The sequence below is a fragment of the Mya arenaria genome, chromosome 6 (assembly GCF_026914265.1).
Source record: "Mya arenaria isolate MELC-2E11 chromosome 6, ASM2691426v1".
NCBI classification, from domain to species: Eukaryota; Metazoa; Mollusca; class Bivalvia; order Myida; family Myidae; genus Mya; species Mya arenaria.
Window position 1 is genome coordinate 44,804,514 of NC_069127.1, and position 144,179 is coordinate 44,948,692.

Genomic DNA, 144,179 nt, shown 5'->3' on the forward strand with positions numbered 1-144,179 from the left:
AACTGTGCACAAGATGATCAATTTGCAAGAATTTTTTTTTCGAAAACTGACATATTAATGTGTACAACGCATTGAATCTTACTAACTGAAGTACCACATAGTTTACAAGTTACTTCGTATTTTTCCATTAAAAATATTACTGGGTATGTCTACCAGGGTCCAATCTGTAAACATATGAAAGAGGGTTAAAAGGTCACAGTAAAGGAGATCTGAGGACAACATTGATAATTGTTTTGCAAAACTTACTGAACTTTCGTTGCAGTACCTTAGAATAGATAAGATGGTCAAACGGTAATCAAGGTTATCCAAGTACAATATTGATATTTGTTTTAAAAGTTATACACATGGTTTAAATTTCTTTGCTGTTGCTTCAAAAATAGAATGTATGTCAAAAAATCATATTCTATGTCATCAGAGCACAACATTGCTTTTTGTTTGAAAACTGTACTAAAATACTTTCATTGAAGTAGCTTAAAAATAGGAAAGTATTTCGAAAGGACAACGTTATCCAAGCACAATTTTGATTTTTGATTTCGAATAAATGGTCTTAATTTCATGGCTGAAGCTTCAAATTTAAATCTGTGTCAAAAGGCCACAATCTAGGTCATTAAAAGACAACATTAAATATTGTTTTCAAAACTGTCTAAAATGCTGTAGCTCTAAACATAATTAGGTCAAAAAGGTCCCAGTCAGGGTCATCCGAGAACGACATATATAAATATATGTTTGTTTTCAAAACAGTACAGATGTCAAATTTTCATTGATGTAACTTTAAAAAACATATTCAACAACTTCGAAAGATAAGATAAATATCACACTTTCCTCTTAAGAATTGGTTGGAAATTTATTTTTACCCTTTTTCATCACAATGAATCCCAAATGACAAATTGTCATTTGAAAAAACTATTCTTGTCAATGAATTTGTTTAAAAACATGTGGAAGGATACTATGAGTTCCATGGTCAGTAGGTAACCCGATATGGAATATTCAATGTAAAGGAAACCATATACGGTGGAGTGAAGCTCGAACCTTAATATGGATTCTTGCCCCCCATATTTCCAATACTATGTCACCTATTAACCCTGTAATGTAAGTATAACGTTGACAACCTGTTACCCTGTTTAAATGTTTTATTTATTCATTGAAATATTCATCAAATTCGAATAAAAACGCTGAACGTGTTTCATAAATATTGGAGTCGTGATATTTTTTTTGACCAATAGAAGTAGACCAATGTTATATTGATATCCCGATGTGTATTTAGGAGCGAAAAAATATGATGGCTGTATTTATGGCTGGATATAAAGTATACAAGTAAATAAAAAAACACGAAATTAATTCTTTATGAAAAAACATTATTAAGAATGGGTGGACTGATGGCTGATAATGAGCCCTTCTTAATCAGTAAGCTAGTTACTTTAGGTCATTTAATTGACTTAGAATACAACATCATTGTCTAATTCATTGTCGACGTAAAGTCTTATGCAGGGATTGTGCATCAGGTGTGTGACAGTAGGCTAAGGAAAAACCAAACTTGAAGAATGAAATTGTTAATGATTAAGGATAGCACTTTATTTATGCCTATCTGAAATTTCATTTGCTTAAGTGTAGGTTTATTCTATTTTTGTTGTTAAAGCCACACTCTCACAGATTAAAGGATTGACAACTTCTTTATTTTTTGTCTTAGAACGAGCCATTTTTTTGCGAAAATCCATGGAAACCAGTAATATAAGACTGCTGACAAAAGATCAGATCATAGATTTTCATATTTATGTTCAAAACTTGATGTTTTATGCATTTTTTCTTCATCCGTTAGTATCAGTTTAAGCCATTAAGCATCAAGTTTTGAACATAAATATGAAAATCTAAGATCTGATATTTTGTCAGATATCTTATTATTTTTTTGCACACATTTACGCAATGATTTGCTCTTTTCAAAACAAAAAATAAAAGAAGCTGTTAAAATAGTTAATCTGTGGGAGTGCAGCTTTAAGGGCTCATTATTTCTTAGTCTTAACAAGTTGATATTCAAATTTAGAGTCTTCTTATCCATAAAAATCTATTAAAACAAGTTTTTTAAAAAAGAGAGTGTTTTGAAAAGATCAAAATTGAATTAAGGAAAAGAATTTCATATTTGTCAGGTTTGAACTGACATTTCCAAATGATTTATCCTTTGGAACAGGCCATGCGGTAACTAAGAAATATGTCAAGTCCAAGATATACGCATTACCACAAAATTAACCAAGCACAATTTTGCAACGTAACGCCTGTCGCGAGGAGAACGGCAGGACGGTTGGGCGCCCGTCCAGGAAAGTGGACACCCAATTGGTACGGAGGGAGTGTTCGTTATGAGCCCTACCACGGACCTGGACCACCAGATGGCAGATTCTTATAACACTTACCTTGTCCTGTGCGAATATGACTTTTGTAACATTTGAATGGATCGAACTCAAAAAACACCAAAGTCAAATGACTTTTCAGACTTTATACATAGACATGATATTTCGAGGGACAGTAATTTATTTGAGGGGAACGAGATTTAGCTAGAGACATAAGAAATATTAATTACAAGTACAAAAGTTGCTGCAATTGCAAAAATTGTGTGTTAGCGCGGGACAACTATTATATATATATATATATATATATATATATATATATATATATATATATATATATATATATATATATATATATATATATATATATATATATATGGGCTAACATTGACTGTAGATGGCAGTGAAATGAAGATACTTAAAATATGACAGTGTTGGACCGTTGTTTGAAAATTAAATGAAAAAACCGTTGCCAATACGAGTACAATAACAATCGTACAAAATGACAGGACAATTGATGGTATAAATATGACAGACACCATAATTGTATAAAATAACTTTATTAATGAACTGTATTCCACATATATAAAATACAACATGGCCACAATGGTGGTTTTCTTTTGGAGTGGCTGAAATGTTAAATATGCCTAAGTGATTTGGTGAAGTCCGGGCAAAATTTGCAACGTTGTTAGGTTTGAAGAACTTTGATAAAATGTTGACTTAAACAAGAGTAGCACCAAAGGTTTGTCAAAAAAACTAATTTGGGATATCTGCTAAAACAATGCCAATAATCTGCGAAACAAGTTAACCGTTATATTGAAGTGTTACAAAGCCATTGTTTCTAACTGAAAAACATAGCACATGAAAAAAATGTTTGCTTATGTAAGAAATTTAAGCACACTATTAATAATGTAATTTTCCTGGTTGTGTGGCATGGAATATGTATAGGCATGCATACGGGAACAACAAAGCTGTTTAAAGAAATGAGCGAATTTGTGCGTGGTACTTAGTGTGAAAGAGAAAACCATGATTTTGCATTAAACATGCTCTTCAAGTCCAAACATTATATCACATGAATAGAAGTTTAAACGTATGTGGATACGAAGTAATGACTTAGAAAACAGTGGTTGAAAAATAATCATATTTGTATATCATTGTGTATGTATGATTTGGAAATGTAATTTGTAATGTTTGTGAGTTTGAAATGAAAAATAAGCAATTGAAATTTTGTTATTATTGCATTGTAAGAGTTACATTATTAGATCCCGAGACACAGAGTGATATGGTATGATGTGTCAGCGTGTGAAGTCAGCGTGTTTGAATGCAGCATTTGTAATGCAAGGTTACATTTAAAAGGTAACATGTAACAGACTTGCACAATGATATAACATTACAAATACAGGTCAGAATGATGTTAGTAATTTAAGAAGCCTATTGTTAACAAAGTACTGAAGTTTTGTTGAAAGGAACCCTATTATATAAATATCAGATCTAATGAAGATTGTTTATATAATATTAACTTGATGTTGTGTCAGCCAAAGCATTAAGGCAGGTTGTTCCATTAAGAATCAATTGGTCGTTTCACACTTAACAAGATTCCCCATTTTCAAACATTCCTCTAGCGTTTATAGGGAGGAGCTAGTGAGGTAGAAGTGAAGTGCAGGATCGTCACCGATTGTTTCCAGTTCAGGCATTGTGACGAGGAGTTGACGATCAGGTTGGAACAATTTCAGCATTTCATACCCACTGCTGCGTTTGATAACAACCTCAATTGTGCAATAGTTGGCCACTTGTGTAAGGTACTGGCCCTGACAAAGAGGGCATGTGTTCGGTCCTTTTTCATGTTACCACACTCTAAAAAGTTCTGAAAGTAAATTGTTTCTGATGATTTGAAAACATGATACATGAGGAACAAAATAACTCTAAACATTTAACTGAGATGAAGTTGTTAGGTCCCAGGGTTGATAATAAGCTATATTAGGAGATGTGAATTGACAGGTCATTTGCAATCTGATCTCAATTGTGAATCAGGTTATGCAAATCAAAGATCGATGCATGAATCGCGAAATAATGATGATTATTAGTATATATGTACAAGTAATGATATCATTCATTTATTTAGCTACTGAGTTAAGCGATTTTGTTCAAGAGATAGTAAAAGAATGTAAATTTTTATAAAGGTTTGTTTATAGGTGATGTATTTTGGGCAAAATAAATTTCTAAATAATGTCTAAACAAGATGAAATTGTGAAATAATGTAAGCGTAGCATGTAGACTTAAAAACAGTTTATACACTATTTAAAATTGTGCATGATTGTCAATACATTTAATAAATGAATCTAAATGCATCCAAACATCCATATATTTTTTTATTAAGGATTGAATGTTAATAGTAAAACCAGTGCTATTACAAATTGTAGTTAGAAACTTACCAAAATATTTACCTAGCTTTACCTATGTTACATAACAACACAAAATGCATAATTGGAGTTCAAGTTTATGATAAATGCTGGCTATTGTTCTGAAATCATGAAGTAAAACTAAGAAGGAGAACAAACCTGGTTTCGGGCAGCACTGATATTTGTAGGCTAAACTAATGCCCATTACTTGAAACTCCGCAGGCTCGGCATCAATACTGTCGGTGTTGTCTTATGCAAAGTCTTCATCTTGACGATGAAGCCCCATCTGTTCAAGATGTAACGACTCTTGTGGTAGAAACTGGAATGTAGGATGATAAATATAATTTTATATTTTATTTTATTGAGACAGTCGACGTGAAAAATTATAATAAAATGTACCTCATTGCCTTTGAGCTGTTGTTTTACTGTCACGAATTCTAATTCAAATATGTGGCTAACTGTTAAGCATAATTTATTAATTATAATAGGAAGACTGTCAAGCATATCCAATTGTCATTGTAATGTATATTAATGGAAATGTGGGACAGTTTTGAAGGAATGAAGTGCAAGCTGTATAAGCAGATTGGAATATGAACTCATTGCGACTCTTTGTGTGACAGAGGAAAGCACATATGTTACAACCATTAACACTTGATGCTGAGTATGCGTTCCAAGCATTTTTTAAACCATACGAAGATTTATTTCCAGTTGTTTTACAGCAGTAAATATGAATGTGTATATGGGTTTCCCAGTGTAAATGTTAAATATAGCAGGAGATTGTATAAAAAAGTTGGAGAAAAGTAGAATGTAAAGAAGGAAAACAGAGTTGTGATAACTGGACTAAGACCTCGATCTTAGAAGACTTCTTACTGGATAAGGTCTGCGTATCCTTCCATCGATAAGTGTCTGTGACACTTAAGACGTCACTTTAAAATGGTATGGAAAACACTTTTTCCTTTCTATGTGTGAAAACCTTTTTCCATATGCCCTGGTTTGGGAAGAACAAAACCCACTTTCGGTTCCCGCAACCATGAACCATGTTGATCAAAGTGCACTAGAAATGTTAATGTCCAAAGACGTTATCAAGGCATTATTTTGCCACAACCAATATGATTGACCTGATTAGGAAAGAAAAAACGATCACATGAAGAACTCCACTAATTTGGCAAACAGCGAATGAAAACGTGATATTCAGACAGACTAGTATCCACAGCAGGAAATGGACAGTATCATTGTTTTCCGCACTATTGTTTGTTCTGACTGCCAATTAGTAGCAGTTACAACTTCAAAAGCAGCAACATCGACATAAAGTAAGGCATCGTTTTCAAGCATATCATTTGAATTAATATGAACTAATTCGTTCTCTACTGCTGAAGAGGATATATGGTTGTCAGTTGCAATTTTTCTGTTACGATGCTCTCTTTTGTTTTTAGATTTACTATTTACTTGTGCATGATAAGTATGATAAGTATGATCAAATGAACAATGACCATCACCAGATGAATCAATAGTTGGTAAATGACTTCCAGTATCATTGATTATTTCAAATGAAGCAACATCTAGATGAATTGAATCTTTATTCTCAAACAAGATCAGACGGACAATATCGAAGTTCTTTCTCTGTTATTTCAGATACAATTGAAATATTGTCTACAATATTCACTTTTAGTGGTTTTCTTTTCCCCTTTGGCTTACTGTTTATTTGCGCCTGGTAACTATGATCAGCCCTATGGTGGGGATCATTTTCAAAAACACTTTTTGCTGCGATGTCTTGGTCACATCATCATGCTCAACGGCTCCATCACAGCAAATAACTATTGAGTTTCAGAAATATCTTGTGAACCAACTAACGGACAGAGTTCACCTGAAATGTTTGCGAGCAGAATATTATCAGGAAGACCTATATTTTCCATTGAACCAACATTTGGACAAACACCAAGCGATGTGTTTTGGGGATCACAGTTCTCAAGTGCATCAATGTCTTTGCTCACACCATCATGTGTATGATTGCTCATCATCTCACAGCAAATAACTGTTCTTTTTGAAACATATCTTGAGAACTAACAGAGATCACATGAAGTGTTAGGGAGCAGAATATTTTCAGAACAGAACACAATTGTATTTCCACACATAACATCACACATATATACATCAATGAAGTAGACTATGATATTTAACACTTGCTTGGTGGTTTATATATTTAACTAGTTACTTATTTTACAGTTACAAAATAGTAGCAAATTTAATCAAAAGAATTATTACGAATGATCAGAATGACCTAAATTTTACACTTAAATATCATCTGGACAAACACCAAGGGATGTGTTTTGGGGATAACAGTTCTCAGTATGCAGTGTTCTTTTAGCACTAACAGAATTGTACGCAAGTGGAAAAATGAGAAACATTTGTTATAACATATTAAAACATTATAACAAGTATTAGACTGTGATATGCTTCTACATCACAGACAAATTAAAAAAATATATACTCTTTGCAAATGTGATACTTATATAGCAGTTGATTCAAAAGACAGAAGAATACCAGAGACATGTGGGTCAACATCACCTTGATGATTCCTAGCACGAGAGTCAAAAATGTAAAAGGGATCATGGTTATTAAATAAAGCAATTAAAGTTTCACCAAAAGTACGAAGATGCCAAGGTGATCGATTATATGAACCTGGCTCAGGCATAGCAGGTAGATTATTTCCAAAGTTTGCAGGTAGGATAAACCCAGGAAATAATGTGATGTGAGATCTTCATGATTCAAATAAATACTAGCATCTCCATTGTATTCTCTTTGAACATACGATTGACAAAAATAATTTCCTTCAAATATTACAGTATCCAAAAATGCTGTGGATCCCATGTTGTAGGCTCAATATGAAAGCTAGCAAACACAGAGCTATTAAAGCAATATCTGTACACTGTGTCGCATATGATCTGATTACAGCATGAATAGCTAAACAAGCTGATGAACGAAATCTTGTACTGGAGCTGAATGCATTTTTGATGCGATCAATGCTTTCTCCACTATATAATGCTTCTTACATTCCATTCTGTAAATGTAGTTAACTTGTTTTCTCAAGATCTGAAAGATGTAAACAATATCACGTGACACAGAACAATCGTATCATGTGACAAATTTGGCTGGAAGCGACCAATAACTAAACAGCAATATCACGTTAACAAAGTTAAAGACGAAACTTACTTACTTTGAAGATAAACAAAGAGGAAAACTGCATACATTAATGCGTAACATTTATACAGAAGAAGAAGTTGGTTTATTTCATATCAGAAAAAGCCATACGGCCCATGAAGACAAACACAATATTTACAAATATGTACAATGTGATATACACATACGTGCTTTTGAGAAGGCACACGATAATTATTTAAACAATGCTCTGAAGAAAACAATGTAACTTTATAATAGTAAGTTGTTTAACATCGCCAATACAATCTTATTATTAATATACTATATGCGTCAGACTTTAAAATATAACAAAATCATTTAAAAGAGATTTCCTTATGGCATGAGATTTTATGATGATTGCATGCTTAAATATGTAAATCTGTTTACGTCTCTAACCATGCAGGAGCTGACCTAGCCACTGGTCGAAAACAAAACGCACAGTTGATTTTTTAAAATATCATCATCGACCATCATTGAAGTTCAATAGATAACATAAGCGCCCAAAACTAAAAAGTAAGTCATACTCAAAGTCACAGTATTGTCGATGTACAGTTTCATTGTTTTGAAAAAAAAGAGCATTTTATGACTTAAGAAATACTGTTTAATTCGAAAGACACGAAATCTGCTTTTAAACTGTATGCTGTATGATAACAATAGTTTTTTTAGTAAACTGCGTAAACAGAAACCAAAAATACTTTTCGCCAACCGCTGGCATGTTGACCTTGACATCCCAAAATAATTATTTATATTTGTTTGCGCATGTGCGGCCTTTTCTCCTTAACATACCCTTAAAATCGCTAATTTTAGCACAATAACTTCACATTTATATAAATATTCCGATTATCCTGTTATCAAAAAAAAACGTTTTTATTTACATTTTAATTATAGAAAACCTAGTTGCATATAAATAAACTGGTTCACCGATTTTCTAAGATTAATGTTAAGATTCATTCTGCGCATTCGTGATTTGTCTGTTCAATAATGACAATTTTCCTTTTTAAATGTTATTTGAAGAAAAATCTATGGTTTTAATTCACGTTAAATTTTTAAAGCTTCTCATATATAGGTTTGTTTTGTGACACTACAAAACTATTTGAAGAAGTTGTAATTTTAATTCGCTTAATAAAATAACTTGAAATGTTCGAGATGCATTCTTTCTGCAACCTGACGACGCCTCCTAACAGCGGGAGCTTACAGCGATAATCCTATCTGAATCGAGATGTATTTTGCTTCCTGCAATAACCAAATGTGACGTCACAAACCACGTGGTATGTCCACACTGTATAATAATGGTAGGGTTGGCGCCTAATTCACCCTTGAGGAACAAACTATTTTATTTCTTTATTGTAAAAAATCCTCGGCAAGCCCAACTCAAATTGTAACCATAAGATGGAGTCTTATGCTCAGAATGGTTGCATTCTCTATCCTGGTTTGCCTGGTCACACAACGCCATTAACTTTATTATCAGTAAAATATTAATTTGTCATTTACTATCATACTTTAATAAACCTCGGGCGGCCCCCGTGGTTGGTTTACACGGGGCTCTTAGATTCACTGTGCTATATCATCGGCACCTTATAAATACCCGAATGCAGATAAGCCCCCGTGTGCCAGCCCCATGGGTAGCCACAGGTTTAAAAAGTCCTAACAAAAAAGGAAAAAAGACGAAGAAAAAACATCAACAATAGGACACTATCATAAATTTTCATAACATACTTGTATTTTTTCTTTTGAATGTCGTAGGATTATTGTAAAACGTAGCGTACGCGTCGAATGGGTATAACCCGATGGCGAGGGTAATTAAGCCCCCACCCACCTATTTCGTAGGCGTAGTGGTTAAGGCGTCCGCCTACGGAGCGGGAGGCCGTGGGTTCGATCCCTGACTGCGTCATACCGAAAGACGGGGTCAGGCCATCAAGCAGCCAATGGCCTTGATAAACTCAAACAAACAAACATATTAGGTAGATAGGGTCGGGTAACCTTAATCGAATGTATTTATTTATTTTGACAGAAAAAATATCACTTCTGTGATTTGAACTTGTTGCAATGTTCAAGTTATCTTAAGATTTCAGTCCCTTTTAATCCTTTATTTGGTAATCCACAAACATTTGAAGGAAATGACAAATGGGTAATTTATTATTCATTATTTCAAACATCCGATTGGTTCATTTTGTTAATTATGAAATGCATTTTCCGTTAATGAAGTACATCATGGTCCTTTTTTCATTTTGTTTTGATAATTTTAAAGAAATCAGTGATCAGATAACAGGTTTATTGTTCTCGTTTCGATTCCAATAGGCAGTAGGTTCATTTATAAAACATTTCACATGAAACATCAATAGTTTGCAGATGAAAAGAGCATGAAATGCAACGCTACATTCCTTTTTTTTAAATTTCAGAATAATTTTAGTACAAGCTTCAAGTGTAAAAAATCATAACTCATTTTCTTAAAAAATATTAATTTTAGTTTGCTTTTATGAACATATCTTATTATATTAAGAACATTAGGTTCTTGGTGATTTGTTAAGCGTGTACACGCCTTTTTTATGCCGTTTTAAGCATAAACAACGTTACCTATGTTCATACTTATTTGAATCATATATTTCGGCGTGGCTATTTAGATTTTAAACAATAAATCAACAATTAAGAAGATCTTGATCACACGCGCCATACCAAAAGATAAAATTACGGCCGAAGATATTACTGACTAATAAAACCTTATGATATCAGTTCCCAATGACCAATGAAAACCTATGATATCAGTTCTCACTGACCAATGAAAACCTATGATATCAGTTCTCACTGACCAATGAAGTAGGCCAAAAATACCTCCTGACGGGCTCACGAATATAGAGGTTCGGTAGGTAGGGATTTCCTTTTGTTTTCTAGCTCGTTTAGATGCTGTTAGCTGATTGTTGAAACAATCGATTTATTTTTAATCACTTGGATAGGTTAGATTGCCGATTGTCTTGCTGTTTTGAATAAGCTTAGGAAACATTTAGCTTCTTGATTGCAGCACGCTGTACAAGTTATCGCAATTAAATGCATTGCGACGCCAGTAAACCAGAAACGGAAGTCAACTGTATATGAAGCATTAAACTCTAAAATAGTGTTGTCATCAACTATTTTTCCATAGGCGCGGAACAAAATACAATCTGGGGCTTTTAAAGTCGGGTAACATCTGTCGCAGGCTATTTAAAGAAATTACCGTATATTCCATGTTAAACGCACAGAACGCTTGTCTTTGAGAACCCTGTGCTCTAAAAAGGAACCATTTTTCAATATTCAGCAACTTTAAAAAAAAAAATGCTAAATTCAAGTCAAAATCTTGAAATACTGTTCAGTATCTGCTGCATCCTAGGTGTAAAACTGCTACCCTCCTGTGTAAATTAATACAATGACCCACTGAACACATGGCTTCCATAAAGCAATACACAACTTTCAACAATTGTATCCCACCTGTCAAATGTAGACAATAGAGTATGTTTTTTCCGTGTATCCATGATGTCAGCAGATGCTTAAAAATGTAAATTTCTTTGAGTTTAAGAATAAGGTAATCATTGTTCATGTCACAATATCTGAACATATACCCACGAAAATACACCTGGCACGTTTAATAGGACATTTACGGACTGATGATTTTTCTAATAGGATTAATTGACCTTGTGCTCGGATACTAGCGTCCGTTGATTTCCGTGATTGGTCGGTAAAATTCGGAGTAAAATGGACTATGGTTGTAAAATAAATGCTTGTTACTCTTGTAGGCATGATGTTACGCGAAAGTGTTGTGTGGTGTTGTGGGGAAAACCGTAGAAAACTCACTTGTCGAGCTTGATGACCACCAACTATTGCAGCCTCTAATAGTGGTCCATAACCAAGATTGTTTAAATAATAGTTCTGTGGTCAAAAGTGGCCCGGCCTGAGCAGTCAATGGTTTCCTATGTAGAAGGTGGTGGTAAACTTGACACTTCTCAGGGTTCTACTATTTATTACCAGTATGTAGAAAAAACTTATAAATATAATATATACGTAAATATAATATAATACAATAAGCAAATGTTTAAAATACATTATACAAGGTACAATACAATGGCCACGTCCATGTGTTTGAACAAAATAGAAGCAAATACAAAACGGGTTTAATTATTATTTATATATTAATTAATACAAACGAACGACTAATAGTAATCTATGTAATTATATATAATAACTCACCAGGCTGTGAAACGATACAATCATTTCAATAAGATTCAGACAGTTATGTTGAAACTGAATGTATTACTATATACGGACAACTTTGCAGTTGTGCGTTTAGGTTGGGAATGATTAGAGAAACCTAGAAAATTAGTAAGGGCGGTGGGATAAAAATAGGAGAGTGACACAAGTGACAATAACAAACAGGACAGTTGGGGTGGAGTTATAGTTGAAATTGGCCTATTCTACACCTATATACCTTTTATACTTTATTGAAAACTTAAAAAAAATCTTCTCTGAAACAGCAAGGCCTAGACCCTTTATATTTGGTATTCAGAATTATGCACTGGTCCTTGACCCAGATTGTTCAAAATATATCACTTTCATCTAAAACGGCCCCGTCTATGGGGTCATGAATTTTCTATTTACTTATATAATATAAAGTTAACATTTCTGTAACTGAAGGGCCATGGCCCTTGATATTTGGTATGCAGCCTCATGTAGTGCAATCTCATTAAAATCAGATCCCCAATACATGCTTTACGACGTTACACTGTGTTACATAACGTAATGAAATTATGTGAACGTCTCCATATCCTTTAATGAGATTGCATGTAGTGGCCCTCAACCAAGATTGGTCAAATTATGGCCCTGGGTTTGGAGCCCGCTAAGCCCCGGAATGCCAGGGTTTCTATAAGCTTATATTGTAAACACGTCTTCTCTGAAACCGCAATGCTAGGACTTTTGATTATTGGTATATAGCCTAAGAAGTGGCTGTTTTGTTAAATTAAGTCCCTGGTATCAAAGCTGGACCTGCCCCAGGGATCCCAGGTTTTCTATATACTTATAAAGGAAATAGTGAAAATCTTCTTTAACCCACAAGGTCAAGACTTTTCTTATATGTTTGTCTATTTGTAATTGCTGTTAACTAAAACTGTTCAAGTTATGTCCCTTGGGACAAAGCGTGCCTTGTCCTGGGGGTTCAATGATTTTTATATACTTATGCAGTAAAACGTTAGAAACCCTTCTCTGAAACTGCAGGGCGCAGACCCTCGATATCTGGAATGTAGCTTATTGTATTGGTCCTTTACCAAGTCTGTTCAAATGATGTTCCTGCGGTCTATACTGGCCCTGCTCGTGATGTACCAGGTATTATATATACGAGTACTTATGTATTATAATTTTGAAGATCTTTTCTGAAACTACATGCCCCTGACCATTGTTATTTGGTATGCAGCCATATATAATGTCCCTGGAGTCAAACTGACCACACCCCTTTGCTGGTATTCATAAAAGATCATTAGTCCTTTTTTGGTCATAATATCCTCAAACTTTTATACTTAAATTTGAAAAACAAAACAAGGTTTTTTTCACAAAAAGGTATGCAAATAAGAATAAAGAATCTAAAATATTATTAACTTAATTTATTTTATGACCAGTGAGATATTTAACTTTAAAAATGACTTAAGTTAAGAAATGACTTTTTTTTTTTTGGGGGGGGGGGGTCTCCGGGTACACCGGTTTCCCCCACAACACAAGACAACACTCTCGCACAACATCGTGCCAACGAGGGTGACTTTGAATAAGTTATCATAACTTCTTCACAATCGTTGTAAAATATAAAAAGTTTGAACTATACTACCTACCAATGACTTTAACAGACCTTAGTAACAAATAATAATCTTCGCAACCATCTACATTTATAGTAACCAATGACTTCCTTAGCAACCATAAAACTCCCGAGCATTCACTTACTTCCTTAGTTACCAATCAATTTCTTACAAAGTAACGACTTCCTTAGAAACCCTTACTTCCTTAGCAACCCAAGACTTCCTTTTCTTACCAACTACCACCATTCATAGCAATGAATTCATTTTAAACCTCTGCCTTTCTATGCAGTCAATGACTTCCTTAGCAATCACTTACTTCCTATCAACTACCTACATCGATAGAAGCCAACTTCCTCCTTAGCAACCTTAGACTCTCTTAGCAAGCAGTGAATACCTAAAGAACCAGATATTTCACTAGCATCCACTTACTTCTTTCGTAACCAATGACTTCCCTAGCCACCAAAGACTTCTTAAGCAAAATAGGACTTTTTATTACCTCCTTAGCACCTAAGACTCACTTAGAAGCAAATGACTTCCTTAGCAACCAAAGACTTCCTTAGCAAGCAGTGACTACCTAAGGAACCAGATAATTCTCTACCATCCACTTACTTTGTTCATAACCAATGACTTCTTAAGCAAGAAACAACGTTTTATAAATCAATGACTACATATGCAACCAAATCATTTCCTTAGCTACCAATGGCTTCTTTAGGAAGCAGTGCCTACTTAAGAACCAGACAAATCCCTAGCATCCTCTTTCTTCCTTCGAAACCAATTTCTTTCTTAGCCACCAAAGACTTTCTTAACAACATAATACTTTTTAGCAACAAATGACTTCCATAGAAACAAATGACTTTCTTAGGAACCCTAGCACCCACTTATTTCCTTTGTAGCAAATGACTTTATAAGCAACAAAATAACTTCTTAGCAACAACCTACATACAAAGCAACCAATTACTTCCTTAGCAACCATGAACTACTTCCTTAGCAACCAATAACTTCCTTACCAACTACCCTTTTCAATAGGAACCAATGACCTCTCTTTTCTTAAGCAACCACTTTCATTCTTAGCAACTACCAACATCCATATCAACCAATTACGTCCTTGGCAATCATTGACTTCAATATCAGTTGGCTTTCATTGCCATCCACTTACTTCCTAGGCAAGCAGCATCAATCTTAATAACCACCACTCAATTTAATCAGGTGAGAATTTACGTCATATTTACTTAATCCCTGTTGCTAAGAGGATACATATTTATCTGCAAATGTCAGTCATCATCTGAACATGATTTAAAACTGTTCCTTCCATCCCCACACGTTGAATGGTCATAATCTTAAAACTTCCTCAAAGGCATCCGCTGCCAATGATAATTCAGCTGTCAGTTAGGTACATGCATATTTCATTCAATTGTCCGAATATTTCTGACAACATGACGCTCATTTGGGGCATAATGTTTAACAAACATCTCTTGTTAACATTGCCATATAACATTGATTGTTTCTTCAAAACAAACAGACTAGTAATGTTTTATAGCCCAAATCACTAACACTAGCACAGAACTTTATTAACACTTCCAGTTGTTGCATTACTGCTGCCAGCTTTAAACAGTACCGTCCCTCAGCACTTTCAGTGCTTTGATTCTTCAAAAGAGTCCTCTTACAGACGTGAGAAACCGTTTCGCTAGGACGAACATCAATTTTTGTCTTACGTCTGTAGGAGGACACATTTGAAGAAAACTCGTACTGTATCTATTACATATCCTTTATGACTGAAATATATCTCGTAAAAGGTTAAAAACTATACCTATATTCTAATTTACAGTAATATACGGAAATACGAATTTAGTTAAATTCCAAACAAGAATAACGTCGTTTTGCTTGGTGCCATATAAAACAACAGGTTTTGATCAGTTCAAACTGTACATGTTTAAAATGATTGCCAGTATAGATGTGAAAAATAATGTCGATAACACAACATGACTGGGATATATGCATATGGGATGTTTCTGTGGTCATAAGATATCTTAATCAAAGCACTGAAAGTGCTGTCTCCGGCAATACCTTTTATAATCTATGGTTTGTTGAATAAAAGCGAAAGCAATATTGTTTTGAAACTAAAAACCTCAAAACCCTTAGTTCAAATGGCAACATCAGAATATCAAATTTGCGATAATATGTAAAACATTGACAGAGTAAGACACTGAGCCAACCGGAGCGTGATTCATACTTTTATAAATTATCAAGCAGGTAATGGTTGGTCCAAAAAAGTGTTGTAAACGCTGCGATTTTAAAACAAGTGTGTTTTGTACTTTAAAGTTATCTAAACTTTAATCTTAGGCTTACATCAAGTATGAAATCTTGCAAATAAGACTTATAATCTCTCCTGGATGGAGTAAAGCTCAAGCATATAAACATCCAATACTTAACCAATTTCCGATCTTCAAGTCCCCATACTGTTGTGTTATGTTTATATTTATAAAAACTTCTTATAATAGAATGTAAAAAGAAAAGCAAAATATTGCAAACTTAAATGGGAAATGAAAATGTCAAAATCTTAAACATTCAGTCGAACCCTGTTGGGTAGAGCTTCCAAGGACTGGCGAAAGTACCTTGAGCATTGGGGAATTCGAGCGAAGCGGAAATGCTAAGCTTCAGTAAAAAGGAATCGGTCCTATACATCCAGTTTAGCCAATGAGAAAATCAAGCCAAGCAAGTTCGAGCCAATGGGTTTCGTTTGTATTCGTTAAGGAAATTTTGCCAAAAAGTGTTAAGGCATCTTAGGAAAGACTTTCATACCATAAATATGCAAGTCCTAAAAAAACGCTGGGGTCCTTTTCCATGGTCTACTTTCAATTCTGTGGCGTAAACAATAACAAACTTAACCCTACACACCAAAAAAAGCAAATTAAACCTGATGATCTGTCCTACGGCCGCTCATTTAGAGCACGTGCTTACGTCATGCGTTTATGAAAAAACAAATCATATTGTATACATCTGACGGGTGTCTTAGAAATTGCCGTAAGTTCTGTATTGAACAATGTTTTAAGTGGACGCCTTAATTGTTTCAAACAACAGGGTATGTATATACAACAGCTACGCTGCTGCGGATACTTATCGCTATTTCATGTTTATGATTTGAATTTTGAGAGGATTATAAAAAGTTGCTGATTGGTGAAAAATTGTTCTTTTTAGCGCAAAAAGACTCTCATCCTGCCTGTTTAATATGACATATATGGTAGTACCCTGATTTAACTGATGGTAATGTTATTTTGATTAAATGCATTTCATATATCTTGACTAACAGAAATTCTTTAGTATTTGATTGGCAAGCCCAGTCATTTAATTATTTGTCACATGACTTGAAAAACCGAAAGTCTCTTGTGTTCGTGTTGCCGAACAAGTGTATAATGGGCTGTTGTGAAAAAAGTTATATAAACTGATAAATTAAAACATTTTTTTCGCAATCAAACTGATCAGTAAATGCTTGATGAGGTTGAAAGGAAGTATATTTTATCATGGCATTTAATTCAACTTTTGAAAAATATCAAAATTATGACCCTTGTTTTGACTATTTTTTGTGCTTTTGATTCCTTTGACGATATTCATTCAGCAAACTTTGATGTACCAAATTAGAACACTACCTAGTATAGCTACAAGCAAGCCTCTTCATTGTATGCTAGCGTGTGTCTAACGCACGAGAAGCGTGTAACAACGACCAAGTAAGATACCCCTGAAAACCATTAGCGTGTTCTAACGTGCCACTGGCGCGCGACCAACGATTTGTCAACGTTAGACGCGCGTGTTGAGCATGTGACTAACGTGTGAATAACGATAGAAAAGCCTCTTGCTGGCGTGTTATTTTTACGGTCGAACGGGTACAAAACGCTGAAAATTTCATAGTGAATTCAGTTGTTCTTGTGAGTTTGAACAGTCAGCATCATGCCGCTAAGACGAAAAAAGGGTGGGATGGGGGCTCTGCTACTAGCGCTGCAAGTAAGAAGAATGCAAAGCCTCTTTCACTAGCAATGTCTTCGGACGAAGAAGAACACCAGGAGGAAGAGCACACCCGAGAAGTAACGCACCATGTGACACCCCCTAAAGACCCTAAACACCCTGAAAACCCCAATGAGGACGGTCCGACCATAGCAAAGAGAGGAAAGAAGCAGAGAAAGGATTGCAGGATCCTTGACCGGGCGGTTGAGGATAGTCTGGTGGAGTTTTTCCGCGAACACGAACTGCTGTGGAACACACAGAAGGCAGATTACAGGAACAAGGCAAAGAGGCAACGGATACTCGAGGCCAAGGCCACAGAACTAAAGATCAGCGTGGACCACTTGTGCACCTGGTTCAAGTCCCTCAGGAAATGTTCACAAGGCAAGTATTTATGTTTAAATTAAAAAAAAAATGCTTCAAGTAATTGCCCTGAGTTTAATATTAATGGAATTTATATACTTACCATATACCTACCATATACTTTTATACTTGCCATATTCTTACCGTATGCTTATAATATCTACCAGGTTAGACAAGAAGAAGAGTGGGGATGGCCAGCAACAATTGACGGAGAGGGAGACATGGATAAAAGACAAATTTGGATTTTTCCACCGTGCTGTCAACCACCGCTCGAAGCCCGTCAAGAGTGTAAGTACTGATACAGATATTGAACTAATCATATAATTATACTTCAATATTGAATAATAAGTAAACGATAAATGTCTGTACAATTGTTTATTGTCAATTTCCAAACACACTGTGTTTACCCGTGTCATTTCGTGTCTTTCTAGTTGAAGGCGATCATAGCCGAAAGTCAGGGCGACCTGGATATGGCTGAGCGGGCAGCGGCGGAGGAGAGGGTTGAAGTTTGATGAGAACGTCACTGAACGTCGACCCACCCCAGCCTTGTCGGTGTCCTCCGACATGCTGACGATGCTGCGTGATCAACTCCCGCCTCCCGAGCTAGTCACCGAAAGGACCACCTACGCCGCCTATGTCACATGTGTGCTGCTGGGGCTGAGTTTAAAGGACTTTTTCCGGGCCCGGAAAGGCATCAATAAGGTCCTGAAGCTTTTCTGCGAGTCGAATTCAACTGACGACGACAGTGAGGACCGGTCTAATAGACCCCCTCCAGACAGCCCTCGATTCAGTCATGGTGAGCTTAATTATTACTATTGGTTTGAATTATAACTAGAATTGGTGCGTTAGGCAACCCCTCGTATATCCAGACTTGTCTCATTACTATAATTGGCCAATAGCTGGCACGAAAGTTAGTCAAAAGTACAATAAGATCTAGTAAGATCGGTTCAAACTTCACTCGTCTCCACTCTAGGAAGCCATCTGACCATTTTCATTTCTTAATGTATTTTTAGTGTCACTGGTGACACGACCTCATCGCAACACCCCTCGAGCAAGAAGCCGTGTCAGAGCTAGGACGAGTGCCATTTCGGTCTTTAACTACGCGGACTCTGCCTACATGTCCCTGATTTAAGACCAACAGCTCTGCGAGTCAGGTTATCAGAAATACTGACTATACTACATTATTGAATACCAAGTGAAAGACAATTGTTAATTTCCTATTGTTTATTATTGTGTAATTGCAGTGGAAGGCGATCATGGTCAAAACTCAGGGGTCCTGGATGAGGCCGAGCACTTGTATGAATGTGTGATTATGATTATTATTTTCTTTAATTGTTTTATGTAATGTTGATTTGCTATTATTATTTCTGTGATTTACGAAATAACGGGTGTTTTTCTTTTCTATTTTTTCTTTTTTTTTTTGGGGGGGGGGGGTATGTTCTTAAATAAATTATTTAAAATTGACACTGAATTTTTGTTTCTTTTAATGCTTATTTTTAGAAAAAATAAACACATCACCACACATTGTTCATGTCACAAGAGTTTTCATATCATATCCAATTGCCATGCAACAGCACCAGCCTCCGAGTTGCACCAGTGTTTCAGGAGGTTCCTCTGGCGCTTCCCCTGTTTGTTGTTTACGTTAGGCCCTCTGACATTGACGATGTCCTCCAGATTGGACTGTGTTCTCCATTGTCCATCATATTAGACCTCAAGGCGAACGCGTCGTCACCGATTAGATGGTTACGGTACATCCTCGTTGTCGTATGGCAGGGGTTCAGCTGGTGGGAAGCCAATGGAGCCATCATTGATGCATTCTTTCAGCTCAGACCCGTTATAGATGTGTGCGTCGGATGCTGCTCCCTTCCCTGAAAAACACAAATTACATCAACGTAAACATACAGTACAAATAGCAACACCAAGAATAATCTTATTCAATCTCCGCTAAAGACATTATCTGGAAGAACACTAACCTGCCCAAATGAACTTGTAATCTGCGTCCACTAGGGCCATAATCACCACAGAATAGAATCCCTTGTAGTTGTAGTAGGTTGATCCGGAAGAGTTATGGCATCTGCAGGCAACATGTTTGCCGTCAACGGCACCACAACAATGAGGGAAGTTCCACCTTGTCATGAACTGGTTGGCAATCTCACGCCACGCTTCAGGAGTGCTTGGTGGGGTCATCACCTCATCCAGATACTCGTCAACGATCGCCCGGCACACTTTACGGACAAGGACGGAGATTGTGTTTGGTGGAACGCGCCATCCAAACTTCATGTCAGAATACTTAGATCCGCAGTGTCACCGCCAGTTTCAGGCCAGGTTCGAGGGGTTCTCGGTAAAAGGTGTGCTGCTTCGTCAATCTGCCTCTGACACGTCCAAGGATCTCATCAAACATATCAGGTTGTGTGCGCGTGAAAGAACTCACATCTTCTTGGCGAAGCTCAACCATGAGTTGGTCATACAGACCAAACTCTTGACGCCTTAATATCCATTATTTAGTCCATCACTGTCGTCTTTGTCGGGGTCTTCTTCTCTGCGGGCGAGGTCCCTCGATGTGTTCAGCTATATTCAAGTTCAGTGCATCTACTTCATGCTGGGCTATAACAAGCATATATAGCCTCCTTAGTCTTTCTAAATCTTCCATAGTAGGTGCTCTCTATGGTAGCCCAAAAATGAACCTTGCTTACAAAGCATCGGTTTATATACCCATATGCATGGACGTTCGAAAAACGAGTGAATGACGCTCAATGGACGCCAAAAGGACGTCCGTTTGACTTTAGTCACACGCTGCGTGCGCTAGGGGACCGTTCAGCGGTCGTTGACAGGTCGCCAGTGAGTCGTTTACTGCAAAGCAAAAGATAAGTAACAACCAAGTTACGCTAGAGTAACGACTGACTAACGATAGCCGAACGCGCGCAACGCTCGGCGAACGTTAATAAAACTCTCCACGAACGTTCTTAAACGTTCTTCAGCGTTTAAAGTTAACGCTGGTCTCAGTGGGAACTTTTGTGCATGTTCAAAAAAAAAATCCGGACCAGCGTTCTCCGCCGATTCCCGGCGATCACCGACGTTCACTAGCGTTCACACAATGCTCTTCTGGCGCTATCCCAGCGACCATTGGCGACTACCAACGTTTCCTCAAACGTCATAGAACGCTGACCAGAACGTCATGATGTGACGGCCCCATTAGACTAAAATAATAGATGTGTTATACGGGATCCTTCTAGTCCAGGATTTGAGATATCCAAATCGTATAAACAGCTATCGACATACATTTATTTGGAATAGCAGAGTGGATGATCAACTAATTATATTACCATTTGGCATGCGTTAATGACTTATTCTGCGCTGATCGGGGACTTATAAAGATTTTTTGATCCCAGTGCTGACATTACCTACTTGAAGTGAATTAAGTTAGATCTTAGTATGCATTACTGTATTGTCCCTGGTTTAGTCTAAAATAATAGACATGTTGTGCGTAATCTTCTAACGTCTGAACGAGTTTGTGCAAAAACAGGGTGGTTTTAAAAAATAAACAAGCATTACATGCATTAATATACAGGATTTACCTTTCCAATAAAACGAAACTTTACTGACACAAACAACAATTATGCTCCGGACCTGCGGGGACCATGGTTACAACTCGGCCATGTCTGGCATGTTTTAAGATAGATCTTGTAAATACAATCGTAACAACTTGGTCATGGCTGAGATTGTTCCGATTGTTGTATAACTGTAAACCGCAGCCTTGCAGGTGCCCTTTATGTATATATATCGTAATGTTTTGACAGTATGAAATGAAAAAACAACAACATCAAACTCATGATAGTTCGTTATTATTTATTTTTTCTGTACGGAACTAATTTAAATAACACTATCTGGCAATATTTCATGTAATTATGCTATTTTATAGACCCCGAATCCCGACCGTAATAACGACCCACTTTTGGTACAAAACAAGTTGTACATTTAGCATTTGCCATATCAAAAATCGTAAAAAACATCGTCAACGTACAATTATTTGGACTAGTCCTGGTTATGCACTTAAGACAATTGTAACTACGGCTCCTTCCAGGTCCGGAAATAGCGGGGACTTTGACTGTCGGTCCAGCCAATAAATTTCTTCCATAACCTTTTTCGGTCTTAATTAACTTTACGAAAAAAACATAACAACACAACACATACTTAGTAAGTGCACATCAATTGCAAAATGTTGCATACTGCATCAAGTGAGTAATCTTAGCATTTTATCCATGGAAAGCATATTAATTATACGTGAACCAGCTTAACATTCAATAACCTGTTATATTGAATATTTTATAAGAATATCTTAATTTCATAAAACTTTCACAAAAAAAGTAAACTAGTCAATCAAGGTCATTAATGGCAGGTGCGTGCAGGTTCCCTGGTTCATTGTTTAGGGTATAAAACATCCCTGATTCGATGAATATAAACATTATTTTCAATATGTTGAAACGATTATATTTAAAACGACCTTGTGCACCGAATGAAGAGCAATTGCTTGTTTATGATGGCGCTTGTTTTAGATGAAAATCATGTCTGTATTAAAATAGCTCGTGAAAACAATGCACGTTCTAACTAGGCTTACCGACTCATCAATGCACTTTATTCTCCAACACTATATACCGTCCTCTTAGTATTAATCTCAACCGCCTTCTTGTTTTGATCAGCGGAGGGTACTATCATCGTTTTCCGAGTGCAGATCGCCAGTTTTGAAGATATATCTGCACATTTAAAAACAAAATGCTTACTGGTTCATTCTGTACATTTTTAGAACCATGATCATCCCAAATCTTGTATATCTATGGCACACTAAAATAACAATTAAAATGTGTCGATTGTTTATCCTAATTGTTGTAAGTGTACTATAACACGTATAAGAAGAGTCATTTTGATAAGAACCTAAAAACTCCCTAAAAGAAGATTTGTCATTACATGTTGGCGGTTATATGGTAAGGGAGACACGGTTAATCTTTAATTGAAATAGTGTTTACTTAAGTTGTGACGAACTAAATTTAAGACGTTTAATTGTTGACTATCTAAACTCTTCATCTGACATGCTTGATTCTGTCCATATTCGAAGTGTCTTTTACCACTGGAGTTCATAAGTTATACGTGTATTAAAAGCATCCTTAACAAAATGTATGAAATAAAAAAAAAATACGCGTCTCTACCTATATTTGATTGAAATTATGTGATTAAAGATAAACTGTAATATATAATTATATAGTGGAGAAAGAGAAGGAAGAGAAAAGGGGGAGAGAGGAGAGGAAAAAGTCTTGGAAATGAAGGGGAGGGAAAGGAGATAGGGGGCAAAGAGGGGAGAAAAAGAGGAGAGAATGGGAAGGAGAGAAAGAGGGAGGGGCGAAAGAAGGAGAAGAGAGAGATGAGAGAAAGGTGAAGGGAAAAGAGGAGGGAGAGAAAGGGGATGGGAGAAAGATGGAAGGGGGGGGGGGGGTAAAGAGGGGAAGAAAGAGGTGGGAGAGATATGAGTTGGAAGGGAATTGAGAGGAAAAATAGAAGAGAATGTGGCAAAGATATTGTTGGAAGAATGCGAAAAATACAGGCGAAAGTGTGAAGTGACAGGTGAAGTAGAGCGAGGAAGGAGATAATATGCGGACGTTGAGAGGTTTAAGGTACATAAGAAAGTTTTTGAGATTTAAGAAGAAAAGAGGGGAGGGTGTGTAATGAGAAGATAGAGTGTGTGGAAAGGAAGCAACGATAAGAAAGTTATCAAGATTTTATAGATCTCGAAACATGTGCGACCACATACACATGTACGATGGAGGCTCATAAAGCCAGAAGGAAAGACAGAAGCGAGGAGACAGATCTCGTACCATGCACGATCACACGTACGAGCGGTGGCTCTGAGAGCCAGGATCGAGAACCAGCACCGCTAGTTCCCGTACAAATTCATCCAAGATTTGAAAACCTGGGATTTTATCATAATACAAAACTTGAAGGTTTAAATGGCAGATTTATAATTCATTTCCGTGGAAATGTTATTTGTATAAATTCATGCAGTGGGACGGAAAAAAAATACATGTTATAATAACATATTTTAAGAGCTTTATACTTGAATGACAATTCCTCAAAAACGAGTTAATTGCCTTATTTTAGCTATTTAGTATTATTTTTATGCCTTCCGTTTATAGCTTATTCAGTCTATTTATATTATCATTAAATATTCTATAAATAGGTGTATTATTACAATCACAATGATATACAGTAACGCCTTTGGCCATCACAATAAAAGGTGTGGCCATGAATGAAAATATTACTGTAAGTTGTATACCGGCAGAGAATGATAGATTAACTCTTGAAATATGTTCTAAAACAGTGCCGTATACAGCGGACATGGAGGCACCCCGCCGCCGCATACAATATGCGAAAGACATATCACTGCATTTAGGTCGCGTTACGGTGCCCCGCACAAAGCACCATTTGAAATACTTAAACACCGTTTGAGGGTGTTCGTTTATTTATTATTGACTGTTTTGGACAAATAGTTGATACAGGTTTGGGCAAATAATTAATACAAACATGAAGGAAATGAAAAAGAAATATAGTGGCTTAGAAACTAAACAATAAATTTGCTTAGCCTAATGCAGAAAATGAATCATTACATGAAAACGGAAATGAGATTTGTAAAGAAATGTAAAGTTCATTATTTCACTTCATATCTAGCAGGCTTAATAACATAAACTATTTGTGTAAAACTCCGGCCATTCCTGTATGCAGTCCTACCATGCAAAAGGTTACCAGGCTCGCTGAGCCTGAATCGGAGGATTTTTGTTATGATCTACCCGTACAAGACTTCGGTGGCAACCCTGGAGAAGCACGGCTTACTCGTTATTGCAGGTGAATCATGGCTACCTCGTTATCGTAGGTGAATCATGGCTATCTCGCTATCGCAGGTGAATCATGGTTACCTCGTGATCGTAGGAGAATCATTGCTTCCTCGATATTGCAGGTGATCATGGCTTCCTCGTTATTGCAGGTGAATCACGGCTACCTCGTTTTCGTAGGTAAATCACGGCTACCTCATTATCGTAGGTGAATCACGGCTTCCTCGTTATGGCAGGTGAAGCATGGCTTCCTCGTGAGCGTAGGTAAATCACGGCTTCTGCGTTATCATAGGTAAATCACGGCTTTCTCGTTATCGTAGGTGAATCACGTCTGGAGAAGCACGTCTGTCGCGCTATCTTAGGTAATTCACGGCTTCCGCGTTATCGTAGGTGAAACAAGGCTTCCTCATTATCGTATGGAGATCACGTCGTCTGCAGTAACTTAGGTGAATCACGGCTACCTCGTTACAGTAGATGCATCACGGCTACCTCGTTACAGTAGATGCATCACGGCTACCTCGTTATAAAAGGTGAATCACGGCTTCCTCGCTTTCGTAGTTGAATCATGGCTTCATCATTATCTAAGGTGAATCACGGCTTCTGCATTATCGTTGGTGAATCACGGCTTCCGCGTTATCGTAGGTGAATCGCGACTTACACGTTATTATAGGTGAATCACGGCTTCCTCGCTAAAGAAGGACCCTTCTTCCGCGTGTTATAGTACACATACGTGGATAAGGAAAAACAATCGACGCCTTTTCGTCGTTATTAAAGTGTGTCATGAATTTACCAAATTTGGGACGAACAAGGGTTCTTAAAATTACCAGAATGAACAACTAAACGTTTTCTTGAATGTGCTGATCTATCTAAAAAAAACTTGCTATCTGCACTCGAAAAACAATAACAATACCTTTGATTGGCCAAATCGCGGTATCGGATGAGAATTACACGAAAGAGAACAGTATAAAATCGTTGTTTTGAAAAATAAAGTGCATTGAGTGAGTCGGTAAGCCTATTAAGAAAGTGTGTTGTTTTCACGAGATATTTTAATACGTACGGCCATGCTTTTCATCTAAAACAAGCCTCATCGTATATTAGCAATTGCTCTTCATTCGGTGCACAAGGTCATTTCTAAAAATATCGTTTACCATAAAGAAAACAATGGTTATATTCACAGAATCGGGGACGTTTTTCACCCCAAACTATGGACCAGGAAACTTGGACGCACCTGACATTACAACCCTTGTAATTACAAACTGTACCAAAAATGGTTTCAAAAACAGAATGCATCGAGCCGGGATTTCCGCTATTTTCAGGTAAGACCGGACCCACTACACCATAGAGACAAGTTATTGGAGAAAGTTTTATGAAATATATAATTAATTTAAACCAATTTGTAATTTTGGGAGAGTTTGTTAAGTTTTTAAGCAAAAGTGTTTGCATTCACCGAGTGTCCCCATTTGTTCAAATGAACTTAACGAGAATTTACCTGAAAGAAAAAAATGACATTAACTTGACTTTTACCACCAAAATAATACGTATTTACCGGAAGTAACATTAGCGACATCGATTGTGGACAAACACTATCGATTGTCGCCGACATAGCATTGTCAGCGACGATTTATCTTTTGTACTCGATATCGTTTCATCACTAACAAGTACTACACATGAAATATTAGGGTTTTTATCATCATTTCTATTTTTGCACCAGGCATCAGCGCATTCAGCTATGAAACAGCATGTTTGTAGTAATTGGTACTTAGTTACCATGTTAATGATTCTAAATCATAATGTTTTAACTATAATTACCTTGATCAATGCCTACATCACCTTTATGTGTTGATCTTTTTACGTGCTTTTGCACATATTCATACAATTTGCTTCATTGAGGAAGAAACCGTGTGCATAAGAATGTGCATTTTTTTCAATTCAATTCTAATTCAATAACGTTTGACTTCCATTTGCAATGACATGCCACGAAATTGAATTGCATGAAAAATGTTCGTGTCATTTATTCCATGTTACTCACGGTTAATGTAATTAAATCCACATGCTAATGTAAATCATTCCATGGACAGCCAAACTCAATATCTGCTTTTGCTGAATAACTTTACTTGATTCTTGAACTTGTATTAATTAATGATACAGTGTGGACATACCACGTGGTTTGTGACGTCATATTTGGTTATAACATGAAGCAAAAGACAGCTCGATTCGGAAATGATTATCGCTGTAAGTTTGTTATGTTTATATCAATTTTTTATAAAACATAGCGGAGGCTAAGCGGATTTTTTTTTATATTTTACGCGATTACAGAGCGATATATGTTGAGCAAATTATGTTTTCTTCAAAAATCGTGGGAAAATGCTGAGAATGTACAAAATATTGTTTGTGAAAACGAAAAGCAAATTACTTTTCTGGTCCAACAAGTTGTTTATATATATATTCACCATGTTTGCCTTAAAACGGAAGCCTCGAAATGCATATTCTATCCTCAGGGCATATTCATACTTAAAAATGAAGCATACACTATAAAGAAATATTAAATGTATTTTGTTATAACGAAAAGCAAAAAAACAAAACATTTGGTTATAACAAAAAGCAGCTTTTGGAGGAACAATTGCCGACCTCCCTCATTCTTGACATGAGCCCAATTAAAACCTGTTTTGCAATATTTGTTTGCATAGACAGTAGATATGAGCATCGGTTATGTTTTACATCAATTAAAAGACATATACATGACAACTTAATGTCACAATCATACTGCTTAGTATGTCACTCGATTTATTTATCAGGAAACTTCATGATTCTAACAACACACATCACGTTGTATGTTCTTCATAAGCTCGTTCGTCTGTTGTTGTTGTTGTTGTTGTTTTATTGACAAAATAAAGTTTGTTCATATATTATAATTTTATTTTCAATATAAACATTACTTAAATTGATAATCAAAAAGAGCAAAATACAGTTTGAATGATAACAAAATATCAATCACTGATACCAAAATTGTTACCATGTATTTAATAGCTTTAAACGCTTAAATATGAAATGACTAGAGGATTCTGAAAGGTTTTCGGAAATCAACGACCGAAAGCGTCGATTTCTAAAGATAAAGAGGATCTCAAGCTCGGGTTTATATTGTATCAAATATTAAACGAGTTCTTTTTTAAACGATAATAACGAGGCTTTGCTTTTAATTGTTTTAAAATGTCGAGTTTAATAAATTTGATACAAAATAAACACGAGATTGAGGTTCTATTTATAACATAACTTATTTACGATCAAATCTAGGTCAAAATTTCTTCAATACACATTATCCTTACAAATCCAGAATTTACACTGTGTGTTATTAGGCTGCTTCATTCGCAGGAAAGAAAATAGTCCCATATAAAAACATTTTATCTATGATAAAAAAACATAAATAATATATTTCTCAATTATCAACCGATTTTCAAAAGTTTCACTTAAAAACAAAAACAATAAGTATTTCAATCAATTTCAACCAAAAAAGTCAATAATAATAGTAATGTCATAAATGCGTGACGTCATAGCTTTCAATGTAGCGAATGGCTTCCTAGCTGGTAGATTACCTCCATGAATCGGAGCACCAAAAATGTTGTAAAATCCACCAGAAAAATGTGTGATTTGATGTGGAATTAGTGACAGATTGAAGTTGAGCATTGCTAGGCTGAGTATTCTGCATGGAAGTAGACGGGGTATTTTCACTGGAGTGCAGGATGTTTGATATTTCCTTGTGTTGATTCGGATTCACAAGTTCACATGCTTTGGCGTGGTTGCTTTCAAAGGGTAATTTTGGTATTTTGAATTGAATTTACACACGGCTTTCGAGATAAATATGCTAGTTTAGGCCACATGGAGTAAACCACTCTGTTAAATATAACATCTGTGTTGGTCCATACATCAGGCAAATTAAAAAATGGTGATCTTTTCTTTGTCCGCCTGCTTCGCTTCCCTAAGGCCGCATCATTCTGAAAAAAGAAAACATTTTGTTTGACTAAATTATTGCGCCTTTTTATTGTGCCAATAAACATGGTTTTGCTTCAGTTGTTCGACATCAAAGTTTATCCCTGCAGTATCCACTTTAACATATGTGAATATACATGCGTTTAATCAAGTTTGATAACGAAAATAGGGGGAATGGCAACTTTTACTTCAATGAACGTATGTTTAAATTTCATTCAATTGTTTTAGGGTTTTAATTTATACACGACAAAGGTGAACTAGTTTGCACGTCAAACCTACCGACGACGCATAAATTCCATTAAAAAAAAGAGCTTATGAAAAACATGCAACGTGTTGATGGAATCATGAAGTTTCCTAATGAATAAATTGAGTGACATACTAAGCAGTATGATGGTGACATTAAGGTAGTACATACCTAATGGGCACCATTTTAAACTATGATCAGCTTGATAATTTCTGAATGTGTATCATTGCCTGGATTCAAAAACTGAATTCAAAAGAAATTTACTGTCAAATAACAATTTTATTTAAATTTGAATTACCATACCCCATTTCAGAATTGTCGATACAATCCTTTATTTCATTTATTTTTCAACATTTTGGTAATATTTTTTTCAGAGTAACAAGAAATATATTTGCTTTCAGAAATAATACATTATTGATCACATCACCAACAAATATAATCATACTGTACTGAATTAGACATATGGTATTACAATTTTAACATACTGTTTTGACCGCGTGAAATTGGAACATCGATGTTTAAAAGCAAAAATAACAAGTTCTAGAAATACACATGACCTGTTATGTATTAATGATTATCTTTATTCTTTTTGAAAACATTATGTCAAAAAATCAAAATGTTTTACCATCTCATTTAAAAAAAAATTGTAAATCCCAAACACCTATTTCAGCCGTGCCTGCAAGTTATAATCACAGAAGCTAATATTTATGTGTAAAATGTGTTTAATTACTTTTTAATGAAAATACTATATTAACTTTTGTAAAAAAAAAATGTTAGGTAATGAAAACAAAAAATAACTAATTAAACAAAATATTTGTGCTTCTGGCTGGATTCGAACCACTACCTTAAAACCCTCAAAAGATTTGTAGTCATGTAAAAGGCTAAAGCATTAAAATTGAAAAGTTTCAAGTGGAGGTTTTCATTAGGGGTTTGCTACCTTAAGTTATTATATAAATATATATGTGTGTGTGTGTGTGTGTGTGTATGCGCGCGCGCGCGCGTGCGTGCGTGTGTGTGTCTTTTAATTGATGTAAAACATAAACGATGCTCATATTTACTGTAAATAAATATTGCAAAACAGGTTTTAATTGGGCTCATGGCAAGAATGAGAGAGGTCGGCAACTGTTCCTCCAAAAGCTGCTTTTTGTTATAACCAAATGGGTTTTTTTTGGGGGGGGGGGTTGCTTTTCGTTATAGCAATATATATATATATAAACAACTTGTTGGACCAGAAAAGTAATTTGCTTTTCGTTATAACAAGCTAGATTTTGTACATTCTCAGACTTTTTACACGATTTTTGAAGAAAATATAATTTGCTCAACATGATATATGACGCTCAGTAACCGCGTAAAAATGTATTTTTTTCCGCTTAGCCTCCGCTATGTTTTATAAAAACTGATATAAAAATAACAAACTTACAGCGATAATCCTTTCCGAATCGAGCTGTCTTTTGCTTCAAGTTATAACCAAATGTGACGTCACAAACCACGTGGTATGTCCACACTGCGATAAATGCTTCTTTGTTTGGTTTCGTTCTTCGTAAAATCCAACATGGCTGCCGATTTGTTTATTCGACCGGTGTCAGAAAGTACATGATAAAGCTGACGTCACAGTAGTCGTCCGCAATTAATATTTTGGAAATTTCAATATCGGTCATGTACATATCATTTTAGCAACAAAAACTGTTAAATTGGTCGATTTTCTTAAAATTCGAACATCATTACACTATTAAGGTTTGAATGGTTAATTTCTCGACGATGTATATTTGGAAACGCATGTTCGGGGGGATTCACAATTCACTTATTAAAATTGTTCGGCTTTTGATATGGTGGTGGAGTGATATATTCAATTTTATTTGTGCATAACTAGTACGTTCAATTGAAAAAAGTTAGGGAGCTACTTGGCCTCGTACTGAGATGCGTGCAGTGGCGTTTTCAGCCTGCTCAAATTCCATGTATTCATTACAAAAGTGGCATTGCTGCAAAATTAACTCCTATCTTTTTTTCATGCCCATACGGAGAATGCGAGCGCTTCATAAAAACAATAGGAATAGTAATTCGCGCAGCAAAAACTTAAAAAGCAGGTTGGCGCACAGATATGTGTGCATTCGTACGCAACTATAGAGCTACGAAACACAGTTCAGTAGATCTATTATTTGAAAGACAGATTATAATAAAATTACCATTTGCAGCATCGAAACCTTTAAAGAAAATATGCAAGTCAAAGCTCATGAAAATGACGCAAATCAAAAAGCTAAAATGAAATCGTATGCGGGCGCGAAACGGCATGCAAAGATGGCATTATTTAACGTTGGCGACACTGTACTTGTCAAACAACACAAAACAAACAAGTTCTCCACACCTTTCGACAGTCAGCCATATAAAATTACAAAGACAAACGGTTCGATGATAACAGAGAAAAGATAGACAAGTCAATCACCCGCAATTCATCCTTCTTTAAGCTGATAAGGCTACACGATTCCGACAGCGAGGACGACTTCGACGACAACAGAACAAAAGCCTTAAAAACCAGAGACGTTCATCGCGCAATCGAGACCCCCCAGAACGTTTCAAAGACTTTGTGCAAAAGTGATTTATAGTGAAAATGGCATAATAATCCCTTTATGGAATTGGATTAATTTGCCAATATGTTTGTGCATGTTTAAGAAATGGAATATGCGATTATGTTTATACTTGTGTACATATCATTTTAATTCATGACATATAGATGCTAGTGCAAATTTCTATGTACGTGAAGTTAGCGGCCTAGCGGCCTAGCGGCGTGAAGTTAGCAGCCTAGCGGCCTAGCGGCCTAGCGGCGTGAAATTAGCGGCCTGGCGGCCTAGCGGCGTGAAGTTGGCGGCCTAGCGGCCTAGCGGCCTAGCGGCCTGGCGGCCTAATTATTTTTTCTATTTCCAAGCAATTGTTAATGCGTTTTTTTTAAAACAATGATAAATCAAGGTTTTTTATTCATATAGTTACATAGCGGCCTTAAATTGTTATATATTCAGAATATTTTTCTTTACCTTTTATTCTAAAACAATTTTAAATTAACTGTTTTATGCACAAATTATCACTCTGAAGCGTTTTTCAAACTTTTTTCAAAAAAGTCGATCAAGCACTTCAGCGACCTAGCGGCATAGCGGCCTGAAATTAGCGGCCTAGCGGCCTAGCGGCCTAAATTGAATCCTATTTCAAAGCATGTATACATCTTCTAAAACAATAACATTTTAACTGTTTTTATGCACAAATTAACACATTGAAGCGATTATCAACAGTTTTTTTCCAAAAACGTCGATAAAGCAGTCCGCTATTTCAAAGCATTAAACATGCCTGTTCTTCTAAAACAATGATGTATTTACTGTTTTTATGCACAAATTATCACTCTGAAGCGTTTTTCATTTTTTCCCCCAAAAAAAGTCGATCGAGCACTTCAGCGACCTAGCGACCTAGCGGCGTGAAGTTAGCGGCCTGGCGGCCTAGCGGCCTAAAATGGTTTCCTATTTCAAAGCATGTATACATGCATTTTCTTCTAAAACAATGACAAATTAACTGTTTGAATGCACAAATTAACACTTTGAAGCTATTAGCGATAATCAACTGTACATCATTTGTTTCTTCAAAAAAGTCGATTAAGCAGTCAGCTATTTCAAAGCATTAAACATGCCTGTTCTTCTTAATCAATGATATATTTACTGTTTATATGCACAAATTATCACTCTGAAGCGTTTTTCAACTTTTTTTTCAAAAAAGTCGATCGAGCACTTCAGCGGCCTAGCGGCCTAGCGGCCTAGCGGCGTGAAGTTAGCGGCCTGGCGGCCTAGCGGCCTAGCGGCCTAAAATGGTATCCTATTTCAAAGCATGTATACATGCATTTTCTTCTAAAACAATGACATATTAACTGTTTGAATGCACAAATTAACACTTTGAAGCTATTAGCGATTATCAACATTTTTTTTTAAAGCGTCGATAAAGCAGTCAGCTATTTCAAAGCATTAAACATGCCTGTTCTTCTAAATCAATGATGTATTTACTGTTTTTATGTACAAATTATCACTCTAAAGCGTTTTTCAATTCTTTTCCAAACAAGTCGATCGAGCACTTCAGCGGCCTAGCGGCCTAGCGGCGTGAAGTTAGCGCCCTGGCGGCCTAGCGGCCTAAAATGGTTTCCTATTTCAAAGCATGTATACATGCATTTTCTTCTAAAACAATGACATATTAACTGTTTTTATGCACAAATTAACACTTTGAAGCTATTAGCGATTATCAACAGGTTTTTTTTTCAAAAGCATCGATAAAGCAGTCATCTATTTCAAAGCATTAAACATGCATGTTCTTCTAAAACAATGATATATTTATTGTTTTTATGCACAAATTATCACTCTGAACCGTTTTTCAACTTTTTAAAAAAAAAGTCGATCAAGCACTTCAGCGGCCTAGCGGCCTAGCGGCGTGAAGTTAGCGGCCTAGCGGCCTGGCGGCCTAAAATGCTATGCTATTTCAAAGCATGACTACATGCATTTTCTTCTAAAAATGATATGTTAACTGTTTTTATGCACAGACTATCACTCTGAGGCGATTATCAACATATTTTTGAGAAGGATAGGCATGTTCACATGCTTTGAAAAGCTGACTGTTTGTTCGACTTTTTTTTTTAAAATGTTGATAATCGCCTCAGAGTGATAGTGTGTGCTTAAAACAGTTAATATGTCATTATTTTAGAAGAAAATGCATGTATACATGGTTTGAAATAGGAAACCATTTTAGGCCGCTAGGCCGCTAGGCCGCCAGGCCGCTAACTTCACGCCGCTAGGCCGCTAGGCCGCTGAAGTGCTTGATCGACTTTTTTTTAAAAAGTTGAAAAACGGTTCATAGTGATAATTTGTACATAAAAACAATAAATATATCATTGTTTTAGAAGAGCATGCATGTTTAATGCTTTGAAATAGATGACTGCTTTATCGACGCTTTTGAAAAAAAACTGTTGATAATCGCTAATAGTTTCAAAGTGTTAATTTGTGCATAAAAACAGTTAATATGTCATTGTTTAAGAAGAAAATGCATGTATACATGCTTTGAAATAGGATACCATTTTAGGCCGCTAGGCCGCTAACTTCACGCCGCTAGGCCGTTAGGCCGCTGAAGTGCTCGATCGACTTTTTTGAAAAAAAGTTGAAAAACGCTTCAGAGTGATAATTTGTGCATATAAACAGTAAATATATCATTGATTAAGAAGATCAGGCATGTTTAATGCTTTGAAATAGCTGACTGCTTAATCGACTTTTTTTGAAGAAAAAAATGATGTACAGTTGATTATCGCTAATAGCTTCAAAGTGTTAATTTGTGCATTCAAACAGTTAATATGTCATTGTTTTAGAAGAAAATGCATGTATACATGCTTTGAAATAGGAAACCATTTTAGGCCGCTAGGCCGCCAGGCCGCTAACTTCACGCCGCTAGGTCGCTAGGTCGCTGAAGTGCTCGATCGACTTTTTTGGGGGAAAAAATGAAAAACCGCTTCAGAGTGATAATTTGTGCATAAAAACAGTAAATACATCATTGTTTTAGAAGAACAGGCATGTTTAATGCTTTGAAATAGCGGACTGCTTTATCGACGTTTTTGGAAAAAAACTGTTGATAATCGCTTCAATGTGTTAATTTGTGCATAAAAACAGTTAAAATGTTATTGTTTTAGAAGAAAATGCATGTATACATGCTTTGAAATAGGATTCAATTTAGGCCGCTAGGCCGCTAATTTCAGGCCGCTATGCCGCTAGGTCGCTGAAGTGCTTGATCGACTTTTTTGAAAAAAGTTTGAAAAACGCTTCAGAGTGATAATTTGTGCATAAAACAGTTAATTTAAAATTGTTTTAGAATAAAAGGTAAAGAAAAATATTCTGAATATATAACAATTTAAGGCCGCTATGTAACTATATGAATAAAAAACCTTGATTTATCATTGTTTTAAAAAAAACGCATTAACAATTGCTTGGAAATAGAAAAAATAATTAGGCCGCCAGGCCGCTAGGCCGCTAGGCCGCCAACTTCACGCCGCTAGGCCGCTAGGCCGGCAGGCCGCTTACTTCACGCCGCTAGGCCGCTAGGCCGCTAACTTCACGCCGCTAGGCCGCTAGGCCGCTAACTTCACGTACATCAAATTTCTTAATATGTAACAGTGTAACTCTTATCTTAAAAAAAAGAACAAAAAATAAGGCCAGATAATCTATATACCGATTCTAGTAACCAGACTAAATTCATTGAATAGACTCAACTTTCTATCGAAAACTGACTTACCTGGAATTCTTTGGAATTTACAATCCTCCCAAAGACATGCTATTAATCTCAGAAAACGATCGGTGTAATTTACAAACAGACAATTTGTTTTCAAAAACTTTATGGGTGAATCAAGCAATTAGTGCTCGCCGCTGCCATAAATCTGCGTTGTTGGACATTAGTTCTATCTGATACTGGCCATAATGCCACATTTCGTAAACTGCCAGAACATAAACTACTCTCCTAATGAATTGATTATCATGTGGTTTAAGTTTAATGATTGATAATGTTTTTTAATATTAAATTAATCTTTGGCAGATGTTGAAGTTGTTCTGAGAAAAGAAGGGATGTAATGTTGTGAGCATAGAAGCTCCGCCTCTAAGGCACCAAGGTGGAACCACTAGAAGTATCAGAGAGGCAGTATGATTCAGACTATTGATGTACTCACATGTAATACACTTGTAGAATAAATGTAGTAAAACTTTGAGTGTCTTAATTACATACCTACATTGAAACACTACAGTTGATTTTTTTTCAAATAGTTTTGCATGATGGAATAAGCATATAAATAGTTTGTAAATTATCGTTACAATCTATTTTTCAATCAGAAATCAATATGATCGGATCAGCAAAAAATGGGTAATCCTTTTGTAAATAGGGACTTAAATCCGAAATATGCTGTGTATGGTGTCATTGATAAGTTACATCATTTAAGTGAGAAATTAATACAACATATCGTTTAAGTTTTAACTAAATTATACCAAGTGCAAGGTGCAATGCAATCCGCTAGCAAATTCAAAAGCCCGGTGCAAGTCAATAATCAAAGAAGTAATACATTTATTTCGTACGACGTGTACTAAATAAAAAAGGAAGTGAAACGACAAGGACACTAAACGATGATCTAACGTACTGTAAAACCAAAGCGCTGTCATTTCGTGTCATAGCTAGGCATAAAAATATTCAAATTATTATGCAGAAAGCTCAAGACTGAACGAAAATTTCGTTGGAGGGTAGGGTAACAAGACCACAAAATAGGAATAGTAATTGCAACCGGCACCAGCACTGGCAGATCGATGTTTAAGATCATTTTTGTACGAGTGGTTAAATAAAACTGCTTATTGTTTTAAAACACAATGTCTTATTTTAACACAGACTTGTGAATGAATAGACCAAATAATATCAAATATTCAATCTTGAACAGCGCCTGTATTTGTTTGATTAACGTTAAGGCAGTCACTTCAGTGATAAAATGATATACATATAGTGTATGGCAGGACTCCAAAGTCTGGTCAACAGTAGTGTGAATATGCATAATCAAGTGTGATTTTAATATATATCTTTATTATTTATTCTTTGTTCAAGGAATCTGTAAATCACAAAAGCAGTTAGGTTGCAATAAAAATCTTTAAATGTGTTTGACTGCTGAAGAAAATGAGAACATGGATCTATAGGTTATTCACGCATTTTTAAGCAAGAGTTCAGCGACACCGAAATAAATGTATGCACCTTGTACTTGGATCTTCCCGTGACAGTAACAACATTGAATTAAATTTGGTGTTTTAATATTTTACATTTACAAAACATTTAAAAAAATAAAGACCGATTTTGGTGTTGTTAAATGAAGAAGGTACGGCGTTTTTCAAGGCTGATGACGAAGGAAATGAGAACCAATTCCCTATTTATAAAAATATTTTATCTGCATAACGCGAATTGGTTTGCAAACAAAGTGGAATAAAAGAAATGTGAGTAAACGAAAACATTAGACGTTACCAAAAGGAAAATGGACGTAAATAGGTTGACGTCGTTTTATAATGAGTTAAATAAGGTGGTTTCTTGGAGCAATTGCATTTGTTTTTGTCTTGTCATTATGCCGCTTTCAGAACCTGGACACTGGCAGGAATAATCACGGATTTTCACTTACGGAACCTTTTGGCCGTTGATTCAATATTGTTTTCAAAAGAAACCAAGTGTTATCTGTTCCTTTTGAAATCGGGTTGAAATTGGGGTATCCTGCAGAATATTGCATACAATATGAACATCTAAACATTTCACAATAATATTACAGAGTGCTCATATTAAGAAAATATGTACGCTACGGGTGTTTAAATGTGTATGTTATTAACTATCCCAGCTCTTTTCTTAACAACAATATCATGAAGAAATGGAAAATGTGATCTAAAAATAAGGATAAAAATACCAAGGGTACAAACCGACACGAACATGAACAGTATAGCCTGTAATACCCTGTATCATTAACTTTAGGTAAACCAGTTATTAGAACATCAAAAGAAGAGAAGGATGGACACAAAAACCAGTACAAATGAAGGGTGTTGTCACGAAAAGCTAGATAAGAAAAAGAAAGTAGGCAATTACCTGTTGGGGAAGATTATCGGTGAAGGGGCGTTCTCCAAAATCCGACAGGGGCTCCACATCATCGCGAGGGAAAAGGTAAACCTATACAAATCAAGCTTCACACTATCAATTTGCGATGATTGACAAGTTCGTCCAAGGCCCACAAGTTACCATCAAACCCATTGCAACAAAACCTCAAATCATGTGAAAATAAAATTTGGACAAATAGCAACAATTCAAAAGTGTCGATTCCAGCGAGTATCCAAAATAACCCAAATGGAATCAATTCACCAAACATTTGAAATAAAAATGTTAGAAATAAATTAAAATTATCTAAATCTTTTTCATTGGAATTACCATGTTTAATCACAATCTACACAGGCAAATAAATAATAATAATAATAATAATAATAATAATAATAATAATAAGATATATAAAAACACATACATTACACACTTCAAATCTTTGGCATGGAAAGCCAAAGGCTTTTGTCAATGGGAAGCACATTAACCTAAACATACCTCAAACAGGTAATGTACAATTTGTTACGGAATAGTACATGCTATGTCTTGCATTTTTACAGTAAAATGCATAACGTTCTGTATTATTGCATTAATAGCATGCACAAAATATTTATTTAATTAATCAATTATTTTTATTTTCAGGAACATCCGATTCGAAAAAAATCATGTAACATTTGTTAAGTTACTTACATGACATGCTCTTTACTCCTTAAAATATGTTTATGTTGAAATAAGGCATCAATTGAACACGAAGAACTTTTTTCTGTCCAAAATTAGGTTAATTTCAACCTACACAATATATACTTTAAAGGTAGTGTTTTGCTTCAAACCAAACTATTATGAAATGGGGCATTCATTACTTCATTATCAGCGAGGAAATAAATGCATTTAATACTAGATTTGTAACCTGCTACTTTTAAAGCCCAAATCGCCAAATGGCAAACAGGTGAACTTGTATGCTATTATAATTTTATTTACTATCAGAAAATCATACTGTACCAAATCTACCTGCGAGAGAGAATATGATGACAACATCACCATATTTAATAATCGGCAGGATAATATGGATCAAGTTTTAGATTGTAAGAAAAGTGAATACTTATCAAAAACGCATTTCTTTCAACTTCCTTACATATACAGTATGTCGTAACGGAACTGTATTGTTGTCCGTGAATACTAAAACAATCGCTGCATAACATATTTTTAAACATATTTGTAACGTCATCCATAAATGATTGTTCTTTTTGTACTCTATATGGGTTATTGGACTGCGTTCCGTACTGTATTTCTACTGTCCAATATTTGAACAATTAAATGTCCAATATTTTAAAAATGGACAGTGATTAGAAACAGTAGGATGGTGTAATTACCATACGGTATAATCAAGACGTGTGTTAACAAACTTGTCACGGCTTGTTTGGAAATGCTATAAAAAATGTATAAAAACTATGCACTTATTGAAAAAAACTTTAAAACGCATTATTTACTTAATCATAAAAATGCTCTTTTTTTTGTTTGTTATATTTAAAAAAAAAAACGTTTTAGGTTGTAACAATGAGCTCCCCAATGAATATGGCAAACTCCACGCATTGTACCATCCCTTACTGGACAATGCAGATCACGTGACCAGGGGTGGTATTCCATATTCAACTTAAGTTATTCTTATGGTCATACATCATTGACTTTATTCACTCTAGTGGTAAGTTATTAATATCAAGATATCAGATAAGGTACATCGTTCATAGATCCAGTTAAGACTAATATTGAATACCAGCCAATATATCATTTCGGTCAAGATTATAAATTAACTTTATTTATTTATTTATTTATTGTTGTGTTTTAACCTCAATGCAACTTGATTAATTGAAATTTGACAAAAAAGAGAGAAGAAAAACATTTTAAAAAGAGCGTATATAAAGTGAAATCCCGCTAGACTCGATCATGGTGGTAGATATCTGTTCTGCTTGTTAGAGGAGATCACTGCGAAGGAGATCGCATCCGAGGTTGTTTTCGATGGAAAATGGCTGAAAAGCTCTTTATGACTTTACGCTTGCACGGCTTGTAAACGCCAGCTCCACCACTTTACGGTGGTGCAAAGAAAAAGAGCTGTCGACACTTCCGTGGTAGACTGTGCCCTATGTAGACATGGACAAACGTGAGTATGATTTATATTTTATTTGATAATTTCATTTAACGGACATATTTCGAAAATCGGAGAAAGTGGTACCGTGTAAGAACACTTCTACTGTAGGCTGGTTACTATTTCATTTCAATATTGTGCAAACTGTGGTGCCAGGAGCTTTTCTCCCGAATCAGACTTGTGCATATTTTGAGATCTGATTGCATAGCAAGTACATTTCAGTGGCGCTATCGAGTTTGTTTTGTGCATGAAGAAATATAAAAAGTTAACGCTTTTGGAATAAATACTAAAGTTGCTATGTTTATCATTCATTGAACATAATGCTGGTTATGCATACTACTTGCGGAAACAAAACTCTCCGCGAATTACCGGTATCTTAACCTTACTTAAAACTATTTCGAAAACAGACGGCTAGGTGCTGTAAATTTTACCATAGAACTATAAGTATCTACCATGTGTGTCCGGTACGGATAGAAAAATCCGGCCCTAGTGCACGCGCGTAAGCCGGCCACGCAGCGTGACCGAAGGACGGATTTTTCGGTCCGGACCGTAAGAATTGACGTAGAAAACGCACTTTTGTACATTTTACCAAAAAGCACGCGAAACCTTGTTTACTGATGTCATAAAGCGCAGTAATTTTAAATCGCTATTGATGTCAAATAGTAACTATTTAAATCGCGTGTTTACGATTATTCATTATCTATTTTAATTGATTGCATACTTATTTATTTGATTTCGCTTTATTGAAATGAAATAATGTACTTTTCATAAACCATACAATAAAAGAAATAAGAAGAAGCGCGTTGTTGCGCGTAACTCATCTTACATGGGGGGTGTAAGCTGCGTTTTTCCAGCACTGGTCAAATGACCGGAAACACACGTCCGGTATGCAAGAGTACCTCCCTCATAACCGGACACACATGATAGATACTTATAGTTCTATGGTAAAAATTAACAGCACCTAGCCGTTTGTTTTCGAAATAGTTTTAAGTAAGGATAAGGTAGTTCGCGAAGAGTTTTGTTTCCGCAAGTAGTATGCATAACCAGCATAATGTTCAATGAATGATAAACATAGCAACTTTTGTATTCATTCCAAAAGCGTTAACTTTTTATAATACTTCAACCGCAAAACATACTCGATAGCGCCACCACTACTCGACAGCGCCACCACTAGGGCAACAGCGCCACCACTTTTATAAATATGCGCATTTTTCCTTTTTAAGAAGTTTTGTTGTGTTCCGGCATAGGTACTTTACATAATAGTTATGTTTGCATGCGCGAGAATGTTCTTACGGGGTGTGTAAGCACCGAAATGTACTTGCTATGCAATCAGATCTCAAAATATGCACAAGTCTGATTCGGGAGAAAAGCTCCTGGCACCACAGTTTGCACAATATTGAAATGAAATAGTAACCAGCCTACAGTAGAAATGTTCTTACACGGTACCACATTCTCCGATTTTCGAAATATGTTCGTTAAATGAAATTATCAAATAAAATATAAATCATACTCACGTTTGTTCATGTAAACATAGGGCACAGCTCCACCACGGAAGTGTCGACAGCTCTTTTTCTTTGCACCACCGTAAAGTGGTGGAGCTGGCGTTTACAGGCCGTGGCTTGGTAATTTTAATTATCTATGCAATAATACACATCACTGGCATTCAAATTAAACTAAGAAGTACAAAATACAAGTAAACACACTACAATTCATTAAACGGCATTATTTAAAAGTTTGCGACGTACTTCTAATGACGTACCGGCATACTTCTGAGGTTGTTTAGGATTGAAAATGGCCGAAGTGTTCCGAATGCCTTATTTATAGACGCAAAATCTCAAAATATACATTTAAATGAACTGGAAACAGTTTATCACACGACGTCATAATAACTTGATATGATCTTCTTGCAGCGCATTAATGTCAGGTGCGTCCAGGTTCCCTGGTTCATTGTTTGGGGTATAAAACACCCTCGATATGATGAATATAAACATTGTTTTGAATATGTTAAAACGATTATATTTGAAAGGACCATGTGCATCGAATGAAAAGCAAATTTCGATAAGGTACCTAACAATCCTTGATAAACATACCTTTTTATCCCCCGCCTATGAAATAGGGAGGGGGATATTGAAATGGCGTTGTCCGTCCGTCCGTCCGTCTTTCCTTCCTTCCGTCCGTCCGTCCGTCACCTGCGTTTTCTCAGTAACTAGCCGGTATAATTTCATGAAACTTAAAATAAATATGAACCACTATACTGAAATGATGCCCGTCCAAAAAAAAAATCGATATGTCAATTGTCCTTGGAGTTATTGCCCTTGATTTTTTGAAAAATGCACATTCACAGCCATTTCTCAGTCACTAGCTGGCAGAATTTCATGAAACTTAAAATAAATATGAATTACTATACTGGGATGATGCCTGTTCATTTTTTTTTGGATTGGTCAATTGTACTTGGAGTTATTGCCATTGATTTTTTGAAAAACTCTCATTTACAGCCATTTCTCAGTAAATAGTTGGTAGAAATTCTTGAAACTTGAAATAAATATGAACCAACATACTGCGATGATGCCTGTTTATTTATATTTTGGATTGTGTAATTTCTATATGAGTTATTTGCCCTTGATTTATGAAAAGATCCATATTTGCAGCCTTTTCTATGCAACTAGCTGGTAGAATTTCATGACACTTGGAATAAATAAGAACCAACATACTGTGATGATGCCTGTCTATTTTAGTCGATCAAGCAGTTCAGCGGCCTTTAGGCCTGGCGGCCTAAAATTGGTTTCTAATATAAACCATTTATACATGCCTTTCCTTCTTTAAAAAATGACTAAGTTATGGTTTCTATCACAAATCACCATCCTTTAACGAATGTCTGCATTTCGCCCAAAACTCGACCAAGCTGCCAAAAAAATCCATTATAGCGAATATCAGCATTTTTATTTTTTGTATTTAGCAAAAATTTTAAACCATAGATTTATCATTGTTTTGGAAGAAAACGCATGTATACATACTAGTCCGGGTTCCAAGTCCTCATTTTTGAGAAAAAAGTGTCCGGCATGTTATACAAATTATTTTTATATGTCGTGTTAGGAGAATGTCTATTGTTTATGAAAAGTGCCTTTGGCCACATGGCGGCTCTTGCGAATTCGCTAAATTCAAGATGGCGTTCAAAATGGCCGCCAAAATTTGTAATATGAGAAATAATCAAATAATAGGTTGATAAGATATTTTGAAAGTAAATATTAAAACCAAATCACTTTTAAATATATACATACACTCACTACTGTTCAGATTCAAGTTTATTTACATTTTTATATTTTAAAGGTCAAGGTCATTTTAGAGGTCAAAATGTAAATTTTGAGAAAAATGCACTATCGGACTGGCTTCTTTCTTTTATTATTTAAAAATGATAATGTGTATCAAGCTTATATATATACCAAAATGAACTGCTATGTATGTTCTTTCAATATTTTATTTTGAATGCACCCTATATGCTGTTTCCATGGAGATATTCAAAATGGCGTACAAACAGTCACTATTCAGAATAAGCAAAAAATGATAAAAACAGATGGCTATTATAAATTGCTAATTCGGTAAAAATGTAATGTTTGAATATATGGAGAAACATTCTCGTGGATATGACTCTTCTCATAATGTTCTTCAAATTGACATACAGCCTTAACTACTTCAAGGTCAAGGTCATTTTTTTTCAAGGTCAAATAATAAAATGTACCCGAAAAATTGATTTTTTTACTGCAAAATTGTTGATTTTTTTTTTAATTTATGTGTAATTTGTGTCAAAAAGAGGCCGCAGAACTGCAATTTGTATCATCCTTCATTTTAAACATATTAATTACGTAAAGGTTTTAGATTTTGTTGAATAGGTGCAGATTTAATACTATTACAGAGTGCCAAAGGTGTTGATATTGCTGTAAGAGTCTTAATAATAAGGCAAATTGTACAAGTGTTACACTCTAAGTCTTAGTCAATAGTATATCTAAATGCATGGAATGCATCTATTTCGTAATGTGTTACCATGCGTGAATGATCTCTTCAATGTCAAGGTCAAGTTCATTTCAAGGTCAAAATACAAATACGCAATTTTTTTGTATCTTTAAGATATTAAGTCTATTGTCTATTTTCTTCTCTTTTTAAAGTTTACTATTGCATGTTCATTTACAACGTGTGATTGCAGAACTAGATATCTTGAATATATATATATATAGAGAGAGAGAGAGAGAGAGAGAGAGAACAGTGTCAGAGTTTCTAAAAACATTTTGGTGCCATAGCAGTACACGTTGCATAATGAAAGTGCAGAAATTGGCGTTACCAGTAAGTTTTCCAGTTAATTTTTTGACTATATACCTATGTCTTAAATCTAAATACAAGCAGTGTTTCTATTTCATAATATGCTTAAAATTACAAATAATGGTTATTATAAGGTCATAACACAAAATTGTACCTTGTTTGAGTGTTTCTTTGTTTTCGTCTATAAAATAACTCCGAAATCTGAACGGTAACCAGTAGGCAGATCCTAACCATAGAGTAACTTCAGTCAAGTAAATAAAATAAGCAATTCACTTATATACATGATATTTAATGACATTTTTCCTTGACAACAAATTGGTCACCATCTACACTAATTATTGAAATATATATAAGGTTGATGATACACTAATACATACCTTACTCTTAGAGATTGCCAATCTATATACTAGTTTTATCGTTTTGAAGATATTTCAAGTTCAGTTTGGTTAAAAAATATTGCCAAATTCTGTATTTCTACTTCATTTTATTTAATTTATACTAATTTGTAAAGAGAAAGCAGTTCTTAATTGAAAGGTGGTCGAATGTTTTGAATAAAAATGTGGAATGAAGGGAAACTAGTAAAATACGAAAAAAAACCTTATAGGATATACAAGTTAATTTAAAACGAAGAACAAACTTCGGATTTCATTGGACAAATATATCATATCATATAAATATGAATCTCCTGTTATGTGTCTTGCTTGGGTTTGTTTTGCTCTAAATATACTATATCGTTCCGAAAATGTTGTCTTAAGGGCATTGTGTATGCTTACTTAGAGCTTCACATGGGTTTGTTTGGATCTAAATGGGCTCTATGGTTTCCAAAATGTGGTCTATTTGACACTGATTAGGCTTATTTAGTGCTGCACATGAGTTTGTTTGGCTCTAAACATGCTTTATGTTTGCCAAACTGTAGTCTAATGCGTACTTTATATGCTAATTTACAGCTGCACATTGTTTTTTTTTATCTTAACAGGCTTAATATTTTCCAAAATGTGGTCTAATGGGCACTGTCTATGCTGACTTAGAGCTGCACATATGTTTGTTTTTATCTAAATGGGCTTTATGGTTTCCAAAATGTGGTCCATTTGACACTGAGTTGGCTTATTTTGAGCTGCCCATGGGTTTGGTTTGGATCTAAATGGGCTTTATGGTTTCCAAAATGTGGTCTATTTGACACTGAGTAGGCTTACATATAGCTGACCATGGGTTTGTTTGGCTCTAAACAGGCTTTATAGTTTCCCAAATGTGGTCCATTTGACACTGAGAATGCTTACTCAATGCTGCACATATTTGCAAAAATGTGGTCTAATGGGCACTGTGTATGCTTATTTAGAGCTGCACATGGTTTTGTTTGGCTCTAAATAGGCTTAATGGTTGCCAAATATGTATTTTTATGACACTGAGTAGGTTGAATGAGAGCTTCACATGGGTGTGATTGGTTCTGAATGGGCTTAATGGTTTCTAAATGTGGTCTATTTGACACTGAGTAGGCTTACTTAGAGCTGAACATGGGTTTGGTTTTATCTAAATGGGCTTAATGGTTTCCAAAATGTGGTCTTAAGAGCACGGTGTATGCTTATTTAAAGCTTCAAATGGGTTTGCTTGGATCTATACGGGCTTTATGGTTTCCAAAATTGAGTCTATTTCACACTGGGCAAGCTTACTAAGTGCTGCACATGGGTTTGTTTTTATCTAAACTGGCTTCATATTTGCCAAAATGTGGTTTAATGGGTACTGTGTAAGCTTATTTAGAGCTTCACATGGGTTTGTTTGGATCTAAACGTGCTTAATGGTTGCCAAATGTGGTCTATTTGACACTTAGTAGGCTTAATTAGAGCTACACATGGGTATGTTTGGCTCTAAATAAGCATTATTGTAGTCACAATTGACTTGATAGATAATTGAACCTACTTGATTATAGACCTATCGAGTTTTAACCTATTGATATGCTTGACTGTACACTGGTACTGGTACTGTTTCGGCTCGTATAGAACCTACATGGTCTTGGATATGGCAACTTTATGGATCTCTTGACACTCGATTGGCTTCATACGGTCTATATTTGGCAGATATCAGAAATGAAAAAAAGTTTATTGGACACAAAAAGGACATGCGAACAGCCATTTGTTACCATAATAGTGATTGTTGGGCTCTTGACGAACCCTTCTGTAGTAAGAAAGGTACAAAATGGGCTTTATTGCAATCATTCAGAGGGCTGTTGGGGACCTTTTGTGTCATATGGATTCTTTTTTTGGCGCTTAGAAGGGCACAAAATGAGCCATAATGGGGTGTCGGGCATTCAGTAGGCTTATATATAAACACTTCATGGCCTGTTTAGCAGGTATTATACATAGAACGAACTGATTTTGGATTATGATATCAATACATTAAGTTGGCAAAACATTGGATGGACTTTAAAAGGCTGGATGTGCTTACATGGGACTCATAAAAATATATGTCATGTAGCATGTTTAAATTGGCTCAAAAAGGGACATTTTGTGGTTGACTTGACTTTTAATATGGGAAATATATTAACTATATGGTTAAAACTGCTTGGTAATTTTTGTAATGTATAGACGTTTTTAGATAAAATTTAACCAAAATATAAATAAATTAAATAATAACAACGTCGATATTGAACATATTTGCATTTTGACATTCAAATGAGTTTGACTTTGATTTTGAAAAGCTTAATTTTGTATTTCAATATTAACTACTTTATAAAATAGTTAACATCTATTCGTATGCATATATGTTTAAAAATGAAACAGTTACAATGTACTAATAATGAAATCTCTTGGACTCAACAAATTGTTGTAACTGCCTTGGGTAACATGTACAAGGACGACACCTAGTTGTCTCCATATCATCTTTAAAACATTTCACTTAAAAGTAACTGAACAGAGATCAAAATAGAGAAAACTATCAATTACTTTTCTGCAAACATGAATAAATTAACAAAATTTAAAAAATAGAAAGGCGAAAATAACAATATTCTCAACTGTTTGTGTTTCAATATATTTTGACCTTGAACTGACCTTGACCTTGAAGCAATCAGATAAGTATGTCAACATGAAGCACAGTATGAAATTGATACATGCCATGAATTAAGATATACATATTAATTGACTGTTACACTAGCACAACTTGCCATAAGACTCGTTCAGCAATAACAATCTTGCGATCACCTTTAATTGGCACACTCTAACGGTATGATCCTTGGCGGTGGCGGTTTCAAAAAATAAAAAGCTATACTTTAAACAATTGTTTTAAATGAGGGAACATATAATTTACAATTCTTTCTACGCCTTTAGACACGTACTAAATGTAAATTGAAATGAAAATGGAAAAAAGTATATAGAAAAAAACATATTTTGAGTTATTTTGCATATCTTGACCTTGAAATGGCTGAAATAAGCTTAAACTTGACATGGGTGAGGTCAGATGGATATGTCAACATAAAGCATACAATTTAATAGATACAAGCCATGCAATTAGACTTTCAGAGTTACACTAGCACAGTTTGCTATACGACTCTTACAGCAATAGCAATCTTGCGACCACCTTTGGCATGCTATTATAGTATGAACCCTTGGCGTTTTCAAAAAATATAGAAGCTATATCCTAAAATATTGTTTTAAATGAAGGAACATACAATTTACAATTCTGCCAGCACTTTTTGACACACACTTAACATAAATGAATTAAAAAAGAAGAAAAGTGAACGGGAAAAATAGAATTTTAGGGCATTTTTTATACTTTGACCTTGAAAATGACCTTGACAATGACCTTGACTTATTTAAGGTTATATGTCAATTTGAAGTACATTATGAGAAAACTAATATCCATGTGAATACTTTTTCTTATTTATTTAATGAAAATAGATATATTCGAACATAGTATTTTTACTGAAATGGCAATGATGGCGGCCATCTTGGTCGCCATCTTGGATATTTCCTTTTCACAAGAGCCGCCAAGTGGCCAAACGCACTTTTCATAATCTACAGACTTTAACCTACAATTTGATACCAAATTATTTTGTATAGCAGAGGGGTGCAGTAAATTTCCTTATTTTTCACATTTTTCTGCCTTGGAACCCAGACTATACCATTTTAGGCTGCTAGGCCGCCAGGCCGCTTACTTCACGCCGCTAGGCCGCTAAAGTGCTCGATCGACATTTTTTTTTAAAAAGGTTTATAATTGCTTAAGAGTGATAATTTTGGCATAAACACAGAAAATATATATAAAAAAATAGAAGAAGAAGCATGTTCATATGCTTTGAAAAGCTGACTGCTTGTTCGACTTTTTTTTAAAAAATGTTGATAATCGCCTCTGAGTGATAGTGTGTGCTTAATACTCAGTTAATATTTCTTTGTTTTATAAGAAAATAGGATATCATTTTAGGCCGCCAGGCCGCCAGGCCGCTAGCTACATACTTTCAACGTCATTTCAAACTAATAATAGGGTCATCATGGACTTTTTTCTTTCATTGATTGTGTTTTAATGCACTAGTTATTTGAACACTCTAAGGGTTTATTTTCAACTTTCATTTTGGCTCAACTTGCATGCCAACTTTTCCCATATTTTCTTTAAAATGACAGTAATAATTATGCAACGCCCTAATCTTAATCATCACCATAATCAACAACATCATCACAACCACTATCATCATCACCGCAATCACAACCACTACCATCATCATCATCATCATCATCATCATCATCATCATCATCATCACAACCACCACCATCATCTCCACAATCACAACGACCACCATCATCATCATCCTCACCACCATCATTATTACCAACGCCAGCATCATCATAACTATCATAATTATTATCATAATTATTATCATCATCATCATCATCATCATCATCATCATCATCATCACCATCATTATTATCATCATCAACGTCATCACTATCGTTTTTGTTGAAATCTCTTTTAGCTTTATAATAAATGGTTAGGTTAATCCTCTTTATGTGGCAAAAAGGCACAGTTGCACCCCATATAAGAAATATCTGCTTTATGCGTTGAGCGTCGCCGCATAAACGTTTATGCGTTGAAAATCACCTCATAAACGAAAAAAAACACGTTTATGCGGCGATGCCGCTTTGCGGCGTTACAAACCAGTCCTACAGTTTATGCCGCTACTGAGCATCAAGCTGATGCTCGGGCTTATCAGTGGAATAGCTGTTTACTGACCAGTTGACCCCATCCCTGCTGGGACTAATTTGAGTTTAATAGCTGTTCTTGTTTTGAGATTTGGGCCATTTTATTTAAGGAGGTTTTTCTTGGCATGTTCTAAAACCTGGCCTGGCCTGGCCTGGCCTGGCCTGGCCCGGCCGGGCCTGGCCTGGCCTGCTGACTCAGCATTTTGTGTCAGGCCAGGCCAGGTTTTAGAACATGCCGTTTTTCTTGGTATTCCATCACTTGCTTGATAAAGTAAGTATTTTGATTTCACCTTATGCTCATTTGATGATTATAAATACTATTAATAGTGAATGCTTTTCTATAAGTTTTGTATATCATAGTTTTTATCATTATTATTATTATTATTATTATTATTATTATTAATTATTATTATTATTATTATTATTATTATTATTATTATTATTATTATTATTATTATGCGATGGTAATGTGTACGTAGTAGGTGCGTCCGTGCGTCCGTGCGTTCGTCCGTGCGTCCGTGCGTCCGTGCGTCTGTAAACAATTGTTTGTGAACACGATACAGTTTTCAGTTTTGATTGTATATCGATGAAACTTGTACAGTATTTAGATATCTATTAAAGCTCGGTTCCTTTCTAAAACCAGCCAGATCCGCCCATGCATGCCTAGATTTAATATGGGTCTTGAAAAGTTAAAAAAAAATGCCTTTTTCAGCTAAGTCTATTTTAACCAAATCTACATAAACGAAGTGTATTTTTAGCTAAGTTTACATGTTAAGTCGCAATTGCTTGTGAATGTTTGTTCAAATTATGCCCTTGGGGTTATTACTGGCCACGCCCCCGGGGTTCACAGGTTTGGTATACTTAAATATGGAAATGTTAAAATCCTCTCTGTCTGAAACAGCGATGTAGATCCTTGCTATTTCAAAATATTTTTGTTTCAAACCACAAGGCCCATTCCTTTGAAATTTTGACCATGTGTACAGTTTCGCGAACGAGCATCAATGTTGTCCTCGGTTGTCCTTGAATTTGACCTTTTGACCAACTTTTTTTTATTTTTAAAGCGACAGAAATGAAATTTTGACCATGAGTACAGCTTTTAAAGCAAATATTTTTTACCCTCAGAATACCTTTACTTGGCACATATTAAAATAGTTTATGCAACTTATCTGCTTACAACACTTTCTGTCCTCAGATGTTGAACGTGCAGCGTTTTCAGCTAAGCCAAACACAAAAAGTGAACTTTATATTTGCTTCCTATTACTCATACGTACATGCTCTGGATTGAAAATGACCACAAGAGACATGCCAGTAGAGCATAGGCCCTCTTGGGCCTCCTATTATTATTATTATTTTTATTATTATATACCCGTTATAAATCTCAACCCAATCGAATGCATACCGAAAATACGGTACTCCAAAATCCATTCTACTGACGTCCATCAACCATCATTGTGTACTGTTAAAATGACGTCATAAAACAAGAAAGTTTGTCATGAAAATGACATTTATAATGAAATCATGTGTCTTTTAATATAGTGATCAAAGTAATTATAATATCTAATTACATTAATGTATCACCTTATTTCTTGGCAAATGGTTAATATACAAGTATTACATTTCTTTGAATATTACATCTTTGCCTCTATAAAATGGGGTGGTGCATATTGATTTGCACTTGGTCGTCCGTCTGTCTGTGATTCCGTCTGTAAGCCAACTTGTGTCGCTCAAAACTCGATTATTTCACCTAAAGTCAAGAAAGCTCGGACGCTATTATAGTTTATATTTTGCACCAGAGGTTTCGTTTTCCGCTGCACTTAATTAATGTGACACACTTATTCAAAATCGATACATGTATAGCAAACATATTTTTGACGGATAAACCTTTGCTACTTACTAAATAGTGCATTTATGGACAATATTAATTACTGAAAACAATATTGTAACCGTGAATTTATTAGCTGGAACCGCAAAAATATTAAATGATTGGTGGGTGCTAAAATATTTTCTGTTATCTTCTGTCGTCTCAATAGGTAGAAATACCATGCCTTATGCTCTTTTCTTTCAAACTAAACTCGTTATCCATCATATGAACCATTGTTTTCAACATTTAGACTTCCTTTTTGGTATATTTAAACAATTGCATTAATAGCGGTAAATCTTACTTGGGAGTAAGAGTGCAGCTTTAAAGTAAAACCAGAGTAATTAAATGTATAATCTAATCAAAAATATATCTTACAAGAAAACATTCAAACCTCAATCCAAGTGATGACTTCAGAGTGCCCCGCAAGAAGCACCATTACACTTAATACTTAAACACCATATGAAGATGTTCGTTTATTAATCATTGACTGTTTTGGGCAAATAATTGATACAAACATGATTGAAATAAAATAAAGTATAGTGGCCGAGAACCTAACAATAAATTTGCTTAGCTTAATGCAGAAGAAGCATCATTAAAGGAAAACGGAAATGATATTTGTAAAGAAATGTCCAATATGATTCGAAATTGGCAGCCAAAATTGTTATGTTTTATTTCACTTCATATCTAGCAGACTTTATAGCATAAACTAGTTGTGTAAACTCCGGCTAATCCTGTATACAATCCTTCCATGCAAACGGTTCCCAGGCTCGCTAAGCCTGAATCGTAAGCTTTTCGTGGATGATCTAGCCGTGCAAGACTTCGTACACAACCCTGGAGAAGCATGGCTTCCTCGTAAATGCAAGTCAATCATGGCTTCCTCGTTATCGTAGGTAAATCACGGTTTCCGCGTTATCGTAGGTGAAACATGGCTTCCTCAATAACGTAGGTGAATCAAGGCTGCCTCGTTATAGTAGGTGAATCACGGCGTCCTCGTTATCGTAGGTAAATCACGGCTTTTTTGTTATCTTTTTATCGTTATTCAAGTGTGCACTTGATATACAAAATTTGGTATGTACCTGGGTTCTTAAAATAATCAGAATGAACCAGAAAGCATTTTTTAAATGTATATATCAGCACAATGCTTACTGGTTCATTCTGATTATTTTATTAGGTCAGGTCAACACTAAAGAGAACGGTATAAACTCGTTGTTTTGAAGAATTAAGTACATTGGGTGAGATGGTAAGCCTAGTAAGAACGTGCATTGTTTTCGCGAGATATTTTAATACGGACGTGCTTTTCATTTAAAACAAGCGTCATCGTAAATTACTAAAATTAGTAATTGCCTTTTATTCGGTGCACAGGGTCGTTTCTAAAAAAACATCGTTTAACATATTGAAAACAATGTCTATCCTCACCGAATTGTTCATGACTCCTTGTCAAATCAAACTTCACAATAACAGACGTAACCTGTAACCAATATGTATTTCCATGAAAGGTGATTGCAAATAGATTCTAACCCTCGGCTAACGCCTCTACAGACATTAACTTTCTCGGGTTAACATCTTATCATCAATTTCATGTGAAATGGTATGTACCTGGGTTCTTAAAATAATCAGAATGAACCAGAAAGCATTTTTTAAATGTATATATCAGCACAATGCTTACTGGTTCATTCTGATTATTTTATTAGGTCAGGTCAACACTAAAGAGAACGGTATAAACTCGTTGTTTTGAAGAATTAAGTACATTGGGTGAGATGGTAAGCCTAGTAAGAACGTGCATTGTTTTCGCGAGATATTTTAATACGGACGTGCTTTTCATTTAAAACAAGCGTCATCGTAAATTACTAAAATTAGTAATTGCCTTTTATTCGGTGCACAGGGTCGTTTCTAAAAAAACATCGTTTAACATATTGAAAACAATGTCTATCCTCACCGAATTGTTCATGACTCCTTGTCAAATCAAACTTCACAATAACAGACGTAACCTGTAACCAATATGTATTTCCATGAAAGGTGATTGCAAATAGATTCTAACCCTCGGCTAACGCCTCTACAGACATTAACTTTCTCGGGTTAACATCTTATCATCAATTTCATGTGAAATGTTTGTATTTTTTTAAATCAAAGAATCAAAATTTAATAAGTTTGTGGACTGAACTTTTAAAAAAGTTTATTATATTCAACTTTATATGAAATTAAGAAAATCTTGTAAAAAACAAGAACTGAGCAACAGTCGTTCCTAAAGATTGGCCATTCGTCTTCAAAATGTTGAAACGAAGTGCTGTCCTTTAGATTTCTCAAAGAAGATTTGTACAGAAAACAGCAACCTTCAACGGACGTCGGCCAAAAAATCTCCGGTGACGCCACTCAAGCAACGGAGAACTGGGGCGGACGACAGCTGGAAGCAGAAATTTTCCTGGTTGATCATCACACCAGATGGTAATTTGTTTTTCAAAGCATGTTGTTTTACGTAAGATTTTCGAGAGGCAATTAATTATTGAACTTTTATTTAAATATTGCGATTATATTACAGTGTATTACTTATCTAATTTTAATACACAATGTTAAATTATGTTTGCAGGCAAGGGCAAGTTATGCACCTTGTGCACAAGGCACCAGCGGCGTGGGAAGAAGTTCAAGCCGTGTTAAGGCCGTGTGGGTGGACGCCCCGTGCACTTCCATCCGAAAAACGTCCTGCACGCGAAACACGAGCAGTCCGACTCGCACGTGATGTCAACCCATAAGCGATGAAGGCAGAAATGAGGCTTCTCTACTTCCTGCGTAAGGAGGAGCTACCGAACCACGACAAATACAACCCTGTTTTGGAACTAGTGAAGGGCGAAGTAGGGGACAATGCAAACTATACATCAAACAGGCCCATCCCTGAAGTTGCCATGCTGCTCTGTGACGTCACTTGACAATCGTTGCGGTACTGCGTAGCCGCCACACGCTGGAACAGCATCATGATCGACGAAACTACGGACATCACAACGACGAGCCAGATGATCATACACATCCGCTACCTCTACAAGGGGCAGGGCATGACCGTCTTTGCTGGACTTCCGTACGTGACGGCAAGGCTGATAACCATAGTAGACTAGGTGGACACGTTCTTCACAGAGAATCAGCTCACGTACGATCGCCTCTGTGCATTTGGGAGTGACGGCGCGGCGGTTATGGTTTGTCGGGAGAATGGCTTCGGTATCAAGCTCCAGAAACTGACATCGCATCCAGTCAGCAATCACTGAGTGGCACACTGACTCGCTATCACCAGCTCACAGGCAGCCACCGCGTTCTCTGACGTGCAGCGGTTCAAGGCCATCGTAGAGCAGCTGTACCGGCTCCACCGTAAGAGCTGCACTAGGACGGCGAATCTACATGAAATCCACATGTGTAGTGTATAGCCCAGTTAAAAATAGCCCAGAAAGCGGCAGTCACTACAATCTAACACTTTCTTATAATTAATCATTTCAGTGCATTCTTTAAGAGCCGCAAATCCGTCGGGTGGAAGCAATGGAAATCCGCTGGCGTTCAGGTAAACTGTGATTCCGTTCACCGACGCAGTCATCGGGAACTTAGAGAAGTTTTTCACAAACATCGCAGATCTAGAGGCTTTTGGTTGGACTACGGGCGTCAGAAAATGAACCGGTAAAGCAAGTCCATCCTACGTTCGGACGCAGTGTGGGACAACTACACGCTCCTCAAGAACACCGTCGTGCATGACAAGACCTTGAGGAGGCTGACTGTGACAGGTGTTTTGTAACCGTGGTCGATGGTCAGTTCGAAGCGGGAATGGAGAACCTTGCCGACATCGCTACAGTAGGACTTCATTTCCGGCGTCTACTGCAGACTGTGCAGGCTTCTCGACGTTAAAGTGGGTGAAGATTAGCCAGCGAAGTCGCCTAGGCAACGACACCCTGAAATCTCCCCCCATGATTACCATGGTGCTCACGTGCAGCAGTACGACTATGACGAGGCCCTGATACAGTGGGCACGAGGCGTGAATCGGCGACATTCTGTGTAACTATGATATGTGTTTACTGGTGTATTTACTTTGTTTCATCTGTATATATGTGCATATTATATACGAATAATCAGCAATGCAGACATGAATGGTGACCAATACACCGATCGAAAGACAAAACAATGCATTCTTTTTTGCGCTATCTCATTTGAACGAACTCTCGCGTATAACAAAAATATCGATAAGAAACTTACCTTGATTGACGATCAATCGAGCCAAAATACTACTGGCGTTTGCATTTGTGGTCACGTGACTTTTTTGCTCATCCCCGGTGTAAAACTCAAAATGCTTTTACCAGTTCACGGATGCGAAACAGTGGCTCAAGCTCTTTAAGGAGCTGTGTATAAAAAAGAGCCAATGACACTTCCGAGCTTGAGCAAAAGAACGGATATCATTCTAAAACGTTAGTATGACTCGTTATTTTATTTAATATAACAATTATGAGGGCTTATTTGAGAAATCGGGGAATGCAGTGCCATATAAATATGTTTAATCTTCGCACGTATTTCGGTTATTTTGTAAACATATTGTTCATGGAGTTATAAAACCGATTCTCCCATCAAACGCATGCATGTTTACAAACGAAAGTAGAACATTTCACCAATTTTCAGCTGAATTTCACTAAAGAAGCTTACATTTAAGATGAAACCAGTATTATCGAGTGTTTTTATTTTGTTGGGAATAAAAATAACCGCCTGTTTACCGGTATAAGCATGTATACTCTGAGTTGAGCTGGCGCCAAACGCCAGGGAGCTGGAGCCAAAGCGTGGAGGCTGAGCCAATACGCTGTATAATTATGCACGTTTTGATTGAGGACTTTGACACACTCATGAAATGTTATAATAAATATAAGTACACATGTACCGTACACCTGGGTGTAAAAGTGGGACAGGTTCAGATCTTGAACCCCAAAACTGATAAAATCCCTGCCCTGTGGGGACGAACTGCTGGTAAAATCCCCGCCAAATGCCCCCGCACCCCAGGGACCCTAGGGAAGGCCCATTCCCCGGTATTTTTGGCGCGAAGACAAAACCACCGCATTCACCCGGCAATGCGGGCCCACCAAATGGGCAAAAACACGGCCCATTTCCCCGATATACCCCCGGACTTGGGGGCGTGGTTACAATTGACTGGTGCATTATTTCCATAATCTGTAATCACAGCTATGCATGGACTACTGCAAGCGTGTAGAAGCATAACTGATGATTGTTGAGCCGGTAAATGTGACCGTGAGTCATCGTTAGCTACTCTTGTTTAATCCCTTGTAAACCTGTTAATCGATTATTTTATCAAACACTTTACTGGCACAAACTGATTAAAAATTGTCAATCAACTTATATCATTTATTGATTTTGTTGTTTTTGTTACGTTATGTTAAAATTGTGCACTTTCTTCGCTTTAATTATTATGCAATGTAAATATTGTATATATTTATCTGAATGTCACCATGTCAAACTCCTAGACACACTTTCGTTTTCGACCAGTGGCTAGGTCTGCCCTTGCATGGTTAGATATATAAACAGATTTACGAATTTCAAGGCCATTACGGTTTTTAACAATAACGTAGAAACAGATTCTTATTATGATATAACTAGTTCTTAAGCAAAAATCATTTTGAGGCTAATAAAAGGTTCATTAAATATATACCTGTTTCTCAGATATATATACTAATCAAAATAGCATATAATTATAACTTTTCATTTTGTATGACAATAATATGACTGCAGTGCATTTTATTTCAAATCAAGATCACTCATAGAGTAAGAGTGAGAGTAGTAATATAAGTGTTTGTCTGACTTTCTCCTACCCAAGAGGGCATGGTTTGGATCCCCAAGCGCGAAAATAGAGTTCATAGGTCAGTTAATGTATCCTGCTTCGAGGCAAAGAGCACCTGTAAAATAAAGGATGCAAATATATTTACCATTCACCTTTAAAAGTGAAATTTGTTTGTAAAATAAAAAAGAAATGGTCAAAGACGCGGATTTTTTGAAATACAATATTTGATTATGTTGCTTGAAAAAGTACACATATTCTTTAAAGATACATACACATTACAATACAATTGAATTATGTTAAAGCCGTACACCACTTTATAAGTTAAATACTGTGTCAAATTCAAATTAAAATGAAACGCTTACATTCAGCAATGATATTTTGTATTCATTATAATTACATCTACTGGTAAAACAGCGGTAGTTTGCAACAAGCAGTAGCCAGAAGTAATTTTCTTCTTTCATTACGGTATATGTTTTTAATTGCAATCGTATGTGTTGTCGAAAAAGTTTAAATTTGGTTTGCATAGTTTATGCCGTAGTTCATATAATGATATGCTGACAATCTCAGATGACCGGAAACTTGATTAATCATTTCAAAATTATACACATCTTAACTACCTCATTACATGACTTGTATGTGCATTGTCATTGATCAATAACAAACAAAGGGTACTGAAGAGATAATTGACAATAGACCTTCTTATTTAGACAAATGTCATCTACTAGTATCTAGTATATTGAATAATAAATTAAAGCATGTTTGAGTGTGTTTACATATCAACAGTTCAAATAATATGCGCTTTCTAAACTTTTACTTTTACTTCCAAAGATATTATAGAAAGTATTGACGAACGTAATAGTACTGACAAGTACGTAAAGCTTTTAGGATGTGATTATTAAACGCCATTATATACACAGTACAAGTCTTATTAAAAGAAAAGCTGAATAATATCAAAATGTGACATAACATTTAAGTGCAATGTGACCCATGAAACAGCTGTTTAAATGGGTCAACCCCATTCAGAACTCCTCGGCCATTTTTTCAAAAACAACCTCGGATGTATTTGGACGGTTTACATACTCAAAAAGCGGTACGTTTAAGTCCACTGCAAGTAGATCGCGTAGTGATTTTATTTAGCAGTTAAACTTTATGACTTAACTCCTGGGAATCTTAATTTTGTTTGCAATAATACACTTCACTGGTAATCAATTTAAACTTAAATTAACAAATACAACTCTAAAACACTAAATTTAATTAACGATATAATTAATAAAAAAATACGAGCTACTTTAACTGATGTACCGGCATACATCCGAGGTTGTTTTTTAAGAAAATGGCCGAGGAGTTCCGAATGGTGTCAACCCGTGTCGTCGCAACCGTAGTCAACGAAAGGTTACCACCCACTATTTTTATTAAAATAAAAAGGTAAACATCTCCTTTGATTTAGCAATGAATATCAATCCAAAATATGTAATAAACATAAAAAAACGGGCGTTTTCTGTTTGTTTATTTGTGTTTAGTGATCAATTTAGTGATTCAATTCTTGACGTTTCGAATACAGGCTCTGCGTTGTGCATGTTTTCCAAATGCTTATTTTGTGTTCAGGTAGCAGTCAAAATCGTACCAAAGAAAGCGGTCCTCCTGCGGGAGTTTGTGAAGCGGGGCGTGCGACGGGAGGCTATGTTGCTGCAACGACTCGAACACCAAAACATTGTCCGTCTGTACGAGATCATGGAAACAGAGAACAGCTACTACCTGGTCCTAGAGTACGCTGAGGGCGGAGAGTTCATCAAGTACCTCTCACACAGGTAATCATGTAGCCAGTACTCAATATGCATTATGAACAAATTATTCAATAAAATTTCTAGTTCACGAGGTCAAATCTTAGAAAACTCTTTGGAACACACTGTAGATATTATATTTGGTCGAATATTCATGAAACTTTATCAGAGTGATTTCCTTTTTGAACTCTTTGATTAATTTGAAACTCATGTGTTGTCAAAAAAAGGTCAGTAGGTCAAATATTAGATTTTTTTGTCTGGAACCATATCATCGGAATAGGGATTGGCTAGATTATGTTCAAGCTTGGTCAGAATGTACCCCTTGATCCAGGTCCAACCGCTTGTAGAATTGGGTCACATGGAGTCAAAAACAAGGTAGAATCTTAGAAAACTCTTTGACACATACTTGAAGCATTAGATTTGGTCTACAATTCATTAAACTTAATCAGAAATGCCTTGATGAACTCTTCGACTTCTTTAAAACTGGGTCACATGTGATAAAAAGTAAGGTCACCATGTCTAAATGTAGATTTTTTGTTTGGAACCATATCCTGGTATTGATTGCTCAGATTATGTTCAAACTTGAACAGAATGGTTCTTTGATTTAATCACGCCGTTTTTAGAAAGTGGATCGATCGTCAAACCTTATGTCACTAGGTCAAATCTTTAAAAAAAATATTTGGAATTCCAAAGGCAAAATATATGGTCCAATAATTACGAAATTTAATCAAAATGTTTCCTTGATCAAATCAATGACTTGTTTGAAACTGGGTCGCATAAGGTCAGAAACTAGGTCACTGATTGGTATTGATTTGTCACACTGTGGATAGGATGTTCCCCTACTGTAATCTTGGTAGACTTTAAAATCGGATCACATGAGGTCAAAAACTAGGTCAAATCTTAAGGAAAACTTGTGAACAGAGGTCACAAAATTTGCCTCAGTGAAATCTTGGTTTAGTTTGAAACTAAGTCACATGGAGTCAAAATCTAAGTCATTATGTCAATATAAGAAAACCTTGGGAACACTCTAGATGGTATATTTTTGCAATATTTCTGGTCTAATCTTCATGTAACTTAATCAGAATATTTGCCTTGATGAAATATTTTATTAGTTTGAAATATGGTAACGGGGTGTCAAAATCTAGGTTACTAGGTCAATCTAAATGCTACGCAATATTATTTTATTTCCAACAATTGCTTACAAACTTATATCATATGTCATATATCTTATACAATAAGATATTCATAAGAGTCCATCACTCTGCGGCCATGTTTCGGTTGGAACACTTCACCAACACGCCAGTTACATGTCATCTATATTGTCGGGGGCTATCAATTCAACAAATTTGCTTGTCATCATATTCTTGGCTTGAGTCGTTTTAACGAGTTACTAAGTCCTTTTTAACAACATACGTAAGTCGTTTTAATGAGTGACTAGGTCGTTTTATCGAGATACGTAAGCCGTTTAAACGACATACGTAAGTCGTCTTCACGAGATGAAAAAGATAACACGTATGCAACATCTATGCCTAAATAGATAACCCTTAGATTGTTATCAACATTAGTTTTGACATCAAAAAGTAGGTCACTAAGTTAAATACTTGAAAAAGAATCGGATTATTTTTAGACGAGACACTTACAACCCTTAAGATGCAAAATGGTTCATGTCAAATTCGATCTACACCTCAAATAAAAAGATTAGTCAAATGTTTGAAAGAGGCCACATTTTCTTATCAATGTTAATGGCATTTAGTTAAAAGGTTTGTCTGTATGACATCACGTTCATTCCATGTAGAGTCAAGAAGGTCACCGTCTTAAATGAACGAACAGCATTGTAACAAATGGTCACAAAACATGATTGATCTGGACAACATATGGACAGCCTAGACTGCCCAGTGTAGCTACAACATAATAACATTAAACAACGTTCGTACGCTTCTTATAAGAATAAAATTGGTTTGAAGTAACTTCTGTGGGTTTAATCAAGTGACCACATCCGGTGTATGGGTACAAACAATGCTGTGAAAATGTTAACAAAAAGGCCGACATCGAGAAGATCCACCATGTTCAGCCTGTTTTTTAAAATCATTAACCAATTAGCTTCAAAATGTATAAAGATGGAAAGTAGCTCATTGTCTGAGATGGTATAACATGCTTTGATTCACTGTCTCGTGGTAATAAAAGGAAAAAAGGCATGTAACAATGAATTGTCACTACCGAATTGCCCTTTATATAAATCATTTGAAGTTTGGCGATTTCCAAAAATGAGAAATGAGCATTTGCTTTCATATAACTGATAGCTTAATATATTTGCATATGCATCAACAGTTTGTATAAGTGAGTGTCCGCCGTTGTCTAAATTGGGTCCGAATAACCCTTACAACTCGATTTCCATAAGTCTGTATTCATTTCCAACCGATTGATTTATTCTTATCATTCCGTAAAGATCGCGCTTGATCGTGCAGTGACTTATTAAAACTGTCATTGCGTTTTTCTGTAGAAAAGCTAGCTGTCATCACTAGCTAAAGATAACATGGCCGAGGAGTTCCGAATGTAAGAGTTAAAGCTGTTTTGATTGGCTAAACTAAGTTGTGGCCACAGTTTACTAATTTGTGGCCACAAGCTACTAAGTTGTGGCCACAATATAAATGAAGTGTTGCGGATATCACCCTTGCCAGTGCCACCGTATTATAGAGAAAATATAGTTTTTCTTTGATCAAACAAATATTAAGTTTCTTTATGCTTATTATCGGAAATTTATCTAAGGGACCGCCGACAGCGTTGAATTTCGTTCCTGACCTGACGTGTGTCCATGTAGGTTATTATTTACTCGTGTTTCAGTGCAAACTTTTCATAAACATTCATCAAACCCTAATTAATACATTTATGTTCCAAATAACATTATTGCACGATGTTTTTAATTTCACAGGGCATGAAGGCCAAATAACACTGGTAGCCAATTTCTGAATGAATACTTGAAAAGCCTCAATAATAAAAGCAAAATAAATGAGGATAAGCGTTGGATTAAAAACAATCTTCCAATTTCGGTTTTTTTTCGTGGCACATGGTATTCATTCACCATTAGTCAGAGAAAAGTATGATTCGCTCTGTTCCGAGATGAATATCGCGCTTTCGGTTGTTAAAATGTGACGTGTTGGGGTATTTCAGTTTATATATAATATAAGATAATTGTTGTACATGTATGCATTTTCCGGGAAGTTCACGTTACATAGTCAGGCAGTTTAAAAGTATACATTAAATATATTATAAAACCATCGAATTGTCATCTGCAATTTCAATATAAGTTTTTCCTCTTGTGAGTTATTTTGAAAAACCACTCCCGAATCATTTCTGCCCCCCCCCCCCCCCCCCCCCATCTCTTTAATTGATTAGAGGAGATTAAACTGATGAAATTGAACAACTCAAAATGTATATTGCAGCTAACATTTATGTTTATAACAGAGGCCGATTAGATGAAGCTGAAAGTCGCAAATTCCTTCGACAAATGGCGGCGGCAGTCGACCACATGCACTCGTCTAATATTACACATAGGTAAGGTTATCATTTTAAGTATGTTTGGTTATTCCGGCGATATTAGAAAAACAACGTTTATACAAAATGTTTTGTGCATATCTTGCAGGTTTATATTGTAGTAAGCTCATCCGGATCACACTAGAAACATGATGGCCAACACTACTAGATCGTTTCAATAAATAACTTGATGTATTATGTACGCGAAATGCAAGATATTATTGAAGCTGATGTCCATGATATTTTCAGGTTTGAGCCATTGTACTATATGTATAGAATTGCCGATACGTCGATATCTACCGTAAAATCAGTTGTGAATTTGATTTTGCAAATCTTAGATCCCTTGACGCAGTAAACAGGCGAGTTGAACAGACGACAATGCTTACACAAACACATATTTCAAATCGGTCCCCCATGAATTAGCTTGCAAACCAATGACTCTGACATACACTAGCGGCTACGAAGGGGGGATGGGGGGGGGGGGGGGCGGTGCGTGCCCCCACTTAAAGTCGTCCAAGTTTACTTTTTATTTCACTATAGGAGAAGGAAAATAATAAAACACGCCCAAAATGCACCATTTCGAACTAGAAATTGTTATGATTTTCTTGGGGGAGGACCCCCACCCCTTGCCAATACTTTAAACCAAATAAATCTCGTTTCTGAGGGAGGGGCGCAAGTAAAAAGGGATGCCTCTGAGTTACGCCCCTCTAACGTCGAATCCTGGAGCCACCCCTGGCATACATATATACTTTTGTAAACCGTTCATTATTCACTTCTGTAGGCGGCTTGTGTTGAAACTTATCGCGTATTAATCCGGGTTTCGTTGAATGATTCCGGCCAACTCCTTCATTGGCTTTATTCCAACTGCATGGACGATGCGTCTACATTGACAACAGGTGTAGCTACCTTTCCGGTTACCATTTGTACAAATATTTGTGGACGATCAATTGGCCATAACGGGCCACAGATATACATCATCATGATTAGACAGTCAATCCAAAACCTCGCTGTTTTGCTTTCTCCTGTCACACTGCTAAATATGTCGTAGTTTCATTGACCTCACTTAATAGGATGAACTAATCATTTTTTTCATTAGCTTGCAGCCGACAGTCTTTAGAGAGCGGTATTTCAGAAGCGCAACTAGTCGCCTGACACGACATAATGAAGATGAATATATTAATACACACCACCTGCGTAGCAACAGAACTACTTACGTGGATGTGGGGTGTCAAGTACTTGCTTATGTGTATTTAACGCGTTATTGCATTTTTTCATGACAAAACATTCCGTGTTACTCTTAGTATAGTCGCACTTGCAATTTGTTGAGTTTTATTAAATAAAATAATGAAAATTTAGCATTTACATACGAAGTCATTTTACCCTACAACCAATAGTAAACTACGCCACATGTTTGCACCCCGTGTGACGTCATATACATATCCCGGCATTCAAGACTGACCCGTCAAAAAACATATTTTATGAATGAAAGCTTTTAAGAAATAAATCATACGCGGTTAAAGAGTTCATGTCATGTAATATTTTGTTAAATAGCTTTCATGTTTCAAATGATTTTTTTTTCAGCAGCAATTCAATTCAATTCATTTTATTCAAGTGAACAAAGGCCACCGGCAAAAAATACACAAAATGTACAAAAACAACAACATAGTATAGTAGTAGCAACATACGATTTACATATTTATCATGTCTAACAGATGGTATACATAGATTGTGAACTTCAATATTGTATTATCATTTTCAGTAGACATTAAATAGTAGAAATCATTTAAACTATTATCAGATGAATACTTATTAAAAAGATATTGTCAACGAATAATATCGAATTTAGGACATTGAAAGAATGCATGATATTCACAATCAATAACTCAAATTTTGATTCAGACAATATATACAAAGTCTCTCATCTTGTGGAGTATTTACATACATGTATCTTCCAAGTTCCATGTCTAGTTTATGGTTTGAAAAGCGAAACCTAGCAAAAGCAATCTTACATTTTAATGGAATTTCCAGATGTAGGTACCTTTCTTTATTTCATAATCTTTTGTAATGTTTGTAATGATGATATGTTGAGGACTTACTAATGTCGTTATGCCAGTTTTGGACGAAACAGTCAATTGACCGTTGTCTAAAAGTATATATAAATAGATCTATATTTCCTACATCTTGAGCAATCCAAATATATCCAAAACCGTAATGTGAATAACAAAGATTTAATATTGGATGCCCAACAATTTCGCCCGGCGTCATCTATAACGATTTTAACATTTTGTAGCAGTGTTTAGGATATCTATGATTAGACATAGTTATACAATAGCTTACACCAGTATTTAATGCAGTTAAGAAAATAAGGAACATACAGAGGAAGACGTCCACATTTGCCCAGAGTTATACCTGTATTTTAAAAAGCAATCGAACCATTGTGTTTGTTTGAGTAATTAAGTTATTCGGATTATAACTAATTCAGTGTGAGTACAGTACTGTTGGGTTTAGGTTTTAAAGTCATACAATATGGCGGCGATTATGCGGAAATGAAATTGAATGTTACTTCAAACACGTTCCTCTACAAAATAACCGACCTGTATTTAGTGTTCATGTATGCGTCTAAAGATGTTATATTTAGATGGAGACAATCTAGAAATGAGCTGCCAGGAAGTGATCAATTTCGGACACGAAGGTACATCTAGCTGCTCGACACCTCTTAGTTCAAATATTTGTACGTTGACGGACTTTTTTACGATTTAAAAAAAAATGATATGGCAAATCCTTCACTTCAACGTCTTCATGTTACTTTCCAGTCAGAGTTGATTATTCACTAAAATTATTTTGCATTTTTATTTTTGTTTAACCTGAAACGTCTCAACCATCAAAAAAGAAACAGATGTGCTTCAATAGTCTAAATAAAATAGATGTGTTATGTGGGATTCGTCCAATCCCTTACGTCTAATCAGGGTTTGTGCAAAACATGGTGGGGGTGAAAGATATTGAAATTGTAGTTAGATAAGTATTATATGTTTGAAATAGATATTAAAGGTTTATATTCGTAATTTAGTTTTTACCATGCAAGTGCGAAGTTTTTTTCAGAAAACAAGCATTTAATGCATTTAAACACAAGCATTTTACCTAGCATAACAACTCGACCATCTCAGGTAAACTTCAAGATTGGCCAGTCAGCTTGTATATATAATCGTAACAACTCGGCCATGGCTGAAAGGCTCCGATTGTTGTAATCTATGCACCGCAGCCTTCATGTATAACAGTTTATAAGATGGTTTATTTCATATCCAAAAAGCCATACGGCCCATTAGGACAAACACAATATTTACAAATATTTACAATGTTATATACACATACATGCTTTAGAGAAGGCACACAAAAAACAACAAAAAATAAATATTTAAACAATCCTCTAAAGAAAACAATGTTACTTTATAAGTTGTCTAACATCGCCAATTCAATCTTATTATTATAGTACTATATGCGTCAGACTTGAAATTATTACAAAGTCACTTAAAAGAGATTTCAGTATGGCATGATTTTATGATGAGTGCATGCTTAGAACTATAACAATAAAATTATTTATAAAGAAATATCGTTTGCATCTGATTATAAATGTTAATCTGTTTTGACAGTATGTAATGAAGAAAACACTAATCAAACTGATAATAATTCGTCGGATTTTATGTATAGCTAACCTGAGCACGAAGTGCTCAAGGTGAGCTATTGTGATCGCCCTGTGTCCGTCGTAGTCGTCCGTCGTCAACAATTTGACTGTTAACACTCTAGAGTTCACAATTTGGGCACAATCTTAATGAAACTTGGTCAGAATATTACCCTCAATAAAATCTTGGTCAAGTTCGATATTGGGTCATCTGGGGTTAAAAACTAGGTCACCAGGTCAAATTAAAGGAAAAGCTTATTAACACTATAGAGTTATGACTGTATCTTCAGGAAACTTGGTTAAAATGTTTATATTCATAATCTCTAGGTCAAGTTCGAATCTGGGTCATGTGCGGTCAAAAACTAGGTCACCAGTTCAAATTGAAGGAAAAGCTTGTTAACACTTGTCTCATTTATGACTTTATCTTCATGAAAGTTGGTCAGAATGTTTATATTGATTAGCTCTAGGCCAAGATCGAATCGCGGTCATGTGCGGTCAAAAACTAGTTCACCAGATCAAATTTAAGGAAAAGCTTGTTAACAATCTAGAGGTCACATTTATAAATGTTTTTTTCATAAAAGTTGGTTAGAATGTTTATATTAATAATATCTTAGTCAAGTTTAAATCTGGGTCATGTGCGGTCAAAAACTAGGTCATTATGTCAAATCACAGGAAAAGCTTGTTAGCACTCTAAAGATCGCATTTATGGCTGTATGTTCATGAAACTAAGTTAGAATGTTAATATTGATTAGCTCTAGGCCAAGAACGAATCTGGGTCATGTGCGGTCAAAAACTAGGTCACCAGGTCAAATAATAGGAAAAGCATGTTTACACTCTAGAGGCCACTTTTATGACCATATGTTCATGGAACTTGATCAGAATGTAATTCTTGATGATATTTATTTGATCAGGCGAGCGATACAGGGCCTTCAGGACCCTCTTGTTTGTGTACATAACTCATATTTTATATCATTATCTGATAATATTTCTTGTTTTGATGACATTTTATAGTCGCAAGATGCTATAAACCAGAATCCCGATCCCGAATTACTATTATTTGGACTTGTGCTTCAAGTGCTTGATTTATTGTTTTTATAATGCATAATGCACCAGTCAATTGTAGAGCAAAGCTGGGAACTGCCGAAAGGTCAGTACCCGGTTAGCTCAGTTTGATAGATCTCCATGCAAGTGTTCGCATGGTCGTGGGTTCAAGCACCATATCAGTAGCACATTTTCTCACATGCTTACTTTAGCATCCATCATCCCGGGGTTGACAATTATGATTTTTTTAGCTCACCTTTGCCGTAGGATCGATGATTGTCCGTCGTCCGTCCACACTTAGTTTGTTAACACTCCAAGGATCACATTTTTGCCTCAATTGTCACGAAACTTGGTCAGGATGTTTGTCCTAGTAATTACTCATACTAGTTCGAATATGGGTCATCTGGTGTCAAAAAGGTCACAGCGCCCAAATATGGAGAAACCTTGTTAACACTCTAGAGGTAACATTTTTAACCCAAATATCCTGGAAATTTGTCTAAAAGGTTGTTTTAATGATTTCTCAAGTTCGAATATGAGTCATCTGGGGTTAAAAACTAGGTCACAGAGCCCAAATATGGAAATACCTTGTTAATACTCTCGAGGTAACATTTTCAGCCCAAATATCCTGGAAAGTTGTCAGAGAGGTTGTTTTGACGAGTGATAGCTCAAGTTCGAATATTGGTCATATGGGGTCAAAAACTAGGTCACAGAGCCCAAATATGGAAATACCTTATTAACACTCTAAAGGTAACAATTTCAGTCCAAGTATCCTAGAAATTTGTCAGAAAGATTGTTTCAATGGTTTTTAGCTCAAGTTCGAATACGGGTTATCTGGGGTCAAAAACTAGACCACAGATACAAATACCTTGACAACACTCTAGAGGTAACATTTTCAACCCAAAAATCCTGGAAATTTGTCAGAAATGTTGTTTTGATTTTGATTTCTAGCTGGAGTTCGATTATGGGTCATCTAGGGTCAAAAACTAGGTCACAGAGTCCAGTTATGGAATACCTTGTTAACACTTTAGAGGTAACATTTTTAGCCCAAATATCCTGGAAATTTGTCAGAAGGTTGTTTCGATGATTTCTAGCTCAAGTTGGAATATGGTTCATCTGGGATCAAAAACTAACTCACAGAACCCAAAAATGGAAATGCCTTGATAACACTCTCTCGATTTTAAGCCCAAATATCCTGGAAATTTGTCAGAAATGTTGTTTTGTTGATTTATAGCTTATGTTCGAATATGGGTCATCTGGGGTCAAAAACTAGGTCACAGAGCCCGAATATGGAAAAACCTTGTTAACACTCTCGAGACAACATTTTCAGCCCAAATATCCTGGACATTTGTCAGAAAGGTTAATTCGATGATTTCTAGCTCAAGTTAATTTATGGGTCATCTGGGGTCAAAAACTAGGTCACAGAGCCCAAATATGGAAAAACCTTGTTAACACTCTCGAGACAACATTTTCAGCCCAAATATCCTGGACATTTGTCAGAAAGGTTGTTTCGATGATTTCTAGCTCAAGTTAATTTATGGGTCATCTGAGGTCAAAAACTAGGTCACAGAGCCCAAATATGGAAATACCTTGTTAACACTCTAGAGGTAACATTTTCAGTCCAAGTATCCTGGAAATTTGTCAGAAAGATTGTTTCAATGATTTCTAGCTCAAGTTCGAATACGGGTCATCTGGGGTCAAAAACTAGACCACAGAGCCTAAATATGGAAATACCTTGTAAACTCTCTTGAGGTAACATTTTCAGTCCAGATATCCTGGAAATTTGTCAGAGAGGTTGTTTTGACGAGTGATAGCTCAAGTTCGAATATGGGTCATCTGGGGTCAAAAACTAGGTCACAGAGCCCAAATATAGAAATACCTTGTCAACACTCTAGAGGTAACATTTTCAGCCCAAATATCCTGGAAATTTGTCAGAAATGTTGTTTTGATTATTTATAGCTGGAGTTCGATTATGGGTCATCTAGGGTCAAAAACTAGGTCACAGAGTCCAGTTATGGAATACCTTGTTAACACTTTAGAGGTAACATTTTTAGCCCAAATATCCTGGAAATTTGTCAGAAGGTTGTTTCGATGATTTCTAGCTCAAGTTGGAATATGGTTCATCTGGGATCAAAAACTAACTCACAGAACCCAAAAATGGAAATACCTTGATAACACTCTCTCGATTTTAAGCCCAAATATCCTGGAAATTTGTCAGAAATGTTGTTTTGTTGATTTATAGCTTATGTTCGAATATGGGTCATCTGGGGTCAAAAACTAGGTCACAGAGCCCGAATATGGAAAAACCTTGTTAACACTCTCGAGACAACATTTTCAGCCCAAATATCCTGGACATTTGTCAGAAAGGTTAATTCGATGATTTCTAGCTCAAGTTAATTTATGGGTCATCTGAGGTCAAAAACTAGGTCACAGAGCCCAAATATGGAAATACCTTGTTAACACTCTAGAGGTAACATTTTCAGTCCAAGTATCCTGGAAATTTGTCAGAAAGATTGTTTCAATGATTTCTAGCTCAAGTTCGAATACGGGTCATCTGGGGTCAAAAACTATACCACAGAGCCTAAATATGGAAATACCTTGTAAACTCTCTTGAGGTAACATTTTCAGTCCAGATATCCTGGAAATTTGTCAGAGAGGTTGTTTTGACGAGTGATAGCTCAAGTTCGAATATGGGTCATCTGGGGTCAAAAACTAGGTCACAGAGCCCAAATATAGAAATACCTTGTCAACACTCTAGAGGTAACATTTTCAGCCCAAATATCCTGGAAATTTGTCAGAAATGTTGTTTTGATTATTTATAGCTGGAGTTCGATTATGGGTCATCTAGGGTCAAAAACTAGGTCACAGAGTCCAGTTATTGAATACCTTGTTAACACTTTAGAGGTAACATTTTTAGCCCAAATATCCTGGAAATTTGTCAGAAGGTTGTTTCGATGATTTCTAGCTCAAGTTGGAATATGGTTCATCTGGGATCAAAAACTAACTCACAGAACCCAAAAATGGAAATACCTTGATAACACTCTCTCGATTTTAAGCCCAAATATCCTGGAAATTTGTCAGAAATGTTGTTTTGTTGATTTATAGCTTATGTTCGAATATGGGTCATCTGGGGTCAAAAACTAGGTCACAGAGCCCGAATATGGAAAAACCTTGTTAACACTCTCGAGACAACATTTTCAGCCCAAATATCCTGGACATTTGTCAGAAAGGTTAATTCGATGATTTCTAGCTCAAGTTAATTTATGGGTCATCTGAGGTCAAAAACTAGGTCACAGAGCCCAAATATGGAAATACCTTGTTAACACTCTAGAGGTAACATTTTCAGTCCAAGTATCCTGGAAATTTGTCAGAAAGATTGTTTCAATGATTTCTAGCTCAAGTTCGAATACGGGTCATCTGGGGTCAAAAACTAGACCACAGAGCCTAAATATGGAAATACCTTGTAAACTCTCTTGAGGTAACATTTTCAGTCCAGATATCCTGGAAATTTGTCAGAGAGGTTGTTTTGACGAGTGATAGCTCAAGTTCGAATATGGGTCATCTGGGGTCAAAAACTAGGTCACAGAGCCCAAATATAGAAATACCTTGTCAACACTCTAGAGGTAACATTTTCAGCCCAAATATCCTGGAAATTTGTCAGAAATGTTGTTTTGATTATTTATAGCTGGAGTTCGATTATGGGTCATCTAGGGTCAAAAACTAGGTCACAGAGTCCAGTTATGGAATACCTTGTTAACACTTTAGAGGTAACATTTTTAGCCCAAATATCCTGGAAATTTGTCAGAAGGTTGTTTCGATGATTTCTAGCTCAAGTTGGAATATGGTTCATCTGGGATCAAAAACTAACTCACAGAACCCAAAAATGGAAATACCTTGATAACACTCTCTCGATTTTAAGCCCAAATATCCTGGAAATTTGTCAGAAATGTTGTTTTGTTGATTTATAGCTTATGTTCGAATATGGGTCATCTGGGGTCAAAAACTAGGTCACAGAGCCCGAATATGGAAAAACCTTGTTAACACTCTCGAGACAACATTTTCAGCCCAAATATCCTGGACATTTGTCAGAAAGGTTGTTTCGATGATTTCTAGCTCAAGTTAATTTATGGGTCATCTGAGGTCAAAAACTAGGTCACAGAGCCCAAATATGGAAATACGTTGTTAACACTCTCTCGATATTAAGCCCAAATATCCTGGAAATTTGTCAGAAAGGTTGTTTTGTTGATTTATAGCTTATGTTCGAATATGGGTCATCTGGGGTCAAAAACTAGGTTACAGAGCCCGAATATGGAAAAACCTTGTTAACACTCTCGAGACAACATTCTCAGACCAAATATCCTGGACATTTGTTAGAAAGGTTGTTTCGATGATTTCTAGCTCAAGTTCGAATATGGGTCATCTGAGGTCAAAAACTAGGTCCCAGAGCCCAAATATGGAAATACCTTGTTAACACTCTAGAGGTAACATTTTCATACATCAGAAAAGCCAAATCCCTGTTATTGCCCTTTAATTATCAACAAGTCTTTAGCACAAAGTGTTACTGAGGTGAGTGATATAGGGCCATCTTGGCTCTCTTGTTATAAGATATTACAGGCCATGTTCTTTTGTAAACTTTCAGATTGAGAAGTGCCTAGCTACAAGGCTAGTATTGTTAACACTATCTGATGCAATCAATATGAACAAAGCTTAAATTGCTGCCTGACCTGACTTAAGAATCGGATGGCAATACATCAGACTAGAAGATTATAATTATTGAGATGGACAAAGAGAAACCTGAGCTACGATTGCACAAGAAACACATAAATGCAAGTATTTGCTGAGATATTGTAATTACATGTATTTTTGAAATTGCTCATTCATTTAGGAAGTTCAGTTTAAACAGAGATGGCAAAAAATGAACAAAAGTATATACATTTTGAATTCTAATTTAATTGAGAACTTTACTGGCCAGCACAGAATGGTAAAATGCTAGTCTACCAATATAAATGTGCCTGGATCGAATCACTAAAGCTGATGAATGTACATCTCACAGATGCACTCTCACAGATCGACTGTTTTAACAACTTTTTTTTTATTTCTTGGTCTTGGAATGAACTATTTTATGCGAATTTCTGAACACTGGTCAGATAACAGACAACTGGAAAAAGTGGATCGCTGTTTTCTTATATTATTTCAGTCAAAAAAGACAACTGAAAATATTGGCTCGCTGTGTTCTTATTTTAATACGGTCAGAAGATGATGTTCTATGCGAAAACTCTCATTACTAGTAAAGCGTTAGTAATGCTTTTAACCATAAACGCATTAAATACGAACGTAAATATAAAAACATGATCTTACCTTTTGTCAGCAGTCTTATTTCATCAGTTCAATATTGCTTTTCGTTAGCTTTTTCCAAGCCCAAATATACAAGAAGTTGTCAAAACCTTTAATCTGTAAGAATGCAGCACACATAATTATGCCCTTTTTCGAAGAGGAGGTTTGGCCTGACCAGTAGATGACCCGTATTGGTTTTGGGGGTCTTTGAGCCAAAGGTCAAGGTCACATTGACCTTGAATGTTAAAAGGTTGTCCGAGTGATAACTTGACAATGCCTGCACCCATGGCCCTCAAACTTGACTTGGAGGTTGGGCCTGACCAGTAGATGACCCTTATTTATTTTGAGGTCATCAGGTCAAAGGTAAAGGTCACAGTGACCTTGGCGCCAACTCCACAATTCCTGAAACTTTGACATAAAAGTTCGGCCTGACCAGTAGATGACCCGTGTTGATTTTGGGTTTTTTTTGGGTCAAAGGTCAAGGTCACAGTGCCATTTGGCATGAAAAAGTGAACAAAGCTTCTCCCAGTGATAACTCAACAAAGCTTGGACCTATACTTATCAAACTTTACATGAAGGCTGGGCCTGACCAGTTTATGATCCCTAGGAGTCATTGGGTCAAAGGTCAATGTCACAGTGACCTTGAATGCGAAAATGAGTTTGAGTGATAACTCGACAATGCATGCATCCATGGCCCTCAAACTTGACTTGGAGGTTGGGCCTGACCAGTAGATGACCCTTATTTATTTTGAGGTCATCAGGTCAAAGGTAAAGGTCACAGTGACCTTGGCGCCAACTCCACAATTCCTGAAACTTTGACATAAAAGTTCGGCCTGACCAGTAGATGACCCGTATTGGTTTTGGGGGTCTTTGAGCCAAAGGTCAAGGTCACAGTGCCATTTGGCATGAAAAAGTGAACAAAGCTTCTCCCAGTGATAACTCAACAAAGCTTGGACCTATACTTATCAAACTTTACATGAAGGCTGGGCCTGACCAGTTTATGATCCCTAGGAGTCATTGGGTCAAAGGTCAATGTCACAGTGACCTTGAATGCGAAAATGAGTTTGAGTGATAACTCGACAATGCATGCATCCATGGCCCTCAAACTTGACTAAGGGGTTGGGCCTGACCTATAGATGAGCCCTTTTAATTTAAGGGGTCATCGGGTCAAAGGTCTTGGTCACAGTGACCTTTAACGCAGAAGGTAGTCGTGTGATAACTTGACACTGCCTACACCCATGGCACTCAAACTTGACTTGGAGGTCCATGCATATTTCATTCAATTGTTCAAATAATCCTGACAAATATCTCTTGTAAGTAAAGCGTTAGTAATGCTTTTTACCATAAAACCATTACATACAAATGTAAATATAAAAAAAAACATGATCTTATCTTTTGTCAGCAGTCTTATATTATCAGTTTTTGTACTGCTTTTCATTAGATTATTCCAAGCCCAAAAGTAAAAGAAGTTGTCAAAACCTTCAATCTGTGAATGAGAATGCAGCACTCCCACAGATTAAACATTTTGACAACTTCATTTATTTTTTGTCTTGGAACGAGCCAAGTTATGCGAAAATGCATGTTAACCATTCATATAAGATTGCTGACAATAAATTAGTCAGAAAACTTTTATATTTAAGTTCCTAATATTTGATGCATTTTTCTTAAACCGTTAATAAGGCCTTAAGCAATAAAACCTTAGTTTTCAACCTGAAATAGGAAAGTCATCAATCTAATCCAATTTTGTCAGCAGTCTTATATCACTGGTTTTCAGATATTTACGCAAACAAAATTGGTCATTCCAAGACAAAAAAATACAAAAAATACAAAAGTTGTAAAAACAGTAACTCTGTGACAGTGCAGCTTTAAATATCTAAATATTTTGATTTGGCTCAATTCTCACCTAAAATTTTATAGTGTTATGGCACCTAAAGGGTTTGTTTTTAACAACATTACATGTGCATATGTATATATTTGTTCTTAAATTTGTAATTTAGATTTGAAGATTCATTCAACGTCTGAAATGAAGAAAAGGGCGTGTTACATACTGTTATCACTGCCATGACAGAAACCATATTGAGGAGCTGATCCGCCAGTAGGAAGAATTGCGCTATTGGTTGGACTAGCTCTATTCCCCGGCCATACACCAGCACTTTGTTTGTCGTAGAGAGCATTTCTGAGCAGTTATTGAGACCACTAACTATGCAGGTATGTCATAATCAAAATCTTGGTATATATAAGTTTAGCATCTGTTGAGAAGAAATTTATTTCAAGATTGAAGGCACACACTATAGATTGATGCCCAAAAATATATTTCTAATTTTAATGCATTATCATGTCTTAACTCATTTGACTTAAATGGTCAAAACAAACGAAATGGAAATGATTAAGCTGCAGATATACAAATGTTAGCCCTATTTAGGCGCTTTTTAACTGGGGAAATTGTTGCCACTTGTCTATTAATTAAAGAACACATTTATAATTAATAATGTTTAATCTGTACACAAATCATATGCCTTTTTTGCTTTAACCATCAATGTCAAAGAGTCCAGCATGATAATGCAGTAAATTGAAAAAAATGCATTAATATTTAATATTAACCCTGTAAAACAAAGACATTTCCTAAATCCAATAAAAAATAATTGAATATTGATGCAGAATTCAGTAAGAATATAATATCTTTTTTTGCAGGTGTTGCAGTGAAATTTGCACCAGTGTGTTTTCTGTGGAGATAAATAGATAGTGTCCAGCAATGAAGACCCGACTCAAGATCTGATCTTGTATTATGAAATAACTGTGTGGGAAAATGAGAAAAATCTGCAGTCAGGAATGCAAGTAAATCAACAAAAGAACAGTGGGAAATTAATCTTGAATAACTTGACATGTATTTTGTTTGACGTATTTATTCATGGTGCAGTGAAAACATGTTTATTTTTTTGGTTATTTTAATTCAGAATTGATAGGAGGGAACATCACTATGTAGTTTCATGTTCATAGTCAGATCAAAACCCATGTACATGGCCAAATAAGCATTCGAAAATATCAAAATGGTACTTGTTGTATGTAGTGTAAGTTAATTAACATAATAAACAAAATATTTAATCAATTTTAATTTATCATGCCCCCTTCAAAGAAGATGAGTATTATAGCTTTGCACATGTTGGCCGGTACCTCCGTCTGTCTGCCAGTAGACCAAAAACTTTTCCGGAAGGTAACTCCACAATTCCAAGACCTATTGTCAAACTTGACATGAAAGTTGGGCTTAAACCAGTAGATGACCCCTTTTGATTTTTGGGGTACATGTAATTGGGTCAAAGGTCACAGTGACCTTGAACAGGAAGGTGTCAAAGCATGTCTGACTGATATGTCGACAATGCCTGCACCTATGGCCCTCAAACTCAACATTGTGGCTTAGCCTGACCATTAGATGTCCCCTATTGATTTAAGGGGTCATTGGGTCAAAAGTCAAGGCCAAAGTGACCTTGAATGCTTAAAGGTTGTACTTATAATGAATGGACAAAGCCTGCACCCATGGCCCTTCAACAACTTTGGGGTTGGGCCTGACCAGTAGGTGAGCCCTATTGATTTTTCACAGAGACATTGAACGCAAAAAGCTTGCCTGTGTGACATCTCGACAAAGCCTGCACCCATGGCCTTTAAACTTGAAATTTAGGTTGGGTTGACCAGCAGATGACCCCTTTGGATTTGGAGGTCAAGGTCACAACTCCAATATTGGTCATTAAAACTATGTCATTTACTTATTCCCTGCTGCTAAGAGAATACATGTTTATCAACAAATATCAGCCATCATCTGAATATGACTGAAAACAGTTCCAACTACCCTCATACTTTGAATGGTCATAATCTTAAAACTGCCTCAAAGGCATCTTTTGTAAATGAAAAACCAGCTGTTATATCGGTCCCACAGTGGCTTGATGACAAAGGCTCATTAAAGTCACAATACAGTAAATAATTTCAACTAGCCAAAATTATATTTTATACATACATGAACATGTATATCACCAAAATAATACATTACCATAAACATAAAACGAGATTTAACAAAATTCAAAAATACCCTATACTGTAATATGAAACAAGTGAAGAATGTTCGCCCGGCGAAAATGTATACAAAGACCAATTCTCGTCGAAAATTATAACTTCTTCGTAAGCTACAAACAAAATACCTGGCTCATAGATGCAGTGGCCCGTTATATACACGTTAAAACCGGTATTCTTGTCGAGAGAAACAGTATACGACGAAAATGCTTCAAAATGCGAAAGCGGCCGAAGGGCGGGGACCACTGGAACACTCAACGCTTTTCCGACGGTTCCCGTCCTTCGGCCGCTTTCGCTAATCGATTAAGGCGGACCGGTACTACGTCATTTTGACAGAATAATGTCTGGCTAGCGCTTGTGATAATTCGCATTTTAAGGTCGTTCATCGGAGCATACAAAGTCTTAAGCAAAGTTGTCCCTGAATGTTCTATCTATCTTGCCCCACTAGACGATTTGACAGCCGGTCATCAATCGCAAGACAAAATACAATGGGATGATCAAAGTCTCGAGCATTTCGAAAGGTCAAAACGTGCATTAAACGACCATAAGTCAATCTTCATCCCCCAACCAAATGACAAATTGTGGATTGTAACAGACGGATCGGTAACCAGGCGTGGTATTGGTGCTACGTTGTATGTTATGCGAAACAACAAGCTACGATTAGCAGGATTTTTTAGTGCGAAGTTGCGCAGACACCAAGTTACCTGGCTACCGTGTGAAATTGAGGCTTTAAGTATCGAGGCAGCCATTATACACTTCAATCCGTATAGTGTGCAATCATCAAAAACAGCATGCGTTCTTACAGACAGTCAGCCCTGTGTTCAGTCAGTTCAAAAGCTTTATAGGGGTGAATTTTCTGCCAGTCCAAGGGTGACGTCATTTCTGTCTAATGTGAGTAGATATCAGGTGGTCGTACAACATTTAGCAGGCTCTGCTAACGTGCCAAGTGATTTCGCCAGTAGAAACGCGCCAGATTGTACGATGCCAGATTTGTTCCTTCATACGCGCTATGGAAGATTCAGTTGTGCGTTCCGTCAATGTTGACGATATTGTCAACGCTACTGCCCGCTTACCTTTCACTACTAGGTCGGCTTGGCGTGATATCCAGGGTGAATGTCCAGACTTGCGTCGCGTGCACTCCCACTTAAAGCAAGGGACTAGACCGACCAAAAAAATAACAAGCATAAAAGATGTTAAACGGTACTTGCAGGTGATTACTATTTCAAAAGACGGTGTTTTAGTTGTGAAGCGTTCTGAACCATTCTCTTCCGAGAAAGAACAAATAGTTGTACCTCGTTCCGTTCTTGATGGACTTCTTACCGCCATGCACGTCAAACTTGACCATCCTACCAAGCATCAGTTAGACTTAGTTGTGCGTAGATACTTCTTTGCTTTGGATATAAACAAGGCTATCGAGCGTGCAACTAGCTCGTGTCACACGTGTGTTTCCCTTAAGAAATTCCCCAAATCATTAGTACAGCAGTCGAGCGAGGATCCCCCAGAATCCGTCGGATTAGCATTCGCAGCTGATGTCATGAAGCGTAGTAAACAATGCATTCTTGTTGTACGAGAAGCCGTAACATCGTACACAAAAGCTGTCATGGTTGACAATGAACAAAAAGCCACTTTACGTAATGCTTTAGTGTGTTTAATGATGGATATGCATCCAATTCATGGTCCACCTGCTGTGATTAGAGTTGATCCCGCACCCGCCTTTGTTGCGCTTCGCGATGACGAGCAGTTAAAACAGGCTAATATAGTATTAGACATAGGTCGTGTTAAAAACTCCAACAAAAACCCGGTCGCTGAAAAAGCTATAGCTGAATTAGAGGACGAGATAGTTCGCGTCCAGCCCGGCGGCGAGTCTATTTCTGAAGTTCAACTGGCCACCGCCGTGAACCACCTAAACTGCCGTTTGAGACGAAATGGAATCTCTTCCCGTGAACTGTGGACACAACGTGATCAGTTTACGCACAACCAAATCCCTATAAGTGATAGAGATGTTATTCTTTCTCAAAATTCTGCTAGAAACAAAAAACACTCGTACAGTGAAAAGTCGAAGTGTTCGCCATATCGAACACAAAATTGTGAAACCATAGAAATAGGTGATAAAGTGTACTTATACTCCGACAAAACTAAACATGCTTCTCGACAGCGATACATCGTAGTTTCCGTTGATGGTGATTGGTGTTTCATAAAGAAATTCACTGGTAACCAATTACGCTCTACCTCATACAAGGTGAAAAGATCGGAATGTTTTCGTGTGCCTTCTGATATATGTGATATATCTCATAACATCCCAAATCTGGCAGAATCTGATTGTGATAGTGATTCGGAGATATGTGAAGGATTTACTGTTCAGGACGACAATGCACCTGTAACTCTTACAAATCCGTTCGATTCTGACGATGAGAGTTTTTCCCCTTTGATCGTTATGGAGCAAGTCCACGCTGATGATCACGACGTCGCGCTAGACTCGCATCTGCCTGATAGTGTATCACATACTAGTAGACCACAGCGTTCTCGGAAACCCCCTAAGTACTTAGATGATTATGTGAGATAATTACTTTGAAATATGAGACAACATATAGTCACCATTTCACACGATTTTAAAGTTTTGTTCAACGCTAGTTTTAAACCAAATGTTGTTATTGAAATGCTGTTATTTTGAAATAGACTTTGTTCATGTTAATCCCACACATGTTTCAATATTGTTGAGTTTTCCAAAAGCTTTGTTTCTTCTTTCAATCTAGTGTTGATATTTTGTGCATAAAAACAGTTAATATATTTGTTAACTGTTTAAGAAGAAAAGCCATGTATCCATGCTTTAAAATAAGATACCATATTAGGCCGCTAGGCCGCAAACTTCACGCCGCTTGGCCGCTAAATCGCTTGATCGACTTTTTTGAAAAATTGTTGAAAATCGCTTCAGATTTATCATTTGTGCATATAAACAGCAAATATATCATTGTTTTTGAAAAGCAGGCATGTTTGCATGCTTTAAATAGAAACAAATGTTTGATCAACTTTTTTGAAAATCGCTTCAAATTAATATTTTGTGTATAAAACTGTTAATATATCATTGTTTAAGAAGAAAATTCATGTATACATGATTTAAAATAAGACAACATATATGCCGCTAGGCCGCTAGGCCGCTAACTTCAAGCCGCTAGGCCGCTAGGTCGCTAACTTCACGTACATCCTTTTTTGCTACATAAAAAAGTTGTTTATGCGTTGAAAATAACCGCATAAACGTGGTCGATTTCGTTTATGCGGCGATGCTGTTATGCGTCGTTACAGTGCTGCCTGTGATTGCGCATAAGCAAATAACTGAATTATTTAAAGTACTTTGAATAAGATTTTAACCTTCGAGTTATCTACCAAACATTTTAAACGATACTAATACACACCCTTTTTCGCTTTCCAGAGATTTAAAGTTGGAAAATTTACTCCTAGATATAGACAAGAACATCAAAGTTATAGGTATATAGTTATAGGTTACAGGATAAGTATTACTTTTAATTTAATTTAATTTGGAATGTATACAGTCAAAATGAATTTGATAGTTTAAGTAAGTAAATTTTCCAAGTATGTACAGTATCTGTCACATTCCATGTATCACAAATTTAAGGAATGACTTATGTATTCCAAGAGAGCGAAACGTTAGCCGACTGATTATAACAAGATTATATATAAAGCGTTGTATGGCTTTTCCTATTGACTTCCATACAAAAGATCAGTTAATTAATTTATATTTTGCTCATCATGTAAAATGATCCTATTATCGATATGCTGCAGATTTCGGCGTGAGTAATGTGTTTTACGGGGACAGCAGCCTGAGCACGCAGTGCGGATCACCAGTGTACGCCGCGCCGGAAATGTTTTGTAACCGGAAATACGGACCCGCCGTCGACATCTGGAGCATGTGCGTATACTAAACTTTGTAAATTTCTGGTAAAATCCTATATTTCATATTTGTCAAGTTCTTATATAATGTATATGATTGACCGTAAAGCACATCCATTTGCCAAGGGTCTGATTCATCACTGGATTGATTCTATTTGTTAAACCATCTAAATTACAACTATATGTGGTTTTGTCCATTTTTGAAAAACATGCGTCTTACTTTAACAATATTTTTCCGGTATGTAATAAAAACAGGTTGAGATGAATTGTTGATAGTATTGTTTGTATTCTCCTTAGGCAGTAATGAGGTTATATCATAACGCATACGACTACGCAATAATCAAGGAAAAAACTTACACAAATACCGTCCCGTGTCTTTTAGGGGCGTTTGTCTGTATGCAATGGTTACTGGTAAGCTTCCCTTTGTGCCAGAGCCTACAAACAACATAACTATGTTGCATTCACTCATCCTGCAGGGTGCTCACATACCGGATACACTGTCCGATGGTAAGTGTAATCCTTTCTAACGTATCAATGTTATGTTAAGAACCAAAAGTCGTTTAAAACCTCAAAAATAAAGCTGCTCTGAAATCTTAGTCTTATTTGGTACACAATTACCGTCCCGTTTCTTGTAGGGTCGTTTTTACTATGGGTGTTGTTTTTCATCTAATTTTCGTATTTTTTGTGTTGTGTTGCAACTGAAATTTGATGTAAAATCTTGAAAACAAAATATATAGTAGATATGTCATGTGTTCGTTTGAATATGAATTGGAATCGTCGATAACACTTCTTTAATACTGCTATTAATACCATTAACAGTACTATTAAGTGAGTACATGTTTATTGCAAAAATCCATATGATCACTTTCGTATTAATTTTCAGTTCACCAACTTGCAGGAATGGAATAATATATGTAGATCTAACTGGCCTTATTTGTATTTTTCATCAAGTTTAAGTCGTTTCCATTTTTCAATTATTTTGATTTTTTTTCGTTGTCTATCTTGGTAGCAAATTGCAAATTTGAGACAATCAGATTTTGATATTTTTAATTGAAACCTTTACATTAAGCACAAACACATTCTATGTGAAACTAGTACGTTCTTTAATATTGTGCCATCCATTTTCAACTCAATGGTACATTGAAGACTCGTTTGAGCATATTCAACGAACAACAAAATGTTGTTGCACCTATAAATGCCAGGCGTGCTTTGCATTGTTTTACCAAATAACCGAAAACGCATTATATACCAGTTACTGTTGTATTGCTGTATTTGTAGAAACTTTATTTCAAAGCCAAACAATGATTGTCTGTTATATTTGTCTGTTATATTTGTTTTATATTCTTGCTCTACGCATCAAACTCTTTTAAAATACGCATGTTTCAGGTAGTGCTAACCTTCTTGCACGAATGCTAGCCTTAGAGGTATATTACCGGATCACCATTGATGAAGTCCTCTCCCATCCCTGGGTGCAAGGCGAGGAAGGTTCTCTGGTGACCAGAAAGCCACCTATCTCAAATCTCTGCCTTTCTATCCCGAAGCCTCAAATTGTGAATTATATGTCAACCGTTTTTAAATTCCTCGAGGATGACGTGTTTTGTTCTGTGATAGAACGTAAAATGAACGCAGTTGCGGCAACGTACAATCTGCTACAAAGACGGTTCGATGCCGGAATACAAATTGTTGGTTTGTCTATGGCCATATCCAGCGCTAAAACTAACAACCGTAGTTGTGAGGGTGGCAAGAGTTGGAATTCTCGAGTTGATTTTCCACTTCTACCTTCTGAAAATATTGGTCGACATGACAACGATCCGTCTTCCCAAAAGAATATGTGTAAATCCTACATGCAGATTCTCAAGGATTCAAAGCGCAAAAGTGCCCAGAACGTGCGCTCTGGAAACGTGTTTAGACAAAAGGAATTTGCACTTACGCGGTATAAAACAAAAACAGACATGATAAGGCATACACACACAAAAGAAGAAGTAGATTTCTTGCCTGATTTCCTTCTGACATATACTCGATGTGACGATACGTATAATCATAATCGAAAACCTAACCAATCTTTTGAATGGGATCAGACTTGTATAGGTTCTAAAAATGAGCCTAGTAAAATTGACTCATTCAAAACAATACACGGAAAACAAGAAATTCAAACAGAAGACACGAAAAACAGGCACATAGATGGACGGATAACCGCAGAAATACCGCTACTTGTTCCTCCGACAAGTCCGGTATCACCTGTCATCCCTAGAGATGTATCCACAAACCAAAACGAACGCGTGTCTGAAATAAATGGTACTTCTAAGAGAATTAGCAACCAAGAAAATGTAATAGACATTTTAAATAATAAGTGTACTCTAGTTGATGTCTCCAGAGATCAAAGCTTCAATAACACTGTAGCAGGGGCAAACGTGGAAGGAACGAAATCGATCGTGAACGACCCTTGCACGACTCGGACATGGTCCACTTTCCAAAAGCAGAAAGAGAGACTAGGTCGAGGGGTGACCCTCGTTAATCGAAAAAAACATGTGGCTTATAATTATGGGTTAACAAAACCCAAGGCGTTAACCAACAGAGAAGCCCGCTCGTATTTTGAGGAGATAGAACAAGCCAAAGTTATTGGTCAAGGTAACAAATCGTGGTTGGTCAAGGTAACAAATCGTGGTATTCGGTTGTAAAAGTTTTAACAAGTTCCATAGAAACGTCAACCGTTTGCGCAAAAAAAAATGAAATAAAAAATGTTCTGAATAATAATAAAACAAAAATAAAAGAATATCGAATGTCGACTGTATACAATAAATGATTGAAGTTGCGATAATTTATTCCGATCAACCCACACGCTTGTTTTTTAGGTAGAAGACTCATGGAGAGGGCAAGAACGTCTTCTAGTTGCCAGATCGAAAACTCTCACTCTCTTTTGAGCCGGAAACCGCACACGGCTGGACTCCACCGTGTTGTACCCGAGCCTAGAAAAGAGCCCAGCGCCGCTCTCCGGTCGACCGGCGTTGAAAATGGTGTCACATTTAGGACAGTTGACGCGAACGGGATTATTCACTTTCCGGACGTAATGCAGACGTCACATGCTACCTACGACGTAAGGCCTCTGAGTCCTACGAGGCATTCGGTCGAAGATGGCGTTACCGATGTCATAAGAGTGCATATTACAAGTTCTGCAAAATATTAACATTGTTGAAATATTTATCATTGTAATTGTACTATATATATATATATATATATATATAAATGCATTATGAGGGACACACAAAAATCAAGTTTGGACTACCTCTGAGCTATTTTCCTTCAAATCCACTGCTTTTGCAAACTTAAAATGCTTTTTTTCCATATAAATATAAAAAAAACAATTAATTTACGCACGGAAAAACAAAAACAGGGTATGAAACTGAAAGGATGAAAAAAAACACATCAAAATGCCATATTTGTAAGTTATTTTTAATGAATAAGCAGGTTATCGCTTATCTTTACCAAAACTCGCTTAAATCGGCATTTTGACAGTTAAATGTATCTATTTTTGTCATAAAATCCTGTCATCCACGCTCAAAATTTTATTTTACTTGTGTTAACAAGAAATTAGAACAACACCAAATCGGTATTTTAAACTGAAAAGTTTTATTTCCATGCTTTGGCTAATGGTTGAAAATGTCATTCCATATTTTGGTCAAATTGCACATTTCATTTCTTGTTGGTAGTTATGTGATACTAACTGTTCTTATTAGTCATCGAATGTAAATTAAATTGAACATTTCACTTCAATACTTTTAATCAATATTGTGTTGGTTTATTTCCTGTCTTGATACAAGATGTTTTGGTAGTTTATGTGCTGACTGTTCTTATTAATCATAAAAAGAAATATATTTTTATTTCGAAGACCATTTTCACATTAGGAATTGATTTATTTTCCAAAAACATGAATATTTCTTGTTTCGGTATGTTTTGTACAATTTATATATTTTTCTTTTATATTTGATCAGTAGGGGATCGAATTTTGATTCATGAGTGGTCATTAGTAACACTATTTTAACAATTGAACAACAATTAAGAATAATATTTTTTATGGAGAGAAATCATACCTAATTTATATTGAATTTCCTGTGATAAATTGTGTGCAGTTTATGATATTTTATACATTCCATAAATTTAAATTATTATTTAACTGTAATAAACAATCAACTGTTTTTAGTGTTCATACTTCATTTATTTAGGTGACATTTTGTCAGTCCAGTGATACTTGAATGACGTCCCACAAGTTTACAAGTTTAGATAAGTCGAAAATATTTATTACAGAATCGACATTTAATGGAATAATAATATGAGAATGTTAGACATGGATTAGTATGCGTGCCTATAATAATAATAATAATAATAATAATAACATCTTTATTTTTAGAGGGTAACACATTATGACATAATTACAGTGTCAACTATAAAACATCATATTTTCAATATGGCCTTCTAAAACAAAATATTATGGCATCTAACACATTTCACTCATGTATGCATACTATTATTCAAATATCATCAAATACGATAAACAACAAGTCATATAAAGCATGAATGCATAATTAAACATGTTAATTTTGGTAAACATATGTATACAATTCTTACATGTATACTATCATTCAAATAGCAAAACGGATGAAAATCAATCACCATATGAAGTAGTAATGAATAATAAACCGTAATATTTTTTCAAGCCCTTACCGACACACACGATTTGTGCGATGAGACTATGGCGAAGCCATATAATGGATGTCAGTTGGTGCGATGAGTCTATGTCGAAGCCATATAATCGATGTCGGTTTTTGCGATGAGTCTATGGCGAAGCCATATAATCGATGCCGGTTTGTGCGATGAGTCTATGGCGAAGCCATATAATGGATGTCGATTTGTGTGATATTGAGAAGCCATATGATGGATGTCGGTTTGTGCGATGAGTCTATGGCGAAGCCATATAATGGATGTCGGTTTGTGCGATGAGTCTATGGCGAAGCCATATAATGGATGTCGGTTTGTGCGATGAGTCTATGGTGACATTCGTTACCTTCTTACGATCATGTACTTATTAACCCGATTGGCATTTAAATCGTTGTTTTGTAACATTACATTACTTCTGTATGTAGTAACATTTGGCCAGACATCTAAATTGCTTATTATCTTGCCAATCATAGTATAATATGAACTTCGAACAGTTTTTTTTTTCTTTTTGAATAATTTTGGTACTGTTAGGGTTAGTTACGAGGGTTGGTTTTGGGCTATAGTTGGAATAGGGGTTAAGTTTCAGTAGTACAAATGATGTCGAACCAATTGTAAACTCACACCAAATTATTAGTGTACAGACGACTCATTTTTATTTATTTTACCTTCTTTTCTTCTTTAGCAGACTGTTTCTTTCTTTGCAACTAATTTAAGTATTTAGACATAAATACGATAGTTATTAAGCGCTCTCTAACGTCACGCTTTTCACACAATTCTTAGGTGGCGCTGTTTTAGCGCTTATTTCATTGTTAAGCGCGCAACCAGCCGAGCGGTTATTGTTTATAGTTTAAGTTTAATTTGGACAAAATGGCATCTGGTGGTGCGAGATTGAAGAACTCGGTGGACGTTGAGAGTTCTATCCGCGTGCTAGAAGAACAGGGTGAACTATACTGTCCCGAGAATTGCTGGAACTGACTCCCAGAGCAAAGCCTAAACAGAAACCGATCGAACTTGACGTCGACGATCTGCTGAAGGAGAGAGATATTTTACGAAGGCAAGTCGAAGGGAACAGGGCCTTGGCGAGAAGAAACGTCTTCTCAGTGAGATAGACGCGTTGAAACAGCAGCGGTCTTCTCTTTCGCTTGGTCGTGGCCATGATGACGTTCCGCGAGCGAAACCCCCAACCCCTTTAGTGCCGCTCGACGACCTTCATGAGATGCCTTCGATGACCGAAAGATTGTACTTACTGATGCCGACTGAACATTCGGAGATAACAACAGGTATAACACCTTCCAAAACGTTGAAACCTAGTCAATCTGCTAAATCAACTGAAATATCGGTTCGTCACCCCCAGTTGTGGCCCCATACATTGTATTTGTACCGGCTCAAATATCCAGTCAGACATTGACTATAAGGACCTGGATATGTCCCAATATGTGGCCGGCTATTGTGATAGTTGGGGTGATAGTTACGCTGGTGTGGAGAGTTTGAATTTACTACTGGAGAGGCCCGGTGCTGTACGTAATGAAGATACCCGTCGGAGAGATACTTACAGCAGGAGTGGTTCTGCTCTTAATACCAACGTAGTGAGTGCAGTGAAACCAGTCCACACACCGTGTACATTCGAGGAGAGAAACGTTCTGTGAAGCACATTTACGCTGCGTGCCACATCAGTGAAGGATAATGTTTCCAAGTTCAAGACCACAGTTATCTGCCCCTGTTTCTGCTTTTTATGAAAATACCACAGGTGCTATTACTTGTCTCATTCATTGAGTGTTTGATATATCATTGCCAAACTTTCAGTATGTGTTGCATATAGCCTGAAGCTGAACTATAGGAGTTTTGAAGTCTGTTTCTAAAAAATGTTGCTTTGATATAGAGGAAGCTTTTGGAGGGGTGGCCTATTTTAAATTGTTATAAATTCTTAATTTATACAGCTATCTGGTTGAAATTTGGCCAGTTGACAGTGCTTAGCCATAGAATATTGGTGTTTGAGTACGAAATTTGAAAATCTTATATAACATAATATAAATTAATAATATATAATTTTCTTAAATATTTTTGACATTTTTAAAAAAAAACTACTTTCACTTTCAATTTAATGTTTGGAAATAGTTCCAAATGATGGTAACTAATGAATGAAAGCCTCACTTTCAATTCCAAAGTATAAATGGAGGGCTTTTTGGACTAGGGCACTTGTGGCCTAGTTCATAGCCATAAACGCGCTCTCTGCATTTTCAAGTCGCATCTGGGGGTTCACTGACGTAATGTATTCATACGCTGTATTTCGATTGGATTGCGGTTAGCGAATTTGAATAATCAAAGTAGTACCAGAACTGATTACAATGAAAACATCCAATAAAAATAGTTCTCCTAACAATTCAAGCTAACTGCATGTTCTTTTAATGAAGCACAAGAATATCATACGTAGCGAGTGAGTTAATCGGGTTAACTACATGAATGTTCTTGCATACGGTCAGATTATATGCAATAAGAATATGAACATATTGGAAAAGTACGCATCGAAATTTTTCCGTTCAATGCTCTGTATTGATAGACTGGTACCCTCTTTCTCTTTTATCCGAAAAGAAACCAGCTAACCGCGGTGCCCGTCGCGCATTCGAAATGTCTTGTGAATTCATACGTTAAGCGAATAAAGCGTGCGGTCTAAGTAGAAAACAACCAGGAAAGTTGGTTTAAAAAAGTATTGTTAATCTTTGTAAACAATGTTGGTATTCCGAAGTCGGTCCCTGTTCTTTTTTTTCGACATAATTTGCATGTTTCCGTGATATTTTCTTTTCGATACAAAGTTTTTTTAACTAATCATCGCATGGCACTTAGCACTTTTTTTAAATACAACATGATTTTTGGTATTTATTGTTCAAATACTATTAATGTTTACTAAAAACCATATGCCGCGTACCTGTATAACTTGATATTTTTTAGGAAAATTAAATCAGGGTACCAGTCTACTTATTGACCTCAAAATTTACTCTGATCAGAGCGGCCGGATGATTCAGACATGTGTGTTATCACTACTTCCGGATGCTGATGATGTGAATATCATAGTGTTTTATTGAGGAAATTTATTAATAAAGCCGCCATCGAATGATTACCACTATCAAATGGATTTATTTTCATCTTACGGTGGGTAGCATTTTTAATTTGACACGTAAATTTAGTTAAGTACAGTACTGGTACAAGTTCGTTTGAAAAAATCATGTGATTTTAATTTTTGCAAAATGGAGATAAAAAAATATCAAATATGTGCATACTTATTTATGAAGTTTCATTCTAAATGAAGCCAAATGTATGAATATGTGCACAGCATTTGTGAATAAGATGATTGTTTACCCATGTGCATAGAAAAGACTTGGAGCCACTCTCAGTGTAAGTACGTACATGACATTGTGATAAACCATCGCCATTGATAAAACAATCTTGCATGCTCAATTTTGATTTCCTCTCTTATAATGTACCAGTCAATTGTTACCACGCCTCCATCGGGGATATACCAGGGAAAAGGGCTGTGTTTTTACCTTTCAGGTGTCCTCGTAGCTAAAGAACTTCAGCGAACACATTATATATTACCATGTTGGACGTGTTGTAAACATCAAATAACTAAATATCAACATTAAAGTTATGGAAGCCAGAACTAGTGTCCTCGCAATGCCGGGTGATTGCGGTGGTTTTGTCTTCCCTCAAAATATATCAGGGAATTGCTCCTACCTTAGATCCGCGGGGTGCGGGGTTATTCACGGGATCTTATCGTTCTCGCATGGCAGGGATTTTACCGGGGATTGGCTGGACGGAAAGTCGGGGGCGGGGGGGGGGAGGGATCGGTAACAATTGACTGGTGCATACTTTACAAGTTCTTTTTCTGGAGACGTTTTGTGCTCACTTTTTGTTATCTAGCCAAGAATGAAATAAAAAAATCAGTCAGACATACAGTATTGTGATGCATTGTTGTTGATAGATCAATATAAATTTGTGAAATATTTGAGGGAAAGGTATTTGGTTAAATAATTTACAAGTGTAACTTATGAGTTTTATTTAACAATGCAGTGCTGAATATTGTGGAGATAGAATTGAATTTGTATTAATTAATCAGTTGACTTGTGGTGTTTAGGAAACAAAATTAAAATCAGAATATACAATAAAGCTCCCCTATCAACCAAGGTTGTGGAATAGTAAAGTAATGAAGACTTAACCTCACAACAGTCTTTCTCAAATGCTGTCCAGGCTTTTTTATGCTTAAGAATAACTAACCTCGCGATGTCAGACCAGAAATCATCTTGGCATGAATTTGGATCACTATGGATCATTATGCACCAGTCAATTGTAACCACGGCTCCCACATCCGGGGGTATACCGGGGAAAGCCGGCGAAATGGGCCATGTTTTTACCTTTCAGGTGGCCCCACAGTGTTAGGTCTTCCCGGAAAATACAGTGTGGATGGGGCTTAACCTAATGTCCCTTGGGTGTGGGGCATTTGGTGGGGACTTTACCATCAGATTATCTCCGCAGGGCGGGGATTTTAGCTGGGGTTGGCTGGACCTAAAGTAAAAGTCCCCGCTATTCCGGGACCGGGGGGGGCATGGTTACAATTGACTGATGCATTAGCTTGTGTATTCAGATAAAGTTAAGAATATATATTTATTTATAAGTTATACTTTGCAATCTAAATCAAAGATTTGAAAAAGGTATCCTTTATCAATAAATGCAAGTATACATAAATGACTGTGCAAATCTTTATGTATCATCCAAATATGAGTACCTTGCAGGGTGAATGTTATTTGTAAAAATTATACTAAGTGAGCTTTCAAAATTACCTTTCCAATCGCATACACAATGCAGTTTGAAACCTGGATAATTAAAACAAATCTTGGTTGTAGACCATTACTATTAAATATTTGATAAGTCACAGACATTATAAGGTACAGTTTAAAGGGGCTGTACTCAGTTAATGATGAAAAAGCCAAAATTTAAAGAAAATTGTAGAAAATTGAAATAAACTTGGTATCGATGTGTACAATTAATGCATTGAAACTTACTGATGATCCCCATAGTTTACAAATGATTTATTAATAGCAGTTATTTCGTGTTTTTCCATTAAAAACAGATTAATAGGTATGTCTACCGAGTAGAATTCATTCCTTATGCGTGATCTGCCGTTGATGTTATTACATGATATTAGCGAGTAAGGTATACATCTGGAAAATTCCACTCAGTAAAAGTAAGTCTTCATAGCATAGTGGATACGACACTTCACTGCAATTTTTATTTCATTTTGGTATTTTATTTACAATAACGATATCAAAGAGTAAAATAATTTATTAAAAAAGTGTCCTTAGATTCGTTACAGGAAAAAACAACACATTTTTGGTGCCAATCTGGTGTACAGTCCCTTTCATAAACAACAAGTGAAGCCAATGCTGTATTAATTTGAGACAAACAAAAAGAAGACAGCACAAAGTTCAAAAAGTGTGACAAATGTCAGAATACCTTAATTTTCATGCGATTCAGACAATTTTAATGCTAGAAATCACAAAAATGCATTCCCTTGAATTATTCATGTCATAGTTTAAAGCTACACTCTCACAGATTTACCGTTTTTACAACTTTTTTTTGTCTTGGAAAGAGCAAATTTTTGCGTAAACATCTTCAAACCAATGATATCAGATTGCTGACAAACAATCAGCTCATAGTTTCCATTCGAAAATTAATGTTGCAGATTGTGGGAGGTCATGGTTGATTTCAATGAACCACCAATAAGCCCTGCCAAAATTGGATACTGATTGGTCAGTCAGGTGCTTTTGGTAGGCATTATTTGCATGAATGTTCATTTTAACCATCATTTATGAATGTTTACACAATCATTGAATATTGAAATAACAAGCGAAATGTTAGTTTGAATGATGAAAGCCATGAAATATGTGAAGTATTGAAAAAGAGACCTTGTTAAGTAAAATTATTTATTGTTTATCAGGAAAATGTTGAAATCTCATGTTTAGGCTTATAGTGATCATACTTGATTGCTATGTTATTGGCACTTATTGCAATATGTTTTATTCATTGCAATATTTATGTAAAACATTAATTATTATGTTGACTTAAGTTTGTAGATAAGAACTAATGGTATAGGTGATTGTGAGGATGATCTCGTAAGTCTTTACAACCCCTTTTGGTATTGTGAGTTTTTTGCTCCAGTCTTGTTCAGTTTAGCTTTTGAAGATTTTCAAAGTAACTGCAAAACAAGTCCAGCTGTCTAGAAAGACTATAATATCAAACCCTGACCAGATATAATTTATTGTCTTTTCAAATTACCAACTTGGAAATAATTTTATCATAACATAGGGTATTGGTTTTAAAGAACATGTTAGTGTTTTTGTATGTGAAATGAAATATCATAAGTGGCACTAAATTGAACATAAGTTATAGTTCTCATTGATATTACACATACATGTTGATCTAAGATTTAAGACTTGGATGGAGTCAGGGCAAGAAAAATGCATGTTAATACATTGTACTTTCCAACGCAAGAACTGTTTGTTTATTCAAGTAAATAAAGCAATCCCCACACCAAGGAACTGCAGTATTGCATAACCAGCTTAATTGACATTATGAGTTGGAGTTCAAATTGCTGCAATTAAAGGCACATCTAGTTTTCAGAATTATTCAAACTCTGATTTAGCAACTTTAATATAGTTATATGAACTACTTTTGCAAAATGAAAGCTTTTTTAGATTTACAAGGACGGGTGAAAAGTATTTGCCAAATGTACTGCAACACCATGTTCGTGAAGTTGGCAGCCCAGCAGCCCAGCAGCGTGAAGTCAGCAGACTGGCAGCCTAGCAGCGTGAAGTCAGCAGCCCAGCAGACTGACAGCCTAGCAGCGTGAAGTCAGCAGCCCAGCAGCGTGAAGTCAGCAGCCCAGCATACTGGCAGCCCAGCAGCGTGAAGTCAGCAGACTGGCAGCCCAGCAGCGTGAAGTCAGCAGCCTAGCAGACTGAGAGCCTAGCAGCGTGAAGTCAGCAGTCCAGCAGCATAGCAGCGCGAGTTAGCAGTCTAGAAGCCTGACGGCGTGAAGTCAACAGCTGAGCAGCTGAGCAGATTAGCAGCTATGCTAAGACGAACTCGTGTGAAGTTTCCAGTCGGTTTTCAGTTTTCAAAGACAAAAAAAACATAAAAATGAAAAAAAAATCTTCACAATGGTTGGTTTGCAAAACAAACCTTAAAATGAAGCAAAAATACTAAATTGAATAAGTTAAAAACATTAACACTATTCCCTTTTTGTGAACTAAAGAAATCGACTTTTCTATTTCACGCTTCTGACAGCCCCGGGCAGCCCCGGGCAGCCCCATGTGTTTTATTGTATTTTTACGCGGGCTGTATACATGGCTTTTAGTATATGAAACGTTCGAATGATAACAAGTTTAATGACTTAACAACACGGAAAATTCATGTTTTCAAAGCCGAAAAAAAAATGAAAAAAATCATTCACAATAATTCGTTTGCAAAATACGCTTTAAATGACGCAAACTACTAAAATGAATACTTTTTTCAACATTTACACTATTCTTTGAGTGTGAACTAAAAACATCATTTTACTCCACTTTTCTATTTTAGTTTTCTGGCAGCCCCCAGCAGCCCCGGGCAGCCCCAGGCAGCCCTGGGCATTTTATGGTATTTTTACTCGGGCGGCATACATGGCTTCTAGTATATGAAACGTTCGAATGATAACAAGTTTAATGACTTAACAACACGGAAAATTCAGAAATTCATGTTTTCAAAGCCGAAAAAAATGAAAAAAATCATTCACAATAGTTCGTTTCCAAAATACTCTATAAATGACGCAAAATACTAAAATGAATACATTTTCAACATTCACACTATTCTTTATGTGTGAACTAAAAACATCACTTACCTCCATTTTTCTATTTTAGTTTTTTGGCAGCCCCGAGCAGACCCAGGCAGCCCTGGGCATTTTATGGTATTTTACTCGGGCTAGATACATGGCTTCTAGTATATGAAACGTTCGAAGTTTCCCGTCGTTTTTGTAAAAAAAGCGCGTCTTCAAATTAAAAAAAACTTAATTTTGCCATTTAAGCTGTAGTTTCCCCTTACCACACTGCGCATCAAAGCGTTGTATGCTGAATATTGTCTTTTCTTACAACACGGAAAATCCAGAAAATCAGGTTTTTAAAGCCGAAAAAAATGAAGAAAAAAACATTCATAAACGTTCGTTTGCAAAACACCCCTTTAATTGACGCAAAAATACTCAAATGAATCATTTAAAAACAATTACACTACTTTTTTTGTGTGAACTAAAAACATCACTTTACTCCACTTTTCGACTTTAGTTTTCTGTCAGCCCCAAGCAGCCCCCAGCAGCCCCGGGCAGCCTGAAGCGTATAACGATTTTTTACACGGGCTCGATACAAGGCTCTAACTATGTGTAACGTTCGGATGATTTAAAGTTTATTGACTTTAAAGCAAAGATAAGATGTAAAATGTTACAGAACACTTATTAATTAACGTAATCTTGATAAAATTTCACTCGATTTTTATCGCTCTGCTAAGACGAAATCGTGCGAAGTTTCCCGTCGTTTTTGTAAGAAAAAAGCGCGTCTTCAAATTCAAAACACTTCATTTTGCCATTTAAGCTGTAATTTAGTTTCCCCTTACCACACTACGCATCAGAGCGTTATATGCTGAATATTGTATTTTCCAACAACAAGGAAAATTCAGAATTTCATGTTTTCAAAGCCGAAAAAATGAAAAAAAAAATCACAAAAGATCGTTTGCAAAACACTCTTTAAATGACGCAAACATACTCAAATGAATACTTTTTCAAAATTAACACTATTTTTTGTGTGAACTAAAAACATCACTTTACTCCACTTTTCGACTTCATTTTTTTGGCAGCCTGGAACAGCCCAGGGCAGCCTCAAGCGTATCACGATATTTTTACACGGGCTGGATACAAGGCTTTAACTATGTGTAACGTTCGGATGATTCCAAGTTTAATGACTTTAAAGCAAAGATAAGATGTAAACTGTTACAGAACACTAATTATTTAACGTAATCTGGCTACAATTTCACTCGATTTTTATCGCTCTGCTAAGACGAAATCGTGCGAAGTTTCCCGTCGTTTTTGTAAGAAAAAAACGCGTCTTCAAATTCAAAACACTTCATTTTGCCATTTAAGCTGTAATTTAGTTTCCTCTTACCACACTACCCATCAGAGCGTTATATGCTGAATATTGTCTTTTCTAACAACACGGAAAATTCAGAATTTCATGTTTTTAAAGCCGAAAAAAAAATGAAAAAAAATCATTCACAACAGTTCGTTTGCAAAGCACTCTTTAAATGACGCAAACATACTCAAATAAATACTTTTTCAACATTTACACTATTTTTTGTGTGAACTAAAAACATAATCATACTAGTAGTTGGAGTCATAGCTGAAGCTGTAGAAGTGGCAACAACAACATTATCAACAGCAACGTCAGTTGTTTTAGGGGATGTAAAGTCATCACAATATCGGTGGTGATGATAATTGCGTAGGTGGTGGCGTCGCTGATGATTTTGCGGTGTTGATGACAGTGGCAATAGCAGAAACAGTAGTGGTAGTATGGACAGCAAAAAATTAAGCATTACCAGCTGTATTACTAAGATTTGAAGCGCACATACCAAATGACCAAACATGCTCACCTAATATATCTATTTAAACTTCAATAGAACATAGTCGGTTCTGTTCGGGGTTATATACTTTTTTACAGACACGATCGTGGGAAGTCATTTAGTATTTTTAGAGGTTGTGGGGAGGGGTAAGGGGAAACTAAATTACAGCTTAAATGGCAAAATGAAGTGTTTTGAATTTGAAGACGCGTTTTTTCATTAGTGTTCTTTAACATTTTCCGTCTTATCTTTGCTTTAAAGTCATTAAACTTGGAATCATCCGAACGTTACACATAGTTAAAGCCTTGCATCCAGCCCGTGTAAAAATATCGTTATACGCTTGAGGCTGCCCTGGGCTGTCCCAGGCTGCTAGAAAACTAAAGTCGAAAAGTGGAGTAAAGTGATGCTTTTAGTTCACACAAAAAAATAGTGTAAATGTTGAAAAAGTATTCATTTGAGTATGTTTGCGTCATTTAAAGAGTGCTTTGCAAACGAACTGTTGTGAATGATTTTTTTTTTCGGCTTTAAAAACATGAAATTCTGAATTTTCCGTGTTGTTAGAAAAGACAATATTCAGCATATAACGTTCTGATGCGTATTGTGGTAAGGGGAAACTAAATTAGAGCTTAAATGGGAAAATAAAGTGTTTTGAATTTGAAGACGCGCTCTTTTTTACCAAAACGACGGGAAACTTCGCACGATTTCGTCTTAGCAGAGCGATAAAAATCGAGTGAAATTGTAGCAAGATTACGTTAAATAATTAGTGTTCTTTAACATTTTACATCTTATCTTTGCTTTAAAGTCATTAAACTTGGAATCATCCGAACGTTACACATAGTTAAAGCCTTGTATCCAGCCCGTGTAAAAATATCGTTATACGCTTGAGGCTGCCCTGGGCTGTCCCAGGCTGCTAGAAAACTAAAATCGAAAAGTGGAGTAAAGTGATGCTTTTAGTTCACACAAAAAAATAGTGTAAATGTTGAAAAAGTATTCATTTGAGTATGTTTGCGTCATTTAAAGAGTGCTTTGCTAACGAACTGCTGTGTATGATTTTTTTATATTTTTTTTTCGGCTTTAAAAACATGAAATTCTGAATTTTCCGTGTTGTTAGAAAAGACAATGTTCAGCATATAACGCTCTGATGCGTAGTGTGGTAAGGGGAAACTAAATTACAGCTTAAATGGCAAAATGAAGTGTTTTTAATTTGAAGACGCGCTTTTTTTACAAAAACGACGGGAAATTTCGCACGATTTCGTCTTAGCAGAGCGATAAAAATCGAGTGAAATTGTAGCAAGATTACGTTAAATAATTAGTGTTCTGTAACATTTAACATATTATCTTTGCTTTAAAGTCATTAAACTTATAATCATCCGAACGTTACACATAGTTAAAGCCTTGTATCCAGCCCGTGTAAAAATATCGTTATACGCTTGAGGCTGCCCTGGGCTGTTCCAGGCTGCTAGAAAACTAAAGTCGAAAAGTGGAGTAAAGTGATCCTTTTAGTTCACACAAAAAAATAGTGTAAATGTTGAAAAAGTATTCATTTGAGTATGTTTGCGTCATTTAAAGAGTGCTTTGCAAACAAACTGTTGTGAATGATTTTTTTTCGTGTTTTTCGGCTTTGAAAACATGAAATTCTGAATTTTCCGTGTTGTTAAGTCATTCAACTTGTAATTATTCGAACGTTTCATATACTAGAAACCATGTATCCTGCACGAGTGAAAATACCATAAAACGTCCGGGGCTGCCTGGGGCTGCTTGTGGCTGCTGGGGCTGCCAGAATGAAAACAGAAAAGAGGAGTAAAGTGATGTTTTTAGTTCACACTCAAAGAATAGTGTAAATGTGGAAAAAGTATTCATTTTAGTATTTTGTGTCATTTAAAGAGTATTTTGCAAGCGAATTATTGTGAATGATTTTTTTTCATTTTTAATATACTAGAAGCCATGTATCCAGCCCGAGTCAAAATATTATAAAACGCCTGGGGCTGCCCGGGGCTGTCAGACGCTTGAAATCAAAAAGTAGAGTAAAGTGATCTCTTAAGTTCACAAAAAAAGCAATAGTGTACATGTTTTTAAATGATTCATTTTAGTATTTTTGCTTCAGTTCAAGGTGTGTTTTGTAAACCTGTGAATGACTATTTTCATTTTTTTATGCATTTCTTTTTGGCTTTGAAAACTGAAAACCGACGGGATTCTTCACATGAGTTCGTCCGTCTTAGCATAGCTGCTAATCTGCCCAGCTGCTCAGCTTTTGACTTCACGCCGTCAGGCTTCTAGACTGCTAACTCACGCTGCTATGCTGCTATGCTGCTAGTCTGCTAGACTGCTGACTTCACGCTGCTAGGATGTCAGTGTGCTTGGCTGCTGACTAAACGCTGGTAGGCTGCCAGTCTGTTGGGCTGCTGACTTCACGCTGCTAGGCTGTCAGTTTGCTGGGCTTCTGACTTCACGCTGCTAGGCTGCCAGTCTGCTGGGCTGCTGACTTCACGCTGCTGGGCTGCCAGTCTGCTGGGCTGCTGACTTCACGCTGCTGGGCTGCCAGTCTGCTGGGCTGCTGACTTCATGCTGCTGGGCTACTGGGCTGCTGACTTCACTCTGCTAGGCTGCCAGTCTGCTGGGCTGCTGACATCACGCTGCTAGGCTGCCAGTCTGCTGGGCTGCTGACGTCATGCTGCTGGGCTGCTGACTTCACGCTGCTAGGCTGTCAGTCTGCTTGGCTGCTGACTTCACGCTGCTAGGCTGCCAGTCTGCTGGGCTGCTGACTTCACGCTGCTGGGCTGCTGGGCTGCCAGTCTGCCAACTTCACGAACATCAAATTCTTGGCACTCCAAATGTTACAGTACTATTCAATTTGGAGTGCCTGAAAAGAAAGCTTCTTGATTCTACATTCAACATTTTCTTTCTGTATGACATATTGGACCAGGAGAATCATGAACCTACAACCTTTTGCATCTATTGAGATAGGGAGCTATCAGGACAGTGACAGAGGACAATACAAGAATGGCCAACTGCTGCATTGATTGAGTTATCTAATGCATACAAATTAAGACAGAGAAAATGGTTCTTAATTTTTCCAAACTACTTCCTTAAGCATCTTGTACATGTATGTAGTTGTATTTTACAATGATTGTTCAAAGTTACAATGGCCCTGTGGGTTAAAGATGCTCTGTCCACGGGGTAACAGGTTTTGTACATAATAGGGTTATAAGTACTGCGTTTTGATCCAGGAAGTTGTATTCGACTCAAGTAGATTTTTGCAGATTCGGATTTCACAAGGCACAAGCCGAGTAAAATCAAAATCTACAAAAAAAACTACTAGAATCAAATATGACATTCTGCCATATCCGGATCAAAACGCAGTACTAATAACCCTTTCATTATATACATTACTGATTAGATCACTTAGAAGCCACATCTTTGATTAATAAATTTCATTTTAAGGATGCACTCACTGATTTAATGACGTCAATTTAATATTGCGCAACATACTTGTTATGACGTGACGTCACAAGAGTGGTATATGGCCGTATTGCACTGGAGCGGAATATGGGTTAAAGTATTTTGTGATATGTATTGTATGTGGATTGATGATGGGTATAAAATAAAAAATAAAATTATGTTTGGTATTCCATTCTCACTAGCAGTGTGATGAACTGCTGACACCATGTTATGAAATTTGATGGTCAAAGTATTTAAAAGACATTTCAATATTTCATACTTTAAAAACGATATTCATCTCATCTTAGTCTACTCAACTTGCTTTGATATGTACAAAAGTCTGCAGCAGTAATATGAATAGCATTAGACAGAAGGCAGTAGCCTAATATTTATCAACAGCACTAAGTTATCATGGTAACATGTTATATGAATTGAATACCAAGCACAAATTAAGAGGGACAAAATAATTCTTCACTTTTTAAATAAAAACTACTTCCTAATAGCACTGTGTATGCAGTATGACATAGGTGTACAATGTAGATGTCTTTTACAAAGATTGTTCAAAGTATGGCCCTATGGTTTAAAGCTCTCCTGAAAAAGAGGTGACAGGTTTTCTATATAGTATATAATTACATCATTCAAAATCTTCTCTGCAACTGCAAATAACAGTCCTTTGATATAAAACGATTTGATCAAATTAAGGAAGTATGTGTGCCAACCACGTAAATTAATTTGTACAAGTCTGATTTAACGACTTTAAGAAATTCAAAAGAACTATGACTTTATCTGATTTAACGCTTTAGCCCCCCCCACCCCCTCCCTCACTCTACACACACTTAACTAGATTTTTCAAATTTCCTTTGTAGCTTGCAAGCAGCTTTAGTCTAAAATTTAAGCTAACCTATTAAACAGTGACCCCTTGTGATGTGAGCCGATTTTTTCAATGCTTACAACATTGTTGTCAACATTCCACTGAATGAAGCCCTAGTCCATCAGTGCTTTTAGCACTTTGATTAAACATAGGAAGCAAACCCAGGAGGAACTGTTGAAGAACCAGCCAGACAGCCCCTCCCCCTCCCACCAAGCTGCCCACCAGGCCGAGCTGTACTTGGTGTTTGCCAACATGGTGTAATTTGTAAGTACTTCAAGATTATATAATGGAAAATTGTATCCAAACTGAAGTACAAAGTGAGTAAGTTTGGTCATATAAGCCCATTGAGACTGTTTGTTCCATTCCTAAATGAATTTCTTTCATGTTGTCAATCATTTCTGATGTGGCTTTGATAATAATATTATTTTCTAATGAGTCTGCTGACTTGTATCAGTCTTTGGTCTGTATTGTGCATCTATTCACACATTTTGTTTGCTCTTTTAAGCAAACATTACATTAATTACAAATTCTATAAGCAATTAAACAAAACTTACTGCACATAGGATGCAGAATGATGTTTTATTTTAAAAAAAGTGAACTTATGGACAAGAAAACATCTACTTCAACAATCACAGCAACACAATGAGATCCCAATTTTAAAGAAATAATGCCTGACCTTTCATTAATTCATTAATTCATTCTATCAATCATTCATATATATTCATTAATTCATTCATTAATTCAGTTTATTCATTGAAAAACTTGACATTTCTCAAGGCAAAATAAATAAAAAGTGAGCAGCTTTCATAAAGAATAGAGCCTTTTCCCTTCATGCATTAAAAAAACACAACCTTAATACATTATAAATGTTTTAAACCCCCTAATTTATTGCTTATTTCAATAGCCAGCCTGGTTGCTGTAGCCACAGAGGAATTTTCATGGACAAGAACCAGTGCTGGTAAAACTGTGGTCTCGTGTGGTTTTCCATACCGGCTCTCGACAAGGATTTTCAAGAAAGGAATATCATCTCCAAGTAAGAAGAAATTCTAAGAATGGGTGGTTTGAATGCTTTCAAAATGCATCTGGGTACTCAATAAGATGGGATTTACCTTTGAGTTGTTAAAAACTAATTGCAAAATGTCCAAAAGACGATATATTTTATTAAATTTGTCCTGAAAATCTTTGAATTCATGACCTTTTCTGCATATTTATTACATTTATGACAATATTAATGGTTGTGTATGCCTCAAATGAGTGTTTACAGGCCTTTTTCAAACTTTAACAGTAGTGGCAAATAGTTTTATTTGTGTAAAACATTGCTTTTGTGTCTTGCTTGCAGATCATGATGTGCCAATAAGCTCCAGTTAGCTGCGGCCTTTTCCCCAGGCGGTAGTCCTGCAATCTGAATCCAGGAGATGCAGCTCTGAATCCAATATTTCAGAAGAATGAAGATGTAAGTCAACTCTGTAGTACTTGTTTGTGTGTAAATGATTCCAATGAGTGAGATTTATAGCAAATCAGGTGTAAATAAGCATCTTATAGACAATGGTGAAGTGCTGTACTCTGAATTTAATGACAAATCTAGCCTTCAAAATAGATTCTTAAAGTTTTTTTTTTAATGGGCATAATAATGCTATCTCTGCATTTTCTACATCATGTAGCCACCTCATACATGAAAACACTAGCAGTTTTCATGAATCATTAAGTTTGGTGTGTTTTTTGCCATTTCCTTTGTTGCGCCATTTGTCCCGGAAGCCAACAATTTGGCATATAGTGTTGTTTAGACTGTCTATTAACACATGATCACTAAATTTCTTGTGTTAAACTGAACAGTTCTGTTACCTTTGTATATAAGTGGACCAGAAAAGCAAAATTTTGACAAGTTGAGTCATTTCAGTTTGGCTATATGTCATTTTTTATATAAAACACTAAGCCGATGAAGTGGAAAAACCTTATTTTGCTTAGAAAAAATCTTAAAAGAGTAGGCATGCCATTTTTGTGGTGCTGTTCTATAGACACCATTGAAAGCTACAAGGAAAACTTTACTTGGTCAAATTATTCCAATGCATAAGGAAATAATGGCTCTTCAAAGGTTTGCGGCTTAACATTTGAGGGAAATAGCTGTTTCTGCTTTTTATGAAAATATCACAGGTGCTAATACTTGTCTCATTCATTGAGTGTTTGATATATCATTGCCAAACTTTCAGTATGTGTTGCATATAGCCTGAAGCTGAACTATAGGAGTTTTGAAGTCTGTTTCTGAAAAAATGTTGCTTACATAGGCTCAAGACCACATTTATCTGCCCCCCGTTGACCCCCCGTTGACCAAGGATGTGAATACAGAAAAAAGAGTGCTTGTGTTAAAGTATCAATATTTTATCAAAATTGAATAAAAAAGAAGCAAAAAATGTTCTTTTTGCAGAGAACTTGACTGAATTTGACACTCTATTGCAGAAATTGATAGTTTTCAGTGTAAATATTGGAAAAATCATACCTTGTGGAAGTCTGAAAATTAGTTGTTTGTAGCCGATTGACTCCTTGGCGGAAGGGTTTTGTATTTGAACTCAATTTTGACAGTCGGGTCAATGGTCAACATGGTGTTTTCTTGTGATTATATTTTGAACATTTTGAATTATTTTGATGTGAAATGTGCCAATTAACTTTGCGATACTTCAGAGCCCGCATGTAATTTTGCTGAATTACAGAGCAACCCGGGAGCTGCCCGAAGACGTCCGTGGACGGTGAGCATAATGGACTAGTATCTTCCACCGACCACTGGATTGGTGTTAATGACGCCGTTTTTCACTCAGGACTTTAAAGGTTTGCGTATTCCCCTTGTTTCGAACTGAAATGTACCTTATTTTAGATCAGTGCTTCTTGGATACGAGGACTACGAGATATGTGATTCGATATAATTCGGATTTCCTTTAGATAATTCTAAGGACTGTTTCCCTAACTCTGATAATCATAATCATAAAGGTGCATAAAACTCCCATGAGTCTGTGGATGAGTTTATTGAAACGGAGATGACGTACGGTGCGCTCTTATGGCCATTCGAGCAGAATCCCCTGTTTTGTAACATTGCGATTTCGCCATTGAACACCGTTGGAAAACATATTTCAAGCCGACGTGAAGTTAGGCCAAATAAAAAAACAGGTGCGTTTCAGGTAACGCTGCCAAAACAAAAAATAGGGTAGGTAGGTCGGAATATTTTTTTTTATCTTTTTTTATTATTATTTTTTTGATATATTGATTTCAGTAACTGTTGACTCAGAAAGTAACAAAAATAAAAGTCATCAATTTTCAGGTTTATCAGTAGTTTTTAAACATGTTCCATGTTGCACATTTAAGTCTGACATATCAACCCGAAAGTCACTATCTGACACATTTGTATCTGACAAGAAAATATAGTTCAAGAATTGAAATATACCTGCCACACAAGCACAAACTACCCGTAATTGACCTTAGAGTTCGGACAATCTAAAAATTCGGACATCCATTATTATTTTCAAAAATAATTTATTTTAGTTACCTAATTTTCGGACACCCAAAGGACATCGATTGTAACTTTTACAGTTACTAAGTCTCACAGACAAATATTATTGATCTTTATCGTTACAATGCCTGGCTAGATTACCTAACCGTATACATCACCGTGATAAGATAGTTAGTTACTACCCATCCTAAACGATTTATTGCTTGTTAAAAAGGATGTGTGATATATTTAACGGAGGATTAAAGAAACAACAAGGGCAATCAAGAGATTAAGAAAACACAGACATGAACTGTTTGTAAAACGATCCGCCAATAAACTTTGAAACTTGTACCACACTTTTAATATAGACTTTATGAAGCAATACTCGTACAGTAATACTCATTGTAACATCAATAGAACAATAAAATCAACACATTCAATGATACAGGTAGCTATTTAATGTGATGAATTAAAGTTAGAAATGCAATACTTAAGTTACAATCGAAAACACCACTCAGAAACATTAATCCTGCATATAGCAATATCCATGCTCTCCATGAGATCCTCGTGGGTATAACTGAGAGTAATGTGACGTCACATAATGTGACTGTTTGATCTGAAGCCGATAAAAGGTGTTTATTCATTTCAATGCATGTATAAAATGGTGTTGAATGGGATTTTAATTAACTTGATGAAAGAGTTACACTTATAGGCGTAATAACCATTGATAACTACGGATAAATTAATAAGTGGGAAAATGCAGACATGAAGAAAAAAGACAGGTTTACCATACATGTAGATGAAATGTAAAAATGGTTATTTTCTATGAATTCGGAGAGCGAAAAAATAATTATTTTAAGATGTCCGAACTCTAAGGTGAAGTACGGTAAATACATTCTGAAATACAACTCTAATATTGTCAACTTTACGTACATACATTTCGTAACAAATGCTTTTCGTACCCAAATCACATTTTTTCAGGGAAAAATAGGTTAGGGTCGGCGGGAAAAAATAGGGTCGGTCGGGTAACCTGAAACAGACCTATTTTTTTTATTTGGCCTTAGCGGCCTAGCGGCGTGAAGTTAGCGGCCTAGCGGCCCAAAATGGCATTCTATTTCAAAGCATGTATGCATTCTTTTTCTTCTTTAACGAAGATATATTAACTGTTTGTTTGCACAAAAAATCAATCAGAGGCGACTTTCAACATTTTTTTTCAAAAACGTCCATCAAACATTTAGCTATTTCAAAGCATGTAAACACGCCTGCTCTTCTAAAACAATGGTATGATTTGCGGGTTTTATTCATAAATTATCAATCTGAAGCGATTTTCAACATTTATTCAATAAGGTCGATCAAGCGATTCAGCGGTCTATGGGCCTAGCGGCGTGAAGTTAGCGGCCCAAAATTGGTTTCTATTTCAAATCATTTATACAGAACAGAACAGAACAGAACAGACAGTTTATTAGACTTATACAATAGTATATCGTCTTAATACATAATAGTATACACAAATCGATGCCACGTGTCTAAACATTATAATTTTCAAAAGAAATAATTTCATGACTTCAAACAGTAAAACTAATATTTATGAATAATAAATAGACTATAGATCAAAAGAACTAATTAAATAAATTCATTCAATCAAACCTAATATGTATGAGTAATAAATAGTATATAGATCAATTTTTAACATAGGCAGTGAGGAAAAAAAAACTGCATAAAGTTAAGTCACAATGTTAATTAATGTATTTCTAATAACAAATGCCTCTTTCATATATTTACAAACATTTATAACCTCCAACCTATCAGTTGAAGTAAGCATATTATGGAACTTATATACAGATGGATTAACATAATACAAACGTTTAATGTACTTTTTTCGTAATTGAGTATAACAACGACAAATGCAAATAAAGTGGTATTCATCTTCTATATCGTTAATATAAAGTATTACAACATAAGCAATAACGCTAATTGCGAGGTAAATTAATACGAGCATACCTTCCTGTCTGAATTCTTAAAGGGTGTACAGAAACCCTTAATCTAACAAAATACAATCGTAGAGTTCTAGGTACAATATCTAGATACTGCTCATAATCTAAAGTGGGTTTAAACACTCTATACATATCTAAAACTGGACTATTACTAGCAGTTACACACCATTCTTGGTTGAATGTATTTACGATTCTACTTTTAAATTCAGTAATGAATGTATTTACATGTATCGCATTGGGATTATCAAACACATATGCAAAACCATAATTATTTAACAAAGTTTTCACATTTGAAACCCAGTTGGTATAACCCTTATTATTGTAATCATCAAGTGCATGATTATACATAGACTTCAGAATAATATTATTGCTATTAACAATTTTAAACCAGTACTTTATAATGCGTACATATCTATTAATATATAGAGGATATCTTCCTAGTTCGCCATATACAGCAGCATTACATATATTAAATTTCACTTGTAACAATCGTTTACAAAATTTCAAATGGATGCGTTCTATTTCTTTGGATTTACTAAAACCCCATACTTCGGATGCATAATTAAGTATAGAACCAACAAAGGCATCAAATAATTGACAAAATATTTTAGGTTTAAGATCAAATTGCTTGCATTTATATAACAATGTGTTCATAGCCTTGAGGGCTTTTCCAACTAAATGTTGTTGGTTCAATACAAAAGTACCAGTATAGTTAATAACAGTACCTAAATAATTAAAATTATCTACAACCTCAATGTTATGGCCATTATAAGTCCATGTCTCATTTTGACGTGTTCTACCCCGCTTACGGAATACCATAATCTTTGTTTTAATTGTGTTTACTTTTAGTCCCCATGCATTGCAATATAAATTAAGGTTGTCTAAATGTTCTTGTAATTCCTCTGGTGTTTTGCATAAAATGGCCATATCATCTGCAAAGAGTAATAAAATTAACACAATATCATCAATATTTAAACCTGAATAAACAGACGCAGTGTTATTCAGTAGGTAAAATTCCAAGTCCTCTACGAATAGAGAAAACAATATTGGGGACATTACCTCCCCTTGACGCAAGCCAACAGCATAACTGAAATAGTCTGAGTAAGAAGTACATGGTTTCACACATAATTTAACATTTTCATACATATCCTTTACTATTCTGAGCAGTTTACCTTTAATACCAGATTTGTACATTTTTAACCATAGTGCATTGCGATAAATACTATCAAAACATTTCAACATATCAACGTACACAACGTATAAACGTTTATTTTCATTTAAATAGTTTTCTACAACGGACGTCAATATATATATAGCGTCAACAGTAGAACAACCTTTCCGAAATCCAAATTGGGCATCAAAAATAGTATCATTAGATTTGCAAAATGCTTCAATACGCTTATTTAATATAGTAGTAAATACTAATAGTAGAAAAACAACTGACAAGTGTAATTCCTCGGTAATTATTAACATCATTAACAGAACCTTTTTTATGTAAAGGAATTATAACACCTTCAGTCCATTTTTGAGGAAAATAACCAGAAAATAAAATACCATTAAATACATCACATAAATGACTAGATAAAATATCGACACAATCAATAAAGTATTCATTTAGTATACAGTCGCTACCAGCAGCCTTATTATGTTTTAAATGCTTAATTGCCATGTGTACTTCATTAACAGTTATAGGTTGATCTAATTCTGGAAATGTAGAATTATCTTCATTAAAATCATGGTTTGAACAGAAATCCTCTGCTTCATTATTATAACTATCAAAAGTATTATTACTAAGATTTTCGAAAAAATCTTTAAATTGATCCAAAGTAATATTATGATTATTTACTTTATTTTTTGTGTTGAAAAATTTCCAAAAATCTTTTGGCTTATTTCTCTTTAAATTTTCAATTTCCTTCATTTTCTGTCGATAACAACAATGTTTCCTTCTACGAATTAAATCTTTATAATACTTCTTTCGTGAAAAAAGAGTAATCCTATTTACATCAGATTTGTCTATGTTATAACTACGTAAAGCCTCTTGGTACAATAGCCTTGCATCAACACAATCGTTATCAAACCAATCAGCATTTTTCATACAACTATTATCATCAAACGATGGTTTATTACTGTAACTAAACACTTTAGAAAATAACGGATCTACAATATCACGGATAGTCGTTGTAAACCTATCTAAAACACTATTAATTGACATTCTACTTGTATAGTCTATATTTTCAACAATATCGTTTAGTACAGGCAATTTTGTAATTAATCCTGAACGAAATTGTTCACGTAGCGTATTATCCCATTTATATTTAACATCACTGAATGTCTCATAACTCGGTGAATAATTAATTACAATACAATGAAAAATGTAACGGGGCATGATCGCTCCATTCAGTAAAATCACCTATAGTAAACTTAGATAACAATGAAAAATTACATTCCTTGGTCAATACATAGTCAATGACGGAAGAACCGTTATGAGAATAAAATGTATGTTTACAACTATCGCCAATTCTACCATTGACAATGCGTATACATGAAGATTTACAAAGATCAAGCAATTTGATCCCATGACTATTGTTAACCGTATCAACTGAGGCCCTAACAGAGGTGTAGTGTGGAACATAATCAATATCATCATATACAGTGTTTACATTATCATGTACAATAAATCACATTTATTACCAACCCTGCTATTTAAATCGCCAGCAATATATACCTTGCCAATTTCAGAAAAATATGTTATATCATTTTCTAGAATATCGAATAGATCAAGATTCATAGTATCATATACAAGAGAGTCAGCTCCCCAAATATAGCTTGCACATATATACACATCTTCTTCAGTATGAAAGAAATTATGGTCTAGTTTTAGCCAAATAATAGAATCATAATGGTTTCTGACTATTTGAATACCGTTTTCTAAATGCTCCTTAAAATAAACTAAAACACCACCGCTGCTTCTACGAGCGTTTCGATGTTGAAATTTTCTATAATAATGTTTTGAAATATAACCATTTAGATCAATGTTACTAGATGAGTTTGTCCATGTTTCATATAAAATACAAATATCATGTGAACTAATAATATCAATAAAATCAGAAGAACTCTTTTTACAATTAGTGAGTCCATGTACGTTCCATGATAAAACCGAAACCTCACCGCCTTCGTGACCCTACGCACGTACTGCGGTTCCGTCGACGTAGAGGGTGTCGTAGGCCAGGTACGCGCGCTTCCCCTGCCGCCTCGCCTCCTTCATCTTCGGAACTAGTACTCTCCTCTTCTGAATTACATCCGGCGGAAACTGTTCGAAAACACGAAACACGGTCCCATCCAGCTGTTTCCACGATTTCCTAATCATTTCTCTGTCCTTGAAAAAAGTGAACTTGGCCACAATGTTCCTGATCTTCCCCGTCCCCGGCATACATGCGTTTTCTTCTAAATCAATGATAAACTATGGTTTAACAATTTTGCTAAATACAAAAAAATAATAAAAAAATTGCTGATATTCGATTTTTAGGCACCTTGGTCGGGAATTATAAAATCTGCAACCTGATTTTTTGTCAGCAGTCTTATATGACTTTATTTTCGGTTTTATCAAAATTGGCTCGTTCCAAAACAAAAAAATAAATAAAGATGTCAAAACATTCAATCTGTGAGAGTGCATCTTTAAGGCATTTGCGAATGTTATACTCATCAAATGAAATAATATGGAAACCATCTGTTGATTAAATCAAGAATTCCTTATTCAGCTTTTTAGCTGTTGGTACCAAATATGAATATCATATATTTAAAGTTTAAATATATGATATTCATATTTGGTACCAACAGCAATTTTAAACTGTTCAACAAGAAATGACAGAAAGTAGAAAATCAACCCTCACAATGAATAAGAAAAATATGTATGCAAAAATGTTTTTGACGGACGACAGATAAGAAACTGCAAGGCTGGTCAATCTTTGTATTAACTTACTATCTTGTTTATCTTTTTGGTGCCATTGATATGACATTGAAATACTGAGCAGCATCAAATACTGTGTCTCCATATCATTTCGTAGCATTCTGCATCCAAACTTTCGAAATGTGTCGGAATTATCATTCGCATTTCGATTCAAACTCTCACAGACTTGAACATTTTTTTTTTATTTTTTGTCTTGGAAAGTGCAAATATTTGCAAAGATTGCTGACGAAAAATTAGTTCGTAGATTTTAATATTGCAGGTCGACAATTACTGTTTTATGGCTTAAACCGTTACTGTTGTAAAACTGTTAAAGAAGATATGACAGAAAGTGGAAAATTAACCTACATAATGAATTAAAAAAATAGTATGGAAACAAAGTTGTTTTTTTGATGGACGACAGAGAGGAAACTACAAGGCTGGTCAATCTTCGTATTTAGTTCCTGTGTTATATCTTTTCGATGCCAATTGATATAATATAAAAAACCAAGACTTAAACGAAATGTGATGTCTCCATAATACTTCGTAACGTTCTGCATACAAACGTCCGAAATGTGAAGGAATTTTCATTCGGATCTCGACTTTAAGCTGCTCTCTCACAGAATGTATAAAATTAACATACATAATGAATAAGAAAAATATGTATGCAAACAAAGTTATTTTTTGATGGACGACAGATAAGAAACTGAAAGGCTAGTAAGTCTTTGTATTTACTTCCTTTCTTGTATATCTTTTCCGTGCCATTGATATAACATGAAAAAACTGAACAGCACCAAATACAGTGTTTTAGCCAAGACTTAAACGAAATATGATGTCTCCATATTATTTCGTAACAATCTGCATCCAAACGTCCGAAATGTGAAGGAATTTTCATTTGGATTTCGACTTAAGCTGCACTCTCACAAAAAGTGGAAAATTTCGACTTAAAGCTGCTCTCTCACAGAAAGTGTAAAATAAACCTACAAATAATATAATAAGAAAAATATTTATGCAAACAAAGTTATTTTTTGATGGACGACAGCTAGAAAACTGCAAGTAAGTCAATCTTTGTACTCAACTCAACTCAACTCAATATTCTTTTATTATATCACAGTTTACATTTAAGTAAAAGCATGTGAAAACGCAATATATATATGTTAACAAAGGTATAAATATGTGGGTTAATGGCGGCTACACAACAGGTTTAGAGTTTATCATTATACAAAACAAGTATAATTAGTAAGTAAGGGGAATGTGGTTAGTTTAAATATTATTATTGTTTATTTTTTTTATAACAAAACAAATTCATTTATTTGAATTAGGATACAATATAATCGATATAGTTATGAGATATCAAATGAAAAACTATAAAGTACATGATCAGATTCGTTTAAAGTGATTAACTAAGATTTTAACAAAAAATGCTGTTTTCCTTAAGGTATCCGGGTTCATACAATTTAAAACTTCACTAAAGTGTAAGACACTAGGTCTTGAGTAAAAACGACTACTTATGTATTGTTTTCTGGTAGGATTAAAAAAAGGACATGTAAGTAAATAGTGCAGTTCGTCAAATTAGTTCCTATTTTGTATGTCTTTTCGGTGCCAATTATATAACATAAAGAAAACTGATCAACGCACTCTCACAGATTGAACGTTTTGACAACTGTTTTACTTCTTGTCTTGGAATGAGCCAATTTTTGCGACAATACATGGAAACAAGTTATATAAGACTGCTGACAATATCATTAGATCGCAGATTTACAGAGTTCAAAAATTGATGTTTATGCATTATTCTTAAACCATTTAAGCCATAAAACATTAATTTCCGAACGGAAATATGTAAATCTACGACTTTAATTTTTGTCAGCAATATTACATTATTTAATTTCGTATAAATTTGCTGTTTCTTACGAAAAAAAAGTTGTAAAAATGGTATATCTGTGAGAGTGCAGCTATAAAGTGCAGATTTTTTCCAAATATTGATGTTTTATCAGATCGTAGATTTTATATCTGCGTTCGAAAGTTAATGTTTTATCGCTTACGGTTTTAGAAAAGTACATTAAACATCATTTTTTGTACTAAAATATAAAAATCTTCGACCTGATTTTTGTCAGCAGTCTTGTATGTTTGTTTTTTTTCGTTTTTCCCAAACTTGGCTCGTTCCAAGACAAAAAAATAAACAATGGTGTCAAAACGTTCAATCTGTGAGAGTGAATCTTTAATGCATTTGTTATCCTCATCACATGAAATAATATGGAAACCATCTGTCATTAACTAAAGAATTCCTTATAAAACAAGCTGAAAATTTATATGCTTTCAACCACTGCCTTTGATTTCAACTTTCAAAATACATACTTGTTGAGATTTTTTACCCTCAACCCACATGCATTTAACTATTGATTAAAAATAATACGTGTTTGTTTTTTTATATTCTATTTTTCACTAGAAAACCAAGTGATATGCTGTAAGTTACACAATTCGTCAGAATAACAAATACGGATCAATCAAAATGTGTTTGCACAAAATCTTTAGTTAATGTTATATTTCTAACTTTTTATATCTTTTCTTTAGTGAAACAGGAACAATCTTATCGTGACAATATTTTACATTCAAGGCAAAACGATGCATACAAAAATGAATCAGGCTATCATTGAAAACATGTTTGTTTCATTGAAAACATGTTTGTTTAACAGACCGTGGGTTGGACAGATTTTCAGCTGTTGGGACCAAATATGATCATGATATATAAAAACAGTTGAAGAAAAAATTACACAAAGTGGAAAATTAACCTACATAATAAATAAGAAAAATGAGTATGAAAATTATAATGTCTCCATATCATTTCGTAACACTCTGCATCCAAACGTCCGAAATGTGAAGGAATTTTCATTCGGATTTCGACTTAAAGCTGCTTTCTCACAGAAAGTGTAAAATTAACCTACATATAATATAGTAAGAAAAATATGTATGCAAACAAAGTTATTTATTGATGGACGACAGGCAGAAACTACAAGGCTAGTCAATCTGTGTATTGAGTTTCTATCATGTATGTCTTTTGTTTTTTTTATGGACGACAGATAGGAAACTGCATATGGATTTCGACTTAAAGCTGCACCCTCACAAAAAGTGGTAAATTTACCTAATGAATAAGAAAAATATGTATGCAAAAAGAGTTATTCTTTTTGATGGACGACATATAAGGAACTGCAAGGCTAGTCAGTCTTTGTATTTAGTTCCTGTCTTGTATATCTTTTCGGTGCAATTGATATAATATGAAAAAACTGATTAGCACTTAATACTGTGTTTAAGCCGTAACCAAGACTTAAACGAAATATGATGTCTCCATATCATTTCTTAACATTCTGCTCCCAATCTTTCGAAATGTGAAGGAATTTTCATTTGAATTTCGACCTAAAGCTGCACTCTCCCACAAATGGAAAATTGACTTAATGCTGCACTCTCACTGATTGACCATTTTAACATTTTTTTTGTCTTTTAAAGCTGCACTCTCACTGATTAAACGTTTAGACAACTGTTTTATTTCTTGTCTTGGCGACAATACATGGAAACAAGTTATATAAGACTGCTGACAATATAATAAGATCGCAGATTTACAGAGTTCAAAAATTGATGTTTATGCATTATTCTTAAACCATTTAAGCCATAAAACATTAATTTCCGAACGGAAATATGTAAATCTACGACTTTAATTTTTGTCAGCAATATTACATTATTTAATTTCGTATAAATTTGCTGTTTCTTACGAAAAAAAGAAGTTGTAAAAATGGTATACCTGTGAGAGTGCAGCTTTAAAGTGCAGATTTTTTCCAAATATTGATGTTTTATCAGATCGTAGATTTTCATATGTTCGAAAGTTAATGTTTTATAGCTTACACCGTTTCATACAATTTTAGAAAAGTATATTAAACATCATTTTTTGTACTAAAATATAAAAATCTTCGACATGATTTTTTGTCAGCAGTCTTGTATGTTTGTTTTTTTCGTTTTCCCCAAACTTGGCTCGTTCCAAGACAAAACAATAAACAAAGGTGTCAAAACGTTCAATCTGTGAGAGTGCATCTTTAAGGCATTTACAAATGTTATCCTCATCACATGAAAGAATATGGAAACCATCTGTTCATTTACTAAAGAATTCCTTATAAAACAAGCTGAAAATTTATATGCTTTCAACCACTGCCTTTGATTTCAACTTTCGAAAAACATACATGTTGAGATTTTTTACCCTCAACCCACATGCATTTAACTATTGATTAAAAATAATACGTGTTTGTTTTTTTATATTCTATTTTTCACTAGAAAACCATGGTGATATGCTGTAAGTTACACAATTCGTCAGAATAACAGATACGAATCAATCAAAATGTGTTTGCACAAAATCTTTAGTTAATGTTATATTTCTAACTTTTTATATCTTTTCTTTAATGAAACAAGAACCATCACATCTTATCGTGACAATATTTTACATTCAAGGCCAAACGATGCATACAAAAATGAATGAGGCTATCATTGAAGAATGTTTGTTTAACAGACCGTGGGTTGGACAGATTTTCAGCTGTTGGGACCAAATATGATCATGATATATAAAAACAGTTGAAGAAAAAATTACACAAAGTGGAAAATTAACCTACATAATAAATAAGAAAAATGAGAATGCAAGGATTTCGACTTAAAGGTGCGCTCTCACAGAAACTGGAAAATTATGATGTTTCCATATCATTTCATAACATTCTGCATCCAAACGTCCGAAATGTGAAGGAATTTTCATTCGGATTTCGACTTAAAGCTGCTCTCTCACAGAAAGTAGAAAATTAACTTACATATAATATAATGAGAAAAATATGTATGCAAACAAAGTTATTTATTGATGGACGGCAGATAGGAAACTGCAAGGCTGGTCAATCTTTGTATTTAGTTCCTATCTTGTATGTCTTTTCGGTGCCATTGATATAACATAAAAAAGCTGATCAGCACTTAATGCTGTGTTTTAGCCAAGACTTAAACAAAATATGATGTCTCCATATCATTTCGTAACATTCTGCTTCCAATCTTTCGAAATGTGAAGGAATTTTCATTTGAATTTCGACTTAAAGCTGCACTCTCCCACAAAATAGATTGACCATTTTAACATTTTTTTTTGTCTTTTAAAGCTGCACTCTCACTGATTTAACGTTTAGAGAACTGTTTTATTTCTTGTCTTGGCGACAATACATGGAAACAAGTTATATTAAACTGCTGACAATATCATTAGATCGCAGATTTACAGAGTTCAAAAATTGATGTTTAGGCGTCGTGCCCGTTGATTTGCGTTACAATTTGAATTCTAGCCAACTACGTTGTTCTGCGCCACGCGGAACGACACTTCTTCGTCACTCTATGAGACGGTCATGTTAGACAAGAACGGTTTATGTAGAAAGGATCTCCACAAATGGCTTATTTCAAGAAAAATAATTTTTGCAATCGTCAATGTGTGAGAGTGCAGCTTTAAAGGTTGTGAAACTCATATATTTTTCGCATTTTCTCTTTCGTTCAGTAACATTTATACTTGTATGGTTTTGAAACCATTCAGGGGCATGGAAACCATATCGCGAAGAGCATCCGCTATGCCCGTCGTCATTAGATATTAGTCCCCCCGTGTTTGGTCTTCGTCCCCTGTTGTTTTGCGTTGCAATTTGTATTCGATCAAACTACGTAGTTCTGAACCATCAGGAACGAAACATTTTCGTCACTCTATACATAAGAAAGATTTATATCCAAAGAATCTCAACAAATTACTCATTTTATGAAAAATAATTTTGGCCTTCGGTCAATGTGTGAGAGTGCAGCTTTTAAGGTTGTAAATCGCTACTATTTTCCGCAATTTCTTGTGCATTTATAAACATTGTTTAAATGTCATTAGATAATTCAAGCCACAACGCGGAGAGCACCGGCCATATCCGTGATCATTGAATATTTGTTCCCTGCGCTTTGGCGTCGTCCCCGTTGTTTGAAGTTGCAATTTGAATGCTATCCAACTACGGTGTCCTGCGCCATCCGGAACGACACATCTTTGTCACTCTATGAGACGGTCGTGTTAGACAAGAACGGTTTATGTAGATAGGATCTCATTAAATGGCTTATTTCAAGAAAAATAATTTTTACAATCGTCAATGTGTGAGAGTGCAGCTTTAAAGGTTGTAAAACGCTAATATTTTTCGCATTTTCTCCTTCGTTCAGTAACATTTATACTTTTATGGCTTTGTTCGAAGCCATTCATGGGCATGGAAACCATATCGGGAAGAGCACCCGCCATGCCCGTCATCATTGAATATCAGTCCCCCCGTGTTTGGTCTTCGTCCCCTGTTGATTTGCGTTGCAATTTAAATTCGATCAAACTACGTAGTCCTGAACCATCCGGAACGAAACCTTTTCGTCACTCTATACATAAGAAAGATTTATATCCAAAGAATCTCAACAAATTGCCCTTTGATGAAAAATAATTTTGGCCTTCGGTCAATGTGTGAGAGTGCAGCTTTAAAGGTTGTAAAACGCTAATATTTTGCGCATTTTCTCCTTCGTTCAGTAACATTTATACTTTTTATGGCTTTGTTCGAAGCCATTCAGGGGCATGGAAAGCATATCGCGGAGAGCACCCGCCATGCCCGTCAGCATTGAATATCAGTCCCCCCGTGTTTGATCTTCGTCCCGTCAAACTACGTAGTCCTGGTTCATAAGAAAGATTTTTATGCAAATTATCTCAAAAATTGCCCATTTGATGAAAAATAATTTTGGCCTTCGGTCAATGTGTGAGAGTGCAGCTTTAAAGGTTGTAAAACGCTTACATTTTTCGCATTTTCTCGTCCATTTAGTAACATTGTTTATGTTTCTTGAGATAATTCAAGCCACATCGCGGAGAGCACCCGATATATCCGTGATCATTGAATATTTGTTCCCAGCATTTTGGCGTCGTCCCCGTTGTTTTAAGTTGCAATTTGAACTCTATTCAACTACGGTGTCCTGCGCCATCCGGAACGACACATCTTTGTCACTCTATGAGACGGTCATGTTAGACAAGAACGGTTTTTGTAGAAAGGATCTCCACAAATGGCTCATTTCAAGAAAAATAATTTTTGAAATCGTCAATGTGTGAGAGTGCAGCTTTAAAAGTTGTGAAACTCTAATATTTTTCGCATTTTCTGCTTCGTTCAGTAACATTTATACTTGTATGGCTTTGTCCGAAACCATTCATGGGCATGGAAACCATATCGCAGAGAGCACCCGCCATGCCCGTCATCATTAAATATTAGTCCCCCCGTGTTTGGTCTTCGTCTCCTGTTGATTTGCGTTGCAATTTAAATTCGATCAAACTACCGGAACGAACATTTTCGTTACTCTATACATAAGAAAGAATTATATCCAAAGTATCTCAACAAATTACTCATTTCATGAAAAATAATTTTGGCTTTCGGTTAATGTGTGAGAGTGCAGCTTTAAAGGTTGTAAAACGCAAATATTTTTCCCATTTTCTTGTCCATTTAGTTGATAATTCAAGCCATATCGCGGAGCGCACCCGATATATCCGTCATCACTGAATATCGATCAAACTTTACTTATAAGAAAGAATTATATCCAAAGTATCTCAACAATTACTCATTTCATGAAAAATAATTTTGGCTTTCGGTTAATGTGTGAGAGTGCAGCTTTAAAGGTTGTAAAACGCAAATATTTTTCGCATTTTTTGTCCATTTAGTTGATAATTCAAGCCATATCGCGGAGCGCACCCGATATATCCGTCATCACTGAATATATGTCCACCCCGTTTGGGCGTCGTGCCCGTTGATTTGCGTTACAATTTGAATTCTAGCCAACTACGTTGTTCTGCGCCACGCGGAACGACACTTCTTCGTCACTCTATAAGACGGTCATGTTAGACAAGAACGGTTTATGTAGAAAGGATCTCCACAAATGGCTTATTTCAAGAAAAATAATTTTTGCAATCGTCAATGTGTGAGAGTGCAGCTTTAAAGGTTGTGAAACTCATATATTTTTCGCATTTTCTCCTTCGTTCAGAAACATTTATACTTGTATGGTTTTGAAACCATTCAGGGGCATGGAAACCATATCGCGAAGAGCATCCGCTATGCCCGTCGTCATTAAATATCAGTCCCCCCCGTGTTTGGTCTTCCTCCCCTGTTGATTTGCGTTGCAATTTAAATTCGATCAAACTACGTTGTCCTGAACCATCCAGAACGAAGTATTTTCGTCACTCTATACATAAAGATTTATATGCTAAGTATCTCAACAAATTGCCCATTTGATGAAAAATAATTTTGGTCTTCGGTCAATGTGTGAGAGTGCAGCTTTAAAGGTTGTAAAACGCTAATATTTTGCGCATTTTCGCCTTCGTTCAGTAACATTTATACTTTTTATGGCTTTGTTCGAACCCATTTAGGGGCATGGAAAGCATATCGCGGAGAGCACCCGCCATGCCCGTCAGCATTGAATATCAGTCCCCCCGTGTTTGATTTTCGTCCCGTCAAACTACGTAGTCCTGGTTCATAAGAAAGATTTTTATGCAAATTATCTCAACAAATTGCCCATTTGATGAAAAATAATTTTGGCCTACGTTGTGTGAGAGTGCAGCTTTAAAGGTTGTAAAACGCTTACATTTTTCGCATTTTCTCGTCCATTTAGTAACATTGTTTATGTTTCTTGAGATAATTCAAGCCACATCGCGGAGAGCACCCGATATATCCGTGATCATTGAATATTTGTTCCAGCATTTTGGCGTCGTCCCCGTTGTTTTAAGTTGCAATTAGAACTCTATTCAACTACGGTGTCCTGCGCCATCCGGAACGAAACATCTTTGTCAGTCTATGAGACGGTCATGTTAGAAAAGAACGGTTTATGTAGAAAGGATCTCCACAAATGGCTCATTTCAAGAAAAATAATTTTTGCAATCGTCAATGTGTGAGAGTGCAGCTTTAAAGGTTGTAAAACGCTAATATTTTTCGCATTTTGTTGTCCATTTAGATGATAATTTAAGCAACAACGCGGAGAGCACCCGCCATATCCGTGATCATTGAAAAGTTTTCACTGCGTTTTGGCGTCGTCACCGTTGTTTTGAGTTGCAATTTGAATTCTAGCCAACTACGGTGTCCTGCGCCATCCGGAACGACACAACTTTGTCACTATATGAGACGGTCATGTTAGACAAGAACGGTTTTTGTAGAAAGGATCTCCACAAATGGCTCATTTCAAGAAAAATAATTTTTGCAATCTCCAATGGGTGAGAGTGCAGCTTTAAAAGTTGTGAAACTCTAATATTTTTCGCATTTTCTCCTTCGTTCAGTTACATTTATACTTGTATGACTTTGTCCGAAACCATTCAAGGGCATGGAAACCATATCGCAGAGAGCACTCGCCATGCCCGTCATCATTAAATATTAGTCCCCCCGTGTTTGGTCTTCGTCTCCTGTTGATTTGCGTTGCAATTTAAATTCGATCAAACTACCGGAACGAAACATTTTCGTCACTCTATACATAAGAAAGAATTATATCCAAAGTATCTCAACAAATTACTCATTTCATGAAAAATAATTTTGGCTTTCGGTTAATGTGTGAGAGTGCAGCTTTAAAGGTTGTAAAACGCAAATATTTTTCGCATTTTCTTGTCCATTTAGTTGATAATTCAAGCCATATCGCGGAGCGCACCCGATATATCAGTCATCACTGAATATCGATCAAACTTTACTTATAAGAAAGAATTATATCCAAAGTATCTCAACAATTACTCATTTCATGAAAAATAATTTTGGCTTTCGGTTAATGTGTGAGAGTGCAGCTTTAAAGGTTGTAAAACGCAAATATTTTTCGCATTTTCTTGTCCATTTAGTTGATAATTCAAGCCATATCGCGGAGCGCACCCGATATATCCGTCATCACTGAATATCTGTCCCCCGCGTTTGGGCGTCGTGCCCGTTGATTTGCGTTACAATTTGAATTCTAGCCAACTACGTTGTTCTGCGCCACGCGGAACGACACTTCTTCGTCACTCTATGAGACGGTCATGTTAGACAAGAACGGTTTATGTAGAAAGGATCTCCACAAATGGCTTATTTCAAGAAAAATAATTTTTGCAATCGTCAATGTGTGAGAGTGTAGCTTTAAAGGTTGTGAAACTCATATATTTTTCGCATTTTCTCTTTCGTTCAGTAACATTTATACTTGTATGGTTTTGAAACCATTCAGGGGCATAGAAACCATATCGCGAAGAGCATCCGCTATGCCCGTCGTCATTAGATATTAGTCCACCCGTGTTTGGTCTTCGTCCCCTGTTGATTTGCGTTGCAATTTAAATTTGATCAAACTACGTAGTCCTGAACCATCCGGAACGAAACCTTTTCGTCACTCTATACATAAGAAAGATTTATATCCAAAGAATCTCAACAAATTACTCATTTCATGAAAAATAATTTTGGCCTTCGGTCAATGTGTGAGAGTGCAGCTTTAAAGGTTGTAAAACGCTAATATTTTTCGCATTTTCTCCTTCGTTCAGTAACATTTATACTTGTATGGTTTTGAAACCATTCAGGGGCATGGAAACCATATAGCGAAGAGCACCCGCCATGCCCGTCATCATTAAAAATTAGTCCCCCCGTGTTTGGTCTTCGTCCCCTGTTGTTTTGCGTTGCAATTTGTATTCGATCAAACTACGTAGTCCTGAACCATCAGGAACGAAACATTTTCGTCACTCTATACATAAGAAAGATTTATATCCAAAGTATCTCAACAAATTACTCATTTTATGAAAAATAATTTTGGCCTTCGGTCAATGTGTGAGAGTGCAGCTTTTAAGGTTGTAAAACGCTACTATTTTCCGCAATTTCTTGTGCATTTATAAACATTGTTTTAAATGTCATTAGATAATTCAAGCCACAACGCGGAGAGCACCGGCCATATCCGTGATCATTGAATATTTGTTCCCTGCGCTTTGGCGTCGTCCCCGTTGTTTGAAGTTGCAATTTGAATGCTATCCAACTACGGTGTCCTGCGCCATCCGGAACGACACATCTTTGTCACTCTATGAGACGGTCATGTTAGACAAGAAACGGTTTATGTAGATAGGATCTCATTAAATGGCTTATTTCAAGAAAAATAATTTTTTACAATCGTCAATGTGTGAGAGTGCAGCTTTAAAGGTTGTAAAACGCTAATATTTTTCGCATTTTCTCCTTCGTTCAGTAACATTTATACTTGTATGGTTTTGAAACCATTCAGGGGCATGGAAACCATATAGCGAAGAGCACCCGCCATGCCCGTCATCATTAAAAATTAGTCCCCCCGTGTTTGGTCTTCGTCCCCTGTTGTTTTGCGTTGCAATTTGTATTCGATCAAACTACGTAGTTCTGAACCATCAGGAACGAAACATTTTCGTCACTCTATACATAAGAAAGATTTATATCCAAAGTATCTCAACAAATTACTCATTTTATGAAAAATAATTTTGGCCTTCGGTCAATGTGTGAGAGTGCAGCTTTTAAGGTTGTAAATCGCTACTATTTTCCGCATTTTCTTGTGCATTTATAAACATTGTTTAAATGTCATTAGATAATTCAAGCCACAACGCGGAGAGCACCGGCCATATCCGTGATCATTGAATATTTGTTCCCTGCGCTTTGGCGTCGTCCCCGTTGTTTGAAGTTGCAATTTGAATGCTATCCAACTACGGTGTCCTGCGCCATCCGGAACGACACATCTTTGTCACTCTATGAGACGGTCGTGTTAGACAAGAACGGTTTTTGTAGAAAGGATCTCCACAAATGGCTCATTTCAAGAAAAATAATTTTTGCAATCGTCAATGTGTGAGAGTGCAGCTTTAAAAGTTGTGAAACTCTAATATTTTTCGCATTTTCTGCTTCGTTCAGTAACATTTATACTTGTATGGCTTTGTCCGAAACCATTCATGGGCATGGAAACCATATCGCAGAGAGCACCCGCCATGCCCGTCATCATTAAATATTAGTCCCCCGTGTTTGGTCTTCGTCTCCTGTTGATTTGCGTTGCAATTTAAATTCGATCAAACTACCGGAACGAAACATTTTCGTTACTCTATACATAAGAAAGAATTATATCCAAAGTATCTCAACAAATTACTCATTTCATGAAAAATAATTTGGCTTTCGGTTAATGTGTGAGAGTGCAGCTTTAAAGGTTGTAAAACGCAAATATTTTTCGCATTTTCTTGTCCATTTAGTTGATAATTCAAGCCATATCGCGGAGCGCACCCGATATATCCGTCATCACTGAATATCGATCAAACTTTACTTATAAGAAAGAATTATATCCAAAGTATCTCAACAATTACTCATTTCATGAAAAATAATTTTGGCTTTCGGTTAATGTGTGAGAGTGCAGCTTTAAAGGTTGTAAAACGCAAATATTTTTCGCATTTTTTGTCCATTTAGTTGATAATTCAAGCCATATCGCGGAGCGCACCCTATATATCCGTCAACACTGAATATATGTCCCCCCCGTTTGGGCGTCGTGCCCGTTGATTTGCGTTACAATTTGAATTCTAGCCAACTACGTTGTTCTGCGCCACGCGGAACGACACTTCTTCGTCACTCTATAAGACGGTCATGTTAGACAAGAACGGTTTATGTAGAAAGGATCTCCACAAATGGCATATTTCAAGAAAAATAATTTTTGCAATCGTCAATGTGTGAGAGTACAGCTTTAAAGGTTGTGAAACTCATATATTTTTCGCATTTTCTCCTTCGTTCAGTAACATTTATACTTGTATGGTTTTGAAACCATTCAGGGGCATGGAAACCATATCGCGAAGAGCATCCGCTATGCCCGTCGTCATTAAATATCAGTCCCCCCGTGTTTGGTCTTCCTCCCCTGTTGATTTGCGTTGCAATTTAAATTCGATCAAACTACGTTGTCCTGAACCATCCAGAACGAAGTATTTTCGTCACTCTATACATAAGAAAGATTTATATGCTAAGTATCTCAACAAATTGCCCATTTGATGAAAAATAATTTTGGTCTTCGGTCAATGTGTGAGAGTGCAGCTTTAAAGGTTGTAAAACGCTAATATTTTGCGCATTTTCGCCTTCGTTCAGTATCATTTATACTTTTTATGGCTTTGTTCGAACCCATTTAGGGGCATGGAAAGCATATCGCGGAGAGCACCCGCCATGCCCGTCAGCATTGAATATCAGTCCCCCCGTGTTTGATTTTCGTCCCGTCAAACTACGTAGTCCTGGTTCATAAGAAAGATTTTTATGCAAATTATCTCAACAAATTGCCCATTTGATGAAAAATAATTTTGGCCTACGTTGTGTGAGAGTGCAGCTTTAAAGGTTGTAAAACGCTTACATTTTTCGCATTTTCTCGTCCATTTAGTAACATTGTTTATGTTTTTTGAGATAATTCAAGCCACATCGCGGAGAGCACCCGATATATCCGTGATCATTGAATATTTGTTCCCAGCATTTTGGCGTCGTCCCCGTTGTTTTAAGTTGCAATTAGAACTCTATTCAACTACGGTGTCCTGCGCCATCCGGAACGAAACATCTTTGTCAGTCTATGAGACGGTCATGTTAGAAAAGAACGGTTTATGTAGATAGGATCTCCACAAATGGCTCATTTCAAGAAAAATAATTTTTGCAATCGTCAATGTGTGAGAGTGCAGCTTTAAAGGTTGTAAAACGCTAATATTTTTCGCATTTTGTTGTCCATTTAGATGATAATTTAAGCAACAACGCGGAGAGCACCCGCCATATCCGTGATCATTGAAAAGTTTTCACTGCGTTTTGGCGTCGTCACCGTTGTTTTGAGTTGCAATTTGAATTCTAGCCAATTACGGTGTCCTGCGCCATCCGGAACGACACAACTTTGTCACTATATGAGACGGTCATGTTAGACAAGAACGGTTTTTGTAGAAAGGATCTCCACAAATGGCTCATTTCAAGAAAAATAATTTTTGCAATCTCCAATGGGTGAGAGTGCAGCTTTAAAAGTTGTGAAACTCTAATATTTTTCGCATTTTCTCCTTCGTTCAGTTACATTTATACTTGTATGGCTTTGTCCGAAACCATTCAAGGGCATGGAAACCATATCGCAGAGAGCACCCGCCATGCCCGTCATCATTAAATATTAGTCCCCCCGTGTTTGGTCTTCGTCTCCTGTTGATTTGCGTTGCAATTTAAATTCGATCAAACTACCGGAACGAAACATTTTCGTCACTCTATACATAAGAAAGAATTATATCCAAAGTATCTCAACAAATTACTCATTTCATGAAAAATAATTTTGGCTTTCGGTTAATGTGTGAGAGTGCAGCTTTAAAGGTTGTAAAACGCAAATATTTTTCGCATTTTCTTGTCCATTTAGTTGATAATTCAAGCCATATCGCGGAGCGCACCCGATATATCAGTCATCACTGAATATCGATCAAACTTTACTTATAAGAAAGAATTATATCCAAAGTATCTCAACAATTACTCATTTCATGAAAAATAATTTTGGCTTTCGGTTAATGTGTGAGAGTGCAGCTTTAAAGGTTGTAAAACGCAAATATTTTTCGCATTTTCTTGTCCATTTAGTTGATAATTCAAGCCATATCGCGGAGCGCACCCGATATATCCGTCATCACTGAATATCTGTCCCCCGCGTTTGGGCGTCGTGCCCGTTGATTTGCGTTACAATTTGAATTCTAGCCAACTACGTTGTTCTGCGCCACGCGGAACGACACTTCTTCGTCACTCTATGAGACGGTCATGTTAGACAAGAACGGTTTATGTAGAAAGGATCTCCACAAATGGCTTATTTCAAGAAAAATAATTTTTGCAATCGTCAATGTGTGAGAGTGTAGCTTTAAAGGTTGTGAAACTCATATATTTTTCGCATTTTTTCTTTCGTTCAGTAACATTTATACTTGTATGGTTTTGAAACCATTCAGGGGCATGGAAACCATATCGTGAAGAGCATCCGCTATGCCCGTCGTCATTAGTGTTTGGTCTTCGTCCCCTGTTGATTTGCGTTGCAATTTAAATTCGATCAAACTACGTAGTCCTGAACCATCCGGAACGAAACATTTTCGTCACTCTATACATAAGAAAGATTTATATCCAAAGTATCTCAACAAATTACTCATTTTATGAAAAATAATTTTGGCCTTCGGTCAATGTGTGAGAGTGCAGCTTTTAAGGTTGTAAATCGCTACTATTTTCCGCAATTTCTTGTGCATTTATAAACATTGTTTAAATGTCATTAGATAATTCAAGCCACAACGCGGAGAGCACCGGCCATATCCGTGATCATTGAATATTTGTTCCCTGCGCTTTGGCGTCGTCCCCGTTGTTTGAAGTTGCAATTTGAATGCTATCCAACTACGGTGTCCTGCGCCATCCGGAACGACACATCTTTGTCACTCTATGAGACGGTCGTGTTAGACAAGAACGGTTTATGTAGATAGGATCTCATTAAATGGCTTATTTCAAGAAAAATAATTTTTACAATCGTCAATGTGTGAGAGTGCAGCTTTAAAGGTTGTAAAACGCTAATATTTTTCGCATTTTCTCCTTCGTTCAGTAACATTTATACTTTTATGGCTTTGTTCGAAGCCATTCATGGGCATGGAAACCATATCGGGAAGAGCACCCGCCATGCCCGTCATCATTGAATATCAGTCCCCCCGTGTTTGGTCTTCGTCCCCTGTTGATTTGCGTTGCAATTTAAATTCGATCAAACTACGTAGTCCTGAACCATCCGGAACGAAACCTTTTCGTCACTCTATACATAAGAAAGATTTATATCCAAAGTATCTCAACAAATTACTCATTTTATGAAAAATAATTTTGGCCTTCGGTCAATGTGTGAGAGTGCAGCTTTTAAGGTTGTAAAACGCTACTATTTTCCGCAATTTCTTGTGCATTTATAAACATTGTTTAAATGTCATTAGATAATTCAAGCCACAACGCGGAGAGCACCGGCCATATCCGTGATCATTGAATATATGTTCCCTGCGCTTTGGCGTCGTCCCCGTTGTTTTAAGTTGCAATTTGAACTCTATTCAACTACGGTGTCCTGCGCCATCCGGAACGACACAACTTTGTCACTATATGAGACGGTCATGTTAGACAAGAACGGTTTTTGTAGAAAGGATCTCCACAAATGGCTCATTTCAAGAAGAGTAATTTTTGCAATCGTCAATGTGTGAGAGTGCAGCTTTAAAGGTTGTAAAACGCTAATATTTTTCGCATTTTGTTGTCCATTTAGATGATAATTTAAGCAACAACGCGGAGAGCACCCGCCATATCCGTGATCATTGAAAAGTTTTCACTGCGTTTTGGCGTCGTCACCGTTGTTTTGAGTTGCAATTTGAATTCTAGCCAACTACGGTGTCCTGCGCCATCCGGAACGACACAACTTTGTCACTATATGAGACGGTCATGTTAGACAAGAACGGTTTTTGTAGAAAGGATCTCCACAAATGGCTCATTTCAAGAAAAATATTTTTTGCAATCTCCAATGGGTGAGAGTGCAGCTTTAAAAGTTGTGAAACTCTAATAATTTTCGCATTTTCTTGTCCATTTAGTTGATAATTCAAGCCATATCGCGGAGCGCACCCGATATATCACTCATTTCATGAAAAATAATTTTGGCTTTCGGTTAATGTGTGAGAGTGCAGCTTTAAAGGTTGTAAAACGCAAATATTTTTCGCATTTTCTTGTCCATTTAGTTGATAATTCAAGCCATATCGCGGAGCGCACCCGATATATCCGTCATCACTGAATATCTGTCCCCCGCGTTTGGGCGTCGTGCCCGTTGATTTGCGTTACAATTTGAATTCTAGCCAACTACGTTGTTCTGCGCCACGCGGAACGACACTTCTTCGTCACTCTATGAGACGGTCATGTTAGACAAGAACGGTTTATGTAGAAAGGATCTCCACAAATGGCTTATTTCAAGAAAAATAATTTTTGCAATCGTCAATGTGTGAGAGTGCAGCTTTAAAGGTTGTGAAACTCATATATTTTTCGCATTTTCTCTTTCGTTCAGTAACATTTATACTTGTATGGTTTTGAAACCATTCAGGGGCATGGAAACCATATCGCGAAGAGCATCCGCTATGCCCGTCGTCATTAGATATTAGTCCACCCGTGTTTGGTCTTCGTCCCCTGTTGATTTGCGTTGCAATTTAAATTCGATCAAACTACGTAGTCCTGAACCATCCGGAACGAAACCTTTTCGTCACTCTATACATAAGAAAGATTTATATCCAAAGAATCTCAACAAATTACTCATTTCATGAAAAATAATTTTGGCCTTCGGTCAATGTGTGAGAGTGCAGCTTTAAAGGTTGTAAAACGCTAATATTTTTCGCATTTTCTCCTTCGTTCAGTAACATTTATACTTGTATGGTTTTGAAACCATTCAGGGGCATGGAAACCATATAGCGAAGAGCACCCGCCATGCCCGTCATCATTAAAAATTAGTCCCCCCGTGTTTGGTCTTCGTCCCCTGTTGTTTTGCGTTGCAATTTGTATTCGATCAAACTACGTAGTCCTGAACCATCAGGAACGAAACATTTTGCTCACTCTATACATAAGAAAGATTTATATCCAAAGTATCTCAACAAATTACTAATTTCATGAAAAATAATTTTGGCCTTCGGTCAATGTGTGAGAGTGCAGCTTTTAAGGTTGTAAAACGCTACTATTTTCCGCAATTTCTTGTGCATTTATAAACATTGTTTAAATGTCATTAGATAATTCAAGCCACAACGCGGAGAGCACCGGCCTTATCCGTGATCATTGAATATTTGTTCCCTGCGCTTTGGCGTCGTCCCCGTTGTTTGAAGTTGCAATTTCAATGCTATCCAACTACAGTGTCCTGCGCCATCCGGAACGACACATCTTTGTCACTCTATGAGACGGTCATATTAGACAAGAACGGTTTATGTAGATAGGATCTCATTAAATGGCTTATTTCAAGAAAAATAATTTTTACAATCGTCAATGTGTGAGAGTGCAGCTTTAAAGGTTGTAAAACGCTAATATTTTTCGCATTTTCTCCTTCGTTCAGTAACATTTATACTTGTATGGTTTTGAAACCATTCAGGGGCATGGAAACCATATCGCGAAGAGCATCCGCTATGCCCGTCGTCATTAATTATTAGTCCACCCGTGTTTGGTCTTCGTCCCCTGTTGATTTGCGTTGCAATTTAAATTCGATCAAACTACGTAGTCCTGAACCATCCGGAACGAAACCTTTTCGTCACTCTATACATAAGAAAGATTTATATCCAAAGAATCTCAACAAATTACTCATTTCATGAAAAATAATTTTGGCCTTCGGTCAATGTGTGAGAGTGCAGCTTTAAAGGTTGTAAAACGCTAATATTTTTCGCATTTTCTCCTTCGTTCAGTAACATTTATACTTGTATGGTTTTGAAACCATTCAGGGGCATGGAAACCATATAGCGAAGAGCACCCGCCATGCCCGTCATCATTAAAAATTAGTCCCCCCGTGTTTGGTCTTCGTCCCCTGTTGTTTTGCGTTGCAATTTGTATTCGATCAAACTACGTAGTCCTGAACCATCAGGAACGAAACATTTTCGTCACTCTATACATAAGAAAGATCTATATCCAAAGTATCTCAACAAATTACTAATTTTATGAAAAATAATTTTGGCCTTCGGTCAATGTGTGAGAGTGCAGCTTTTAAGGTTGTAAAACGCTACTATTTTCCGCAATTTCTTGTGCATTTATAAACATTGTTTAAATGTCATTAGATAATTCAAGCCACAACGCGGAGAGCACCGGCCATATCCGTGATCATTGAATATTTGTTCCCTGCGCTTTGGCGTCGTCCCCGTTGTTTGAAGTTGCAATTTGAATGCTATCCAACTACGGTGTCCTGCGCCATCCGGAACGACACATCTTTGTCACTCTATGAGACGGTCATGTTAGACAAGAACGGTTTTTGTAGATAGGATCTCATTAAATGGCTTATTTCAAGAAAAATAATTTTTACAATCGTCAATGTGTGAGAGTGCAGCTTTAAAGGTTGTAAAACGCTAATATTTTTCGCATTTTCTCCTTCGTTCAGTAACATTTATACTTGTATGGTTTTGAAACCATTCAGGGGCATGGAAACCATATCGCGAAGAGCATCCGCTATGCCCGTCGTCATTAATTATTAGTCCCCCCGTGTTTGGTCTTCGTCCCCTGTTGATTTGCGTTGCAATTTAAATTCGATCAAACTACGTAGTCCTGAACCATCCGGAACGAAACCTTTTCGTCACTCTATACATAAGAAAGATTTATATGCTAAGTATCTCAACAAATTGCCCATTTGATGAAAAAAAATTTTGGCCTTCGGTCAATGTGTGAGAGTGCAGCTTTAAAGGTTGTAAAACGCTAATATTTTGCGCATTTTCTCCTTCGTTCAGTAACATTTATACTTGTATGGTTTTGAAACCATTCAGGGGCATGGAAACCATATAGCGAAGAGCACCTGCCATGCCCGTCATCATTAAAAATTAGTCCCCCCGTGTTTGGTCTTCGTCCCCTGTTGTTTTGCGTTGCAATTTGTATTCGATCAAACTACGTAGTCCTGAACCATCAGGAACGAAACATTTTCGTCACTCTATACATAAGAAAGATTTATATCCAAAGTATCTCAACAAATTACTCATTTTATGAAAAATAATTTTGGCCTTCGGTCAATGTGTGAGAGTGCAGCTTTTAAGGTTGTAAAACGCTATTATTTTCCGCAATTTCTTGTGCATTTATAAACATTGTTTAAATGTCATAAGATAATTCAAGCCACAACGCGGAGAGCACCGGCCATATCCGTGATCATTGAATATTTGTTCCCTGTTCTTTGGCGTCGTCTCCGTTGTTTGAAGTTGCAATTTGAATTCTATCCAACTACGGTGTCCTGCGCCATCCGGAACGACACATCTTTGTCACACTATGAGACGGTCATGTTAGACAAGAACGGTTTATGTAGATAGGATCTAATTAAATGGCTTATTTCAAGAAAAATAATTTTTGCAATCGTCAATGTGTGAGAGTGCAGCTTTAAAGGTTGTAAAACGCTAATATTTTTCGCATTTTCTCCTTCGTTCAGTAACATTTATACTTGTATGGCTTTGTCCGAAACCATTCAGGGGCATGGAAACCATATCGCAGAGAGCACCCGCCATGCCGTCATCATTAAATATTAGTCCCCCCGTGTTTGGTCTTCGTCTCCTGTTGATTTGCGTTGCAATTTAAATTCGATCAAACTACCGGAACGAAACCTTTTCGTCACTCTATACATAAGAAAGAATTATATCCAAAGTATCTCAACAAATTACTCATTTCATGTTAAATTATTTTGGCTTTCGGTTAATGTGTGAGAGTGCAGCTTTAAAGGTTGTAAAACGCAAATATTTTTCGCATTTTCTTGTCCATTTAGTTGATAATTCAAGCCATATCGCGGAGCGCACCCAATATATCAGTCATCACTGAATATCGATCAAACTTTACTTATAAGAAAGAATTATATCCAAAGTATCTCAACAATTACTAATTTCATGAAAAATAATTTTGGCTTTCGGTTAATGTGTGAGAGTGCAGCTTTAAAGGTTGTAAAACGCAAATATTTTTCGCATTTTTTGTCCATTTAGTTGATAATTCAAGCCATATCGCGGAGCGCACCCGATATATCCGTCATCACTGAATATATATCCCCCCCGTTGATTTGCGTTACAATTTGAATTCTAGCCAACTACGTTGTTCTGCGCCACGCGGAACGACACTTCTTCGTCACTCTATAAGACGGTCATGCTAGACAAGAACGGTTTATGTAGAAAGGATCTCCACAAATGGCTTATTTCAAGAAAAATAATTTTTGCAATCGTCAATGTGTGAGAGTGCAGCTTTAAAGGTTGTGAAACTCATATATTTTTCGCATTTTCTCCTTCGTTCAGTAACATTTATACTTGTATGGTTTTGAAACCATTCAGGGGCATGGAAACCATATAGCGAAGAGCACCCGCCATGCCCGTCATCATTAAAAAATAGTCCCCCCGTGTTTGGTCTTCGTCCCCTGTTGTTTTGCGTTGCAATTTGTATTCGATCAAACTACGTAGTCCTGAACCATCAGGAACGAAACATTTTCGTCACTCTATACATAAGAATGATTTATATCCAAAGTATCTCAACAAATTACTCATTTTATGAAAAATAATTTAGGCCTTCGGTCAATGTGTGAGAGTGCAGCTTTTAAGGTTGTAAAACGCTACTATTTTCCGCAATTTCTTGTGCATTTATAAACATTGTTTAAATGTCATTAGATAATTCAAGCCACAACGCGGAGAGCACCGGCCATATCCGTGATCATTGAATATTTGTTCCCTGCGCTTTGGCGTCGTCCCCGTTGTTTGAAATTGCAATTTGAATGCTATCCAACTACGGTGTCCTGCGCCATCCGGAACGACACATCTTTGTCACTCTATGAGACGGTCATGTTAGACAAGAACGGTTTATGTAGATAGGATCTCATTAAATGGCTTATTTCAAGAAAAATAATTTTTACAATCGTCAATGTGTGAGAGTGCAGCTTTAAAGGTTGTAAAACGCTAATATTTTTCTCATTTTCTCCTTCGTTCAGTAACATTTATACTTGTATGGTTTTGAAACCATTCAGGGGCATGGAAACCATATCGCGAAGAGCATCCGCTATGCCCGTCGTCATTAATTATTAGTCCATCCGTGTTTGGTCTTCGTCCCTTGTTGATTTGCGTTGCAATTTAAATTCGATCAAACTACGTAGTCCTGAACCATCCGGAACGAAACCTTTTCGTCACTCTATATATAAGAAAGATTTATATCCAAAGAATCTCAACAAATTACTCATTTCATGAAAAATAATTTTGGCCTTCGGTCAATGTGTGAGAGTGCAGCTTTAAAGGTTGTAAAACGCTAATATTTTTCGCATTTTCTCCTTCGTTCAGTAACATTTATACTTGTATGGTTTTGAAACCATTCAGGGGCATGGAAACCATATAGCGAAGAGCACCCGCCATGCCCGTCATCATTAAAAATTAGTCCCCCCGTGTTTGGTCTTCGTCCCCTGTTGTTTTGCGTTGCAATTTGTATTCGATCAAACTACGTAGTCCTGAACCATCAGGAACGAAACATTTTCGTCACTCTATACATAAGAAAGATTTATATCCAAAGTATCTCAACAAATTACTCATTTTATGAAAAATAATTTTGGCCTTCGGTCAATGTGTGAGAGTGCAGCTTTTAAGGTTGTAAATCGCTACTATTTTCCGCAATTTCTTGTGCATTTATAAACATTGTTTAAATGTCATTAGATAATTCAAGCCACAACGCGGAGAGCACCGGCCATATCCGTGATCATTGAATATTTGTTCCCTGCGCTTTGGCGTCGTCCCCGTTGTTTGAAGTTGCAATTTGAATGCTATCCAACTACGGTGTCCTGCGCCATCTGGAACGACACATCTTTGTCACTCTATGAGACGGTCATGTTAGACAAGAACGGTTTATGTAGATAGGATCTCATTAAATGGCTTATTTCAAGAAAAATAACTTTTACAATCGTCAATGTGTGATAGTGCAGCTTTAAAGGTTGTAAAACGCTAATATTTTTCGCATTTTCTCCTTCGTTCAGTAACATTTATACTTTTATGGCTTTGTTCGAAGCCATTCATGGGCATGGAAACCATATCGGGAAGAGCACCCGCCATGCCCGTCATCATTGAATATCAGTCCCCCCGTGTTTGGTCTTCGTCCCCTGTTGATTTGCGTTGCAATTTAAATTCGATCAAACTACGTAGTCCTGAACCATCCGGAACGAAACCTTTTCGTCACTCTATACATAAGAAAGATTTATATCCAAAGAATCTCAACAAATTGCCCTTTGATGAAAAATAATTTTGGCCTTCGGTCAATGTGTGAGAGTGCAGCTTTAAAGGTTGTAAAACGCTAATATTTTGCACATTTTGTCCTTCGTTCAGTAACATTTATACTTTTTATGGCTTTGTTCGAAGCCATTCAGGGGCATGGAAAGCATATCGCGGAGAGCACCCGCCATGCCCGCCAGCATTGAATATCAGTCCCCCCGTGTTTGATCTTCGTCCCGTCAAACTACGTAGTCCTGGTTCATAAGAAAGATTTTAATGCAAATTATCTCAACAAATTGCCCATTTGATGAAAAATAATTTTGGCCTTCGGTCAATGTGTGTGAGTGCAGCTTTAAAGGTTGTAAAACGCTTACATTTTTCGCATTTTCTCGTCTATTTAGTAACATTGTTTATGTTTCTTGAGATAATTCAAGCCACATCGCGGAGAGCACCCGATATATCCGTGATCATTGAATATTTGTTCCCAGCATTTTGGCGTCGTCCCCGTTGGTTTAAGTTGTAATTTGAACTCTATTCAACTACGGTGTCCTGCGCCATCCGGAACGACACATCTTTGTCACTCTATGAGACGGTCATGTTAGACAAGAACGGTTTTTGTAGAAAGGATCTCCACAAATGGCTCATTTCAAGAAAAATAATTTTTGCAATCGTCAATGTGTGAGAGTGCAGCTTTAAAAGTTGTGAAACTCTAATATTTTTCGCATTTTCTGCTTCGTTCAGTAACATTTATACTTGTATGGCTTTGTCCGAAACCATTCATGGGCATGGAAACCATATCGCAGAGAGCACCCGCCATGCCCGTCATCATTAAATATTAGTCCCCCCGTGTTTGGTCTTCGTCTCCTGTTGATTTGCGTTGCAATTTAAATTCGATCAAACTACCGGAACGAAACATTTTCGTTACTCTATACATAAGAAAGAATTATATCCAAAGTATCTCAACAAATTACTCATTTCATGAAAAATAATTTTGGCTTTCGGTTAATGTGTGAGAGTGCAGCTTTAAAGGTTGTAAAACGCAAATATTTTTCGCATTTTCTTGTCCATTTAGTTGATAATTCAAGCCATATCGCGGAGCGCACCCGATATATCCGTCATCACTGAATATCGATCAAACTTTACTTATAAGAAAGAATTATATCCAAAGTATCTCAACAATTACTCATTTCATGAAAAATAATTTTGGCTTTCGGTTAATGTGTGAGAGTGCAGCTTTAAAGGTTGTAAAACGCAAATATTTTTCGCATTTTTTGTCCATTTAGTTGATAATTCAAGCCATATCGCGGAGCGCACCCGATATATCCGTCATCACTGAATATATGTCCCCCCAGTTTGGGCGTCGTGCCCGTTGATTTGCGTTACAATTTGAATTCTAGCCAACTACGTTGTTCTGCGCCACGCGGAACGACACTTCTTCGTCACTCTATAAGACGGTCATGTTAGACAAGAACGGTTTATGTAGAAAGGATCTCCACAAATGGCTTATTTCAAGAAAAATAATTTTTGCAATCGTCAATGTGTGAGAGTGCAGCTTTAAAGGTTGTAAAACGCTAATATTTTTCGCATTTTCTCCTTCGTTCAGTAACATTTATACTTGTATGGTTTTGAAACCATTCAGGGGCATGGAAACCATATAGCGAAGAGCACCCGCCATGCCCGTCATCATTAAAAATTAGTCCCCCCGTGTTTGGTCTTCGTCCCCTGTTGTTTTGCGTTGCAATTTCTATTCGATCAAACTACGTAGTCCTGAACCATCAGGAACGAAACATTTTCGTCACTCTATACATAAGAAAGATTTATATCCAAAGTATCTCAACAAATTACTCATTTTATGAAAAATAATTTTGGCCTTCGGTCAATGTGTGAGAGTGCAGCTTTTAAGGTTGTAAATCGCTACTATTTTCCGCAATTTCTTGTGCATTTATAAACATTGTTTAAATGTCATTAGATAATTCAAGCCACAACGCGGAGAGCACCGGCCATATCCGTGATCATTGAATATTTGTTCCCTGCGCTTTGGCGTCGTCCCCGTTGTTTGAAGTTGCAATTTGAATGCTATCCAACTACGGTGTCCTGCGCCATCCGGAAAGACACATCTTTGTTACTCTATGAGACGGTCATGTTAGACAAGAACGGTTTATGTAGATAGGATCTCATTAAATGGCTTATTTCAAGAAAAATAATTTTTACAATCGTCAATGTGTGAGAGTGCAGCTTTAAAGGTTGTAAAACGCTAATATTTTTCGCATTTTCTCCTTCGTTCAGTAACATTTATACTTGTATGGTTTTGAAACCATTCAGGGGCATGGAAACCATATCGCGAAGAGCATCCGCTATGCCCGTCGTCATTAATTATTAGTCCACCCGTGTTTGGTGTTCGTCCCCTGTTGATTTGCGTTGCAATTTAAATTCGATCAAACTACGTAGTCCTGAACCATCCGGAACGAAACCTTTTCGTCACTCTATACATAAGAAAGATTTATATCCAAAGAATCTCAACAAATTACTCATTTCATGAAAAATAATTTTGGCCTTCGGTCAATGTGTGAGAGTGCAGCTTTAAAGGTTGTAAAACGCTAATATTTTTCGCATTTTCTCCTTCGTTCAGTAACATTTATACTTGTATGGTTTTGAAACCATTCAGGGGCATGGAAACCATATAGCGAAGAGCACCCGCCATGCCCGTCATCATTAAAAATTAGTCCCCCCGTGTTTGGTCTTCGTCCCCTGTTGTTTTGCGTTGCAATTTCTATTCGATCAAACTACGTAGTCCTGAACCATCAGGAACGTAACATTTTCGTCACTCTATACATAAGAAAGATTTATATCCAAAGTATCTCAACAAATTACTCATTTTATGAAAAATAATTTTGGCCTTCGGTCAATGTGTGAGAGTGCAGCTTTTAAGGTTGTAAATCGCTACTATTTTCCGCAATTTCTTGTGCATTTATAAACATTGTTTAAATGTCATTAGATAATTCAAGCCACAACGCGGAGAGCACCGGCCATATCCGTGATCATTGAATATTTGTTCCCTGCGCTTTGGCGTCGTCCCCGTTGTTTGAAGTTGCAATTTGAATGCTATCCAACTACGGTGTCCTGCGCCATCCGGAACGAAACATCTTTGTCAGTCTATGAGACGGTCATGTTAGAAAAGAACGGTTTATGTAGATAGGATCTCCACAAATGGCTCATTTCAAGAAAAATAATTTTTGCAATCGTCAATGTGTGAGAGTGCAGCTTTAAAGGTTGTAAAACGCTAATATTTTTCGCATTTTGTTGTCCATTTAGATGATAATTTAAGCAACAACGCGGAGAGCACCCGCCATATCCGTGATCATTGAAAAGTTTTCACTGCGTTTTGGCGTCGTCACCGTTGTTTTGAGTTGCAATTTGAATTCTAGCCAACTACGTTGTTCTGCGCCACGCGGAACGACACTTCTTCGTCACTCTATGAGACGGTCATGTTAGACAAGAACGGTTTATGTAGATAGGATCTCATTAAATGGCTTATTTCAAGAAAAATAATTTTTACAATCGTCAATGTGTGATAGTGCAGCTTTAAAGGTTGTAAAACGCTAATATTTTTCGCATTTTCTCCTTCGTTCAGTAACATTTATACTTTTATGGCTTTGTTCGAAGCCATTCATGGGCACGGAAACCATATCGGGAAGAGCACCCGCCATGCCCGTCATCATTGAATATCAGTCCCCCCGTGTTTGGTCTTCGTCCCCTGTTGATTTGCGTTGCAATTTAAATTCGATCAAACTACGTAGTCCTGAACCATCCAGAACGAAACCTTTTCGTCACTCTATATATAAGAAAGATTTATATCCAAAGAATCTCAACAAATTGCCCTTTGATGAAAAATAATTTTGGCCTTCGGTCAATGTGTGAGAGTGCAGCTTTAAAGGTTGTAAAACGCTAATATTTTGCGCATTTTCTCCTTCGTTTAGTAACATTTATACTTTTTATGGCTTTGTTCGAAGCCATTCAGGGGCATGGAAAGCATATCGCGGAGAGCACCCGCCATGCCCGCCAGCATTGAATATCAGTCCCCCCGTGTTTGATCTTCGTCCCGTCAAACTACGTAGTCCTGGTTCATAAGAAAGATTTTAATGCAAATTATCTCAACAAATTGCCCATTTGATGAAAAATAATTTTGGCCTTCGGTCAATGTGTGTGAGTGCAGCTTTAAAGGTTGTAAAACGCTTACATTTTTCGCATTTTCTCGTCCATTTAGTAACATTGTTTATGTTTCTTGAGATAATTCAAGCCACATCGCGGAGAGCACCCGATATATCCGTGATCATTGAATATTTGTTCCCAGCATTTTGGCGTCGTCCCCGTTGTTTTAAGTTGCAATTTGAACTCTATTCAACTACGGTGTCCTGCGCCATCCGGAACGACACATCTTTGTCACTCTATGAGACGGTCATGTAAGACAAGAACGGTTTTTGTAGAAAGGATCTCCACAAATGGCTCATTTCAAGAAAAATAATTTTTGCAATCGTCAATGTGTGAGAGTGCAGCTTTAAAAGTTGTGAAACTCTAATATTTTTCGCATTTTCTGCTTCGTTCAGTAACATTTATACTTGTATGGCTTTGTCCGAAACCATTCATGGGCATGGAAACCATATCGCAGAGAGCACCCGCCATGCCCGTCATCATTAAATATTAGTCCCCCCGTGTTTGGTCTTCGTCTCCTGTTGATTTGCGTTGCAATTTAAATTCGATCAAACTACCGGAACGAAACATTTTCGTTACTCTATACATAAGAAAGAATTATATCCAAAGTATCTCAACAAATTACTCATTTCATGAAAAATAATTTTGGCTTTCGGTTAATGTGTGAGAGTGCAGCTTTAAAGGTTGTAAAACGCAAATATTTTTCGCATTTCCTTGTCCATTTAGTTGATAATTCAAGCCATATCGCGGAGCGCACCCGATATATCCGTCATCACTGAATATCGATCAAACTTTACTTATAAGAAAGAATTATATCCAAAGTATCTCAACAATTACTAATTTCATGAAAAATAATTTTGGCTTTCGGTTAATGTGTGAGAGTGCAGCTTTAAAGGTTGTAAAACGCAAATATTTTTCGCATTTTTTGTCCATTTAGTTGATAATTCAAGCCATATCGCGGAGCGCACCCGATATATCCGTCATCACTGAATATATATCCCCCCCGTTGATTTGCGTTACAATTTGAATTCTAGCCAACTACGTTGTTCTGCGCCACGCGGAACGACACTTCTTCGTCACTCTATAAGACGGTCAAGCTAGACAAGAACGGTTTATGTAGAAAGGATCTCCACAAATGGCTTATTTCAAGAAAAATAATTTTTGCAATCGTCAATGTGTGAGAGTGCAGCTTTAAAGGTTGTGAAACTCATATATTTTTCGCATTTTCTCCTTCGTTCAGTAACATTTATACTTGTATGGTTTTGAAACCATTCAGGGGCATGGAAACCATATAGCGAAGAGCACCCGCCATGCCCGTCATCATTAAAAATTAGTCCCCCCGTGTTTGGTCTTCGTCCCCTGTTGTTTTGCGTTGCAATTTGTATTCGATCAAACTACGTAGTCCTGAACCATCAGGAACGAAACATTTTCGTCACTCTATACATAAGAAAGATTTATATCCAAAGTATCTCAACAAATTACTCATTTTATGAAAAATAATTTAGGCCTTCGGTCAATGTGTGAGAGTGCAGCTTTTAAGGTTGTAAAACGCTACTATTTTCCGCAATTTCTTGTGCATTTATAAACATTGTTTAAATGTCATTAGATAATTCAAGCCACAACGCGGAGAGCACCGGCCATATCCGTGATCATTGAATATTTGTTCCCTGCGCTTTGGCGTCGTCCCCGTTGTTTGAAGTTGCAATTTGAATGCTATCCAACTACGGTGTCCTGCGCCATCCGGAACGACACATCTTTGTCACTCTATGAGACGGTCATGTTAGACAAGAACGGTTTATGTAGATAGGATCTCATTAAATGGCTTATTTCAAGAAAAATAATTTTTACAATCGTCAATGTGTGATAGTGCAGCTTTAAAGGTTGTAAAACGCTAATATTTTTCGCATTTTCTCCTTCGTTCAGTAACATTTATACTTGTATGGTTTTGAAACCATTCAGGGGCATGGAAACCATATCGCGAAGAGCATCCGCTATGCCCGTCGTCATTAATTATTAGTCCACCCGTGTTTGGTCTTCGTCCCCTGTTGATTTGCGTTGCAATTTAAACTCGATCAAACTACGTAGTCCTGAACCATCCGGAACGAAACCTTTTCGTCACTCTATACATAAGAAAGATTTATATCCAAAGAATCTCAACAAATTACTCATTTCATGAAAAATAATTTTGGCCTTCGGTCAATGTGTGAGAGTGCAGCTTTAAAGGTTGTAAAACGCTAATATTTTTCGCATTTTCTCCTTCGTTCAGTAACATTTATACTTGTATGGTTTTGAAACCATTCAGGGGCATGGAAACCATATAGCGAAGAGCACCCGCCATGCCCGTCATCATTAAAAATTAGTCCCCCCGTGTTTGGTCTTCGTCCCCTGTTGTTTTGCGTTGCAATTTCTATTCGATCAAACTACGTAGTCCTGAACCATCAGGAACGAAACATTTTCGTCACTCTATACATAAGAAAGATTTATATCCAAAGTATCTCAACAAATTACTCATTTTATGAAAAATAATTTTGGCCTTCGGTCAATGTGTGAGAGTGCAGCTTTTAAGGTTGTAAATCGCTACTATTTTCCGCAATTTCTTGTGCATTTATAAACATTGTTTAAATGTCATTAGATAATTCAAGCCACAACGCGGAGAGCACCGGCCATATCCGTGATCATTGAATATTTGTTCCCTGCGCTTTGGCGTCGTCCCCGTTGTTTGAAGTTGCAATTTGAATGCTATCCAACTACGGTGTCCTGCGCCATCCGGAACGACACATCTTTGTCACTCTATGAGACGGTCATGTTAGACAAGAACGGTTTATGTAGATAGGATCTCATTAAATGGCTTATTTCAAGAAAAATAATTTTTACAATCGTCAATGTGTGATAGTGGAGCTTTAAAGGTTGTAAAACGCTAATATTTTTCGCATTTTCTCCTTCGTTCAGTAACATTTATACTTTTATGGCTTTGTTCGAAGCCATTCATGGGCATGGAAACCATATCGGGAAGAGCACCCGCCATGCCCGTCATCATTGAATATCAGTCCCCCCGTGTTTGGTCTTCGTCCCCTGTTGATTTGCGTTGCAATTTAAATTCGATCAAACTACGTAGTCCTGAACCATCCGGAACGAAACCTTTTCGTCACTCTATACATAAGAAAGATTTATATCCAAAGAATCTCAACAAATTGCCCTTTGATGAAAAATAATTTTGGCCTTCGGTCAATGTGTGAGAGTGCAGCTTTAAAGGTTGTAAAACGCTAATATTTTGCGCATTTTCTCCTTCGTTCAGTAACATTTATACTTTTTATGGCTTTGTTCGAAGCCATTCAGGGGCATGGAAAGCATATCGCGGAGAGCACCCGCCATGCCCGCCAGCATTGAATATCAGTCCCCCCGTGTTTGATCTTCGTCCCGTCAAACTACGTAGTCCTGGTTCATAAGAAAGATTTTAATGCAAATTATCTCAACAAATTGCCCATTTGATGAAAAATAATTTTGGCCTTCGGTCAATGTGTGTGAGTGCAGCTTTAAAGGTTGTAAAACGCTTACATTTTTCGCATTTTCTCGTCCATTTAGTAACATTGTTTATGTTTCTTGAGATAATTCAAGCCACATCGCGGAGAGCACCCGATATATCCGTGATCATTGAATATTTGTTCCCAGCATTTTGGCGTCGTCCCCGTTGTTTTAAGTTGCAATTTGAACTCTATTCAACTACGGTGTCCTGCGCCATCCGGAACGACACATCTTTGTCACTCTATGAGACGGTCATGTTAGACAAGAACGGTTTTTGTAGAAAGGATCTCCACAAATGGCTCATTTCAAGAAAAATAATTTTTGCAATCGTCAATGTGTGAGAGTGCAGCTTTAAAAGTTGTGAAACTCTAATATTTTTCGCATTTTCTGCTTCGTTCAGTAACATTTATACTTGTATGGCTTTGTCCGAAACCATTCATGGGCATGGAAACCATATCGCAGAGAGCACCCGCCATGCCCGTCATCATTAAATATTAGTCCCCCCGTGTTTGGTCTTCGTCTCCTGTTGATTTGCGTTGCAATTTAAATTCGATCAAACTACCGGAACGAAACATTTTCGTTACTCTATACATAAGAAAGAATTATATCCAAAGTATCTCAACAAATTACTCATTTCATGAAAAATAATTTTGGCTTTCGGTTAATGTGTGAGAGTGCAGCTTTAAAGGTTGTAAAACGCAAATATTTTTCGCATTTTCTTGTCCATTTAGTTGATAATTCAAGCCATATCGCGGAGCGCACCCGATATATCCGTCATCACTGAATATCGATCAAACTTTACTTATAAGAAAGAATTATATCCAAAGTATCTCAACAATTACTAATTTCATGAAAAATAATTTTGGCTTTCGGTTAATGTGTGAGAGTGCAGCTTTAAAGGTTGTAAAACGCAAATATTTTTCGCATTTTTTGTCCATTTAGTTGATAATTCAAGCCATATCGCGGAGCGCACCCGATATATCCGTCATCACTGAATATATGTCCCCCCCGTTGATTTGCGTTACAATTTGAATTCTAGCCAACTACGTTGTTCTGCGCCACGCGGAACGACACTTCTTCGTCACTCTATAAGACGGTCATGTTAGACAAGAACGGTTTATGTAGAAAGGATCTCCACAAATGGCTTATTTCAAGAAAAATAATTTTTGCAATCGTCAATGTGTGAGAGTGCAGCTTTAAAGGTTGTGAAACTCATATATTTTTCGCATTTTCTCCTTCGTTCAGTAACATTTATACTTGTATGGTTTTGAAACCATTCAGGGGCATGGAAACCATATAGCGAAGAGCACCCGCCATGCCCGTCATCATTAAAAATTAGTCCCCCCGTGTTTGGTCTTCGTCCCCTGTTGTTTTGCGTTGCAATTTGTATTCGATCAAACTACGTAGTCCTGAACCATCAGGAACGAAACATTTTCGTCACTCTATACATAAGAAAGATTTATATCCAAAGTATCTCAACAAATTACTCATTTTATGAAAAATAATTTAGGCCTTCGGTCAATGTGTGAGAGTGCAGCTTTTAAGGTTGTAAAACGCTACTATTTTCCGCAATTTCTTGTGCATTTATAAACATTGTTTAAATGTCATTAGATAATTCAAGCCACAACGCGGAGAGCACCGGCCATATCCGTGATCATTGAATATTTGTTCCCTGCGCTTTGGCGTCGTCCCCGTTGTTTGAAGTTGCAATTTGAATGCTATCCAACTACGGTGTCCTGCGCCATCCGGAACGACACATCTTTGTCACTCTATGAGACGGTCATGTTAGACAAGAACGGTTTATGTAGATAGGATCTCATTAAATGGCTTATTTCAAGAAAAATAATTTTTACAATCGTCAATGTGTGAGAGTGCAGCTTTAAAGGTTGTAAAACGCTAATATTTTTCGCATTTTCTCCTTCGTTCAGTAACATTTATACTTGTATGGTTTTGAAACCATTCAGGGGCATGGAAACCATATCGCGAAGAGCATCCGCTATGCCCGTCGTCATTAATTATTAGTCCACCCGTGTTTGGTCTTCGTCCCCTGTTGATTTGCGTTGCAATTTAAATTCGATCAAACTACGTAGTCCTGAACCATCCGGAACGAAACCTTTTCGTCACTCTATACATAAGAAAGATTTATATCCAAAGAATCTCAACAAATTACTCATTTCATGAAAAATAATTTTGGCCTTCGGTCAATGTGTGAGAGTGCAGCTTTAAAGGTTGTAAAACGCTAATATTTTTCGCATTTTCTCCTTCGTTCAGTAACATTTATACTTGTATGGTTTTGAAACCATTCAGGGGCATGGAAACCATATAGCGAAGAGCACCCGCCATGCCCGTCATCATTAAAAATTAGTCCCCCCGTGTTTGGTCTTCGTCCCCTGTTGTTTTGCGTTGCAATTTCTATTCGATCAAACTACGTAGTCCTGAACCATCAGGAACGAAACATTTTCGTCACTCTATACATAAGAAAGATTTATATCCAAAGTATCTCAACAAATTACTCATTTTATGAAAAATAATTTTGGCCTTCGGTCAATGTGTGAGAGTGCAGCTTTTAAGGTTGTAAATCGCTACTATTTTCCGCAATTTCTTGTGCATTTATAAACATTGTTTAAATGTCATTAGATAATTCAAGCCACAACGCGGAGAGCACCGGCCATATCCGTGATCATTGAATATTTGTTCCCTGCGCTTTGGCGTCGTCCCCGTTGTTTGAAGTTGCAATTTGAATGCTATCCAACTACGGTGTCCTGCGCCATCCGGAACGACACATCTTTGTCACTCTATGAGACGGTCATGTTAGACAAGAACGGTTTATGTAGATAGGATCTCATTAAATGGCTTATTTCAAGAAAAATAATTTTTACAATCGTCAATGTGTGATAGTGCAGCTTTAAAGGTTGTAAAACGCTAATATTTTTCGCATTTTCTCCTTCGTTCAGTAACATTTATACTTTTATGGCTTTGTTCGAAGCCATTCATGGGCATGGAAACCATATCGGGAAGAGCACCCGCCATGCCCGTCATCATTGAATATCAGTCCCCCCCGTGTTTGGTCTTCGTCCCCTGTTGATTTGCGTTGCAATTTAAATTCGATCAAACTACGTAGTCCTGAACCATCCGGAACGAAACCTTTTCGTCACTCTATACATAAGAAAGATTTATATCCAAAGAATCTCAACAAATTGCCCTTTGATGAAAAATAATTTTGGCCTTCGGTCAATGTGTGAGAGTGCAGCTTTAAAGGTTGTAAAACGCTAATATTTTTCGCATTTTCTCCTTCGTTCAGTAACATTTATACTTTTTATGGCTTTGTTCGAAGCCATTCAGGGGCATGGAAAGCATATCGCGGAGAGCACCCGCCATGCCCGCCAGCATTGAATATCAGTCCCCCCGTGTTTGATCTTCGTCCCGTCAAACTACGTAGTCCTGGTTCATAAGAAAGATTTTAATGCAAATTATCTCAACAAATTGCCCATTTGATGAAAAATAATTTTGGCCTTCGGTCAATGTGTGTGAGTGCAGCTTTAAAGGTTGTAAAACGCTTACATTTTTCGCATTTTCTCGTCCATTTAGTAACATTGTTTATGTTTCTTGAGATAATTCAAGCCACATCGCGGAGAGCACCCGATATATCCGTGATCATTGAATATTTGTTCCCAGCATTTTGGCGTCGTCCCCGTTGTTTTAAGTTGCAATTTGAACTCTATTCAACTACGGTGTCCTGCGCCATCCGGAACGACACATCTTTGTCACTCTATGAGACGGTCATGTTAGACAAGAACGGTTTTTGTAGAAAGGATCTCCACAAATGGCTCATTTCAAGAAAAATAATTTTTGCAATCGTCAATGTGTGAGAGTGCAGCTTTAAAAGTTGTGAAACTCTAATATTTTTCGCATTTTCTGCTTCGTTCAGTAACATTTATACTTGTATGGCTTTGTCCGAAACCATTCATGGGCATGGAAACCATATCGCAGAGAGCACCCGCCATGCCCGTCATCATTAAATATAAGTCCCCCCGTGTTTGGTCTTCGTCTCCTGTTGATTTGCGTTGCAATTTAAATTCGATCAAACTACCGGAACGAAACATTTTTGTTACTCTATACATAAGAAAGAATTATATCCAAAGTATCTCAACAAATTACTCATTTCATGAAAAATAATTTTGGCTTTCGGTTAATGTGTGAGAGTGCAGCTTTAAAGGTTGTAAAACGCAAATATTTTTCGCATTTTCTTGTCCATTTAGTTGATAATTCAAGCCATATCGCGGAGCGCACCCGATATATCCGTCATCACTGAATATCGATCAAACTTTACTTATAAGAAAGAATTATATCCAAAGTATCTCAACAATTACTAATTTCATGAAAAATAATTTTGGCTTTCGGTTAATGTGTGAGAGTGCAGCTTTAAAGTTTGTAAAACGCAAATATTTTTCGCATTTTTTGTCCATTTAGTTGATAATTCAAGCCATATCGCGGAGCGCACCCGATATATCCGTCATCACTGAATATATGTCCCCCCGTTGATTTGCGTTACAATTTGAATTCTAGCCAACTACGTTGTTCTGCGCCACGCGGAACGACACTTCTTCGTCACTCTATAAGACGGTCATGTTAGACAAGAACGGTTTATGTAGAAAGGATCTCCACAAATGGCTTATTTCAAGAAAAATAATTTTTGCAATCGTCAATGTGTGAGAGTGCAGCTTTAAAGGTTGTGAAACTCATATATTTTTCGCATTTTCTCCTTCGTTCAGTAACATTTATACTTGTATGGTTTTGAAACCATTCAGGGGCATGGAAACCATATCGCGAAGAGCATCCGCTATGCCCGTCGTCATTAAATATCAGTCCCCCCGTGTTTGGTCTTCCTCCCCTGTTGATTTGCGTTGCAATTTAAATTCGATCAAACTACGTAGT

The 144,179-nt window shown here is 36.3% G+C and overlaps 2 protein-coding genes across 3 annotated transcripts; one reads left to right on the forward strand and one right to left on the reverse strand.

The window, feature by feature from the left end:
- Positions 1 to 19,833: 19,833 nt before the first annotated feature.
- On the reverse strand, positions 19,834 to 20,370 carry LOC128237834 (uncharacterized). Its single transcript, XM_052953415.1, has 2 exons — positions 20,064 to 20,370; positions 19,834 to 19,958 (listed from the first exon to the last, which is right to left on the reverse strand). Exons 1-2 carry the CDS (start codon positions 20,368 to 20,370, stop codon positions 19,834 to 19,836), a joined length of 432 nt encoding a protein of 143 aa, XP_052809375.1.
- An 8,375-nt stretch (positions 20,371 to 28,745) lies between these two features.
- Positions 28,746 to 84,583, forward strand: LOC128237508 (serine/threonine-protein kinase MARK1-like). 2 transcript variants are annotated; one of them, XM_052953091.1, is made up of 9 exons: positions 28,746 to 28,772; positions 37,729 to 37,914; positions 58,743 to 58,945; positions 62,381 to 62,470; positions 79,984 to 80,039; positions 80,355 to 80,481; positions 80,845 to 80,969; positions 81,849 to 83,090; positions 83,315 to 84,583. In XM_052953091.1, exons 1-9 carry the CDS (start codon positions 28,746 to 28,748, stop codon positions 83,644 to 83,646), a joined length of 2,388 nt encoding a protein of 795 aa, XP_052809051.1. In that variant the 3' UTR covers positions 83,647 to 84,583. The 2 variants fall into 2 exon arrangements, with proteins under 2 accessions (XP_052809051.1, XP_052809053.1); XM_052953093.1 differs by lacking the exon at positions 28,746 to 28,772 and adding an exon at positions 36,796 to 37,208.
- The last annotated feature ends 59,596 nt before the right edge of the window (positions 84,584 to 144,179 follow it).

Bases quoted from the DNA above. Each gene is read 5' to 3' on its own strand.
- LOC128237834 (XM_052953415.1), bottom strand. From the start codon at position 20,370: ATGAAGTTTGGATGGCGCGTTCCACCAAACACAATCTCCGTCCTTGTC. The intron at 19,959-20,063 runs GTTAGTGTTCTT...TGTGTTTTTCAG, and splicing joins TTACAAGTTCATTTGGGCAG to GGAAGGGAGCAGCATCCGAC.
- LOC128237508 (XM_052953091.1), top strand. From the start codon at position 28,746: ATGCTTTGGCGTGGTTGCTTTCAAAGG. The intron at 28,773-37,728 runs GTAATTTTGGTA...CATTAACTTTAG, and splicing joins GGCGTGGTTGCTTTCAAAGG to GTAAACCAGTTATTAGAACA. The intron at 80,482-80,844 runs GTGCGTATACTA...CGTGTCTTTTAG, and splicing joins GCCGTCGACATCTGGAGCAT to GGGCGTTTGTCTGTATGCAA.